Genomic DNA, 141,730 nt, shown 5'->3' on the forward strand with positions numbered 1-141,730 from the left:
AGAATCCACTCCACCAGACGACTAGACCTAGAGAGAAGAGGGAAGGGGAAGAAACTAACGGCCCGAGTGCCCTTTCTCCCTCTCCCTGCACATTATAACTCCCGGATCTGTGATGGCGGACGGGCCATCTTGGGTGGGCTCATCTACCCATGAGCTCAGCTGGGATGGGCCCTTAAAGTCTGAGAAAGGGTGTGTGAACGTGTATCCGTGAACCTAAAGGCAGCTGTTTACACCTCCTGAGAGTCTCTCTCTTGACCCTCTACAAAGCTGTCTCTATTTCCCTTGAAGCCCCATAGCCTTTTATCTCTGGTTTTCATTTGCCACTTTGGTGTTTATGCCTTGTCATAGGTTCCGAATTCTTCTGGATCCTGGAGGAAAGGGGTGACATTTTACGAGCAACTTTCTAAGAGTCAGGCATTTGACTAGCTGCTCTGTGTACAGTATCTCATCTGGACAAGGTTGGGTTTTTTTTTAAAAAAATCCCCATTTTATAGATGAGAGAACTGAGGTTCAGAGAGATTAAATTGCCTATGGCTAGCACATGTCCATCTGTGTTTCCTCTGCAGATCCTGGCATGGGGCAGGGGTGCGTGCATATGGGAGATTCTTGGGAAATCATGGGGTGACACTTGGACTCTGCCATGTCTAAGGGCAGTTCAGGTGGAAGGTGGGTCAGCAGAGACTGAGGTGTAGTGGGAGATGCTTGTATAGACAGGAGGGAAGAAAGGGCCCAAGGTCAGAGGGCCTTATGGACACAACAAGGTGAATGTTGGCCTGGCTGGTGTTGTCCATTGTCCTTGTGACGACTCTGTGATCTGGAGTCCCTGAAGGATCTCAGCCACTCACCTCCTGCTACTAGATTCCCCCACTGCCACCATGGGAAATCAGTGGGCACCACCCCTGGGTGTTCATCACTGCTTTCTCAGCAAAGCTCCCATACATGCTTCAGAAAATTTTCCTTCTTATGCCCAGCCAGGATTAAAAGAAAGTTATAGAAATTGTTTTTGAGGTGGGGGAGGTAGAGAGATGTGCCTAGCACCAATTTTGGAGCCTGGAGTAGGGCCTTAGGAGAGGGAAAATCCGAGGTGGGATACGGAAATGGGCATGTGGGCAGCCAGAAGGCCCAGGAAGTAGGAGAGGAGAGGGGGAAAATTTATTCATACCAGTCTCCCAGCCCCCAGCCTCTGATCCAAGAGTATAATTCCTATCAGGTTTTCAACCCTTAACCTAAACTTTTCTGAAGCCGGTTCCTTAAGTCTCCCAGCTTTTGGAGTGAAAATGTGAAGTCCTTTCCTAGAACTGAAGAGGCCCGTTGGAATGGCAGGGAGGGCAGCCCCGAGGGGACTTTCCCCAGCTCCAATCCCCAAGCCTTCCTGCCCCAGGTTCTCCACTCACTGTCTAGGGCCACGCCTCCAAGCGGGCACCACTCAATGGCAGGGTGACAGGATGGAGCGAGGGCTGATGCCCCAGGATGGGGCAGATGTGAGGCGTTCGGAGGAGACCCTCAACTCTGCGCTTCCAAGGCTGGAGAAGCCGCGTTCCCGCCTGAATCCGGAAGATGGAAGTTGCTCCCTCTAGCTTTTCCACTAGCGAAGGCTAGGCTGCAGGTTTTGTAAGTGACCCCTCCCTTCGCGCCCAGGTCCATTTCTAGCATTTACTCTTTTCCAGAGTTTTGTTCATTTAAAAACGCATCTTAAAATGCACTAACACCTACACCTTCGATCCAGTCCAGATCCGGTTTTGGGTATCGCGTAAACTTTACGAGGCACTGTGTGTACCACGCCCCGGCACTTCGGGTGCGCGCGCAGAGCTGAATGTGTGCCCGGGAGCCGAGGGATGCTGGGCAGCTCTAACGCAGCTGAGGACGTGTCAGATGGCAAAGTGAAACTGGGGTACCCGGGGTGCGTGGGTGTGCCCGCGCGTGTCCACAGCCCACCGTCTCGCCCCCGCTTGTCGGAACGTGTCAGCAGTCTCACCTCTCCTTCAGCCCTATCCCAGCCAGACGCTTCCTTTTTGGTGCTTCTGAGCGTTTACTGTAAATGCCGTGACTAACGCACGCTGGTGAGCCCGGCCCATTGACAGATGGATCAATCGCCCCCTTCCCGGAAGGGGGAGGGGACCCTACCCAGAGCCTAGGAAGCGGGTAGCTGCCTGCTGCCTCGGGAGAGCCCCCCGGAGCCCAGCTCGCAGCCTAGCGCCGGCCGCCGAGCCTGGCGCGGAGACCTGTCCCGGGTCGGTCTCGGGGCGCTCCCGCCGGGGTGGGGTGCGAGTCCCCTTCCCCGATCCCTCCAGCGCAGTTCGGGCAGGTTCGCCGGCCTCTGATGAGGAGGTCAGGCCGTCACGGCTCGGCAGACTTCTTCCCGCACCGGAGGAGGGAGACAAGTGGGGAAGGGCAGTCTCGAAGGGCTGCGACGCTGGGGCGTATAGGCGGCGAGCGCGCCGCGGGCGTGCGGGGAAAGTTCTCGAGCTCCGCGCGGAGAGCACACGTGTATGCGTACGCGGGGCTCGACCGGGGCAGGCGGGCTGCGCGGGGACGCTGGGGGCTGGCTCCGGAGGGGATCCTTCTTCTCCCTAGCACCTTCGGGAAGACGCTCTGCCTCGGCTCGCTGGCCGAAGGACGCATCCGCCCGCGGATAGTGCAGCCCCCTGCCCAGACCCTAGCCACCAAGCAGGGTGTTTTTTCTAGCGCCCTTCCCCCACGGCCCCGGGATGGCTCGGGCGCCCGGCACTCCACGCCCTTGGGCCTCCGCTGAGCCTCCCCAGGCCTCAGTGAGCCGGTGGCCGGGGCGCGGGGGCGGGGGCAGTGGGGGAATTGGCGCGCGGCGGGGGAGGAGGAGGGTGCGGAGGCTTTGGTGGGTTTGGGCTGGAGCGCGAGCCTTTGCCGGGGGAGCCGGTCAGTTTCCGGCAAGGCTGCAGGTCAATCCGGGGAAGGGCGGGCGGCAGACCAGAGGGAGACAGCGGCGGAGCTCTCCTCTCGGCCCACGTTCCCCGGCGCCACCGCCACCGCCTTGTCGCCGCCGCCGCCGCTGCAGAGTGTCGCTGCTCCGCTGCGCGCCCGCGCCTCGCGCCGCCAGCGCCTGGGAGCCCGAGCGCCGAGCCCCGGGCGGAGGAGAGGGGCTTGGGTGCGACAGCCCCGGCGAAGGAGCCGAGAAGGGGGAAGGGGGCGGGCGGAGGGAGGAGCAGGGAGAGGGAGAAGGGGGAGGGAGAGGAGAGCGAGGGAGAGCCGGAGAGAGCGGGAGCAAAGAGCGAGAGCTGGGGAGAGGAGAGGGAGGGAGAGGAGAGAGAAAGACACACGCACGCAGAGACACACGGTCACTGGAATTATATTAGAAAAAAGTGACACGAGCAAAGGGTTAGCGGGAGAAGATTTTTTTAAATCTTTCCGTCGTCTTGTGAGAAAGAAGCGACTCCGGTCTCTGGTCCTCGAAGCTCCCGCTGGTTTGTTCCTAGGCGCTAACACCCGTCGGTGGATTTCTTTCTTATTTGCGCTTTATTCTGACCCCCACCCTCGCCGCTTCCTTCCAGCCCTACGCTCTCAGATCGCTTCTCCCCCACCTCCCCAGTCCCCTCCCGGGAAGCGCAGGGGAATCGGACCCGTGGGGACTCGCGCCTTCCCGGATGAGCTGAGGGGAGGGCAGACTTGAGGACCGGCTGTCGGCTTGGAAAGCAGACATACATCCGAATACGTGTATATTTGATTTTAGTGGGCAAGGGGGGCGTCGAGAGGCCGCCCACCGCCCTCCGTTCCACTACCGCCTCCAGCCAGAGGCGAGAATCGCAGGACTCAGGATCTTCATCGGGTGGACTAGCTGGGATCTCCGCATTGGATTTGGGGCCGATTATCACTGCTTGGCTATTATTATTATTATTATTGTTATTTTTTAATCCAAGGGAGAAAGACTAAAAACAAAACAAAACAAAACTGTGGGATTTATTTAACATGATCTTGGCAAACGCCTTCTGCCTGTTCTTCTTTTTAGGTGAGTATCTGCGGGTGGCGAGGGCAGCGTGTCCGCCGGAGCCTCGGGGGCTACGCGGGCAGTGCGTTAGAGCGCTGGAGAGCAGCCGGGAACGCGGGGGGCGAGCGGGGCGCTGGCGGGGGACGGACCGGCGGGGAGAGCGCGCGGCGGGGCGAGCCGGGCCCGGGCGTAGGGGAACCGAGCAGGGCCGGCGGCGAGGATGCGGGCGGAGGGACGGGAGCTGGCGGCGAGGATGCGGGCGGAGGGACGGGAGCCGCGGCTGGCTGGTTACGCGGGGGATTGGCAAGGAGACTTATAACACCCAGACGATCCCCGCGCACACGCACGCAGACACACACTCGCTCACTCACACGCAGTGATAGCGCTCATTTCCCTCAAAATAATGGGTTCAAATTGCGGCAACTTAAGGAAAAAAAATAAAATCCAACTCTTGATCTGGAAGAGAGAAGGGAGGGGAGAGGCTCAGTGTCGTGGAAAGGAAAATCATGCCAGTCCCACCTTTCCCGGCGGTTCCCTGAGTCGATCGTGGTAGAGGACATGGGTTTCTCCAGGAGCTCCCGGTTGGACATCTGTGGGGGCAGCCCTGGCAGCCATCCCCCACCTGCCAATCAACCTCTGGAAAATGCACCCCGCTTCCCACTCTCCGAACCCCTTCCTAGCGGCTCCACTCCCTGGAACACTTTTCAAGTTTCTCCCCACCGTTTGCCCTCCCTCCCGCCCAGACCCGAGCCAGGTGGGTGGGCGGGAGTGGAGTGTTTCTAGCCGCTGTTCAGTGTGTTCCCTTGGCCACCTCTGGGGCAGGGGACCCCATAGCTGGTGGGAAGAGATGGGAGGGAGGCCAAAGTTTGCTTCCTTGGGTGAAAAAGGAGAGGGGTGAGGGGAGAATCCTGGACTGAACAAAGACCACTGCTCATTCTGTAAGCCCACTCCCCCAAGGGCAGCGAGCAGGGGCTGCCTGGTGCCCCTGAACCCCGGCAGTGTCTTTTGCACCCCGAATTACCAACCCCGCATCCCCTTTTTATGCTACACAAAATCTCAGCTGCTTGGGAAACGGGTATAGAGGGAGCATTCTTGGGGGTGGAGGTGAAGAAAAGTGGGTGTTTGCAAGGCTGTGTGCTAACCAGGAGTCCCAGGCAAGGCTGCTGCCCCAGTAGGTGCTCCAGAGAGGGAGCAGGCTAACGGTATATGTGTGTGTGTGTGTGTCTGTGTGTGTGTGTGTGTGTCTGTGTGTGTGCGCGCGCGCGCGCGCGCGCGCACGCGCGCTCTGAAGGAGCACACTTCTGCTTCATTGTGGGTACTGCTCCTGCCACCCTGGGCTGCTGTGTAGCCAGCGGTGAGCCAGGTTGCCCAGATGGGTCACGAGGGCACCCTTTCCCTCCTGGAGGAGGGGAGAGGGGAAGGCCTGGGGAGGTAGGTGCCGATCCCGGAAACACTTGCTGGGGGGTGTCTAAGAAGTATCCTGACTAGGACGGGGGCTTCCAGTCCCATCGATGTTGGTTGGGGCCTGGGCCCTTTGCCAGTTCCCTCCTCTTCCCCCTCCCACAGGCATGAGTTCCCCAGGGGGCCAGGCTGAGCTCTAGGGTGTGGCCTTCACGGTCCAGCCTCCCGAGCCAGAGGTGGCTTTTCTCCGGGCAGCTTTCTCGGGGTGGGAGGGGCTGAGGGAGGAGGCTGGGTCGGTGCTCCTGGCCTACTGTGCTCCTGCGGCCTTTCCCGGCAATCCTCTCTCTCTGAAGGGGCTGTTACGAAACCTGACCTTTTCTCCTACTGCTGGTTAAAAAACGCAGCTTTTTGGGGCCAAGAATGAGCAGGGCCAAGAAGAAAAGAAAATTGTATTTCAGGAAAAGCAGCCAGATTGCTTGCTCCTGAGCTGCGCACACCCTGGGCCGGCAGGTCTTCCAGGTCTCCGTCCCCCGGTGGAGGAGAGCAGTGCCGGCCCGGCAGTCACCTCTAGGCCCAGCCCCCCAGGCTGCAGGCAGGCTTGTCCCAGCTGAGGAGCCTGAGGAGAGACTGTTCTCCTGTGTATGTGTAGGGGGCCCGTTCAGAGATGTCCTCCCAGGTGTCTGTGACCCTAGCGTGTGGGGAGTTGAGAGCAGGAAAAGAGCAGGGTGCTGTCGGCATCCTCTTTGGTCACAGCCTTTCAGTTCCCTTCCCATGAGAAGCCCCTTTCCGAAGCTGGGGTGTGAGGTTAACTGAGTGACCACAGGGCATTGAAAGGCTCTGGGTTAGGCCAGTCGAGAACAAGGGATAGGTTGGTGCTAAGGACATTTCAGCACCAGGGCCCTTTCCTGGGAAGGAACCCATAGTTGGGAGTTCGTTGGAAATTCCACTTGGGGGAGAGACTTTTCTGGAGCTTGAGAGGTGGGGGGCATTTTCAGTGGGGGGGGTAGAGTGAAGCATGTTCCTGGGAGCAGGGGCCTTCGGTGCGCCCCTCCCAAGGCTCTAGTGAGGTCTGCGGCTGGAGAGGCCTTTCTGGCCCAGCCTGCCTGACCTCCAGTGTTGACAAGCTCAGGGAGAAAATGAGCTGGGGGTGGGGATCAGGGCTGGTCCGAGGGCCCACCTCTCCCTGGCATTCTAGCTCTTGTGGGGCATTTGATGCACGAGGGTGGCTGTAGTTCTGTGTGGCCTCGCAGTCCTTCTGTGTCTTTAGAAGCTCTTCTACATGTCTTTGCTTTCCTTGAGGGATCTGAGTTTTCTCCTGATCTAGAATTTGGAAACATCACCAGGATACCTTCCAACCTTTACTCTCCTAGAATTCTTGGCCAAAGGCACCGAGTTGCCATGACTTCTTTCTCTGGCTGGGTTGGTTCTGGGGGTCATGACTCCGACTAGAAGAGTCAGGGAGTTTGGTTGGAAGATGCACCGGCCCTCCTACAGAGCGTTTCCCTGCCTGGGAGCTGGCAGGATGAGGGAAGCCCAGAATTCTATAAGGATCGTCCCTTGGGGCTCTAGACCTCACCTGTAGGGTAGGGAGGAAGGCTCCTTATTGCCCCAGTTCCCTAGGCTAAGGTCCTGACCTTTAAGCCTGGGTAGGATGCCCCTTTCTCATTTTACCTCTGACAGTGCAGCCTCAGGTGACGCCAACGGGGGAGGGGAGATGCCTGCTGGGATGCTGGGGTGAGTGGAGTCAGTGGAAGGCCCAGGGCTGGGCCGGTCTTGAGGCTCCAGCAGGCTGGCTACCTGGCTGGCTAGGTGGGGCAGCAGGTACCAGTGAGGCTGGGTCAACACAGCTGCTCCTGGGTGGCCCAGATACAGCCGAGTCCTGCTCAGAGACCCAGGACTTTGCTGAAGCCGGGCAGTAAAGCTGCTTCCTGGGCTCGGGCGGAGGACACGTCTCCACCCACACCTGGGCAGATGCCCCACTGTCCATGACCACATTCCATGCTGGTTTCTTCAATGGTCTTGTCCCAGCCTGGCCACAGCCTTCAGCTCCTCCTGTCCTGAGGCAGAGGTGTGGTCAGGAGGAGAAGGGAAGTCTTTTGCTCTGGACCCTGAGGGCTTCTCCAACCCAGGCCCACCCCTTGCTCTCCTAGTGGGGTAGGCCTGGCCCTCCAGGAGCCCATTCCTTGATTCCTTTCCCCTCGGCACTCAGTCGGGAGTGACAGGCTCGCGGTGCAGCACTCTGCCTCTAGGTGTCGCTGTCTCCCTGTGGTAGCTGCCCCTCGAGCCGGGCCTCCTTGGGGAAAGGAGTGAGAAGTGGCGGTTCTGGGTAGAGATGGAGGGGATTCTGTGGGATTGGGGACAGGGGGTGGGGGTGGGGGACTTCTCCCTAGGATCTTTTTATGTTTTGGGGCAGGATGGAGTGGAGAAAACCCCCCCAGATCACTCCTTGGGTCTCGGAATAGCCAGTGTTGGCTTTGGGCCATGGTATGGTTTTCTGTGGGGCAGGATCTGAGTGAGGGGCTTGGAGAGGACCCGGAGACCGGGAGGAGGTCTGTGTCCAGAGGAAGCCGTTCTGGGAGCTTGCTTTTGAAAGGACCAAGCGGCCCTTTCTTTCCCTGCCCTTCCCCTCCGAATCTCCTGACTTGACCTCTTCCCTTCCGAGGACCGTGGGTTTGGACACTTGAGGCCGTGGGTGAGGAGGGTGGGCTGATTCCTGCTTGTTCATCGTTGGGGAGGCGAGGGGCTGTGTGCGAGGCCATTCTGGAAAGAAGAAAAAAAAGGGGAGACAGAGGGGAGAGGGTTTCGGGGAGGGTGGGGAGGAGAGGAAAGAAAGAGAAAAAGAAATAGGGGAGAGAAAGGGAGAGAGACAGCCCGATGGAGAGAGGGAGAGAGGGAGGCGTGTGGGGGTGGGAGGTGTGGTGCGATGGAGTTGCTGGGTCTGCAGCATTTTCTCTGGCGGGGCCTGGGGTGGAACTTGTCCGTAGGGTACGTTTCTGTCTCTGGCTGCTCTGTGGGACAGGAGGGTGTGGAGGGCTGAGCCCCCCTGGAGGAGCGCCTCCTTCTGGGCTCAGACCATGGGGTCATGCTTGTCTCTCCCTGTCTCCTCGGGAAGTCTGGGGACTCAGAATGGGTAGACTGGGGGGTTAGAGGGGCATTTTCGGCCTGCGTGTGACCTTGAGTTGTCATCTCCCTTCTTTGGGCCTCAGTTTCCCCAGGGTAGAATGCAGGGGCTGACTCCGGCCTCTAAGAGGCTGTGGTGGATGGACCTCTGGCTGGACCTGAGGTTGCTGGGAGGAGGTCTGGGTGCTCTGAAAGTGAGATGCCCCCTCGGCCCACCCCAGGAGGCCCTGCAGCCGCCAGCTCTCTGCTGAGGCTGTGGCATCCTTCTCTGGCTTCCTGGCATCTTAGACTGTCTGTGGTCTTGCTGGGGCCTCTGGCTTTCCTGTGCTCCTGGGCCCAGGGCTACGGAGTGGAACCAGAAGAGAGTCTGGTAGGACCAGGGCAGAGGGCAGCTTTTCTCCTTTGGGTCTGAGGAGAGCTGGTGGACTCTTGGGACCCTTTAGCAGCCCTTCCTCCGACCTGCTGTCTGTTGGGGAAGGCAGCCTTGAGTCGGCCTTGCTGTGCCGAGTAGAATGGGTGTGACTTTCCCAGAAGGGCCCAAGCCCCCAGGCCTGCCTCTGGGGTCGGAGACTGCGGCCCTCATTCGTGCTTGTCTTCCCTCCCCACCACCCAGACGAGACCCTCCGCTCTTTGGCCAGCCCTTCCTCCCCGCAGGGCCCCGAGCTTCACGGCTGGCGCCCCCCAGTGGACTGTGTCCGGGCCAATGAGCTGTGCGCGGCCGAATCCAACTGCAGCTCCCGCTACCGCACGCTGCGCCAGTGCCTGGCCGGCCGGGACCGCAACACCATGCTGGCCAACAAGGAGTGCCAGGCGGCCCTGGAGGTGCTGCAGGAGAGCCCGCTGTACGACTGCCGCTGCAAGCGGGGCATGAAGAAGGAGCTGCAGTGCTTGCAGATCTACTGGAGCATCCACCTGGGGCTGACCGAGGGTAAGTCCGCCCGCCGCGATGGGAGGCGCGCTGGGGGTGGGGTGATGGGAGGGCCTCCTGGGGCCCAGGTTCAGCGGGAGGGCCTGGTAACGGGGCAGAGTGGCCACAGCGCTCTCTCTCTCTCCACCTTCCTGGGAACCTAGAACCCAGAGCAGGTAGCTGCCCAGCCTAGGAGGGCAGCTGTTGTTGGAGAGACAGACGAAGGAGGAGGTGGGGAGGAGAGACGGTGGGGTGGTGGGAGGGGAAGTGAACCGGGGCTGGTTGGACGGCTGTGTGCAGTGGTGACGAGAGAAGGTGAGGCAAGGGTACCCAGGTGGATGGACAAGTGGGGACAGAGGAGTGAGAAGGGGTAGGCGGCGTGAAGGGGAGCTGTGAGGTCTGCACGAGAGCAACCCAGCCCTTGCCGCTCCCTGCTGCCCCCCTCCTGCCTTCCTGCTCCCAGGAGGCCTGCCCTTCAGGTGGCTTCCTGACCCCGGGCCTGGCCTAGGCACCTTCAACAGAGCTCTGAGCGGCGTGAAGGCGGCAGGTCCCACAGCCCTAGGCAGGCCCGCCTCCAAGGCCCAAGGCAGAACCTGTAAGCCTTTCCCCGGACAGCCACCTTCCCCATTTCCTCCCCCTCCAGACTGGGGTGTGGAGGATTTGCTGGCCACCGGGGTCAGGCATTCACTTATTAATGCAGCAACTGTTTATTGAGAGTTTACCAGCTGCTAGGCATTGTGGCAACAGTTGAGAACAGCTGAGGCAGCCTCTGCCTTCGTGGAGCTCATGGTCAGGGGGGATGCAGAGAAGTTATTTGGTGACAGTTATCTGTTATTTGGTGATGTGAGTGGAAAGCACTGGGTGCTGAGGCATCACTGAGCAGGGGCATCAAACCCCTTCTTACAAAATCTAAAGTGCCTTCCTGGAAGAGGCAGCCCCCAAGCTGAGATTCAAGAACGAGCTGCAGTTACCTGGTGAAGGTGTATGGGGAGAGTATGGGAGGTGGAGGGAGAGCTTGGGCAAAGGCCTGCGGGTAACTCAGGTTAGCGGAACTCGCTTACAGACCTTCAGATAACTCAGTGTGGTAGAGGCGGGTGGAAGTGGGGATGGGGGAGGAGAGATGGGAGGGGTACGGATCTGGTGGGCAGCACCCCTGGAAGGTTTTACACGATGGATATGTGCTTCAGGACAAAGTTCATGTGGTTCCAATGAAGAGAGTAGATGGGAGAGACTGTTCGGAGGCCACTGCTGGGATACAGGCCAGGAATGCTGGCGGCTGAATGAGGACAGTGGCAGGAAAGAAGGATCTAAGAGCTGTCCAGGAGGTAGAAGCAACAGGTCTTGGGGAAGGGTCAGAGGAGTCGGGGGGCTCCCAGTTTTCGGTCTTGGGCAGCTGGGTGCGTGATGGGGCTGGTCACAGTGAAGGTATTGAGTGGGGGGAGGGCTGGGAGATGTGAATTTGTTCTGGGGTGTGTGCCTCTCATTGGCCCCGCCCTACAGACAGCTGGGCACGCAGGGCTGGGGGTCACGTGAGGAAGAGCGACTGGACATAGGGATTTAGAAGTCGCCAGCAGACTGCAGGTGGTAACTGGGGCCGAGGGAGTGGGTGCAGTCACATTGGGAGGAGGTCAGGGACAGAGCCCCCAGGACCACTGCCATTTAAAGATGGGCTGCAAGGATGACTGAGGAGGCTCTGGGGGTGAGGTAAGAGGGACAGTAGGATACCTCGGGAGGGACTCACTCTCAGAGGAAGGAGGGTCACCAGCCTCTAAGACTTTAGGCCCAGCAGGAGAGGGGTTTTCGGAAAGGGTCCCTGATGCCCTTGGGGTGAGCGCCTTAGGTGGCTGCTGGGAGCAAAAGCCTGCTTAGGGGGTGCCTGGGAGCCGGGGAGAGGGGAGTGATGACTATGGCCAACTTCTTGAATTTTGGTGTGAAGATGGGAGAAGAACAAAGGATGACTTTTTTTTTTAAAGATGCGAGAGAGTCGAGCAGTTTAAATTCTAAGGTAGGATAGTGGTGATGGAGAGGCTGAGGGGAAGAAGAGAGAGGGGTGCTCTGTGGATCTGTGCCCTTGGGGGCGGGGAGGCGTCAGCCTAGGATCTGAGGGGCAGCAGCGCCTCCAGCTGTTGGAGGGGGAGGAGGAAACTGGGCCCAGGGGTGGGGCCTGGATATCGAGAGTTTCCTGAGCAGTGGCCCCGAGGGTTCCAATGTGCCCTGAAAATAGGAATAAGCGGGCATGGAATTATTAATAGTGTTACCACCATTAGTAACAAAGTAATTCCTCATGAATTGGGTGGTCACTTCTTCCGTTGCTAGCAATGCTGGAGTCCTAGAACTAGAAGTTAGCAAAGAGAGGGAGCCGGCCACAGAGACGGGCACTCTGTTCTCCGTGAGACAAGGAGCCGTGTCCTCGCCCACCACACCAGCTGACTCTGTGCCCAGAACATTAAAGGCCCCGATTCAGCCTGCTGGGTTGTTTAGGTTTTTGCTTCCTTTCCGACAGCCTTCGGTTTCAGCCCGAGGGGGATTGGGCAGAAGGTGGGTGGGCTTCCTGTGGGTGCAGGATGGACAGGAAAGGGATGGAAGAGCTGCCGGCTAGAGAGTTGGGCGGGCCGCCTGAGAACCTTGCCATCGGACTGGCTCCGTGGGCACCGCATCAGGGCTCCGGGGACCTTGCTCGGAGCCGGGACGATGAGGCAGTTTGAAGATAACAAGAAGCATAATGTGCATTTTATGCTGCCTCCTGCTGTGTCTTCAAGGCCCTTTCAACCCAGGAGGGCCTGACTGTAAGCTCTCCCCGTTCCAAGGCTTGAGATGGCTTGTGGGTTCATTTACTCAACAAATATCTGTTAAGCATCTACTGTGTGCTTCAGAGGGTGAAAGCACTGGGGAAGCCGTGGTCCCTGTGCTGGTGTGTACTGGCTGGGGGACCCTTCCCCTGGTCCCACTCTAGAAAGGCAGACCCCTGCTTTTCTCCTTCCTCAGAGCCCTGGCCCCCACCCCTTGCAGATTGCACAGTCCCCTCCCCCTGGGTCTTGGGGCTAGAGGTGGTTTCCATCCAGGGCTGACCGGAGGAACCCAGAGGCTTTTTAACAGCAGGTGGTGTTCCTCTGAGGGACAGGATCTTCCTGAGAGGGGGCATTTCCCGGTGTAGGGTGAGTGGTCTCCTGGGGAGGCTACAGGCACACCCTCCCTATTCCTTAAGACTCTTAGTAACTTGGCTTGGGCCGGGGTGGGGGGATCGCGGAGAGGAGAGACCCATGTGGGTTTGCACTTAGATTCTGCCTTCTCCTGCTGCGATTCCCCGGAGACTCGGCTCCACCTTCTGCCTCTACCTGAGGCTGAGCTCGCGGTGCAGACTGAGGCTCTCAGCGTGTGGGCAGAGCCGGTGGTGGCAGGATCGTGGCCTCTGCCAGGCTCCTAGACAGTCCCAACCGCAAAGGGCCTCGGGATCATTCTGGCGGGGAAGCTGAGATGCAGGGAGGCGAGCCGGGGGCTTCCCAGGGCACACAGCAAGCAGCTGGTGGGACCAGGCCCCCGACTCCTTATCCGGACCCCTTTCCACTGCCCTGGGGGAGAGCTGTGGCCTTGGGCCCGTCTTCCCCTCTGCCATCACCACCCCCGTAACCACCAGTATTTACACGGTGGGGCTGTCACTGTTGGCTGCCCAGGGGACCAGGCTTCTTGCCTTCTCCAAAGGCGATGCTGAAGTTCAGGGTCATCCTGGTCCTGCCAACGTGAAGCGCCGAGGCCTCTCCTACGTGTCCTCTCCCAGGTCGTGGCCCCGGAATCTGGCATCCTGCATTTGGCTTCAGTCTGGCTGCCAGGCAGGTCTCGGGTTTCCTGCTGGTGAATTCCGCTGCAGGAGCAGGAGATGGAAGTTGAATTAAATAGGACGGTCCCCTCCCACGCGGTCATGGAAGAGGCTCTTTTCCCCCAGAGATCCATCCCCTGTCGCCTCCTAGTCAATCGTACTAACCATACCCAGGCACGGTGCTATGCCAGATGCGATAGGGACAGACAGACCCTGCTCTGGGGGAGCAGTCCAGCCCACAGAAGGTTGCTCTGTGAAAAGTTAAGCAACAGTAGTACTTGTTTAAGAACAATTTGGTTTCAATAACACTTTTTATTTTTGGAGACAGTATTCATAATGGTTAAGAACTTGGACTCTGGAGCCAACTTCCTGGGTTTGAAACCAGGCTCTGCCACTTACTAGCTGTGTGACCTCGAGCAAGTACCTCAGTGTCTCTGTGCCCCAGTTCCTTATCAGTAAAATAGGGAGAATAATAGTGCCTATCCCCTAGAGAAATTAAGAGGATTAAATGAGTTAGTACATCTGAAGCGCTTCTAATAGTGCTGGCACGAAGGCAGCACAATACAACATCATCTTTATTGCAAAAGTGCTTCCTAAACGCTTGTGCTGTTTGGCTGCAGCAGAGAGCATGGCTGGTAACCCCACCACAGGGAGTTTCTCCAGTGCCGGTGGGTAGAGTGGAGGATGCTGAGATCATGCAGGCCTGCCAGGACCCTGCATGCCCCGGGGGTAGATGGGATTGGAGACAGGCCTGAAGGAAAGGGTAACCTTTGGATTAGGTCCGTTGGCCGGTACCAGTGGGCACCCCCTGTGCGTAAGGTACCCTGTGTGCTGGGTGTGGCAGGGCCCAAGGTGCTCCTGTGAGGTACAGTGAAGGGCGGGGCTGCTTCTCCAGGGGGCGTGCTCTTCCTCCACGTCCTCTGGGGGGTCTGTACCCTTCTCTGGGGGGTCTGCCTGGTATAGCAGACAGGTGCCTGGTCCGTGGACCAGCGGAGGGCTGGTTAAGCCTTGAGGGCTAGCCTGTGGGTGACTTTGGGGGCCTGGCTGAACGAGCCCCTTGCAAGCAAATTCCAAGGCTCCTCTTCTGGGGGCCGGCTCCTTCCTGCAGGTGGCCCCCAGGGGTGCTGCCCCACGTGCTGCTCTTTAGGTGGGGGTACTTGCCCATGGCACTGGGCCCCGGGTGGATGGGAAATCAGTGTGTGAGGCTGTGGTCATCATCTGTCTCCCCCGCCCGCTCAACACACACACACACACACACACACACACACACACACACACAGTCTGAGTGATTATCCATTGATTTCTCCTCGCCGTCATGTCTCAAGAGGATATTTCCTTTGCTGCCGAGGCATTGGCAGAGGAGGCTGGAGTCCCGCTGAGGTGGTGGTGGGTCTCCAGGGCAGCCTTGTGTCATTTATCTCCTGTCACTCGCTTGCTTGTCTGTTCCCCGAGCCTCTGGTGCACCCCGGAGCCTGGAGGAGAGGGCTGAGAAGCAGCAGGTGGAGGGGAAGACGGGTCGGGAGTCAGTCAAGACAGGAGCCACAGTCAGGCCTCCACCCAGCAGGCCTTCAGCCAGTCAGATTCTCCTGGTGGCATGGTGGGAAGCAAAGGGGAAATCCTGTCCCCTTAAGTCTGGGCAGAGCCAGCCTGGTGTGATGGGAGAGAATGCTGGTGTGAGGCTGGAGTCCAGCTCAAGCTCTGCCATGAGTAGCTGTGTGATCTCAGGCAGGTTGCTTCGCCTCTCTGGGCCACCTCAGAGCCCTCCCCTGTGAAATGAGGAAGTTGTACTCAATGACTGTGGAGGGTCCTTTGGCTTCAGATCCTGGGATTTGTACCTGGCCTTCCACAGGGTTCCAGCTCCCCTGTGCCTTCTTTCCAGAAGCATTCGGAAGTCCTTAGAAGAGGCCGGGACATGCAGAGAGGTCACGAGGGAGATGTATTAGGCAGTTCTGACCTGCTCTGGTTGGAGAGAAGTACCTTGCTCATGTGAAATGTGCAGCATTTCATTCCTAACCTGCCCTGTGCAGCACTTTGGGCAGGATGTGAGCCTGGGCCTGACACGGTTCTCTCTTCTAGGTGAGGAGTTTTATGAAGCCTCACCCTACGAGCCAGTGACCGCCCGCCTCTCGGACATCTTCAGGCTTGCTTCAATCTTCTCAGGTGAGTGGGCTCATGCTGGGGCCTCGCCAGACCTGCTCTGGTCCCCGTGGGTGGTGGATCAGGCCTCGGGGCTTGGCTCAGGTGTCGGCTTGCCAGCAGGTCCCTGAGCGCCTCTGAGCCTGGGGTCTTCATCTGTAAAGAGGGAACCGTAACACCCACCCACAAGGTTGTGTGTGGCATAAAGCATTTAGGGAATTGCCTAGAATGAGCTTGCCGTGCAGGAGATCTTGAATCTGAAACGTGGTATTGCTCTCCCATTTCGTCACCTGTCCTGCCTGGCTGGGTCCTTTCCAGCTGTTCTACTCTGGGCAAGTTACTCGACCTCTCTATGCCTCAGTTTCCTCTCTGGTGCAGAGGGGAGAGTACCTACCTCGTTGGATGGTCATGAGGTCAGAGTGAACCAATGGCTGTCCAGGGCTCAGCATGCTGCCGAGTGCGTGGGAGCCATTAGCCGTGGTTGTCGGCGTTCCTATCATCATCGTCCATTCTGCTCTGAAATTCCCCTCTCCCCTGGGGGCTCTGCTTCTTGAATCCCGTTGAGGAGAGCCTCTGCTCTCTGGCCACTCCTGCCTTGGCCTGCCTGGGGAGTGAGAAGACCCATTTGAGCTCTAGCTTTGCTTGCTGTGGTCTGTGTATAGGAGCCCAGTGAGTTTTTTGGTTCTTTCTTCTTGGCCTTGTTCCCTCTGGCCTTTGGGTGACCCAGGTGACCCAGGGCAGCCTGCCCCTGCTCGGGCACTAGGGAGGACCTTCCAGTTTGGGGAACTCTTGGGGCTGGGATGAGCTTCCTGGAGTCACCAGTGCTGCTTAAAGGGGGCCAGGGTGGGCTTGTTCGCGGGCCCCAGGCCTCAGGCTTCCAGGCACTTTGTGGCAATATGTAACACCTTCCGAAGTTTCTTTTGCTCTAAGCCAGGGTTTCTCAACAGCAACATTATCGACATTGACCTGGGTAATTCTCTCCGTGGCAGGAGCCGTCCTGTGCACTGTAAGATGTTTAGCAGCATCCCTGGCCTCTACCTACTGGACACTAGTAGCAGTCCCCCAAGATGTGACAACCCAGTGTGTCTCCAGACACTGCCAAATATCCCCTGGGGGCACAGCTGCTGCCAGTTGGGAAGAACTACTCTAGACTGTGAAATGAAAGATTCTCCAGTGAGACCCTAAGCCCTTTCAAATGAAGAACTCTCTAGGACAATGTTTCTCAAACTTTTTCTTGTTTTCATTGTTGCCCCTCTAAGGAGAAAAGTTAATTCTCTCTAACTAGAGAAATACTGTCTTAGTCTGCTTGGGCTGCCATAACAAAAGACCGTAGACTGGATGGCTTAAATGACAGAAGTCTATTATCTCACGGTTCTGGAGGCTGGAAGTCCAAGATCAAGGTCTGGCAGGTTTGGTTTCTGGTGAGGGCTCTCTTCCTGGTTTGCAGACATCAGCCTTCTCACTGTGTCCTCACAGGGTAGGGGTGGGAATGGGTGGGAAGGAAGTGGGGGATTGGAGTGGGGAGATAGAGAGAAGAGAGAGAAGAGAGAGGGGGGTGGAGAGAGAGAGAGACAGAGAGAGAGACAGAGAGACAGAGAGAGAGAGAAAGGTCTCTTCCTCTTCTTATAAGGACACTAGTCCTACTGGATTATGGCCCCACCCTTATGACCTCATTTAACCTTAATTACCTCCTAAAAGCCCTATCTTCAAATACAGTCACATCGGGGGTTTAGGGCTTCAGCATATAAGTTTGGGGAGGGGACACAATTTAGTCCATAGTAAATGCCAAGTATTAAAGTTTTGTCAGGTAGGGTTGAGTTTTGGAGGGCCACAAACCATTGTGGTATCTACCTTTTTTTTGCCTACCCAGGAGCCCGTTTTTGCTCCCCTGGGGGTGATACCCTCCTCTCCCATTGAGAAAGCATGCTCTAAGGGATTGAGATAGGATGATACACATGTACTGGTGGGAGAAATCCTGGGCCCCATGAGAAGGGAGGCACTGGCCAAAGGGTGACCATCTGGACATACCTTGGGCCCTGGTGGTGGGCAGGGTTAGTGGTGGATGGTATGGTGACTTCGAAGATGGTCTGTGCATTAAGTGGCCTGCCCTGGGCTCTCATCATCATACCCCACAGTGGGGTGATGGCCGAGGTTCCCATCCTGCCTCTGCCTGTGGCGCTGTGATGGTGCAGTGACAAGCCTTGCCCATCCCACAGGGCTGAACTGGGTGATGGACTGACTGAGGCCCCTCCTAGCACAGACATTCTGATTCTCACATTTCCTGGTTAGTTTTGGGCTACTCCTCTTGAGACAGTGCTAGGGGGCTCCAGCAGATTGAGGAGATGGTTTGTGCGAGGACGCTGTGATGGGGAAATCCCAGCGGCCCGACATACCCGTTTCCCACCCTACCGTGGGCTCAGGTGCTACTGCCTGGGCGGGAGCCACTGGGTTTACCTCCAGTGAAGAAATGGCTTTGGCTTTTGCCCCCTGAAGGTTAAGGTCAGAGGTCAGCACCCGAGCTCAGGCCCCTGCTGCTTCCTGGACTGACACTAAGTATCTTCCCGGCAGAAAATCTTTCCGTAATGGACTTGAGACTCTGTGGGACAAGGATGTTGACAAGACAAATGAGGAGATTACTGGTCTGCAGCTCACTGAATCAGCATTCTTTACCTGCTGCTCAGATGGAACTGGGCCCCACATGACTGTAGATCTCTGGGCTCTGGGGACCACTCCCCACAGTGAGGGCAAGGCTCCCCCTCATTGCCCCTGCTGACCCCGCTCCACCCAGAGCAGCCCTCGAGTTGCTGCACGGGCGGCTCTATCTGGGGAAACTCTGGTCCATAGCTGGGTGGGGAGGCCCTGGCCCAGCCACAAGAAACCAAGTGAGCCATGGTGGGGAGCACGCAGCTGAAAGAAGGCTGGATGGGGAGCCGGGACCCTGATTCCAGCTCATTCTCTGCCACAGATGAGCTGGTGGTCTTGGGCAGGTCACTTCCCTGCTCCGGACCTTACATTTCTTTTCTGAAGAAGGAGGAGGTGGGCTCAGAGCAGCCTTTTCCCCATTGAGGCGCACAGACAACGGCAGTGTTGTTTGGTATCTAGGAAGAGCAGAGCAGCTTGGAGCTCTGGTGGTCACAGGCCCTTGCCTGGCTGCCCTGCGGGCTGAGGGGTCAATATCTGGGCGCATGTATCACCTGCCCACCTGCGGCTCGCTGCCTGGGAAAGCCTGGTCTGGGGGACCCCAGATCCCTCACTGATGCTCCAGGATGATAGCAATCTGCCCTGCAGGATTGTACGGAGTCCCTCCCCACTTCTACAAACTTACATGTGGCTGTATGATGTCCCCCCCCCCCCCACCGCCATCTCTGTGTGGAGAGGCTGCGTTGTGGGCCATGGAGGCTCCTTTAGGTCGCGCTTCCCCCAGTCGGGGCCCAGGGACTTGGAGAAGGTGCTCTTGTATCTTTGGGGCCGAGTTGCTACCGTCTGAGAATTCGAGGCCTCCTGGAATGTGTTTTCTTCTTTCCTGCTGGCCTGCTCTCTCTGTTGGGCTTCTTCGAAAGCCCAGCTGGGATTCTGTTGGCAAAGAAAGCTGCTGGGACTCCCCCAACACTCTCTGATGCTGAGGCCCTGGGGGAAGGGCAAGTCCTCCCCTCTTGTCTGCTCAGTTCAGAGACAGGCGCTGGGATCAGTGACTGGGTCTGGGATTCCTGGTGTCCAGTTAAGCCCAAGTCCAAGGCCGGGAGGGGAGCAGTCTGACTCTGGCCTGAACAGTGGGGACAGGGCTGTTGGAGGGATCCAGATGTCCTGCCCTAGAGTTATAGATGGGAAGGGAGATTTCACGGAGAAGAAATGAAGTTTGTTAATGAGGTTTGTCCTGTTTCTAGCAATTTAAACTGCCCTTGGAAACAGGACACGGAGTGTTTCTGGAGGCCTTGTCGGGCCTTTTTGAGCTATAGTGCCGACATTTGTAAAATGAGAAGGGGATGGCTACTGGTCTGGTCGATACAGAGGAGACCATGAGGATGGATGTAGGCAAAGTGACAGCCATCCCCTCTGCCGAGGACGCTTCTCTAGAGGGGTCCCTTGGGTGGAGTCCCTCCCTCCCCGAGCGCCTGGGACCCCGTGAATACTGAATCCCAGCTGGTCCCATCTGGGAGGCAGGAGAGGATGGAACAAAGTGGAGAGAGGAGAGAAAGGCTTCTTAGGGAAAGAAGAGATGGTTCAGGCAGAGAGAGGTTGTGAGGGGTGATGCGGGCAGTGAGGGAAGGGAACTGCTCCATCCACGTGGGGTGAGACCATCAGAGTGAGGATGAAAGGCCTGGGAGGGCCAGAGAGTGGTTTCCGTCGCCGCTGGGCTGTGCCTCAGGGACTGGGAGAAGCGACAGGCAGGTGGTGTGGGCCGGGCTGTCAGCGAGCGCGGCCTCTGCATTTCTGGTGAGGCTGGGGGCCCCCGGGGCCCTGGGCATCCGACGCAGGCATTGGAGATACATGGGTGTGGAGCGTATTTTATGCAAACATGTCTTGTCTTTTCTATAGCTGGAGGGGGACTTGGAGATCATCTAAGCTCACCCCTTACCTGACAAAAAGGGAAACTGAGGCCCCAAGGGAAGGGATGGACTAGACCGGGATTCAGTCCTGCTTCTAGCCCTGCTCAGTGCGTACCTCAGGCAGGGGCCTCACCTCTGAGCCCGGGTTTCTTCTTACACAACACGGGACTGATAGCAAAACCTACCTGCCCGGGTTTTGTGAGGACTAAATGAGAACGTGCAGGTAGGTGCCTGGTCCGGTGCCTGGCACGTTGCACTAAAACACGTAGCTTCTTAGAACTGACAGTGGAGTGATTTCTCCAAAGGCCATTGGCCGGCTGGGCTAGGGCCGGCCTGGAGCCTGCATCCGGGAGATGGTTGCATGGCTTTTGGTGACGTGAGGCTGCCTTCCACCCATGCTAGTGCTGGGTGGGGGCTGCAGTGGGAGGTGACGGGGCGATTTGCAGGGAACAGTAGGTCCCTGGGGCTACTGCTGAGCCTCTGTGGCCTTAGCTGCATTGTGACTGGGTGGGGACACAGGGAGGCTGGCGAGAGGCCTGGGCTCGGGCCTTTTGTGGGTTGGAGGAAGAAGCGATGGGTGGCGACAGCCTCAGCTGGCCACAAGCCTCTGGGGTGGGTCATCTTGCTTGGATGGAGCCAGGAGAGGCCCGGGGATGTTCTAGTTGGAGGCTCCAGTGGTCCCCTTTTTGGGGGCTCAGGAGAGGAGGGAACCCTACCCCTGCCAAGAAGCCTTGCAGATGGCCCCTGAGGGATACTACCCTCCCACTCTGTGCCCTTGCACTTGGCTCTTATTACAGCGCTCACCCTCTGATTGTGGGCGTTGGTCTCTGTGTCACTGCACCCACGCCTCTCTCTGTGTTCCCCTGGGTGTCTAGTGCTGTGCTGTGCTCCTGACCCCATCCATGGAGGATCCGGGACTAGAGGGCGGTTGTGGACTTGGAGGCCTGCTGGTCCTAGTTCGAATCCTGGTCCTGCCCTACCAGCTGGTTGACCACAGGGTGGGTCATTTGACTCTGAACCTCATTTTTCTCATCTGTAAAATGGAGCCCTGTAAGGATGGGTGATGACGTGTGCACGGCTCCCCACAGGGCGCCGGAGCCCAGGAGCACCCTAGGTGGTGGCCACAGGTGATGCTGTCAGGGGCTGGGGGAGCTAGTGGTTTAGTGTGAGCTGTTAGCGCTGCACAAGGGAGGGTGGCTAAGAGGTCCAGGCAAGTCTGAGGCGTCCCGTGTGCGCCGCCTGTCAGGTGGCCCTGAGGCTTAGAGAAGGAAAGGAAAGCTCACGAGGGCTTCGTGGAAGAGGTGGAGCTGGGGCCGGATCTCCGTGTGGTGCAGACGCTACGTAAGATGCTGCTTTGAGAGGCACCAGACCGTGTCCTTACTGGCTTGTGGGGCAGGCGGACACCACTTAGACGCCCACTGGGTGGTTTGTCAATGGTGGTAGAGTAACCCTGAGAGCTCAAGGGAGGCAGCAATAGGCGGTGCCTGGGGGAAATCAGCAGAGTCTCAGAAGAGGAGAGAGTGGGATCTGGGAATGACATTCCCGGCAGCATCATAGCATCATGGCTCGGAGGCCTGGCCAGGCTCAGCAGGAACCGCATACCTTCTGGGCCTGGTGGGCTCAGATGACAGTGACTAGACACCTTGTGGCAGATGAGAGATGGGCGTCTCTGGGATCTCCTTCCTTGGGACTCCTGCCCAGGAAGTCTCCGGGGCAGAGCTCAGTGTGACAGCCTGGCTCTGGGGCTGGGTCTGTGGGGAGGAACTTAGCCCCGGGCTCAAGACTCAGTCCCCTGTGAAGGTTGCCTGAGTGGCCATGTAGGGGCCGGGAGAGGGTCGGGCTTGGCCTAACTCCGCTGGATGCCCAGGGAGCCCCCCTCCCTTCCCTGGCTCCGCTGAGGGGCTGCCGAGCTTTTGTGCCCCCAGCCCCTCCTTCCCTGGGGTTGCTGAGCAGAAGATGGCAAGCAAGGTCCAGCAGGTCGGCTGGTGCCTCTCAGAGACTCGACTCTGAGGCGGCCCCTGTGAGGAGGCGGTGGAGCTTTGGGGACAGAGGGCATGGGAGGAGAGGAGGAAGCAGGCAGCCTGTCTCCCTGCCACCTGCATGGTGGCTTGGGCGATAAACTGCTTACCCTCAGGTTGTCTCCTTGAGCTGAATGCAGAAGCATGTTATTTAAATTTCAAAATCACATTCTTCTTCTAACAGCTGTCAGAGACTCTGAGTGTCAATGAAAATTGGGCCTTAGCTGCAGCTCTGTCACCTCTTACATCCCCCCCTTTCAGGGAGGAACTGTCTGATGGCCCAGGAGAGGGTGTGGGGCAGGAGGAGGGACTATGGGAACAGGGAGAAGTGGGGAGGGCGGGCCAGGTGACCCGTGACCCTGGCCGCGCTGGTCAGCAGTTGGGACCCACAGGAGGATGCCAGTTACTCCATCAGGGGCGCCAAGCGCTTCCCCTCTTCCCTTTCATTTCCTCTTCTCCGTGCCCCCCTCCCCAGGCTCCCCCAGCCAGGAGAAGGATTTGCTCGCAGAAGGCGTGAGCAGGGTGTCGGTGGCTTCATGTTTGGTTGTCTTCATGTCCAAGGAAGAAATTGCGATTAAAAAAAACAACAACCCGGAGAGAACAAAATTTAACCCCAAAGAGAGGCTTTTTAATGGTAGAAGTTGAGGTGCCACGGTTGGGGTGAGGTCTTGGGGGGGAAAGGTATTTCTGGTTCCCTTCAAATAGCATCTTCCCTCTTGCGTGGGAAGAGATATGGGAACATATGTATACGTATAACTGATTCACTTTGTTATAAAGCAGAAAATAACACACCATTGTAAAGCAATTATACTCCAATAAAGATGTAAAAAAAAAAAAAGAAAAAGAGAAAAAAAATAGCATCTTCTAAGGGCACCTACTTGCTTCCCCTTGGGCGGATAGACAGGCTCTGCCAGCAGCGGGGGTCTGTGTGTGTGTGTGGGCAGTTCTGGGCTGGGTCTGCCAGCTCTTTCCTGGCTCCTGAGGTGGCTCTGCAGGGCTCTGGTCCGCCCGCCCCACCCCGGCCCCACCCAACCCTGGCCCTGCCCCAGGCATGCTCCTCGGGCTTACCCTGAGCCATGCTCACCTTATTTATCTGGGTGGAAGGTAGGATTTGAGTAACTGTTCTGGGAATGCTCCTCCCAACCGATCTGTCAACATGTTCTTTTTTTTTTTTAACACCTTTATTGGAGTATAATTGCTTTACAATGGTGTGCTGGTTTCTGCTGTATAACAAAGTGAATCAGCTATACGTATACATATATCCCCATATCCCCTCCCTCTTCCGTCTCCCTCCCACCCTCCCTATCCCCACCCCTCTAGGTGGTCACAAAGCACTGAGCTGATCTCCCTGTGCTATGGGGCTGCTTCCCACCAGCTATCTATTTTACGTTTGGTAGTGTATATATGTCCGTGCCACTCTCTCACTTCATCCCAGCTTACCCTTCCCCCTCCCTGTGTCCTGAAGTCCATTCTCTACGTCTGTGTCTTTATTCCTGTCCTGCCCCTAGGTTCTTCAAAACCTTTTTTTTTTTTTTAGATTCCATATATATGTGTTAGCATACGGTATTTATTTTTCTCTTTCTGTCAATGTGTTCTTTTAAGCACATGAGTGTGTAGAGAAAGGAACAGATCTGAATGGGGTCAAGTGTGTATGTGTGTGTAGTGTGTAGGTGGGGAGTATAAGTGTGTGTGGTACACACATGGGTGGTATGTATGTGTGTGTGTGTTGTGTGTGTGGTGTGTGTATGTGTGTGGTGTGTGTGTGGAGTGTTATATGTGTGTGTGGGGTGGTGTGTGTGTGTGATGTGTGTGTGTGTGGTGTGTGTATGTGTGTGGTGTGTGTGTGTGGAGTGTTATATGTGTGTGTGTGGTGATGTGTGTGTGTGTGTGGTGTGTGTGTGTGTGGTGTGTGTGTGTGTGGAGTGTTATATGTGTGTGTGGGGTGGTGTGTGTGTGGGGTGGTGTGTGTGTGTGGTGTGTGTATGTGTGTGGTGTGTGTATGTGTGTGGTGTGTGTGTGTGTGGTGTGTGGTGTGTGTGTGTGGAGTGTTATATGTGTGTGTGGGGTGATGTATGTGTGTGGTGTGTGTGTGTGGAGTGTTATATGTGTGTGGGGGGTGATGTATGTGTGTGTGGGGTGATGGATGTGTGTGTGTGTGTGTGTGTGTGTGTGTCTGTGTGTGTCGGGTGATGTGTGTTTATGGGTTTTGGCAGTGGCCTCCTTCTGCATGTGGAGAGGGAAGGAGGGGAAGGAGGCAGGGATGGAGAGGCCTGAGTGGGGAAGTGGGGTGTATGTGGCCCTTCCCTTGGGGAACAAGCGCTGCCCTCGGCCTCTTTCTGACCTCTTTGGGAAGCCCTGGGAACAGTGGTCGGGGTGAATCCTGAGGGATGGAAGGCCATCCTTCTCCTGAGCAACAAAAATTAGCAGACTGAACCTTATGTGTGTGTTTCTCGGCCTCCTGCAGCCTGGAGGTTATGTCATTGGACTCTGGACGCTTAGGTCCTCTCTCTGCAGAAACGGCGTGTGTGTGAGTCCATGCCTCAGATTCACGAGGCATCCGGTGCATGCCATCCCCTGATCTAGGTGCTGAGGATACCTCAGTGGACAAGACAGAGGAGTCTTTTTGCTCTAGTGGAGCTTACGTTCGATTAGCCTAAGACAGAAAAACCACACAAGCCAACAACTACTCAAAAATAAAAAGTAAGATAGTGATGAATGCTAAGCAAGGATTAAAATAGCATGATGGGCAGAGGTGCCTGGTGGCTACTGTGGATTGGAAATGCCAAAGGATGACTCCCGGGAAGTATCCAGCCCTGGGAAGGCCTGGGAATGGCAGAGGGAACAGCTGGGGAAAGGCCCTTAGGTGGGGATGCGGGTGGTGGAGGGCTTAGGGAAGGCCACAGGCTGGGACAGTGATGAGGTGGAGGTGATTTGGGAGGTGGCCACAGAGGAAGGCAGGGGCCAGATCCCTGAGATGCTGCAGGCCGCTTAAGGAGTTTGGGTTTCTTTTTAAGAGTAATGAGAAACCTTTGAGGGTTTTAGATACTAGAGTAGCACTGTGTGATTTATGCTTTGGAAAAGATTGCTCTTGTGCTGTGGGGGAGCGGATCAGGGGCTGGGAGAGTGGCTAAGAACTGTGACAGTGGTCCATGTCCTACGACGGCAGGAGAGGAGAGGACGCGAGGAGCTGGGATCTGTTGTGGGGCTGGAGTTAAGGATGACTCTGCTAATTTAGGCTTGAACACAATGGTGCCACTGTTTACTAGGATGGAGAAGATGAGGGAAGGAGCAGGTTGGGGGTGGGAGCTGAGCTCCAGTGTTCTCTTTCAACCACGTGGGTGTTGAGATGCTAGTTAGACCTCCACCTGGAAATGCCAGGTAGGCAGTCGGATGTAAGTCTGGAGCGCTGGGAGAGGTCAGGTTGATATATAGGTTGAGAATCGTTAGCATATAGATGGTATGTACAGCCGTGGAACCATGAGGTCACCTAGGGAGCATATAGACAGAGAGGGAGGCTGGGGCTCTTCACGCAGAGAGGAAGCGCTAGTAAAGGGGGCTGAGACCAGGGCCAGTGAGGAAAGGGGAGCCAAGTGGCGGGGTGGGGGGGAGGGGAGCTCCACAGGCAGGGAGACGAGTGTGGAAGGGGAGCCCCTGGGCGGGATGCTTGGGAAGAGGAGGAAGGGAGGACAGTGAGCTCAATGGGAGATCATTCTTGAGAGAGGGCAGCGGGGAACGATGGGGTCCGTAGATGACAGTGCCAAGGAGTAGGGGGTGGACTGGTGTCAGGAGTCCCACAGGAGGAGAAATGGCCCGGAAATGACCCTGCGGAGGAAGCAGGACTCCCACCACCTCTGGGCCCGGAGCTGCCCAATGCTCACTTCTTCCCAAATCAGTGTGCTAAATGACCAAATCTCTGATTTTACCGGATTTATGAATCTGCCAAAACTTGATTCCTTTCATCATTTGTAAAACTTTTAGAAATTCACATTTGAATATGGTTTTCATGGCTTCTGAAGATTCTTGCGAATGGTCTTCACTGCTGTGTTTTAAGATATACGCAGTTTTCTGGAATTTAAGCATCAGGAGTTGATGTAGACTTCTTAGAGCAATAAAGTATATTTCATAATCAGTAAAAAAATTTAACTTACGATTGGTGCTTCCAGTCTTACCTTTATTCATCACACACAAAAAAAAGGCTGACGAAGGATTAAGGTGAACCACATCAATATGAAATGCCTCAATTTTGGTTTTTAATTGTTATAAATTCAGAATTAAAGCTGATAAGCCATTGTGGGAATTGGTATGAGAATGGTAAAAATCTTAAATATAAAAAAAAAGAAATCACGCCAAGACTATATTTAAAAGGACAGAGAGCCTTCAAAAGTGGCTAACAGAGTCGCTTCAAACGTGAAATACTGAAAGAAGTTTTAATTTTTAATCGCTAGAAACACAAAATCAAGACGCATATGCCTTTTGCGGAATTGGAGAAAATTCTGACAGTGCTTAAAATTTGTCAAAATATAAAATGATATTCAAAAGCAATTGATTTTTTTTTTTTTTTTTTTTTTGCGGTACGCGGGCCTCTCACTGTTGTGGCCTCTCCCGTTGCGGACCACAGGCTCCAGACGCGCAGGCTCAGCGGCCATGGCTCACGGGCCCAGCCGCTCCGCGGCATGTGGGATCTTCCCGGACCGGGGCACGAACCCGTGTCCCCTGCATCGGCAGGCAGACTCTCAACCACTGCGCCACCAGGGAAGCCCAGCAACTGATTTTTTTTGAATTGATCTGCCGTGAATTTGCCAGTCATCAAATTGGTGGGTTTTTGGCCTGCTTCCAAAAATGCAGGGGCTCCGGAGAGCGCTGGGGTGGCCGCGTGCTATGTGGGGTGGAGGTGAGGGGAAAGTTCTGACAGAAAGTTGAGGACGTTAGGGAGCCTGAACTAAGACTGCTGGGACCGGTTTGAGGAGGGCGGGCGCCGGAGCAGTGGGGTAAGGGCTGGGCTCCCACTGGGCCCATGGGCCTGGAGTGACAGCAGAGCCCAGGCAGGAGGGCATTTTGGGCTTGGTCGGTCATCTCTCGGGGAAGTTGAGCTTTCACTTCATGCTGGATGGCGTGGGGCTCCCGGACACCAGCCACAGCTCCTGGTGGTGTGGGGGCCCAGAAGTGAGAAAGATCTTTGAGGTCCTGCTCTCTTAGGCTTCTTGGGTAAGCAGAGGGATCTCTGAAGCCCTTCTCTTGCTCACCGACAGGGAGACTGGGAACCCTTTTGGCTCTTGGTATGTGATGCGTGTGGCTGGAGTGACAGGCACATGAGACAGGCCAGTTCTAGCAGGGCGCGTGAAAACGGAGAGATGGAGGGGAGGGTTTTTCTAGCCAGGGAACACATTCTTTTAAAAAAATATTTTTGTACAAATTTTAAAGGTTACTTTCCATTTACAGTTATTATATAATATTGGCTATATTCCCCATGTTGTACAATACATTCTTGAGCCTATCTTTTTTTTTTTTTTGCGGTACATGGGCCTCTCACTGTTGTGGCCTCTCCCGTTGCGGAGCACAGGCTCCGGATGCGCAGGCTCAATGGCCATGGCTCACGGGCCCAGCCGCTCCGCGGCATGTGGGATCTACCCGGACCGGGGCACGAACCCATGTCCCCTGCATCGGCAGGTGGACTCTCAACCACTGCGCCACCAGGGAAGCCCTTGAGCCTATCTTATACACAACAGTTTGTACCTCTCACTCCCCTATCCTTCTACTGCCCCTCCCCCCCATAACCACTAGTTTGTTCCCTATATCTGTGAGTCTGCTTCTTATTTGTTATATTCATAGCTTGCTGTATTTTTAAGATTCCACATATAAGTGATATTATACAGTGTTTGTCTTTCTCTGTCTGACTTATTTCACTTGGCTTAATGTCCTCCAAGTCCATCCATGTTACTGTAAATGGCAAAATTTCATTCTTTTTTATGGCTGAGTAGTATTCCATTGTATGTATGTATGTGTATACACACACACACACACACACACACACACACACACACACACACACCACGTCTTCTTTAGCCACTCATGTCGATGGACACTTAGGTTGCTTCCATATCTTGGCAATTATAAACAATGCTGCTATGAACATTGGTACATATATCTTTTCGAATTAGCGTTTTTACTTTTTTTTTGGATGTATACCCAGGAGTGGAATTGCTGGATCATATGGTAGTTCTATTTTTAATTTTTTGAGAAACCTCCATACTATTTTCCACAGTGGCTGCACCAATTTACATTCCCACCAACAGCAGGGACCACATTCTTAAACAAACATTTATTGCACATGTGCTATAGGCTGGAAACCGCTTGTGGCATTTGTGTCCACATTATCCCGTGTAATCTTTAGTGCAGTCCTGTGTGTAGGCAGGGTGGGTGTTGTATCTTCATTTTGCAGATGAGTAAAATGAGGCTGAAAGAGGTTGTATTACCTGTGCACGCTTGCTCTGCTAGTCAGTGCCCCGGCCGGGTCCTCTAACTCCCCAGACATGGCTGGGAGTCCCTGCTCTTAATCACCAGCGCAGCCCCAAGTAGGATGGGCAGGGATGCTCGTGAAGCCTGCAGGGTAAGCCTCAGGCCAAAGGGAAAGTTTCTGTTTGTTACCTTGATTATAATCTCATGTTCACAGGGGAATGTAAGCTCTAGGAAGAGAGGAGTTTTGTCAGTTTTGTTCATTTCTCCAGCAGTGTTCCACATGTAGTGGGTGCTCAGTAATTGACTGTTGTAAAAGTTAATGAATCTTGAGGGAGGGCTGGTCATGGGTGGCCCCACAGGGCAAGAAGCATGGAGGTAATGGTCAGGGTGGCTGCAACCCAGCAGGGGAGACGGGGGCCCCCACGTGGAATCTCTTCTCCTTGACCCTCCCTCTTCCTCCTCACCCTTCCCGCCTTTCATCCAGCCCTGTTTAGAGTTTGTTTAGTCTACATCTCATTGTTGAGTGCCTCTCTGCTCACCCTTGTGCCCCTAATTATCTGGACTCAGTTGACTGTCCTCCTTTTTGAAACTCTTGTCTTGGTTTCCATGACACCAGCATCTCCAGATTGTCCATCACGTCATGGTCCGCTCCTCCCCAATCTCCACTAAACGATGGCACCTGGAGCTCTGTCCTGACCCACTTCCTCTTCTTCATTGTCATCCTCAACCTCAGCTACCTCATGTAGTTATGTGGCTTTAAATAGCCTCCAATGTCAGTCATGCTCAGTTTTATCACTAGCTCAGACCTCTTTTCTGAACTCCAGACTCATTTATCCTCTTGCCTTTCAACATGTCCATGTGGACATCTCACAGGCATCTCAAACTTCAGTTGAAAACATTCTGTTCTGCCCCTCCTTCTTCTCTCTAAGTTTTTCCTGTTTCACCGAATGATTCCACCATCCGCTGGGTGCTCAGGCCAAAAACCTAGGCGTTTTCCGTGATTTCTCTCCTTCTTCCCTTTCAGTATCCAGCCCATCCTGTTGGCTTTATCTCTAAATTATATGCACAATACGCTCGTTTTTTGACATCTCTGCAGTCACCATTCTCCCCAAGCCTGCTACGGCAACAGCCTGTAACTGGTCTCCTTTTTAGCCCCCTCCCCTTCATGGGAACTCGGTCTTCCATCTGTCAGCCAAAGTACATGAGGTCGGGTGACTCCCATCCTTAAAACCCTCTAAATGCTTTGCATCTTAGAATAAAATCTGAAGTTCTTACCCTGCTCTGCAAGGTCCCACATGATCTCTGCTGACTGTCCCTCTGGCTTCCTCTTCCTCTTCCTTTCATTTTGTTTTGGAAACTCCAGCCACTTTCCCTTCCTTTTGCCTATAAACACACCGAGCTCATGTCTGTCTCAGGACCTCTGTACCTGCTCTTCCTTTTGCTTGGGATTCCCTTACCTTGGATTTTTTTATTTGCATGTTTCACTTCTGCCCTTCATCCTTTCTCAGCTTGGATGTCACCTCCTAGGACAGGCCCTCCCTCATCCCGCGTTCTCTTCTGAATTCTGCTTATTTGATTTTCTTCATAGCGCTTTACATTGCCTTATTTATCTGTTTGTGTGTTTATTACCAGTCTTCCTCTCAATAGAATAAAGGCCTCTGGAGAGCAGGGACTCCGTCTTTTCAGCTCACGGCTGGATTTCTGGGGCATGTGGTCAGCACGTGAAAACAGCCGTTGGCTGACAGCTGTTTGACCTACCGGGATGTGGAGCTGTGCCTCATGAGCCCTGGTGTGTGTGTGCGTGTTGAGGTGTGCACATGCGCTGTTGAGTTTGCAGGGTGGGACAGGGGAGCTCCCTTATTCCCTCCAGCTCGCAGAGTCCTGCAGTGGCGTGTGGGGGGATGGGAGTAGACAGGAGAGTCACAGAACTTCCTAGAAAGCCGTATAGTTCAAAACCTGTCATTTTGGGCTTCCCTGGTGGCGCAGTGGTTAAGAATTCGCCTGCCAATGCAGGGGACACGGGTTTGAGCCCTGGTCCAGGAAGATCCCACGTGCCGTGGAGCAACTAAGCCCGTGTGCCACAACTACTGAGCCTGTGCTCTAGAGCCCGCATGCCACAACTACTGAGCCCACGTGCCACAACTACTGAAGCCCGCGTGCCTAGAGCCTGTGCTCTGCAACAAGACAAGCCACTGCAATGAGAAGCCCGCGCACCACAATGAAGAGTAGCCCCCGCTCGCCACAACTAGAGAAAGCCCGTGCACAGCAACGAAGACCCAACGTAGCCAAAAATAAATAAATAAAATAAATAAATTTATTAAAAAAAAAACCAACTTGTCATTTTTCAGGTGAGGAAATGAGACCCAGAGAGGGTCAGTCTTTGTTGGGGGTTTCACACACTTGGGAGAGATAGAGACAGAATTAGGGCCCAGGTTTCTGACTTCCACTTTAGTGGCCAAGCTGCAGAGCATGGCCTAGGGGCCCAGGGTCAGCTTGAGGGTGGACATGGCCAGAAGCAGGATTAGGGACAAGCGACAAGCGTGGCAGTTTCCTGGAAGGCCAGAAGGAAGAGATGAAAAATTCAAGTCCTATTGCTTTGGAAGCTTTGTGGAAAGGTAAGCATCTTATTTTTGCTCCTCCAGGGAAAGGCCTGCTCTGTGGTTGGAAGGTCTACCTTGATGGGCCTTTCAGTTCGGGGCGGGCGGTGGGGTAGTGAAGCCCCCAGGGGACCTGCTCTGGTGACAGCAGAGGCCCATTAACTCCCTTCTGCTGAGGATGGGTTGGTCGATTGATTGTGGGCTGGATGGGGTGTGTGCGTGTTGGGGGACCAGGCCAGGGGCACCTCTGCTTCTCCTCTGAGCCTCTGGTTCTCCAGCTTTGGAAGGCACCCTCAGAATCATGGGGAGCTTGTGAAATCCAGATTCCTGGGTGCCAGCCACAGAGCTCTCGACTGGGAGGGTCTGGGTGGGACTGAGCATCTGTGGGTAACAGGCAGTTCGAGCGAGTCACAAATGCACCAAAGTTTAAGAACTTCACGTCTAAATCAGTTACTTCCCTTCAAGGGCATGTACACCATTGCCAGAATGGGAAATGGGCATAGGAATAGATATTTGAATAGTAGTGCATTTTAACACGTCTTGGAAAAATTCAGAACTAACATGGATGTTATCATCCAGGACAAATCTAGGTAGGTATTGAAAAATTTAAAAAGTGAGTCTGTTGAAGAAATTTAAACATTTCATTTAATATAAGAATTAAGGGATTTAAAGAAAAAATTAATTAAATATCGGCACAGGTGGTACTGGTAACATGGCCAAAACGATATAGCTGGTACCCGGGTGACTGCGGTTTGGTAAACCTAGCTCTATAAAGGAAAATATTCAAGGATATCATTTTGAAGATTTAAAGACAGATGGTCATTGTCTTGGGGCGGCACCCCAGGAGGGAAGGGGGGAGGTGGGTGAAGCTTGGCTGGGGTGAGGCAGTCCCTCTACAGCTGGTCCCTCCTGGTCCCCAGGGGCTGGAGCTGGGAGGATGAGTCCACGGAGGTTTTGGGAAGTGCCAAGCACGGTTAAATCCCACCTCCCTCTCCTTCGAGCAGCCGTTCCCATTTACTCCTTGGCCCATCTGCGCTCTTCTCAGCAGGCCTGGAGAGCGGGCTGGCCCAGGCCTGGGAGGAATTCCTTGCTCCCGAATCCCTCAAAGGTCCTGTGTGGTCTGTGTAGGGATGGGGCAGGGTGGTGGTGGGCTAGCAGGGACCTCCCTCCCTGCTGTTTGGATATTTTAGTTCAGGGGCTGCGGCCCACACTGGGCTCGTGTTTGCAATCCAGCACATCCTTCTTCCTCCCCAGTGGGGTCTCTTGAAAAGGATAACAAAGGCTTCTGGACCTGAGGGAGAGGCGCCTTAGTGCAGATGCAGAGGCAGTGGATGGGCTGGGAAGAGGCTGTCCCAGGTCTGCCTGCCCCAGCACGGGCTTCCTCACTTACTGGGGGAGCCAGAGCAGGCCAGTCCTGGGCCTTTCTCCACGGTGGAGCGGGACCCCATCATCGGCCCACTGGTCTCTCTACCCACTCCGGGAGGATCAGAAGGGGCATCTTCCTGGTAACTAGGCAACTGCTGTTACTTTCGCCACCCTTTGTGTGTGCGTGTGTGCGTGCGCGCGTGTGTGCGTGCGTGTGTGTGTGTGTGTGTGTGTGTGTGTGTATTTCGTAGGAAATTTACCAAGTTTTGGCCCAGGGGTTTACATTTCCCACCCCCTTAGCAAAAGCTTTCACTATTCAAGTTCCAAATGGAAGCCGCTGAGGCTGTAATTACACCACGTTAGCTCGGGAACATACCGAGGGGAGCGGGAAGGTGCACCTGGGAACCTGAGAGCCGCCGTGGGCCTAAATTAGCTGCTGTTCATTGGCGGTTGTCACCCTGCTCCTCTCTGGGGCCCCTCATGTCCTTGCTCTCCTCCACCTCAGCCCCAGGCTGCTTGACTCTTCTCTTCCACCAGCCAGCGTCCTGACAGGTGCACTGAATGGGAAAGAACACCCTGGCTGGTCCGGGAGAGCCCTCCCATGGAAGTGGTGCCCAGAATAGCCTTCGTGTAGACAGGTGTCCTTGCGTCCTCGCCTGGCCCGGGCAGAGTGGCTTGACAGCTGCTCAGAGACTCGCCCCCCACCCTGCCCCATGGCTGAAAGCTCTTGCATGGCTCCCCAGCATTGTCTCTGGTGGTCCCTCTTCCAGGCTGCATCTCCAGGCACGCTGGATTGCTGTGGGCTCCTTCCAGCCTCTGACCTTGCTGTTTTTCTCTCTGCCTGGGACCCCCTTTCCACTCTTTTTGCTTCCTCTCCCTCATCATGTAGGTTGCAGGAGAGCTGTTGCTGCTTCTGGGACCCCCTGGTCTGGGCGGGATGCTTTCCCCTTGGCTCCTACAGGCAGTGCCCTGACCTCCCCAGCACATCAGCATCCCCTCAGCCTTGACCCCAGCCACGTGTCTGGGGAAGTGCCTGGCACACGGTGGACCCTCAAAGATTTGTTAATTGAATGGGTAGGAAAACGAACCTTGATTCCCTTTCTGCCCTAATTCCCCTTTTATTTTTACAAGAAGGTAGGGAACTTTTCTCTTTCTGCCTTCATAGGGCTGTTGTTGTCTGGGTAGGAGATTGGGGTGATGGTTCAGTCTTCGATGATCGCCCTCCTAGTTTCACTTCTGAACACTTCCGGGCTGGACCCCGCGTTGATGCTTGACTGCACGTGGTCTTGTACTGACTGATGTTGCTGGCCCTATGTCATTTTTGGCTTCCTTAATAATATTAGCCAACATTTTTTGAACACTTATTATGAACTAGATACTGTACTAAATACATTTATTTCTTCACTCATCAAATACAGATACAGCATTCACTACGTACCAGACACTGGCACCTATGGAATCAGCAGTGAGTACAACTGAAAAAACCCCTGCTTTCATGGAGCTTACATTTGGTAGAAAAATACAAATGACTAAATAAGTGTATACGATGGCAGATGGTGATGTGTAATCTGGGGAAAAGAGATCAGAGTAGGGGGTGAAGGGAGTGACTTGTTATTATATGTAGGGTGGTCATGAAGGACTCACAGATAAGGTAACATTGAGCAGAGACCTGAAAGAAGTTGAGGAAAGGAGCTGTGTGGTCATGGGGGTGGGGGAGAGCTTTCCAGGCAGAAATCAGCAAGTGCGAAGGCCCAGAGGTCGGGTCATGATTGGCATGCTCCAGGAAGAGTAAGGAGGCCAGTGTGGCTGGAAGGGAGTAAGTGAATAGGGGGAATGAGTAGGAAGTGAGGTCGTATATGGCAGTGCTGGCTAATGGAAGTATGTTATGAGTCACGTACATGCAATTCTAAAATTTCTTTCCTTTTTTAAAATTTTTATTAGAGTTGATTTACAGTGTTGTGTTAGTTTCAGGTGTACTGCAAAGTGAATCAGTTATACATATACATGAATCTACTCTTTTTTATTTTTTGAATTTTAGAATCTTATTGTTTTATACAGCAGGTTCTTATTAGTTATCCATTTTATACTTATTAGTGTCTGTATGTCAATCCCAATCTCCCAACTCATCACACCACCCCCGCTCCCCCGCCAATTTTCCCCCTTGGTGTCCATACGTTTTTTTCTCTACATCTGTGTCTCTATTTCTGCCCTGCAAACCGGTTCATCTGTACCATTTTTCTTGGTTCCACATATATGCGTTAATATACGATATTTGTTTTTCCTCTTTCTGAATTACTTCACTCTGTATGACAGTCTCTAGATTCATCCACATCTCTACAAATGACCCAATTTTGTTCCTTTTTATGGCTGAGTAATATTCCATTGTATATATATATATCGCATCTTCTTTATCCATTCATCTGTTGATGGGCATTTAGGTTGCTTCCATGACCTGGCTATTGTAAATAGTGCTGCAATGAACATTGGGGTGCATGTGTCTTTTTGAATTATGGTTTTTCTCTGGGTATATACCAAGTAGTGGGATTGCTGGGTCATACGGTAGTTCTATTTTTAGTTTTTTAAGGAACCTCCATACTGTTCTCCATAGTGGCTGTGTCAATTTACATTCCCACCAACAGTGCAAGAGGGTTCCCTTTTCTCCATTCCCCCTCCAACATTTGTTGTTTGTAGATTTTCTGATGATGCCCATTCTAACTGGTGTGAGGTGATACCTCATTGTAGTTTTGATTTGCATTTCTCTAATAATTAGTGATGTTGAGCAGATTTTCATGTGCTTCTTGGCCATCTGCATGTCTTCTTTGGAGAAATGTCTATTTAGGTCTTCTGCCCATTTTTGGATTGGGTTGTTTATTTTTTTAATATTGAGCTACATGAGCTGTTTATATATTTTGGAGATTAATCCTTTATCCGTTGATTCATTTACAAATATTTTCCCCCATTCTGAGGGTTGTCTTTTTGTCTTCTTTGTAGTTTCCTTTGCTTTGCAAAAACTTTTAAGTTTCATTAGGTCCCATTTGTTTATTTTTGTTTTTATTTCCATTACTCTAGGAGGTGGATCAAAAAATATCTTGCTGTGATTTATGTCAAAGAGTGTTCTTCCTATGTTTTCCTCTAAGAGTTTTATAGTGTCCGGTCTTACAGTTAGGTCTCTAATCCATTTTGAGTTTATTTTTGTGTATGGTGTTAGGGAGTGTTCTAATTTCATTCTTTTACATGTAGCTGTCCAGTTTTCCCAGCACCACTTATTGAAGAGACTGTCTTTTCTCCATTGTATATCCTTGCCTCCTTTGTCATAGATTAGTTGACCATAGGTGCGTGGGTTTATCTCTGGGCTTTCTATCCTGTTTCATTGATCTATTTTTCTGTTTTTGTGCCAGTACCGTATTGTCTTGTTTACTGTAGCTTTGTAGTATAGTGTGTGAAGTCAGGGAGTCTGATTCCTCCAGCTCCGTTTTTTTCCCTCAGGACTGCTTTGGCTATTCAGGGTCTTTTGTGTCTCCATACAAATTTTAAGATTTTTTGCTCTAGTTCTGTAAAGAATGCCATTGGTAATTTGACAGGGATTGCATTGAATCTGTAGATTGCTTTGGGTAGTATAGTCATTTTCACAATATTGATTCTTCCAATCCAAGAACATGGTATCTCTCTCCATCTGTTTGTATCATCTTTAATTTCTTTCAACAGTGTCTTATAGTTTTCTGCATACAGGTCTTTTGTCTCCCTAGGTAGGTTTATTCCTAGGTATTTTTTTGCAATGGTAAATGGGAGTGTTTCCTTAATTTCTCTTTCAGGTTTTTCATCATTAGTGTATAGGAATGCAAGAGATTTTTGTGTATTAATTTTGTATCCTGCAACTTTACCAAATTCACTGATTAGCCCTAGTAGTTTTCTGGTGGCATCTTTAGGATTCTCTATGTATAGTATCATGTCATCTGCAAACAGTGACAGCTTTACTTCTTCTTTTCAGATTTGGATTCCTTTAATTTCTTTTTCTTCTCTGATTGCTGTTGCTAGGACTTCCAAAACTATGTTGAATAATAGTGGTGAGAGTGGACATTCTTGTCTTGTTCCTGATCTTAGAGGAAATGCTTTCAGTTTTTCACTGTTCAGAATGATGTTTACTGTGGGTTTGTCATATATGGCCTTTATTATGTTGAGGTAGGTTCCCTCTATGTCCACTTTCTGGAGAGTTTTTATCATAAATGGGTGTTGAATTTTGTCAAAAGCTTTTTCTGCATCTATTGAGATGATCATATGGTTTTTATTCTTCAGTTTGTTAATATGGTGTATCACGTTGATTGATTTGCCTATATTGAAGAATCCTTGCATCCCTGGGATAAATCCCACTTGATCACGGTGTATGATCCTTTTAATGTGTTGTTGGATTCTGTTTGTAGTATTTTGTTGAGGATATTTGCATCTATATTCATCAGTGATATTGGTCTGTAATTTTCTTTTTTTGTAGTGTCTTTGTCTGGTTTTGGTATCAGGGTGATGGTGGCCTCATAGAATGAGTTTGGGAGTGTTCCTTCCTCTGTAATTTTTTGGAAGAGTTTGCGAAGGATGGATGTTAGCTCTTCTCTAAATGTTTGATAGAATTCACCTGTGAAGCCATCTGGTCCTGGACTTTTGTTTGTTGGAAGATCTTTAATCACAGTTTCAATTTCAATACTTGTGATTGGTCTGTTCATATTTTCTATTTCTTCCTGGTTCAGTCTTGTAAGGTTATACCTTTCTAAGAATTCTTCCGTTTCTTCCAGGTTGTTCATTTTATTGGCATAGAGTTGCTTGTAGTAGTCTCTTAGGATGCTTTGTATTTCTGTGGTGTCTGCTGTAACTTCTTTTTCTTTTCTAATTTTATTGATTTGAGTCCTCTCCCTCTTTTTCTTGATGAGTTTGGCTAATGGTTTATCAATTTTGTTTATCTTCTCAAAGAACCAGTTTTTAGTTTTATTGATCTTTGCTATTGTTTTCTTTGTTTCTATTTCATTTATTTCTGCTCTGATCTTTGGGTTTTGTTTGTTCTTCTTTCTCTAGTTCCTTTAGGTATAAGGTTTGATTGTTTATTTTAGATTTTTCTTGTTTCTTGAGGTAGACTTGTATTGCTATAAACGTCCCTCTTAGAACTGCTTTTGCTGCGTCCCATAAGTTTTGGATCATTGTGTTTTTGTTGTAATTAGTCTCAAGATATTTTTTGATTTCCTCTTTGGTTTCTTCAGTGATCTCTTGGTTATTTAGTAACGTACTGTTTAGCCTCCATGTGTTTGTGTTTTTTACGTTTTTTCCCCCTGTAATTGATTTCTAATCTCATAGCATTGTGGTCAGAAAAGATGCTTGATTTGATCTCAACTTTCTTAACTTTACTGAGGCTTGATTTGTGACCCAAGATGTGATCTACCCTGGAGAATGTTCCATGTGCACTTGAGAAGAAAGTGTAATCTGCTGTTTTTGGATGAAATGTCTTATGAATATCAATTAAATCTATCTGGTCTGTGGTGTCATTTAAAGCTTGTGTTTCCTTATTAATTTTCTGTTTGGATGATCTGTCCATTGGTGTAAGTGAGGTGTTAAAGTCCCCCACTATTATTGTGTTACTGTTGATTTCCTGTTTTACAGCTGTTAGCTGTTGCCTTATGTATCGAGGTACTCCTATGTTGGGTTCATATATACTTATAATTGTTATATCTTCTTCTTGGATTGATCCCTTGATCATTATGTAGTGTCCTTCCTTGTCTCTTGTAACATTCTTTATTTGAAACATTTAACATTCTTTATTCTATATTTTATCTGATATGAGTATTGCTACTCCAGCTTTCTTTTGATTTCCATTTGCATGGAATATCTTTTTCCATCGCCTCACTTTCAGTCTGTATGTGTCCCTAGGTCTGAAGTGGGTCTCTTGTAGACAGCATATATATGGGTCTTGTTTTTGTATCCATTCAGCGAGCCTGTGTCTTTTTGTTGGAGCATTTAATCCATTAACGTTTAAGGTAATTATCGATACGTATGTTCCTATTACCATTTTCTGAATTGCTTTGGGTTTGTTTTTGTAAATCCTTTTCTTCTTTTGTGTTTCCCCCTTAGAGAAGTTCCTTTAGCATTTGCTGAAGAGCTGGTTTGGTGGTGCTGAATTCTCTTAGCTTTTGCTCATCTGTAAAGCTTCTGATTTCTCCATCGAATCTGAATGAGATCCTTGCCAGATAGAGTAATCTTGATTGTAGGTTCCACCCTTTCATCACTTTAAATATATCATGCCACTCCCTTCTGGCTTGTAGAGTGTCTAATGAGAAATCAGCTGTTAACCTTATGGGAGTTCCCTTGTGTGTTATTTGTCATTTTTCCCTTGTTGCTTTCAATAATTTTTCTTTGTCTTTAAGTTTTGTCAGTTTGATTACCATGTGTCTCGGTGTGTTTCTCCTTGGGTTTATCCTGTATGGGGCTCTCTGTGCTTCCTGGACTTGGGTGGCTATTTCCTTTCCCATGTTAGGGAAGTTTTCGACTATAATCTCTTATAATATTTTCTCAGGCCCTTTCTGTCTCTCTTCTCCTTCTGGGACCCCTATAATGCAAATGTTGCTGCGTTTAATGTTGTCCCAGAGGTCTCTTAGGCTGTCTTCATTTCTTTTCATTCTTTTTTCTTTATTCTGTTCTGTGGCAATGAATTCCACCATTCTGTCTTCCAGGTCACTTATCCATTCTTCTGCCTCAGTTATTCTGTTGTTGATTCCTTCTAGTGTATTTTTCATTTCAGTTATTGTATTGTTCATCTCTGTTTGTTTGTTCTTTAATTCTTCTAGATCTTTGTTAAACATTTCTTGCACCTTCTCAATCTTTGCCTCCATTCTTTTTCTGAGGTCCTGGATCATCTTCACTACCATTATTCTGAATTCTTTTTCTGGAAGGTTGCCTATCTCTGCTTCATTTAGTTGTTTTTCTGGGGTTTTATCTTGTTCCTCCTTTTATCTTTTTCCTTTATCTTGTTCCTTCATCTTGTTCCTTGGCCAGAGGTACATAGTCCTCTGCCTTTTCATCTTGTCTATCTTTCTGTAAATGTGATTTTTGTTCCACAGGCTGCAGGATTGTAGTTCTTCTTGCTTCTGCTGTCTTCCCTCTGGTGGATAAGGCTATCTAAGAGGCTTGTGCAAGTTTCCTGATGGGAGGGACTGGTGGTGGGTAGAGCTAGGTGTTGCTCTGGTAGGCAGAGCTCAGTAAAACTTTAATCTGCTTGTCTGCTGATGGTTGGGGCTGGGTTCCCTCCCTGTTCGTTGTTTGGCCTGAGGCAACCCAACACTGGAGCCTACCCAGGCTCTTTGGTGGGGCTAATGGCGGACTCTGGGAGAGCTCCTGCCAAGGAGTACTTCCGAGACTTTCTGCTGCCAGTGTCCTTGTCCTCACGGTGAAACACAGCCACCGCCTGCCTCTGCAGGAGACCCTCCAACACTAGCAGGTAGGTCTGGTTCAGTCTCCTATGGGGTCACTGCTCCTTCCCCTGGGTCCCAGTACACACACTACTTTGTGTGTGCCCTCCAAGAGTGGAGTCTGTGTTTGCCCCAGTCCTGTCAGAGTCCTGCAATCAAATCCTGCTAGCCTTCAAAGTCTGATTTTCTAGGAATTCCTCCTCCCATTGCCGGACCCCCAGGTTGGGAAGCCTAACGTAGGGCTCAGAACCTTCACTCCAGTGGGTGGACTTCTGTGGTATAAGTGTTCTCCAGTTTGTGAGTCACCCACCCAGCAGTTATGGGATTTGATTTTATTGTGATTGCGCCCCTCCTACCATCTCATTGTGGCTTCTCCTTTGTCTTTGGATGTGGGGTATCTTTTCTGGTGAGTTCCAGTGTCTTCCTGTGGATGATTGTTCAGCAGTTAGTTGTGATTCCAGTGCTCTCGCAAGAGGGAGTGAGCGCACGTCCTTCTACTCCTCCATCTTGAACTAATCTCATACTCTTTTTTAGATTCTTGTCCCATATCGGTCATTAGAGACTACTGAGCAGAGTTCCCTGTGCTACACAGTAGGTCCTTATTAGTTATCTATTTTATATATAGTAGTGTGTATAGGTCAATACCAGTCTCTCAATTTATCCCTCCCACCAATTCTAAAATTTCTGATAGGTGCATTAAAAAAGTTAAAAAGAAGCAAGTTAAATTAATAAATACTTTTGTTTAACACAATATATCCAAAATATTATCACTTCAACATGTAATCAGGTAAAACATTGTTTGAAATGAAATGCTTTACATTATTATTTTTTCTCATTAAGATTTCAAAATCTGGTGTGCACATCTCTTTTCGGGCTAGCTCTATTTCAAGTTCAATGGCCACATGAGGTAATGGCTTCCATATTGGACAGCACACATATAGAGGCTTGTGGACCCTGCCAAGGCCTCTGAATGAGATGGGGAAGCCACTGGAAGCTTTGGGGCCCAGGAGCATTATCTCTGCCTTAGGTTCTAGAAGGTTCACTCCAGCTGTGATGAGAGAAGATTGCTGTGGGGTGGGAGGCAAAAGGACAGAGCAGGGAGACTGGGAAGGAGACCTTTACCAGTACACAGTGACAATGGTTTGGACCGAGGTGGGGACGGTGGTGGTGGTGAGAGTGGCTGGATTCTGGGTATGTTCTCCCAGGTCTTTCTGCTGTGGATAAGAGAGCAGTCAAGGGAGGGCCAAGAATTTTGGCCTGAGCTACTGGAAGGCTGGAGTTGTTTTCAGAGGGATGAGGAAGACCTGGGGTGGGGGACAGCCTTGGGGGAACGTGGGGTGTGGTTTGAGATGAGGGTGATAGCCTTTCGGGTAGAGTTGATGGGCAGGCAGCTGGACATATGAGTCTGGGGTTCAGAGTGGAGGTCCCTGCCCTGGCTGGGGATATAAATTTGAGAGTCGACAGCGTATTGATGGTGTGTAAGGCCATGCATGAGTGGAGGGCCCTGGGGAGTGGGTGCATATAGAGGAAAGGGGGCTGAGCCCTGGTGGAGAAGATGGAACCAGCGAAGCAGGCCTGGAGGGAGAGCACAGGGAGGCAGCAGGAAGGCTGTGAGAAAAGGGGGGCTGAGGGAGCCACCAGTTGTGTCCAGTGTGCCGATGGGCAGGGGAGGAGGAACCCCCAGGGCCTCTGATCACTGCCAAGGAAGGAGGCAAATGCCAGGCTGCCATGGGTCTAGGAGAGAACGGGAGGGGAGAAAGTGACTACTGATATAGATGACTCGTTTGAGGGGTTTTGCTTTAAAGAGGAGCAGAAAGATAGGGTGGTAGCTTAGCAGTGGGCGTGTGGTCACGAGAAGTTCTTTTTTTCCCTTAAAGATGGGCAATGTAATAGCAGATGGGGATGATCTAGTAGACGAGGGAGAGAGAGAGAAAAATGAGCTCATTCATGCTCACAGCAGCGCTATGAAGTAGGTACTATTTTCCAGACGGGGAGACTGAGGCGAAGGAAGGTCCAGCCACTTGCCCAAGGCCACACAGCTGATAAGCAGCAGGATGAGTAATCGATGCAGATGCCTCAGCTTTAGGATGCCCAGTCTTAACCGTTCCGCTGCTCTGCCTCTTCGTTTCCTAGCTAGATTTGTGAGGTCTTTGAGAAGGGGCTCCTCTTACATGTACGGGTCCAGCCCAGCACCTGGCAGGGAGAGGGCTGTGCAGAGGCGGGACTTGATAGATCATGAATGACCAGGTGATCGGAACACTGGGACCTGTGCTGGAAGTGCCATGGGAGGGTAGACGTGGCCACACCCTAGTCTTTCCCACCCTCGGTGGGGCAGGGCCTCACGTGGATAGGGTAGTGCTCAAGAAATACTGAAAAGCATTTGTTGGGTGGATGAGGAATGAATGAGAGACCATGGCGCATCCATCCTAGGACCTAAGCCGGTGGCTCTCCCTGGTATACCACGGTGCTGGCCAGATCTGGGCTCCTGCTCTGGTTTGCTGCCAGTGTGCTAGAAGATCTCCCACCCAGCTCTCACCAGAATGTCATAGGGTGGCGGGTGAGGGGTCTGTACAGACTGAATTCCTGCCTCCCTACTCTGTCTGTCATCAGGATGGACAAGAGGTGCTCTGCAGGTGGGAGTAGGCTGGTGGCTGGGGGGGGTCCCTGTGCCACGTGTTCCCCTCAGAACAGCTGAGACTTGGGCATTGGGGCAGACACCACAGAAGGACCCTGACAGCTCCCGGGATCACCGAGGTGTTTTGCTCCACAGGCTGTGGCATGAAGCTCAAAGCCACGGCTCTGATGCCAAGGTCCCAGCCTCCAGCTCATCTGCGCTTTGCTTGATTAAGGGCTCAGCCCTGCTGGAGCCTGAGGCTGGCCTTCAGCCTCCTCCTCACACTGCCGGGCTCCCAGCCCAGTGCTTGCTTTCAGTGGTCCTGGCTGCACTAAGTGTCTGCAGTAGCAGTCCCACCCCATGGGGCCTTTTGAAATGTGTGGGGACAGTTTCAGTGGTCACAGTGGTGGGGGTGAGGATGGTGGCTGTGGTGCTGTTGGTACCCTGGCTGCTGAAGATCCCATAGTGGGAACTTCCTAAGGGCCAGCAGTGCTCCCTTACCGGAAGCCCTGCTCACATGTGCGACCTTGGGTGCCCAGGGACCCAGGGACCCATCTTGCATCAATGGCCATCCAGTTGTGTGCTCTTGAGCCAGTCCCTTTGTTTCCCCATTTCCCACTTTTGTGAACAGGGCCACGAACGCCTAGTTGCTTGCTTTTTGGTCTTGTGATAATTTTTTTCTTAAATCAATGTATAGTTGATTCACAATATTGTGTTAGTTTCAGGTGTACAGCAAAGTGATTCAGTTATATACATATATATATATTTTCAGATTATTTTCCATTATAGGTTATTACAAGATACTGAATATAGTTCCCTGTGCTATATAGTAAATCCTTGTTGCTTATCTATTTTATGTATAGTAGTTTGTGTCTGTTAATCCCATACCCCTAATTTATCCCTCCCCCTCCCCTTTTCCCTCTGGTCTTGTTTGTCTTCTGTGTCTGTGAGTCTGTTTCTGTTTTGTGTACAGATTCATTTGTATTATTTTTTAGATTCCACATATAAATGATATCATATAATATTTGTCTTCCTCTGACTTTCATCACTTAGTATGATAATCTGTAGGTCCATCCATGTTGCTGCAAATGGCATTATTTCATTCTTTTTTATGGCTGAGTAGTATTCCATTGTATATATACACCACATCTTCTTTATCCATTCATCTGTTTATGGACACTTAGGTTGTTTCCATGTCTTGGCTATTGTAAATAGCACTGCTATGAACATTAGGGTGCATGTATCTTTTCAAATTGGAGTTTTCGTCTTCTCTGGTTATATGCCCAGGAGTGGGATAGCTGGATCATTTGGTAGCTCTATTTTTAGCTTTTTAAAGGAATCTTCATACTGTTTTTGAAATAAGTTTTAAATAAGACTTTGGTTTAATAGTTGTCATCCTAAAAGCGCACCGTACGTACAGCTTGCTCAGTGGACCCGCATATTAACTTACTTGATCTTCATCACAGCCTTAGGCGGGAGGGCTGCTAAGTGATCCCCATCTCACAGATGAGCAAGCCGAGTCCGAGAGCACAGTGACCCTGGGGTGTGTCCCCAGCATTGGCTGACTGCCTCCTTCCTTCCCTCCAGGGACAGGGGCAGACCCGGCAGTCAGCGCCAAGAGCAACCACTGCCTGGATGCCGCCAAAGCCTGCAACCTGAACGACAACTGCAAGAAGCTGCGCTCCTCCTACATCTCCATCTGCAACCGCGAGATCTCGCCCACTGAGCGCTGCAACCGCCGCAAGTGCCACAAGGCCCTGCGCCAGTTCTTTGACCGCGTGCCCAGCGAGTATACCTACCGCATGCTCTTCTGCTCCTGCCAGGACCAGGCGTGCGCCGAGCGCCGCCGCCAGACCATCCTGCCCAGCTGCTCCTACGAGGACAAGGAGAAGCCCAACTGCCTGGACCTCCGCAGCCTGTGCCGGACGGACCACCTCTGCAGGTAGGGGCCGCTGCAGCTCTGAGGGGAGTCGGCTGGGGTGCTCTGCCTGCTCGACATTCCCGAGTTCGCTGGGTTAGGATCTTGAGCCCAAAGGAGAGGGTGACTTGGACATGTGCAAAACAAATTGTCATTCATTCATTCATTCGTCCTTCCCTTCCTTCCTTCCTTCATCCATCCATCCATCCATCCATCCATCCATTCATCCATCCATCCATCCATCCATCCATTCATCCATCCATCCATCCATCCATCCATCCATCCATCCATCCATCCATTCATCCATCCATCCATCCATTCACCCATCCATCTATTCATCCGTTCATTCATCTGTCCATTCATTTATTCAGCACAGGTTTATCATTTGCCTGCTGTGTGCCCAGCTTCAGGCTAAGCACCATGGGGGAAACCAAGATGAACCACCCTAGCAGCTCGTAATTTAACATCATAGACCCTAGAGCCTGGAGTAAGAAGGGACCTTCAGTGACTTTAGGTCCACTTCTAAAGGAAGCCCACCCATTATCCCAGTGAGGTCCTGTGGCCGTCATGGAAGGGCTCTTGCACATCCCAGAGGCAGCTCCTTCCACACTGACAGCTGAGCTCGTCTAGTGCTGGGTGGAGCATGGGGACTCTGACGGTCCTGGGTTTGAATCCTGACTTTTCCACTTACTAGCTGTGTGATTTGGAGCAGGCTTTTTAAATGTCCTGAGTGTCAATCCCTTCACCCATGAAATGGGAATAAAAATACCCAAGGCACAGCATTATGGTGAGGATTAGATGACATGTGTGTTAAAGCTTAGCGCAGAGTTTGGCATAAAGTAATTGCTTAATAAGTGTCTAATTATTTGGAAGGTTTGTTTTGTTACAGTGAGTTGAAATTTGCCTCTGTGATTCTTCCGTTTTTCTCGTTTGTTATTAACCATGTATTGAACCTCTATTGCATCCAGTGCATGGTTCTAAGGCTCAGGCATGCAGAGGTGAACACGATGCTCTCCAAGGAGCACCCAGAAGGGAGACAGACAGGGGGAGCAGGGATCCCAATGCAGTGGGCTGAGGGCTGTGGGCTCCCAGAGGAGGGTGCACAGGAGAAGGGCATCTGCCTCAACCTGGGGCTCCAGAGGACGGGGCCTTGAGCTGAACCTTGGAACATGAGAAGGAGAAAGCCAGGGAATGAGTCTGGCATGCAAATAAAAGGAACATGTAATGGGGCCACATGTTGTTGGTGGGCAGATGTTAGATGGATGTATGGATGCGGGAGAAACATCTTTTGCACAGAATTATTTGTTGTGTTATTTGTATGTGGGGAAAGAATATGCAAAGGCTGGAGGGTAGGAGAGAGCCTGTGGTTATGGGCACCTGCAGGTGGTGGGTGCACGTGGAGTGTGGGCCACGGGGTGGGAAGGCCAGAGGTGAGGCTGCTAGGGAGACAGGGATTGCTTACTGTACCCCAGACACTGGTCTATTATATGGTTTATCTCATTAATCCTTGCAACAAGGCTACGAGGTAGGTACTGTTATCGTCTTTATCTGTCAAATGATCAGGTTGTAGAAAGTGACTTGCCCAAGGTCACACAGCTCATGCATTTGAGAGCTGGATCCGATCTCCAGTGCTTTCCTCCCAGTGTAGCACACTGGCCTGGACTAAGATAGTGGCTGTGGGCATGGGGAGAAGTGCATCAGTTCAGAGATGATTGGTAAGTAGACTTGACAGGACTGGGGACTGGTTGAAAGTTCCCTGGAGGGAGAGGCATTTCTGCTTTGTTTACTCCGCACCTGGTCCTGCACATAGAGCCTGACGCATGGCGAGCGCTCCATGAACATTACTTGAATGGATACATGAATGGTGGCCACCATGTTTACCGGGTGAATAATTCTGGGGCGATGGATCATTCAGCACTGGGGGTGCACAGCATCTGAGATGGTGGTGCGGGGGGGACCATTGCCACCCCCGTTGCAATGTCTGGGGCATTTGGACCTGTGGGCCTGGAGCTCAGTAAAGAGGTTGGAGTGGAGAAATGGGGTTGGGGGTTGTGGCGGGGACTGGAGGATGGGGCTGCAGAGGGAAGGGAGCTCAGGGCCTGTGTGGCTGAAGAGGAGGCACTACCTTGGTTTGGAAAATGAGCTGGAGTTCGGAGAAGGGCTGATCCCCGCAGGGCTGGGAAAGCCTGAAGAAAGTGGGCTTTTCTTTTTTGCTTACTTAAAGAAACATACCTTATTGCTTACAAAAACAATGGGAGCGATTTCAAATAAGATATGCACACTACAAGAGGATGATTAAAAGTAGAAACCGAGGGACTTCCCTGGTGGTGCCGTGGTTAAGAATCCACCTGCCAGGGACACGGGTTCGAGCCCTGGTCCGGGAAGATCCCACATGCCGTGGAGCAGCTAAGCCCGTGCGCCACAACTACTGAGCCTGCGCTCTAGAGCCCGCGTGCCACAACTACTGAGCCCACGTGCCGCAACTACTGAGCCCGCAAGCTGCAACTATTGAAGCCTGCTCGCCTGAGCCTGTGCTCCGCGACAAAGATAAGCCACTGCAATGAGAAGCCCGTGCACCGCAACGAAGAGTGGCCCCCACTCACCGCAACTAGAGAAAGCCTGAATGCAGCAGTGAAGACCCAATGCAGCCAAAAGAAAAAGGCAAAAAAAAAATTAGAAACTGAGGGCCCACAAAAGGAAGTCAGGAGTCTGGCAGGCTGGGGCTCAGCTTCCCGAGAGCTGAGAGAAAGCCAAGACGGGATGGGCCATGTCACTCCCCAAACGTGACGGAAGGAGCCTATTAATTCTTGGATGGAAATGCATTTCTCCTTGTCCTAAATGCTAAACTGACCTGGTCAGGCTGCACAACAAAAGGTGTATGTGGGGTGGCAGGATGGACGAGGGACTGTAGGGGCTGGAGGGCCAGCCTGAGTCCAGGCTCAGTGACCACAAGCCAGGGTGTCAGGACCAAGGCCAGGTGCACCACTGCCCGGCTTCAAACCTCAGGTGGACGTCTCTGCAGGGGTCCTGAGCAGAGCAGCCTTGTGAACACCCTTTATTAGTGGTGTTTTAAGGGAGGACAACATGTGCAGCTCCTAAGGAGATTGGAGAGCGTGGAGCAGGGTGGTTTTGGTGGCCTGTAGAACATCTGTGTCTGTTCAAAGAGCCAGAGGGGTTTTTGTTTGTTTGGAGATGGGGGGAGTTAGGAACAGGAGAGCTGGGGCAGAAGCTTCACGTGGTAGAACCAGAGGTGTTTAAACAAAACTAAGTATTGGGAGCGTCAAGAATGAGGCGTCCCAGGACCTAAGGGCTGACAGTTTTCTGAGAGGCACCGAGCCAAGCCTGTGAGTGCCATGCATCCTGATATAAATTTAAACAACAGTGGGACTTCCCTGGCGGCTCAGTGGTTAAGACTTCACCTTCTAATGCAGGGGGTGCGGGTTCGATCCCTGGTTGGGGAGCTAAGATCCCACATGCCTCGTGCCCAAAAAACCCAAAACATAAAACAGAAGCAATATTGTAACAAATTCAATAAAGTCTTTAACATTGGTCCACACCAAAAAAAATCTTAAAAAAAAAAAATTAACAGCAACCATGGGACTCAAGGACAGTGCTGTGTCTGGATTATTGAGTTGGGTCTCGCATAGGAAGTTCCAGGTGATCCTGGATGTGGCCGGCTGAGCTCCTGGTCTAGAACCAGGGCGTTCCTCTAATGCATCTCCCCCAACTCCCATCCCACCCAGCTCCCATCCCCATGCAGATTTAAAGTATGGTCCTGCAAGTGGGAAGACGAGGGGTGAGGGCAGAACCCGAGGGTAGGGTGAGTCTGGCAGGACCTGGGGGCTTGTTACAGTGTGGCCAAGTGTCCTTGGGAAGCTCTGTCTGTGATGCAGAGTGGGAGGTGGGTGGAGGTGTTTGCCATGGTAACCCCGCAGCTGCAAGAGCTGCCTTCTGTGCTCACCCTGCCCCTGGTCTTCCGCATGATCCTGGATGGACAATTTCATTCTGCGTGCCCGGGCTGCTTCTTCACTGATCAAACAAGGATGCTCCCCATTTTCCAAGGACCCTTCCCGGTCTTTGGATCTGAGTCTATCTCAAGCAGCTTTCCCATCTGCCTTCTTCCCCTGCGCCTCCACTTGAGGTCATATTCCTAGAGAGGTGAGCCCTTGCTACAAGAGGAAATGACCAGAGATCTCTCGTCAGGGTAGATGATGTGGAAGGGCAGCTTTGATGGAGAGGAGCCGACTTCCTTCCATGCTCTTGCGGGCTTGACTTACCGATGCCTGGACCCTGTCTTTGTGGTCCATGGAGGAGCCCGGAAGGTGATGGGTGGCTGGGGAGGGGGCCTCTGGAGAACAGGCAGTTCTCCACTATGCCCAGGAAGGGGTGCTCTCCCTTCCCTCCTGGCCTTGGTTTCCTCCAGGTTTCTGCCTACCAGGGTGGCCACCACAGGTGGAAATCTTGTCTGTGAAAATGGGACGACCCAGTGCCATGGTGTTTGGAGCAGGAACGGGGGACCCCCCAAGTCTTCCTGTCCTGGCTACTTTAGTGGATGGAGCTGGCCTTGATGGGGGTCACGGGAGAGCCTCTCTGGGCTGACTCTTTGGGAATGAGACCCTTGTCTGCAGGCATCTCCTAGAACATGCTCCACCCTCCAGGGCTATAGTGTCCAGTTTGCACCTCACTGGGCCTGCCTGGCCCCCCTTACCCTTCAGCTTGGGGAGTTGGCCCGGCTATGCCCAGGCTTCTCCCTGAATGAATCTTGGCCCAGGACTCCTTGGGGGACAGCTCGGCCAGACCCCTGCCCCACGGCACTCCATTAAAGCAAGCCCATTGACGTGCTGTGTGGCGCACCTAGCGGCAGGCCTTGTACAGCCCCGTGTGATATTCAACAGACTCTGCTGTGCTCTCTTACGAATGTTACTAAGCACAAAGCAGAGGGGTTTGCAGAGGGGTTTGAAGGGTATTTTTTGGGGGTGCTTGTGGGTATTGGGAGCATTTCCGAACCCTCTTCCTGCTCTTTGGACCAGGATCAGTTTGGGGTCAGTGACCAAGGCAGGGAACCTCTGAGAGTGGAAGCTTCCTGCTCAAGCCGTGGGTCCGACTCTTCTTGAAGTTGCACTCCGGGAGCCCATGCCCTGCCTTCTGCCTTTGTCTGCTTCACATCCCACGGGCCTTTAGGGCTGTGGATTTAGGACCAGGAGAAGCTTTTCCTTTAAAAGCCTTCTGATATGGAGTCTGGAAAGCCTGGAGAATCTCTTGGAATGGTTCCATGGAATTTGGCTAATTTCTCGCACCCCAGCCCCCCAGTGAGCCATGACCTACTTCTTTTTTAAACGTAATCTTTTGGTTTATACTTTCTAAGCTTACACTCATTGCAAGGATGGTCCAGATTGTGTGTGTGTGTGTGTGTGTGTGTGTGTGTGTGTGTGTGTGATGATTGTGTTGTATTGTAAACTGTGTCCCTCCAGGCCTCATTTGGAGAGGCCCGCTAAAATGCCCTGTTCCTCTTGGTCGGCCAAGAGGATATAAATAACTCGGTGCTGGCCCTATGCCATATCTCGGGCTGTATGTTAACCTTTGGGTGCCGAGGATGTGCATAAATAAATTCCAGCCTGGGACTACCCTGGCTGCCTGGGCTCCTTTGTGCCGTGGACACTGTCCTTGTCGGAGAGGATTGCTGGGAAGGCAGAGGGGTTGGTGTCTCCCTTCTCAACTGTCTGCAGGGAGCAGGGAGGCATCCCTTCAGCAAGCTCCCTCCCCACCCTTGCCTAGCTTGGTGTGTGTCTGGTGTCTGTAGGCAGTGTGGGTGGACAGGTCTGGGTTTGATTCTTGGCTCCTGGGGGCAGTCCCTCAGCTTCTTTTGGACTCTAGAATCTGCTGGCTGATGTTTTCAGCAGATTTTCTCTAAAGGGTAGCAAATGATTATTTGAGTACAGGCTTGGGGCTTCCATGCCTTTACTTCTTTTAAAGGAGAGGATCTTGAATATCTCGAAATCAGATGTAAAGTTTTGCGTGTATATTCTAAAGAGAAACTTGTTGCTTTCATTGGATTCTTGAAGGATTCTTTGACCTCCCCAAACTTAAGAATCTCTGCCATCTCTAGATGGCCAACTTGGACTGGCTGTCTGAAGGATTGTGAATCTGCCTCCTGGCTCAATAGCAAAGAGAGCTGTGATTGATTAGTGATGTCTGCCACTGGCATGGAAGGGGAAGAATGGGTGCCCTGCTAGAACCCAGCTAGTCATTCCTGGGACCAGTGGTTCACCAGTAGCAGGAGGAATGGGGGTTTTGGGGCCATTCCTTTATTCATTTGACCACTGTTTGTTGATTGTCCACTCTGGGCCAGGCCTCGTGTTGAGATTAGAGAATTAATGAAGTAGGCAGAGGCCCTTGCCCTCAGGGGACTCCCAGTCCAGTGACTGGACACTGTGGTGATTGCCTCTGCAATGGGAATGGAACCACACAATGAACCAGATGATAGCATTTCCATTCAAGTTCTCTTGAAATCCCAATTCTGCTCTGCTCCCTACCAGGCCTTCCCTGGGTCACTCTGGTGGCTCAGAGAGCAGCTGTTTCTTGGGGGAGATGAGGCACAGACAGATGGACTTTGTTCAGGGGCCCGTCTGGCCTCAAACAGAGCTCAGAACCCAGCAGCCCTATCTGTCTTCAGAGCAGAGCTGTGCCCAGGAGTGCCATGGGGTAAAGAAGTCACATCCTCCTGAAGAAGACTTAACCAGGTTGCAGTGGGGGGAGACTCTGTGGGGAGGGACATGGGATCCTCGGTCCTGCCAGAGACCCTGAGACCCATCTTCCCCTTGAGGATCCCATGTTGGCTTCTGCTACTAGCCTCAGTAGAGGCCCTGTTTACCCTTGAACTCTGTGCTAAGGGTGCCTAGATTTTTCCTCTTGGAATTTCCTGTGGCAAATTGACACAAGGCTGGAATGTTGAACATTACTAAAAGCTCTGGGAGAATAAACACAGAGAGAAGCTGCAACCTAGATAGTTAGTTTGCAAGATAGGGTTTATACGGCTTTCTGCTCTGGCTGCTACAGGGAGGTCAGCACGGCTGGGTAGAGTGCCTTTACCTTTTACCACCCAGGCTGCTCTCTGGGCACCTGGGCTCCATAAAGCTCACACCCCAGAGAGGTGAGGTGCACCCTTGCCTAGCCAAGGCTCCCATTGGTGGAGTTCTGTGTGAGAACCCACTCCATCCCTGGCTGATTGGAAGGAGGAATGACCGATCGTGGGGATGCTGCTTATGCAGAGAGAATCAGAGTACAAGTTGGTCAGGGTTGGGTGTGTTTTTGCTCGCACAGGGTGGGGCGTGCTCTCAGCTACCCAGATGTTACTTCGTTCACCAGGCTCCTTGATTATTTCTGCTTCCATTCAGTGACCTGGGCTTTCTCTTTGCTCGTCGGTGTCCCCTGGAGCTGCTTTGACAAAATACCATAGACCAGAGGGCTTAACCAACAAACATGTTATTCTCACAATTCTGGAGGCTGGTAGTCCAAGATCAGGGTGCCAGCATGGTTGGGTTCTCAGCGAGGGCCCTCTTTGGGGTAATTTCCTCACGTGGCTTCCTTGTTCTTTGCGTGCCAAGAGGGATTGGGTGTTCCTTCCTCTTTTCATGAGGGCACGAATCCCATCACAGGGGCTCTACCCTCATGACCTAATTACTTCTCAAAGACTCCACCTCCAAATACCATTGCATTGGGGGATGGGGTTTCAACCTATCCATTTGGAGTGGGGGGACACATTCAGTTTGTAGCACCTAGACTTGCACTTCATTCAAAGCCTGTTTGGTTCTCATCTCCCTGAGCCCTTTCTTAGCCTCTCCTTCCAATGATGCTTTCTAGAACTCCTCTGCATCCTTCCTGTGGCACTAATCCTGTGGCTTTCCTTTGATACTTTATCTTCCCAACTAGGTCTCTGTTTTTAATACTCTTATATGTATATAATATGTGTATGTACTGCCACATATATGTATAATGTTGATTAATATATTTAACGGATACTTATTGTGTACCAGACACTGTGCTAGACACTGGATATAGATACTTACTGGAGAAACAGTAGAAACGGTCCTTGCCCCCTTGGAGCTTATGTCTGATGGGGGACATAGACAATAGTCAAGCAAACAGACAAGTATATGGTTAACATCTTTGACACGAGCAGGATGTAGAAAGAGAGTATAATGGGGGAAGGAGGGAGGACCTCTTTGGGCAGAGCAGTCAGGAAAAGTGTATCTGAGGAGGTGACATTTAAACTGAGACCTGAAGGACGAGGAGCCAGAAGTAAGCCAGGTAGAAGAAAGAACATCTCACTCAGAGGCAGTAGCATGCGCAAGAGTTGGGGGGAGGAGAGGAGCTCGGCATTGGCGTTGGCATTGACGGGGCTGGCGTGGCTGGAGCAGAGGGGACTCGGGAGAGACATGCAGGCAGAGCCAGGTCACACGGGACCGTGTAGCCCGGGGCAAGGAGTTTGGATTTCTTCTGAGTATACTTAGAAGCCAGCGAGTGACATTATCGAAGTTGTGACATAAAAAGATGACTCTGGCTACTGGGTGGAGAATTAAGGGAGAAGGCAAGAATGACCTCGGAGAGACCAGGGAGGAGGTTATTTCAGTATACTAGATCAGAGATGACGGCAGCCCAGGCCAGGGGGTTGGCCGTGTGGAGTGAGGTAAGTGGGTAAATTTGAGATAGTTTGGAGATGGACATGAGGTACCTTGATGTGGCAGCGAGGGAGACAGAGGAACTCGAGGAGAGCTCACAGACTTCTGGCTTGAGCCACTTGGTGGGCAATGGTGCCACTTTCTGAGATGATGAAGGCTGGAGGGGGAGATAAATCAGGAGTTCCATTCTAGGCACGTTAATTCTGAGATGCCTTTGAGACATTCCCATCTGGAGCTTGACTGGAGTTATACATTCTGGGGGTCATTAACATACTTATGGTGGTTAAGGCCAGGGGAATATGTAGGTTCTCCTAGGGAGAGGCCAGCATGAGAGGAGGCCCTGAGAATGCGCCTGGCTCCCCTGTAAATGCCCGGTAAGGGTTTGGGGGTGTTGTTATGGCGCCCCAGGAGTCAAAGAAGAGTTTTGAAAAAGAAGGCGTGGACAGCTGTGCCCGACGCTGTTGAGAGGTCTGGAAAGGTAAAGACACCAGGTAACTGTTGGATTCGGGAAAGTGGAAGGCGTTGGTGACCTCTTCAAAAGCAGTTTGGATGAAGTGGTGATTACAGAAACCTGACCAGAGGGAATTCCCTGGCAGGCCAGTGGTTAGGACTCCGTGCTTTCACTGCCGAGGGCCTGGGTTCAACCCCTGGTCGGGGAACTAAGATCCCACAAGTGGCACAGCCAAAAAAAAAAAAAAAAAAAAAGAAACCTGATCAGAGCTAAAGAAATGTTTGTAAGTTGGCTGGTCAGAGCTTCCTGGGAAATATCCTCATGGAAAAGGAACCCATCCAGTGTGGGGAAGTTGCTCATCTGTCCCTTCAGTGGAGAGATAGCTGAGGAAAACTCAACACTGGCTTGGCTTTGGGAAGTGTGGGCTGGGGGTCCTGCCAGCATGGGCAACCCAGGGGCACCGTCATGGCACTCTGCAGGTCCCGGGAGCACACCCTCGGCCAGGGTCAGTCTGGATCCTGAGGCCGTGCAGCCTTGGGACAGCCCGTAGCATGGGCCACATGTGCCTGATGGTCTCGGATGCTAGTGCATACACTGCAGTGGGATGAGGACCTCAGCATCCCCTCCTCCCATGTCCTCCCTGGGCTCTCAGGGACCACGATATGGACACTGCAGACTCAGTTTCTCCAGCCATGGCCGAAAGACTCTTTACAATGTGGGAAGAGACCTTTCTCTAAGCTCTGGGCTCTTCTGAGCAACCTAGCTGGCCCGCCCTCTCAGAGAAGAAGGCTCTGGGGCTGCCAGGAGGAGCCTTGCTTTTTCAGCCTTCTTCCTTGAGGAGATTCCTAGAACAGGCTGAGCAGTGCCTGAGAGGTGCCCCCAGGCTCCCTGCACTGGACCTCCTCTCCGTGCTGGATGTGGGATGTGACCTCTCCTGTAGCCAGCCAGGACGTGGTCTTTGACCTCCCGGGGCGGTACCCACAGAGGTGAGGAATGCTGCCCTGCTTCTTCTTAAGTAGCATTAGCCTGGCATTCTGGGGCCAGCTGTCCTCCTCAGGGCCCTTTTGGGGGCTCTCTTGGAATGCTCGGAGACCTGCACATGCCTCTGTTATCCCAGGGTCTCTGAGGTGGGTAAGCATAGTGGAGCACCATGGGCGCCCTCCCACCTAGAGTAGAACCAGGACGTTGAATTAAGCACCAAGGAACAGTAAGATCCTCAAATGGAGTGAGAGGGAAATCTGGGGAGAGCTGCTCATACCCTGCCTGGCCCAAGGTGCATTGCGCTGGTCCAACAGGAGTCCTCCTGAGTGCGCGAGTTCTCCATCACTCAGCCTTTGGTGGGCTGGGGGTGGTCTCTGAGCACTGTGACGTGCTCAAGAAAAGGTTCCCCAGAAATGTTCTTCAGAGGGTCTTGAGTCGCAGCCCCGGCTTCAGATCCTTGCGTGGGCAGTTGTGAGACCTCAGCCTGGTTCTTTAACGTCACGCAACCTCTGTGCTCCTTGTCAAAATCAGGATGGTTACGCCCACATGGAAGCTTGGTCACCCATTCCCCAGGACTTCCATGGAGCTCCATTTCCAGGTGCTCATCAGCCCGGATGCTGAGATAAACTGCCGGCCTGCCCAAGCAGCCCCCAGGCTGTGCCGGCTGGGAGGGGGAGGGCTGGCCCCCGAGGGTGACAGGGGCTGTCGGGCAAGGCGGCTTGGAGGAGGCATCTGAGCCGAGCTTGAAGGAGGAGTAGGCAGGCCTGTTCTAGCAGGCAGCCCTTCTGGTCCTCGCAGGGGGAATATGTGTCTTGACAGGGGGGGCCAGGCAAGGGTGAATCAGCTCCTAAAACCTTTGTGCATTTTGCCAAGGAGTCTGATTTTCTCCGGAAGACAATGGGAGCCATGAAGTGTTTTAGGCAAGAGAGTGACACAGTACAGTTAGTGCTTTAGAAAGATCCCTTTGGCCACTGTGTGTACAATGGATCAGAGGAGGGAGCGGCTGGAGACCGGGGGGCCTGCTGGGGACCCACTGTGATGGGGCCTGAGATCAGGAGGCTGAGGCAGAGGGTGGGTGGGGAGGGGCTGGGTCTGAGACCTTCAGAGGTCGGTTCCCAGGGACTTGCTGAACATGGACAGTGAGGGAGCGGGGAGGAGTCCAGGCGGACACTGCAGTCTCTGGCTTGGTGGCCGGCCGGCTGGCGAAGCCGTTACCTGAGGGAAGGGAGGAGGGGGTCTGGGCATAGAGGGGAGATGTTTGGGTTTCGAACTTGTTTGTTGGGAAGCCTTTGGAACAGGCGAGTGGAATTGTGTATGTGGGAGTTTGGGAGAGAGGCCGGAGCTTGAGATTGAGATTATGGGGTTAAGTGAAATAAAGCAGGAAAAGCAGTGAGCCTAGGGCTGGGCACACAGGTGCACGGTAAACATGAGTTCCTTCAGAGAGCTTGTAAGCGTGTTTGGGGAGACGAGGCTCACACCTGTAGAAACATTTAACATGAAGAGGAGGCCCTGCTTAATTAAGTGTTGTAAGGATTATACTGTGTGCTGCAGCCATTCAGAAAAGGGGAGCGGTGTGGCCAGAAGAGCCACGGAAGGCGGTGTGGAGTTGGGGTCCCGCAGCTGGGGAGGGAAGGAGGCTTCCAGAAGGGGGCAGGAGGGGGAAGCAGGGCTGGGCACGGCTACTCCCAGGAGAGAGGGATGTTCTGCTCACAGCACAGGTGCCAGTGGTGGGAGGAGTGTGTGTGTGTGTGTTTATGTGTGTGTATGTGTGTTTGTGTGTATTTATGTGTGTGTGTTTATGTGTGTGTATGTGTGTTTGTGTGTGTATGTGTGTGTATATGTGTGTGTTTCTGTGTGTATATGTGTGTGTGTGTGAGAGAGAGAGGGAGAGAGATTGGAGCTTTGAGATGCCCTGGGGAGACACTGGGCAGATAGGGACGACCTGTCCCAGCCTCCCACCTGTTGGTCCCCAATTCCAGCAGACTCTGGGTCCTCCAAACTTGTTGCTCAATACGTGGAAGAAATAGAGGCATGTGAAAAGAGTCCCGGATTAGGAGTCATACTACATCCTAGTACTGCCGCAGTCCTAGTACTACCTCGGCCTGTAACTAACTCTGTGATCTTGTTGCCAACTGGAACGAGTCACCTTGTTAGGTAGGGAGTTCCGCATCCTAAGAGGTATGGAGCAGAGGCTGGAGGCCTCCTGCCAGACCTCAGATGAGTGTCAGGTTTGGGACTTTGCAGGTCCCTTCTGAGCTGCTGTAACGTGACCCTCCTGTCTCTTGGGGTCACGTGAAGGGAGTGGATTATGGGTACCAGGAGGCTCCCTCTGCCCCCCTCCCCTCCTCTCCTTCCCCTTTCTTTCTTTTTCTCCTGATTTTCAAAATGAAGTTCACTTTCCTGCGTTTGCTGATGACAAAAGCTGTATGTGCTCGCTATAAAACGTAATTCTGCCGAGACAGGAAGGTCACCTCGAGAAAGCGGAGATCATCCGCGGCCCTAACACCCTGAAATAACCCTGAACTAAGGGAACGTTTAGGAGAATGTAGACTTCCAGGCTTTTAACATATGCATACACGTATTTTTAACAACACTGATGTCATGCGGTACATGCTGTTTTGTTAGCTCTTTTTCCTCTAAATATATGAATGTTTCAATCTTAACGTCTCCGCACACGCAGGTTTACTGGTTTTGGTGGTGGTCTCGTTTCCCCTGTGGGTGACACGCAGAGCTTGCTATGGTTACACGTGTACATCCACTCTGTCATATAAGAAACTCATGTTTGGATCTGAGCCTGCCACGTGGTAGGGGACAGATATTCTGGGCCCTCAGAGGGAAGGGAGTACTTAGGCAACAAGAGAGCTCTGGGATCCCTGACTTGGGCCTTCCTCGAGGTGAAGGGGAGGACGGGGGACTGGATTGAAGTAGGATCTCCACAGTGGGTGGGCGTGTTTCTGGGTAGTTGCCATTTGTGGGTTTGGGTTGTTCTCCACTGAGGGACCACTCAGGAGAGGATAGTCTGTTTCCTCTAACTTCTCAGGGCGGTGTGCGGGGTGAGGACTGTACCAAGCAGTGAATTTGAGAACAGAAAAAGCAGAGGCCTCTTTAGCAGCCATCCAAAGACAAGGAAGGATGATGCCCAAAGTGGAACGTTTTAGGAATCTGTACGTGTGTCGGCATCATAAAAGAATAAGCTGGTTGGTAATGTCAAGAGCAGGGCTGCGGGCCACGTTGGAGAGGGTTGGTGGGCCAAGCCTGGAAGGAAGGTGGGCCTGGGGTGGTGACGTATTTTCTCCCTTCGGTTTTCCTAAGTGTTTGTGTCTCTGGGGGAGTTTTAAGTAAACCAAGCAAGGATCATTGCCTGCAACTTGTTAATCCTCCCCTAGTTACAGCAAAGATGATTGGAAATCCCTAAGAAATCAAAAATTAGTAGCTACCAGGTGGTAACCAGTGAGCTCCGAAGATGGAGGCTGCAGCAGCAGAGGTCATTAGGCTGCCAGCTCTCCCTGCTGCTCTCGGAAGGAGGTGGAGAGCTGTGCTTGGAGCAGAGGTGGGCTCTTACCTCCCGGAAGATGCACAGGGCGGGAAGAAAGCTGGGCAGGTGCACAGGTCTGGGGAACCCCCGCCTCCTCCTTTCCCCTGCTGGGAACTCATCCACAGACGCCCAGGCGGGAGGAGGCACTTTGGCCACCTCTTGGCCACCTCTTCTGCCTGTTTCTCCTTTTGCAGGCTCAATTGTATTCTAGTTGCTTTCATTAGGGCCTGTGTCTTTAAGGAGGTTGAGTTGGTAAGGGGGCCTCAGACAGAACCAACCAGAACACCTGCACTGGTCCTAGATGGGGAGGAGAGGGCCCTGGAGATCCCTGCCCACTGGCCTGAGCACCCTGCCTCCTGCACTGCTTGAAGGAGGCGTGGCTTGGAGGGCCCCTAGTTCGAGGATGTGTAACAGGGGGCGCTGGCAGCGGTGAGGGGGGGCCTTGGTTGCTCTGTCTGTAGTGTGCCTCAGGCTGATTCATGATGGGAGGAAAGTGTGCTGTCTGAGGAGGTGGCAGCTGTGGGCAGAACAGGACAGCGTTGTGTCTGAAAATGTTTCTGGGTGGAGCCTGGGGGATCCATGATTCTACCTCAAAACAGCTAGAGGCAGGCTTGAAGCTCATCCCCACAAAATTTCATTTTAGAGATGAAGAAGCTGAGGCCCAGAGAGGTGGAGTTATTTGCCCACAGTCACACGGCTAGGGAGTGGCAGGACTCAGGCAAGAGGTCAGGTCTGGCCTCCCTGGGCAGTGTCCTGTCCTGAGAGGAGGCTTGGCATAGTGGAGGGCTAACTGGACAGGGGGTCAGACACTGGGGTCCCAGACTCAGGACTTGAAACATCTCTGAGTTTCCTTATTTAAAGAACAGACAGGGGCTTCCCTGGTGGCGCAGTGGTTGAGAGTCCGCCTGCCGATGCAGGGGACACGGGTTCGTGCCCCGGTCCGGCATGTGGGAACATGCCGCGGAGCAGCTGGGCCCGTGAGCCATGGCCGCTGAGCCTGCGCGTCCGGAGCCTGTGCTCCGCAACGGGAGAGGCCACAACAGTGAGAGGCCCGCGTACTGCAAAAAAAAAAAAAAAAAAAAACAGAATCAAATCTGTCCTGTCCACCTCATGGGGCTGTCGTAGAACAGAAAATGAGAGAAGCGCCGTGATGGTACTTGGAATGCTGCAAAGAATCCCCCTCCCCTACACCCCTCCCCACCATGTTTAAAACTGTGATGTTCCGCAGCACAGGGTCCTGGCCTGTACTGTGGAAAGGGAGGCGGGCAGCGTCGGGTAGGTCCCCACACAGGGGGAAGGGACGGACTGTCAGGGAAGGCTTGATGCTTGAGTCCATGCAGAGCCCTGGAGGTGGCTTTTGGCTTCTGGCCGTGGACAGGAGGTCTAAGACCACTTGGATCACGGGCTAGACCGGACCTCCGCTTCCTTCCTTTTCCTTCCAGCTCTTTGCAGGAAGCTCGTTAGACAGTCCTGAGCCCCTGTTGTTGCGCGAGAATCCCATTTGGTTTGTCCATGGCGCAGTGAAGGCTGGGCTGGAAGGGGCGGGGCGTGGGGTGCCCATCTTGGGAATCCGCAGTCCAGAGCCCCTCTCCCACCCTCCCTTTCTCCATAAGGGCTCACACCTGCATTGCTCCTGTCCCCCATTGCCCTCCCTTCCCCCCTGGATCAACCTCTCAGAGGTCAATGGCAAAAAGGAGGGGGGAGAAACAGAAATGATGATGACTGATTTTCTTCTCCTGTCGGAGCCTGGGGAGGGTGGTTGTTTTGCTTCCTGGACCTCAGCGGAGAATTCTCTGCCAGACAATCATCTCAGTGCTTTCATTGCTTTCTGATGCTCTCCTAACTGCACAGGGTCGGCTATTAAATGGTCATCAAACCTCAGCCTCTATCCCATCAATAGTCATAAAGTTGGGGAGATAAAAGCCATCAGTTTTCCATTATAGCTGAAAGCAATACTGTAGATAGCTATTTTCTGAATGCTGCAGATAGATGTATTTTAACCAGAGCAGGGTTTTCAGTGGGTCCCCAACTCAGCAGCTGTGAGTCCTGCTGGGCCCGGGAGAACCTGCCAGGTGGTGGTTGAAATGAGGGAGGGGCCAGGGCTTTCTCTCCCTTTGTCTCCTCTCTCCTAGGATTGAAAGGGCACATCCTCAGGTGTGGGATGCTGGGGCAGGGGCGCTGCGGTGGTGGGCCTGTGGGCGTCTTCCCTTGGTTCTGACCAGGGGCTGTGCATAAATGCAGGGGTTGTGGTCTGCTCATTCTAATGAGAAGCGACCCTCCCCTGCCTGATCTCGGGCTGCGGGCAGGCCTGGGGCTAGGCTCAGGGTAGGTGCCTGGTGATTCGAGGTGTGGGTGTGCGGGCCCGCAGGCTGGGTCTGGTGGAATAGGAGGGGCTGCAGCCTAAGGAAGCTGCGAGACAGCGGCGGACCATCGGGAGGATGGCTGCTCCTGATATATAGTCCCTGTAGCTTCTCACAGATGAGCAGGCCATTTGGAAATGGATTTTGCAAGCAAATAGCTCGGCAGTGAGCAGCCATCAGATAAGTCCTCAGAATGAACTTTTCAAAGCACTCAAACCCCAGGGCCCTCCCGCCTCTGGTTCCAGAAGAATCTGGGATCTGAGACCGCCTGCCTCGGACCCCCGCCTGCAGCCTCCTCTCCTGGCCCTCCTTCCAGGCACCTGTGCCCCAGCCTCCCTGGACGGGTAACTTCCCTCTGCTCTTCCTGCCTCTGGGGTCCTGCAGGGACCAGCTCCCCTGCCTGGGCCGTCCTCCTAATGAAATGGAAAGTTCCCGTTCATCTTAGGAGACCCTTTGAGGTCACCATCTCTTTGAAGCTTCTCTGTCTTCCTGGAGGTTATGTTTTCTGTTCCCTGTGCTCCTACACCGCTTGTCCCGACCCCCGTCAGAGGTCTTCTTAGGATGCATTGCAGTTGTAACATGTGTGGATTTCACTCTACAACACACTCTGGGGTCAGGTCACATTTCCTGATTTTTCTAAATTGGCTCCAGGTTCTCCCTGCCCCAGCCTGGCCGGCAGGAAATGCAATACCATTAATGGAGCTTCCCTTGTCTGTGGCATGCGGGATCCAGGCTCAGGGCATGGGAACCTGCAGCGGTGAGGAGGCTGCTTGCCCGCCTGTGGCATTGCTCCCCCTGCCAGCTTTACAGTGGGGCTGGGGCCTTCAGCATCTGCTGGGCAGCCCCGAGACCCCACAGTTGTAATCTCCACTGACCCCAGATGTGCCCAGAGGGAGCCCGCTGACCGGGCACTTCCCTCAAGGCCATGGGGACTCCCTGTTCAGCAGCTCCCGGGGTCCCTCATGTGGGCCCTAGAGCAGGGGGCCCAGGTTTCCTCTAGCTTGGGGAATGGTTTTCTCTCCTGCCCCACTGGGCTTCTCTGCCTTCTCCATCACCAAGCCCTGGCACCTCCCGCTCCTGGCTTGCTTTCACTGGGCTTCTGAAGATAAGGCCTCTTCTTAGCGGCAGGCACGCTCAGGCCTCCCGGCCTCAAAATCCTGTTCTCCTTCTAGAAGGGACACATGGGTGTCGGGGGAGGAAGGGAAAGCACCTTTTATCATTTCAATTCTCCTTCTTCGGTGTCTTCTCCACCAAGTTATCCTGCATGCAGCTGCCACGTGGCCTGTCCACGTGCCCCTGCACCTAGCCTAGGGCTGGCACAGTGGAGGGTGCAAGAAATACTTGTTGAATTCTTTTTTTTTTTTTTTTTTTTTTGCGGTACGCGGGCCTCTCACTGTTGCGGCCTCTCCCTTTGTGGACCACAGGCTCTGGACGTGCAGGCTCAGCGGCCATGGCTCACGGGCCCAGCCGCTCCGCGGCATGTGGGATCTTCCCACTTGTTGGATACTTGAATGCTCTTTCTTGCCTTAAACAGAGATTGTAGGAGGTAACTTAACCTTTTCTTATTGACGCAGTGCTCTCCTTAACTACCGGTTAATTCGCACAGATGGCGTCCGCGATGCCTTCAGGTGTTACTGACTTACAGAGAACTGTTGGACCCTACACTAATTAGCCTCAGACACCGTGAATCTTGAGTAATTGTGTTTTGCTTTTCTAGTATTTCTGTTTCCTTCACTGTGTCTGCTGTCACTTCTCGCTGAAGGTTCTGTCTGCCCCTGGGAGTTTCCCTCTGTCATCCGTTTTCTTTCACTGGTTTTCTCTGGAACAGAAAAGCAGATTACCTGAGTGTTCAGATTATCTATGCACTAGGCACCATTAGACTTTAAGCAAAGAGATGAAGGATTTTCTTAGGAGTAAAATATCTATTTTAGTGTACAAACTCCATACTCCCCATGCAGGCGGCTTCCTTGTTCTTGGCGGGCTGCCTGAGGAGTGACCTACAAAAGTGCTATTATGGTGGACTTTTCAGATTAAAAATATATATTTTAAGATGACTTTGGAAAAGGGACATGAGAGCATATTAAGGCCTTTTGGAATCAGAGTTGGCTACGTAGATGGATAAGGAGAGGTGAACTCTGTTTTTTCTGCAAAGAATATCACGGAATCTTCATCATCTGTAGTTTTCCCTGATGACCTTGGGTAATGGCACAATTCTACCTTTTTTATCACTGACAGCGGGCCTGGGGATTTGGTTGAGGGAGGTTTGGACCTTGGAGGGGCGAGGGTTGTCACACCAGCAGGGGATATCGTCTCATCCTGGAGCTGTCGCCTCTGCACTGTCTCACTGCAAGCACCCGAGTCAGCGGTGGAGACAGTAAGGCCTGACCCAGTTAGGGTGCTGTGTGGACCAGGTCGAGAGAGTGCATGGTGAGGGCCTCTTTTCAGAAATTAAAAAGAAAATTTAATTGAAATATAGTTGATTTACAAGGCTGTGATAGTTTCTGGTGTACACAGAATATGTATACACATATTCTTTTCCATATTCTTTTCCATTATGGTTTATCACAGGATATTGACTGTAGTTCCCTCTGCATACAGTAGGTCCTTCTTGGTTATCTATTTTAGGTATAGTAGTGTGTATATGTTACTCCCAAACTCCTCATTTATCCCTCCCCTCTTTTCCCCTTTGGTAATCGTAAGTTTGTTTTCTATGTCTGTGAGTCTGTTTCTATTTTGTAAATGGGTTCATCTGTGTCATATTTTAGATTCTACATATAGGCGATATCGTATGATATTTGTCTTTCTCTTTCTGACTTACTTCACTTAGTATGATAATCTCTAGGTCCATCCATGTTGCTGCAAATGGCATTATTTCATTCTTTTTTTATGGCTGAGTAATATTCCATTGTGTGTATACACCATATCTTCTTTATCCATTCATCTGTCGATGGACACTTAGGTTGCTTCTATGTCCTGGCTGTTGTAAACAGTGCAGCAATGAACACTGGGGTGCATGTATCTTTTCAAATTAGAGTTTTCTCCAGATATATGCCCAGGAGTGGGATTGCTGGATCATATGGCAACTCTATTTTTAGCTTTTTAGGAAACCTCCATACTGTTTTCCATAGTAGCTGAACCCATTTATATTCGTGAGGGCCTCTTTTCAGATACGAGGGACGTGGGAGCTGGGGTGGTGTCAGCAGCTTGATGGAAGGGACGCACCTGTGCCAGAATTCCTGGGTCCTGCCCCCAAACCGGCCCCATCTGTCTGGGAAACCTCAGAGGTGCTCTGTACCCTCTCAGCCTTGGCTCCTTTATCTGAAAGCAAAGGGAGTGAAGGAAATGATATCCCAACTTCTATGCTTCATCAACGGTGGCTTGCCTTATTTCTGGGATTTGGGCAGGAGAGGAGGGAGTATGTGACAGAGGAGAACCGTGGGCTCAGGGCATCAATAAACTTCCTGCCACCCAGTGAGGTCAAAAGTGTCTTTGTCTTATGATTCATAAGTTTGCATGAGAAGATGCAGGCAGTGTGTGTGTGGCCTTAGGAGGTGCGGGGACAGAAATACCGAGGGAAGCGCAGCTTGACCAGTGGAGCTGTTGGAGGAAGGGCGTTCCACTTCGATGCCTGTGCAAGGCCAGACTCTTGCCTCTCTGCCGTGCAGGTAGGAGCTGAAACAGGGGCCTCTGGACAGCAGCTTCCTCACTTCTGGAGTGAGGTGGTTGGGCTCACTGGTCTCGAAGGTCCCTCTTCACCCCAAACACCGAGAACCAGAGAAACGCTTTACAGTCTCCCCTCTTCCTGGCAAGGGAGGATGTGGGGAGTTCTGCCCAATGGCCCACCCCCTCCTTGGATTCTCTGGTTGGGGTGCAGATGTCGGATCAGTTCTCCAGGGCATCCTGGGTGCTGCATCTCTAATTCTAGGCTTTCCAGGTCTGAGAGCCGGTCCATAGGCCCGCGGGCTGTGCCGTGTGGCATTTGGGCTTCCCAGGCTCAGAAACATGGGGGCCAGGCAGATCAGGGTCCTCCTAATTCTGGTGGCTGGAAGAGCAAAGAGGAGAGAGTCATTCTCTGGTGATTCCACCCAGAGGATGCCCTTTGGTGACGGCAGTGGGAGGAAGGCTGATGCAAGCGTGTGTGTTCTTTGGGGGATGAGTGTGTACTCAGAGGAGGGTGCTTGAGTGAATGAAAGTGTGTGTCCCTAAGGGAGAGGGATGTTCTAGGGGTGGTCCGTGGACTTTATCAGCACGTTCCCTCAAAGTGTCTCTGCACTGTAGGCGCTACTGCTGTAAAGAAATTGCCATCTGCTTTAATAATAACGAAACCCAGGCTCTCCACAGGAAAAGGGGGAAATCTCCTGGGCTCCACTGTCCTCTCCTGGGGCCCGTTCCCTTGGGGCTCTCTCAGGGATGACCACTGCCACTTCCCGAGTGTGAAGGGGTGGGGGCAGCCCTGCTCCCCTTTAACACTCAGGCTCCAGTGGAGATGCCTCTCCACTTTCTAAAACCTCACACACAGCCGGGATCAGCTGTTAATGACACTTAAATAAAGGGAGCCAAAGGGAGGTAGGCACGGAGGGTACCCGGAGCCCAGGTTATCTGTTTTTCCCACTGTGGCTACCCACCCCCATCCCCATCGTACTCTGGTCTTGGGCTGCCCGCGTGGTAGGCACCGTTTGGCATCTGCTTCCCTGGGCACAGGCCTGACTCCTTGTTGTCCAGATCCCAGAGGGCAAGGCTGCTGGAGGGGACCTTTCCCTTCCCCTTGTAGCTGATGCTGGGAATGCCATTCCCTAGGGAGACCAGGCTTGCCCAGAAGGCTGTGGCCTTCCAAGGCAGGTGGCATTGATGGCGTGCCTGTGTGTTAGGTACCTGTCACTATGAGGAATTGTCACACGCAGCCTCAAGTGCTATATACAAGCCTCCTATTATTTCTCTGTGCTCAGATAAGAGCACTGAGGGCCACAGATTTTAAGTGACTTGCCCAAGACTGTACAGCTTGTAGGATGGAACCTGAAGCAGGGCTGGCTCCAGAGGCTGTGTTTTCACAGTTATTCTGCAGTGTCTCCAGATGTGGCCCGTGGGCCCCCATCTCCATCAATGGCGGCCCTTATTAAAATGCTGATTCCCAGGTCCTCCCTAAAACCTATTGAGGCAGCTTCCTGGGTTTGGGGCCCTAGGAATCCAATTTCCAAAGCTCCCTGGGTGATTTTCTTCACTGTGAAAGTTGAGAACTGACACCTGCAGGCACCCGGGCGCCAGGTCCGCTGCTGGGGCCCATGCCTGGAGCCGGCTTGGTACGGGGCCCTGCAGAGAAGGTCCTGGATGTGCGGCCTGACAAACAAATCCACGTTTTAGGTTCACCTGTGAGGAGGAGCTTATTTGCTGGTGTCTTCTGCTTCTCCGTGTTCTCTAGAATTCTCCTGATGGTGGAAGGAGTGTGCCTGGGCCGGAGAGTGGCCCAGATTCATCTGCCATTGGCTTGCGTGGAGCATCTAAACACTTTTGCTTTAATATCCAGCTGGCGTGTTTTTACTATTAAAATGACCCCTGTCTGTTTATCCTTTGGAAAACAATCAAAGTATTTGCCGTGAACCCACAGAGTCGCTGGAAGTGGGAGGCCAGTGCAGAGAGACCACTGTGGTGGGAATGGAATGCAGGGGTGGGCCTGAGCCTTGAAGACGGGGTTCGGCCCAGCGTGGAGGCCGGTGCTTGTGGCCAGACAAGGGTGGGGAGCGCCTCTGCACGGGTCTGGCTGCTGAATGCAGCACCCCGCACGGCCTCTCCCTCTCCCACGCTGGGGCATGCCTGGCCCTGGGGGACGCAGGCTTGGAGTCTGGGAACCAGAGGAAGTGAGGCCCAGGCCCCACAGCTGTCCTTGCCAGGGGGAGAGCACAGTGGGAATCGCTCCCCCAGGGCGTCATGGCTGCCGGTGCAGGTCCTAGGGACTGTGCTGGAGCGGCCCCAATCCTCTCTCCCAGGACCTACCCAGAGAAGGCCCCCAGCATGGGCAGGGGAGGCCCTGTCTCTCTCCCGTGCAGAGATTGAGACCCTGGAGAACAAAAGCCTGGTCCTGGAGGAGTGGCTGCTCAGGCCAGACACAGAGGGTCTCAGCCTGCATCTGAACCAAGCTGGGGTCGGGGGCGGCAAGGTCAAGTGCCCGCTATAAGGGGAAGGGGATTGACGAGTGCAAGTGGGTTAAATAGCCTCCCTTCCCAAATTCCAGAAGGTCCACCTGGAGCCCCAGCATGTGGCCTTATTTGAATAGGGTCTTGGCAGATGTAATTAGTTAAGATGAGGCCATGCTGGATTAGAGTGGGCCCTAAATGCGATGACTGGTGTCCTCATAAGAAGGAGAGAGCAGGCCTAGACATCTAGGGAGGAAGACGGAGGCAGAGAGACTGGAGCGACGCAGCTTCGGGCCAAAAAACGCTGAGGGTTGCCTGGAGCCACCAGCAGTGGGAAGAGGCGAGGAAGGCTTCGTTCCTGCTGCCTTCAGAGCGAGCACGCCCCTGCTGACACCTTGATGCTTCCAGAACTGAGAGAGGATTAATTTCTCTTATTTTAAGCCCCTCGATTTGTGGTGACTTGCCGTGGGGGCCATGGGACAGGAACACACCGAGGCAGGGTCTCCCACACTTCTCCAGGGGCGTCCCTAGCTAGAGAAAGACTGTGACCCCCAAGGCTGGTGGGCCCTGGCAAAGTTCATGACAGTTGACTTCCCATGAGAGGCGGGTAGGAGGGACCTCAAATGGGCAGATGCTGCTTGGAAAGGTGGGAAAATGCTAAGGGGAGGGGGCTTTCTGAGGAAGGGGAGAGGGCGTAAGATGGTGGGATCCAGGGCACTTGGTTGGGAGAGGATGGGCTGGGGTCTGTTCTGGCGTGAGTGAGGGGTTCTATGGTTTCCTAGGCAGAGAGAGGAGCTGGGGAAAGACACAATTTTGAGGGCAGAGATCAAGAAAAGCAGGCGTGGGACTTCCCTGGTGGTGCAGTGGTTAAGAATCCGCCTGCCAATGCAGGGGACACGGGTTCGAGCCCTGGTCCGGGAAGATCCCACATGCTGCGGAGCAACTAAGCCCGTGCGCCACGGCTACTGAGCCTGTGCTCTAGAGCCTGCAAGCCACAACTACTGAGCCCAGGCACCGCAACTACTGAGCCCACGTGCCTAGAACCCATGCTCCACAACAAGAGAAGCCACCGCAATGAGAAGCCCACGCACCGCAACAAAGAGTAGCCCCCACTCGCCGCAACTAGAGAAAGCCCGCACGCAGCAACAAGGATCCAATGCAACCAGAAATAAAAATTAAAAAAAAAAAAAAAAAAGAAAAGCAGGTGTGCTGTAGGCCTGTAAGGGGCGGGCCTTCCTCGTGGCAACAAAGCCCAGTGACTCTTGAGGGGGAAGGAAAAAATGGCAGAGCGTGTTTAAGGTCAGGCAGCACTGGCTCTGCCCTGGTGGCTGTGGCCGCTCCTTGGGGCCTCTTTCTTACATTCTGCTGCCACCATTGTACCCAACCCCAGAGGGCGATGTCCCTCCCACATGGGAGCAGTGGCCCAGGCCCCTCTGCTGCTCTGAGAGGACTGGCAGCCTTGGGCTTGCACCCCAGACAGGCCAGTGTTCAAGTCCCAGCCGCAGCACTTCCCAGGCATGCCACAGTCATTTCTCCAAGCCTCGGTTTCCTTCTCTGTCTGGTGGGGGATTTTGTGAGGATTAAACACGTTAATGCTTTTAGAGGTGCTTAGCGGACACACAGCAAATGCTCAAAATTGTTAGCTATTATTATTATTAGTTTGGTAGGTCTCAGACTGAAATAGAAATAATTATAGCAAACATAAACTGCATAAAAATACAGGAAACATAAACTGCATAAAGAAAACCAGGTTTCCATGGTGCAGATTTCAGATCTCGAGTGTCTGGGCTGGCTCAGCATCCTTGTGGCTGTCCCCGGGCTGGGCATCGGAATTCCGTGAAGGTTTCTACCTGGCCGCCTGCCTTGGAGCCTCTCGGCCTCTTGAGTGTGTCGTTGCTGGTGGCAGCAGCCTGTTTCCTGGTGGTGGGAGCGAGGCTGCAGGTCTTGTTCTTTGTCAGGAGCTGGATTGGAGTGACTCAGCTCTGAGGTCTCAGTTTTGGGAGAAACTCAGATACCTCCTTTGGGATGAACTAACTGATATTCATCGTTGACTCCCCAACTTCTCCGAGCTGGCTGGCTCTGCTCTGAATGTGGAAGCTTGGGTGGCATCCTGTGTGCTCTCATGGCTGTTGCTGCCTCCCTCTGCTTCCGTTTAGAGCAGGAGGGGTCAAGAGTGATGGGTTTTGAGAAGGTCAGCTGTATGAGGGTGAGTGGGAGAAAGTCCTAGCCTGGAAGGCTGGTGTCCAGAGATTGTACCTGGGCTGTGGCTCCTTTGCAGTGGGCCATTGTAGCCTGGTCAACACACTGAGTGTGTCCCACAGAGACTTCCGCCAGGAATGACACTCCGTGTGATGCCATTATGTGTGCTACTTGGATCTGAGCCTAGAGGGTGGGTCAGGGGCGTTCTCTGCTAACTTCTGAATGTCCACTGGAACATGGTTATTTTTTTTTTCATTTCTGTTCAGTTCTATGCACATGGACTTACCATTGTCTTGGGGTCCTGGATACCTTAATTAAAATGTCAGTCATCACCCGTTACATGTCCTTTCCCTGCAGATCACCAGCCACCTGATCTCTAATTGCCATTCCCAGTTTGCCTCCTGGTTTGGAAGGTTCTGCTTAAGGCCTTCCAACAGCCTGTCTATCTACCTACTATTTGCAGACCTACTACTGCAGAGGAGTGCAGCTGGGTATTCAAGGGATGGCCTTCCTATCAGCTATACAACTGGTCTACCTTCCTCTTGCCACATTCATTTCCGTATATTAAAACCCACTGTACCCCATTTCAGTGCAATGGTAGGTTCTACTCTTTCCTTTGAATACCAACATCACCACCAGCAATACCCAGATGAAATTCACGTTGCCTGTAAGGACATCCAGTACACGTCTAGTAGGCCAAGGGGCAACGAGAAGGACCACCGCAAAATGCCAGGCCCCCATGGAAGACCATCTATGGGGGGACACTGTCAGGCTGTCTTGCTGGGACACATTACCTTCCTGTGCTGGAAGCTGGAGGACCGCTCCCTGGGGCCTGGGCTCAGACATCATCAGCCTGATTGACTGCTGTCTTCAGGCTCTGTGCCTCTTGGGGTGTCCTCTGGTGGCTTTCTTTGAGCAGACCCTGATGGCACATGGCCCCCGTGTGTCCTGGTAGGTCTGTGGTTTGCAGCTTTCTACCCACTGTGCCCATCAGCATTCATTTCTCCTGCCCTGTTTGACTCCCTGCACTGGGGCCATACCTGTCGAGTCACCCCTGCCGTCTGCCAGCTGCCGTGGGGATCCACCTTGGCTGACACACGGAGATGTTGCCTCCTACCTTGACCCCAGATGCCTACCACAGGAGCAGGATGCAGGAACTGGAGTGTGTTTTACAGGAAGTGCTGGATGTCCAATGGTGTTATGGCCAACCCACTTTCCAGATGACTGGGAAGAGGACAGAGTGAGCAGTTGGGGGGAACCTACCTTCACTTCAGAATTCTCCTGGGGAGCCCTGCCCCTTGTACTCATTGGAGAGAATGAGGGCTTGGTGGTGAACCCTGTCTTAGCCCATTTGAGCTGCTATAACAGAAATACCATATAATAGGGGGTATAACAACAAAAGTGGAAGGGGCAAGCTCTCTGGATCTCTTTTATAAGGGCACTAATCCTATTCATGAGGGCTCTTCCATCATGACCTAATCACCTCCCAAAGGCCCCACCTCCTAAAACCATCACATTGGGGATTGTGTTTCAATATATACATTTTGTGGAGACCAAACATTCAGTCTATAGCAGGCCCCTCAGGGGAATCTTTTTGCCCAGGGCTGCCCAGGTGTCCTGGAAAGGCTTCTGTTCATTGCATCCAGAACAAATGCTACTCTTGTTTCTGCCTCAAGAACCTACTCATTCATCCTTTCCCATTGCGGGGTCCACTTCCCTCTCTGTTGCACTGTTGCCATGATGGCTTTTCCTCTCTTCCTGGGTCTGCTCCTCCCTGTGTCTCGATTTCCACTTACAGGCTTTTCTTCCCTTTGTACCTTGTACTCCTGTGTTCTGTCTCCTATCTTTTTGTTTTTTCTTTTTTCGGTACACGCGCCTCTCACTGTTGTGGCCTCTCCCATTGCAGAGCCCAGGCTCCGGACGCGCAGGCTCAGCGGCCATGGCTCACGGGCCCAGCCGCTCCGCGGCATGTGGGATCTTCCCAGACCGGGGCACGAACCCGTGTCCCCTGCATCGGCAGGCGGACTCCCAACCACTGCACCACCAGGGAAGCCCTGTCTCCTATCTCTTGAATCTCGGCCTTAGCAGAGCCCTTTAGGGTATGTGTGAGAGATTCAGTAGAAGCAATGAGGAACTGCTTATTCTGAGATAAATGCATTCAAACACTTGATGAGCACTTAAGATTCTTCTCACTCCTTGCCTGGTGTTACCTCTTCACGTAGAAGTCACCATCTTTTTTCTGCCACATGGAACAGTCTTCCTTCACACTTTGTCTTCTTGGATGAAGCCAAACTCCGGTTCAAATCTCAGAAGCTCCAAGTTTCTGACGTTTCATTGATTTACAGTAGAAGTTTTCAGAGAGCTGGTGACAAATCCATTGGGACCTTGAGACCCCTTGCTCTCCCTGAGTGGTTTGCCGTGTCCCCTCTGATTTCCATCCAGCCCACTCCTCACGGGAGGCACTGGACCCATTGCAGGACCGCAGCTCCCTGTAATCAGCGTTGGTGCAAGTACCACCCACACGGGAGGGGCATGGCTCCCAGCCCTCTGATGTCATCCTGGAGTTGTCACCTGTTGTGGAATTGGAGGGTAGAAGCAGGAAGGACCTGCCCAAGAATCACGGCTTAGGGGACGGGCCTGTGATTGGGAGGGATGCGGACTTCCTGCCTGGAGGTGTGTGTGGCCTTGCGTGTGCTGCGTCCGTCAGGGTGGCAGGGCCTTCGCATGGGCGTGCCTGTGGGGACACGTGTGAGTGAGCATCCTGCTTGCAGGTGAGACAGACGGCCCGGATTCAGTTCTTTCCTCTCTGGATGCTGTGTTCTGTGTGCTTGACCTTAAGCTAACAGATTGGAGTCCCTCAGTTTATAGATTTTATTTTTAAAGCCTTTTTCGTAAAACACTAACCTCAGCGAAGGAGAAAGAAGAAAAAGGAAAAAAGCTGAGGTCAGCAGCTGTAGTTTGCTGTATTTTTCATCTTGCATCAGCAAGTTGGGACCACAAATAATCTGGTCTTATATGCTTCAGTGATGCTGCTGCTTAAGACTCGGCTCTCCTCCTAAGGCAGGATATTCCTTGGAGCCAGCGTCACTCCCCTTCCCCAACCTGCTGGCTCCGGTGGGGGCCAGGGGCAGGGGTCCAAGTGGAAGGCAGAGCACAGAGGGGAGCACCGGCCAGCAAGGGGGTGGGTCATTAATTTCTGAATGGTTTCTGGAATCAGCTAAACATTTCCTTTTAACCAGCTTCCCCAGCCTCATATCCTTTGTTAGTTGAGGAAAAATGTCATTTATAATGGATATTGCCTTGATAAATAGCTCCCAGGAAGCACAGCGTTCTCATTAGTCTATATAATGAGAAATACTCCTAGTGGTGGCATAGCTGCCCAGATATTTGCCTGAATGGAAAAATATTTATCTATGCAGTGGGCTCTAGAAGGCCTGGATGAAGGACGCCGGGGGGCCAGGCTGAGGGCCCAAGGTCCCCTGCAGCCTCTGTGGCCCCGAGGGAGTGTGTGTTCTCCCAGTCCTCTGTGAGAGCAGACCCGGACTCCCGTTCCTTCCTGCGTCCTGCTGGGCCAGGCTGCGGTATGCAGGCTTCTCTCCCTCCCTGCCACACCAGCCTCCTGTCCTTGCTCTGGCCCCCTGCATTTATTCTCTTTTCATCATTCCTAGGGAGAAAAAGAATAAACATGTACAGAGTGAATTCTATCTTTCGGAGGTACTTTTGCATATGTGATTTCACTGTTTACTTTTGCATATGTGGTTTCATTTCCACACTCTTCTGTGTAGGTGTCAGAGCCATTTAGGCACTAAGAGTTACCATGATGTTTCCAGGTTTACGGCTTATAAGCAGCGGGTGTTTTGATCCAAATACTCCACCCTGACACTGATTCCTTTTGCCCTTCTGCTTGTTTGAGAATGGACAGTTTACCCAGCCTTTCTCCACAGGGACCCATTGGATTTTCCTCTGTGGGTCCCCAAGGCACTTGTTCATGTTAAGAGTGGTGCTTAAGCATGTGTGTTAATTCTTGCAGGCCACTGGGGCCTCCTTTAGCAAATGGCTGGTATCAGAGATAGCAAAGATACTTTTCCAAGTTCCTAACAACCACCAGGCAGTGTCTGAGGAGTAGAGGGAGACAGACCCACCCAAGGGCATTTTGGAGGGCTGACCTATCTTAGTGCCAAAGTTAATGTGACCCTGATGCATTTTGCCCTGATGCCACCTGGAAATCTGCTTGTAATTTTATTTTTCAAGGGGAGGTGCTTGGAGAGTTCTTGACTCTTTTCCTGCTTAGCAGAAAATCTTCTGTGCCTCTAGATATAGTCCCCACCCATCCATCCACTCATCCATCCACTCATCCATCCATCCACTTATCCATCCATCCATCCACTCATCCATCCATCCATCCACACATCCATCCATCCATCCATCCATCCATCCATCCATCCACTCATCCATCCATCCACTCATCCATCCATCCATCCATCCATCCATTCTTTCTTCCCTCCCTCCCTTCCCCCTTCCATCCAAAAGGCTCTGTATTCAGTGTCAGGCACTACTCTGGGCACTGAGGATTCAAACATGAATAAAGTCATTTCTGTTCTGAAAGAATTGATACTTTAATGGGAGAAACAGATACAAAAAATATAAATTATGCTATGATTGGTGGGGAAAACATAATAACTGGTGTTTGTGAAACACGTTCAGAGTTGGGACAAGGCATCATTCTCAGAAAGTTTTCTGGAAGCGCCGACACCTCCTGAACTGGGTTTGGAAGGGTGAACTGGAAGAGGAGATAAGGAGCGTGTGGCTGGGGGAAGGCAATCCTGGCGGGAGGAGCCCGTGGGGTAAGGCTCTGTGGAGCATCACGGTTGGGGAACTCATGCCGTTTGCTGTTGCTACGAGGGTTTGGGCGAGAGAGAGGAGGAGGAGGGGGAGAAATGAGATGGAGAGGTCATCACGGTCCCGATTATGGGTGAGGGTCAGGGTGGCAAATGACGGGCTCCTGAAACCCAGGAAGTCCTCCTTTGGGGGCATGAGTGGGGCCATAGTCACCAGAGTCAGAATAAGTCCCTCAAAAAGCTGAGGCCAGCGTGCTGGGCACAGTTCTAGGTGCTGTACGGGAATCTCGGTGACACTTCCCAGAAATGACTAGACCTTTTTTCTGGTTGAGGATTCTCACGGTGGGGTAACTTGCCCAAGCTTGTCCCCTTTGTGATTTGCAGAACTGGGGCTCGAACCCAGGTTGTTTGAGGCCTGGGATTTTGCTTTTAGTCACTGTGCCCCTCGTGCTGGCCTGTAGTTTAGGCTGGTTGTTCCTCTGTATGTTATGTTTTACGAAATATGATTTGATGTCAGAGCCTATCTGAATCTCTGTAACAACATGCTGTGGAATCATAGGGTTTGGATGGATTGTGAAGGTTGAGAAACACTCTGTGGAGGTGGGAGAGAGGGGAATTGCAAAGGGGGGGAGTGATCTGGGTCTTCAGCTTCTGGAATGGGAAGAATAAAGGTTGAAAGTGCTTGAACTTAGCTCATGAGACTTCAAGTGTCAGAATCTTAGGACTAATCCCTGGGGTTAGGAAGATCACGTGAGAGGCCGACCACTGGCCATGGGGATCTTGCCTGCTCCCTGGCCACCACAGGATCACCTGCTACCCCTGACTTAAAGGACTTAAAGGAGGTGGACCTGGAGCTTTTTGCTCTGGAGCAGGAGGGAGGGTGGCAGTGGGGAGGGAGAGAGAGAAGAAACTAACCTCATACCACCAGCAGGAACCATATCAGCATTTGGAGAAAGTTGAAAGAAATCTTTCAGCTGGATGGCTACCTAGCTCAAGGCTAACTACACTCTTAACACAATAATAAGTCAATCCTCACTGAATAATTAAATAGAGAGCCTTCATAAGTATTGACTTAACATGACAGCAAGTCTATAGTGACTCTGGGTTTGCTTATGTAAACACAATCTCTTGTTCAGCTTACTTAGCAGTTCAATGAAATAGAACAGTCCTTCAATTAAAATCAAATGATGCATACGTTTAATTCTTTTCTCCTCTTACCAGGTAATAATAGGTTTGGAACTTAGGTGAAGGGATTGGGGGGAAATTGGGGAAAAGGGCATCTGCCCATCTGCCTGTGTTTTCAGAGAACACGAAGGGCTATATCCAATGATGATGTCTAGAAGAAGGATGTGGCCTTGGCTCCCATCTCTGGGACCTGGGTGGGAGGTCCATGTGGGCTCGGGTTGGCTTCTGTCCCATCCAGACCCTCCCAATCCTCTCTTAAAGCAGGCTTCTGTTGGCCACTCTGGTTGGCATGCCAGTCTTTTGATGGTGGCCTGGGTCTAATTGATTGCTTCTGGTCACCTGGGGTCCAGTGGCTCCAACCACAGTCATCTCCAGGTCATTACCTCTGGATGCCATCATGGCTCACTGGGAGGAGAGAGGGGATGCTGGGTGAGCTCCAGACTGGATGGAAAAGGTGGGGGCCAAGGAGGAAAGTAGCACCTCACTGATTCCCACAGATGACACTAGAAGAGGAATAAGCCTTTCTCCTTTTGCGGCTGTCACATGCTGGGAGAAGGGGAGGGAGCAGTGGGTTGAGAAAAGAGAGGGCTGGGTAAGGGTGGGGGCAGTGTGGTGGCGGGGAAGACCCACTGGCTTTGGAGCTAAGATTTGAAGCTAAGTCTTGTGCCTTGCTGCTGTGATATTAAGTGAGTTAATTAACCTCTCTATGCCTCTATTTCCTTACCTGTAAAACAGGGGTAATCATGCTAACTTCAGAGAATTGTTGTCAGGGTAAAGCGTGGTGGTGTTAGTGGAAGTACTTTGTGTGACTCGGGGTAAACGCAGGAGACGCTTGTTAATAGATCACAGATATTATACTCCTTTGGCCTGAAGGGAGAGCTCATGCCTTCTACACAGTGTCCCATGCTCAGCAGTCCCCTAATCTCGATAACAGTGTAGCAGGTGTTGAGGGGGCAGCATCAACCATTTGCTCATACAATCCTCGTCCCCACTGTACGAGGAGGTAAGTACTATTATAACCTCTGTTTTGCAGATGAGGAAACCTGGACAGGTTTAATGACCTTGTCCAGGACACAGAACTGAGCCAAATTTCAGACCCAACCAGGATGACAAGATGTCAGAAAGTGGACCTCACGGGTGGGCCTCCTTCTGTAGAGGGGTGGGGTTCTCTCAGAGTTCAGGACCTCCTGGGGAAAGGGAGCAAACATTTCTCCTTACAGTAGCCTGCCCTGAGCTCTTGGTCAGGTCCAGAAGGGTTCTGACCTGCATTTGCCAGTGTGGCATCAAGTTCTCTCACCTGCAAGCTCCTAGGACTTGGAGCTGCCCTGGAGTGAGGGGCCAGTGCTCTGAGATGGGTAGCTTTGCTCTCTCAGCCTCTTTCTTTTGGGATCTAGGGTCAGTCCCATTTGCTGATGCTTCTGGAACCAATAACATTTTCTCTAGCCAAAGGCTTCGAGAAATCGTTGTTTATAAAAACGCAGGATTCCTGGGGCCTCATTCCATTAAATGTAAAGAAATAATTACCATCTTAAAGCAGCTTTATTAAAAGAGCACATAATAAACAGTGTATTCTATTAGCATCTTTTGAAATTTAATTCTGGATCGTGTCAGTTCACACACTCACCATGTTCCCCTGTTCGTAACCAGGGTGCATAAAGTATATTGTCTCCTGCATTTTATCCCTTAACATGATTTCATGTTTAAATTTTCACATGTTGGTATCCTCTACGTCCTTGTCATTTTCAATAGCGATGTGGCTTTCTGTGGGTTACCCATCTGAACCGTTCCTCTCTAGGAAGAATCCAAGGTCAGGTCTGTCTTCCTTCATGAATTGTACCGTCGTCTGTTTTCCAAGTTACTCCCACTGAAGGGTTCCTGTGATCCTGCCTCTTTCACGTGGATTAGATAGACCCTTTGTGGGTTTGGTTTTTGGTGTGTGTCCCTTTCAGCGTGTGCCTTTTTTATTTGCTTTGAACTTGGACAAAGAAGATCAGATAAAATCAGAGAGCAAAGCTAAGCAGTAGTGAAGAATTTTTCTTTTTTTCTTTTTCCTTTTTGGCCATGCTGCGTGGCTTGCAGGATCTCAGTTCCCTGATCAGGGATAGAACCTGGGCCCCCTGCATTGGAAGTGCGGAGTTCTAACCACTGGACCGCCAGGGAATTCCCCAGAATTTTTCTGTTTTAAGTGACAGAGACCCAACTACCTTAAGAAAAATTAAAAAGGAATCTGTTGGCTTCCAGTAAAATCTAGAAAGGGCAGGAGTGTATTCCAGGACTCACACAAATAGGTCTCCCTCTGTCTCTCCTTGTCTCTAGTTTCTGTTTCTCTCTGCAGGTTAGCTGCGTGCTTATCCTTACTGTGACCAAGAGGCTAGATCTATGGTCCCAATTTATCTGGGCTCACGTCCATAGTGTCTTATAACCAGAAAGAAAAGAATGTTCTTCTTTGCTCCATTAGGAAAGTCTCTGGGCAGGGCTCTGCTTGGCCTGGCTAGTGTTACTTCCTTATACCTAGACTAGTCAGTGTGGCCAGGAAGAGAGCTGTGTGGTGGGCCAAGCCTGGGTCACGTGTCCACCTGTGGCCCCGGACAGTGGAGTGCCACGGTTGACAGCCTGTAAGAACTACCTGGCCGGAGGAGGAAGTCCGCAACCCACCCCCTAAGGGGAGCTGCTGTTCTAGGCAGAAAGAATAAGTATCCATGTACACTTAAAGAATAAACAGGAGGGAAGGAAGCCAAGTGGATTCTTGATTTCATGAGACAAGTGGCGGTAGTCCTCGGGAACAGGCAGGAAATGACGGGGGCTCAGGCTGTCCACGGTGAGCCCTGGAGGCGTCAGAAAACAGGCATGTGGGGGAAATCCATTTTCCCCTTTCTCAGTGTCACGTAACATTGAGCCTACTTAACCGTGCCCTGCACCACCGGAGGGGACCTCAGAAAGCCATTCCAGAGGCTCTTGGGTCTATGAAAGCCATTTCCTCTGTGTTCCCCTAAATTGTCTCTGAAGACCACCATGAGTAATTTGCATTTCTTGGGAACCCTTTTTCTCCTCCATAAGATATTCAAGTGCCTTGTTCATCAGCATGCAGCAGTGCTGGTGGCAGCCGTCTGGAAGCATTGTTAGTGGGGGCGGGTCATGGCAGCAGAGCCAGAGAAAGACCCTGTCCTCACTGGCAGGTGCCTGGCCCTGCTTTGCTGGCTGTAGGGTGTGTGACCGTGCGACCTACCTCTTGGAGCTGCCGTGTCCTCGCTGTGAAATATGTCTACTTTGTGGGATTTTTCAGAAAGTTAAATGTGATAACCACGACTGGCACATGGTGTATCCTCAGTAAATATTAGCTTCCTTTACTCCTCCTCTGAATCGAAACCAGTAGAAACCCATGGGTTTCTGTGGCAGCAGCATAACAGGTATAACCTGATAAATGGGAACTTGGCCAAGAGCTTCAGACCCTAAAGCCACGTATTGGCCAGCATTGGAACGTTTTGGGCTTCGGGGGAGCAATTTACTGTAGTATTATTCTAGGCCAGACAGATTTGAGAAGAGTCTTTGTGCTTGGGAAGGTGTTTACAGTCTGCACCAAGGGAGGGATTTGTTGATAACAGGTACCTGTACTTTCTTGGCTAAGGCCAAAGAAAAGAAGCGAGAGGTGTGTACCCAAGTGTAACTGTGTTTGTATGGGGATAGGAATGTGTGTGTGTGTGTGTGTGTGTGTGTGCGTGCGTGTGTGTACAAACATGCATAGTCTTGTAACTGTGAACCTTCTTGGGCTACAGCCTGAAGCACTACTTTCTTCCATGGGCTGGGCTATATCGTAGGTATATTTAAAGCTGAGACCAGGGAGTGGAGTCTGGAGGGTTCCCACAATCCCAGCTCTGAAGCCTGTGCAGATTTGCTTCATCCCCCAACTTTTGCCTGCATCAGAATCACCTGGAGGGCTGGTTAAAATGAAGATTGCTGGGCTCTGCCCCTAGATTTAAGATCTGTTCTATCTGGGGTGGGATCTGGAAAATTTGCATTTCTAAGAAGTTCCCAGTTTTACACTGATGCTGTGGGTCTGCGGACCACACTTTAAGAACCACTGAGCTATAGGAAGTCCACCCTCTCCCATCACCACCACCCCCGCCCCCCAGTTCTGGATGATTCTGCTTATGTGGGTTGACCTTGGCACTTCCAGCTTTGCCTCTTTTTTCCTTTCAGGAACACACCTGTCCATCAAATAGGGTTGCCAGATCTAATAAAAATACAGGCTACCCAGTTAAACTTGAATTCCAGACAAACATTGACAAACTGTTTGGTGTAAGTATATCCCAGATACTGCATGGGATGTACTTATACTAAAAAAAAATATTCATTGTTTATCTGAAATTCAAATTAAATGGACATCCTGTATTTAATCTGGTGACTGTTTAATAAAACTGGGGGTCAGATGTCTCTCTCTGCCTCTCTTGCCACTTTCCTGTGATTGAATAGGCTACAGCTGCTGAGGAGACAAGCCCACAGAGGGTTTGTGTGTTTTGGACAGACCCATCTGCTGTCCTGAGCTCATTTGGCAGTCTTTACTCCATCTTGCTGAGATGGACTTGACTCGTGTTCATTGTTGGCTCTCTTGCTGGCTCTCTGTTTTTTCTTTTTGTCTGTCTGTCTGTCTCTCATGCTTTCTTTTATGCCATCACTCCTATGGGGGCTCTTCAAGGCAGAAATCTGAGAAGTGATGAGGCTGGTCTAGGAAAAGGCTGTTCCTGGAAGTGAGAACAGAGTCCAAGAGACTGGGGACCTCATGGCGTCAGCAGGGACGAGTGGTATCTGGCCCGAGATCCCCAGCTGCCTCACCGCACATTATGAAAAGGATAACACTTGCCTTGGAGACTGTACCTACCAGGACTGGACTGATTCACTCATGGTTGGAGTTGAGAGTGTCATGGGCTTGAAGGAAATTGGCCCCGCTGGTCTTGCATGCCGGTGGAGGGAGCCGGCTGCTATGGGCTTTGGTGTGACTTAAGGGACAGAGGGAACTTGAGAAATCAAAGGCCTCCCGGAGGCTTGGACACGGCGTCCTCCTAAACGGCCTCATTTGTCACTCTGGCTTGCCAAGGCTGCCTGGATGCTGAGGACAGAGAAATGGAGCAACAGAAGGCCTGGCCGCTTCCCTTCCCTCCACCCTTCCCCTTAGCTCCTCTCCCTCCCCTCCCTGTGCTCTGAAGAGAGCCACAGGCTGCTGTAAAGGAAGTGGGCTGTGGCCTTCCAGGAGCGAGGTGGCCTTTCCCCATGGGTCACCCAAGGTCTGGCAAAGGGGCCCGTGCTGCTCCTCCTGTGTCCTCAGCGTGGCATGGAGAGTGATGCGGGGCAGGGAGGCCATCGTTCACCTCGGTCCAGCAGGGTGACTCTGGAGCCTGGCGGGGAGAGAGGGGGAGCTGTCTCTCTCCAATAGGCTCACATTGTCTTGTGTGGGGTCCAGACCCGCCTTGGAGGGGTGAACAGGTATTTTTCTTCTACATCAGACACAGGAAAAGCTACTCCCCGTTTGTCTGTGGCAGGCACGGTGCTGGGGATGAGACATCTGGGTAGAGAAGAAAGGTAAGGACAGTGTCTCCTCTCTGTGCCCCAGCTCTCCCACGTATCCCGTGAGGGAGATAGGCAGGCACAGCCCACCCCATTTGATAACTGGGGACACTGAGCACAGAAACACACCAGGCCTGCACAAGGTCACACAGCAGGCGAGCGGTAGACTGAATGTGGTTGTGTGACAGCTGCTCCCTTCTCTCCCAGCAGCTGGATCTGCCCTCCCCTCCTCACTGAGGGGTCTCACTGGCCCACTGCACCTGGTGTTGGAACTCTTTCACTTTCCGTGTCCTAGCTTACTTCCTTTACCCACCCGTTCTCTCTGGATGACCTTGTCTCTCTCTGAGGGCATCATACTCCCATTTTCACACGTTCCCTCCATCTCCAGCCTGGGACCCAGTGATATTTTAAGAAGCCTCATGGATGGTGAGGACAGCAAGATCCTTGAGGTTCTTAATGTCAGTGATTGGAGAACCAGCCTTGCAGAAGGGAGGTGAGCTTCCGGGAGGATGGAGCTGGGCTCTCAGGTCTGCTGCAGCAGGTGGCATGCTCCTCCGGGATGGTGAGCCGGCATTGACCTCTGTGGAGCCCTGACCCCATCAGCTGGAATTACCTTCCTGACATTGCACTGACATGCGTGCCATTCCCATCCTTAGTCTGTCAGCCACATGGCAGGGCCTCAATACGTATTTGGAGAAAAGATGAATGGATATCTACCACTTGCCCAAAGGGGTTTGGAGGATATGGGTGAAGAAATCAGTAGAGTCTGCCACTTTGGGAATGTGTGTTCCAGTTGGAGAGAGCGAACAGGGCAATATCAGTATGAAATTGACTGGTCCAGACTATATGTGTAGCTGGAATACAGAGGTGGACGAAGTCCATGTGGCTGGAGGGGCAGAAAGGGCTTCACGGGCTGGACTGACAGTGAGCATTGGGGAGCTGGTAGGAGGGGCTTGGGCTATCTGTGTGATCAAATGACATTAGAATGAACTCCTGTATTTTGGCTGAGAGATCCTATTAGAACATCTCTTTGGTGGGGAGGAGATGGTACCTAGCAGCTCTGCTTGTAATCTTGCAGCCCCACACCCTGCAGGAGCTTGGATGTGGCTTCACGCTGACCCCTGTGGTCCTCCTCACTGCAGGGCCTGACCACAGCCCCTTGGCTCCTTCTGGAGGCAGACATTTGGCCAAAACAGTGAAATCTTTGAAGGTGCTGTATTCATTTCCCTAGCTGCTGTAGCAGAGTGCCACAACTGGGTGGCACTGATTTTTTCACAGTTCTGGAGGCCAGAAGTCCAAAATCAAGGTGTTGGCAGGTCTGTGCTCCCTGTGAAGGCTTGAAGGGAGAACCTGTTCCATGCCTTCCTCTTAGCTTCTGGTGTTGCCGGCAATCTCCGGCATTTGTGGACCTGTAGGCGCCTCACTCCAAATGCTTCCTTGATCTTCACATGCATTCTCACCCTGGGTCTGTGTCTCTTCTCTTCTTCTTATAAGGACACCAGACACTGGGTTGGGGGCCCACCCTAATCCACCGTGACCTCACCTTGGTTACATCTGCAAAGAGCTTATTTCTGAGTAAGGTCACGCTCACGGGTACCAAGGATGAGGACCTAGCTCTTTGGGTGACACAATTCAACCCACGATAGCTGCTGAGAGATTTTGGTCTGTTGGCCTCCCAATCTCCTTTACCTATTAAGTCTGTGTCCCCTCCTGGCCCCCTGACAGGTCTCTGGAGGTCCGGGGTGTGGGCAGAGACCATCTCTCATTGACCTTCATTCATTTGCTAGTTCATGGAGCAGGACAGACTCTGGTCTGGCCATTCAAGACCAAATGTCATTCTTGCCTTTTTTTTTTTTTTTTTTTTTTTGGTGGTACGCGGGCCTCTCACTGCTGTGGCCTCTCCCGTTGCAGAGCACAGGCTCCGGACGCGCAGGTTCAGCGGGCCATGGCTCACGGGCCCAGCCGCTCCGGGGCATGTGGGATCTTCCCGGACCGGGGCACGAACACGTGTCCGCTGCATCGGCAGGCGGACTCTCAACCACTGCGCCACCAGGGAAGCCCCCAAGTGTCATTCTGCAGGGGCTGGGGGCTGGTTGGAAACGCTGCTTTTCCCTGTTTTGGGGACTGGGTGGTGAGGCAATAGAGGGTATGATTTACGGGCAGGAAGGAGGGCTGAGACACTGCAGCTTTCCTTCTCTTTTCCTATGGAGGACGAGATACTTTTATAGAGGAGCAGGATGTGGGTGGAGGACCTGCCGGAAGGGGTGGCCCTTATTGTTGGGGTTCTGGGCTGGAGTCTTGGCTCCGCTGCTCGGAAACTCTGGGGTCTTGGGCAAGTTATTCAGCTTCTCTTAGGCTCAACTTCCTCCTCTGTGAAGGAGGATGGTGATAACAGCTGCTTGGCAGATCTTGGCAAAGTTTCTGTGAGGATTACGTGATAAAAGGTGGACGTGAAAGGACCTCTTCTTAAGTCACGTTTTTATCGTGGTCAATTACACACAACATAAAATTGACCGTTTCCACCATATTTAAACGTACAGCTCAGTGGTGTTAAGTGCCCTCCCCTTGTTGCACAGCCATTACCACCATCCGTCTCCAGAACTTTTTCATCTTCCCTGACTGTGAAAATACTTTTATTCATTGCATAAATAAGGCAAATGAGTCCCCAAGAAGCAAGGACTCATCTGAGATCTCGCAGCAAGATGGGGCGGAGCTGAAGTGAGACCTCGCCCCCAGCTCTCAGCTGGGAGCTCACCTTCCATCTCCAGCACCTCGCTGCCTCTGCGGGCTGCAGGGATCCAGGGACACTCAAGGTCTCTTTGGGGTCAAATCACTCTGGAGAGCTTCCTCGTTCTCCTAAACCCCCTCTCCCGGGACTGTGGGGCCTCCAGGGAAACCAGGTGGGACCCAAGGAGCCGCCTCTGTGTTGAGAGCGTTCCTCTTAGGCTGTCCTGGTCTCTCTCAACTTCTTGTCTTTTTCTCTATCTGCTCCTTCCTGATATGGACAGAGTTCCAGTGGAGAAGCAGAGGAGCTGAATTCGGGGTGACCTTTGGGATGGCTTTGTGAGGTACCTCACGGTATGGACAGAGCTTGGACAGGGAGGCAGATGGCCTGGGTTCTGGTCCTTCCCGTGGCTACTGTAGTAGTTCTCACCGAGCCCGTATTGTCGAGGTCCTACTATGTGCCCATCACTGGGAAAACACCAGTGAACAAGACCTTGGTACTTGCTGCATGCAGCTGCTGTAAGACACTCGGGATATGATGGCGAGGACCTTGTGGCAAAGGGCACTCGCCTATAGGAAGCCCCGGTGGGTGGGGAGGTGGGCGGTGGCCTGGGCTGATGGATGGTAACAGCCTGGGGCCAGGGTGCTAGGGCAGGAAGAAGAAGGAACGGGAATTGCTATGCAGGTTGGACTTGGGTGCCCTGGGCTCCCTGTGACCTCTGCATCCAGGTACTGGGGGCTGGAGACAGACCGGGTCAGACAGCAGCAGCCTTCAGGCAGCTCATGGTCGAGTGGGGAGCACAGAGCTGTGTGCAGGTGGTTCCAAAGCAGCTTTATCTGCACTGACAGAGAGGAACGGGTGATGACAGGTTACATCACCAGGGGAAGAAAAGGCTGATTCTGCCTTGCAGGATGGGGAAGCTGGTGGAGGGACGGCAGGGGAGGCTTTGCTCTGATTTGATGCAGAAGAGATGGGTCAGGAATGCCCAGGGGATGTCTCGTCCTAGGGGGACTCTTTCTTTAACCTCCCTGGGGGCTGTCCCCTTTGACCCCCAGACGGATTCTATGAAGTGGCTGGGCAGGGATTATTGTACTCATTCTGTGAGTGGCAGTGGTGCTGTGTTGGAGGACTTGGGAAAGGTCACCAGGAGTGAGTTGAGCAGGAAGCAGGGCCTGACCTTCCTGCCTGGGTCCCAGGCATTCTCAGCAAACCCACCCGGGTTCCCTCTGTTCCTCCGACGGAGAGACCCATTCAGAGCAGGCCTTGCCTAACCTGGGTGCCTGGGTCTCCAGGAAGTCCTGTCCTCAAGGAGCTCCTAGCCTAAAGCCCTCCAAGCTCTTTCCCTCCGTCTTCCTCCTCTCTGTTTTCCTGGCTTCTTCCCACCCTGGGAGGCTGTGGAGAAGCCGCTCTGCTGCCGGGGAAGCGGGAGGGCCGCCAGACTAACATGCTGTCCGATGGGTCTTCTCTTGACCCCAGGTCCCGGCTGGCGGACTTCCACGCCAACTGTCGTGCCTCCTACCGGACGCTCACCGGCTGCCCCACCGACAATTACCAGGCGTGTCTGGGCTCCTACGCGGGCATGATCGGTAAGCTGCCCCCACCCGGGCTCTCGGTGGCTCCTGGCTGCCCCAGGCTCAGTTAGGGACCGAGGCCCAGCTCAGGGTCGGCGGGTGGACAGCCTGAGCTGGCCCCTCTCTGCTGTGATGGGAGCCGGAGGTTTATCATGGGGGAGGAGGCCCCTGGGGCCTTAGGAGTTTCCCAAATAAGAAGAAAGGGTAACATTCATTGTGCAATATTCCAGACGCTGTGCTAAGCAGTTTACAGGGACTGTCTTGTTTAAGTCTCACGGCAGCCCTTACTAGGCAGGGGGTGGGGCTCCATTTTACAGATGGGAAAACTGAGGCTTGGGGAAGCTAAGTAACTTGTGCAGGTTCACCCTACTGGTCAACATTGGCACTGGGATCCAAACCCAAGAGAGAGCCTTAGCCTCCCTGACTGGAGGACACATGCTCTGCTTGTTGGTGAAAGAGAAAGCGAGGGCCCGTGCTCTCGGGTGTGGGGTCGGGGGGCTCCTTGGTATCCCCTCTGCCGCCCTGGCCTGTCCTTTATGCCATGCCCCCCTGCTGACCCCCACGGTTTGGAATGTGAGCTGGGATATATGTGTGTTGAGGGGCAGGTGGATGGGAGGGAGGGTGGTGTCCGAAACCTCTTCTCTGATGGGCCTGGGGTCTGGGGGCCCTAGGGGAAGCCTTACTGTTCCTCTCTCCTTTGCCTCCCTTTCTCCCTGCCTAGGGTTCGATATAACACCCAACTACGTGGACTCCAGCCCCACTGGCATCGTGGTGTCCCCCTGGTGCAGTTGTCGTGGGAGCGGAAACATGGAGGAGGAGTGTGAGAAGTTCCTGAGGGACTTCACCGAGAACCCGTGCCTCCGTGAGTCCTGCCACGTCCTCCGCAGCCAGCAGCCACCCCCCACCCCTCCTATCCCAGGGGGCCCTGGAGCTCTGCCTGGCTATTCCCTCCTTCCCCTTGCGGTGGCCAGTGACGCCTGAAGGGCTTCTCCAGCAGGGGGGTTGCCTGCAGAGACCGTGGGTTTTGTGCTCTCGGAGATTCACCCCGGAGCTGTCCGGAGGCCACTGGAGGCCTTCCACCTATGTCGAGTCAAGGCCGAAGGTTTCTGGTCTGTGATCCTGACAGTCTCAGCCAGGTTCCTTCAGGCACAGCCCTGGGGTGAGGTCTTAGCATCTGTCACTTTGCCCTTTAAGGATCGATTTCCCCTTGGAATTGGAGTGTCATCAAACTCCTAATCCGAAGGCTAGAGAGAAGGAAAGGTCAGCCACAAGCTCTGCCTGCCTGGTCTTTCTAGTCTGACACCCTTGCTATCCACACCCACCTGGAGATCTCCTCCCTCTTTGCTGCCCTCTTTTCTTCCTTCCGTCCATCTGTCCATCCTGCCTTTCTGACAGCACGGTGGGGCTTAGAGATGGAAGTCACAGTGTTTGTCATTGAGCAGCTCACCCTCTGAAGGAGGTGCACTGTCAGGGGGTCACAGCCATCACAGTACGGTGGGGGAGGAACCGTGCTAGAGTGGAGGTCTGCAGAGGGGTCTGCAGAAGCCCAGGGTGGGGCTGCCCAAGTCAGCCTGGAGGAGGGGTGCCCTGAAGGCATCTCAGACCCACTTGGGGATCACTGACCACCGGTCAGCTGAAGGGGCAGGGAGGGCCTGCTCGTCCGCTCTGGGCAGAGGTGGGTTTCAGGAACTGCAGACCACTTAGCCTTGCCGCACTGCATAAGGATGCCCAGGGTCACCTGGACAGGTGGAGAGAGTCCTCCTGGTGAGGGCCCTTGCAGATCTGAAGGCGTGTGGATCTTAGGGTCCTGCAGGTGGCGGAGGTGGCGTGAAGCTCGCTGAAGGGGTGTCGGCAGGTGGTACCATGGTCAGATCTGATTTCGGAAGGCTCACTCTCTGGTTCTGGTGTGGAGGGGGTGGGGGTAGGGATGTGGTTCGCACAGGTGACCCAACACAGAGTCCGCTAGAGGTTGTTGTAGGTGCTCTCGGGGGAGGACAGCACCCACTGATCCAGAGCAGCGGCGGGGGGTGGAGTGGGGAGGTGGCCTTGGTTGATGGCAAGCGGGTGGTTAGGGAAGTGTCCTGAGTACCCCAGGTTTCTGACTTGGGAGACTTGGGTGGAGAAAGATGTCACCGTCAGGACTGGAAACGCAGCGGGAGGCAATGTTGCGGTGGAGGGAGTGGTGCTTAGTTCAGGGGTGACATGATGAACTTGAAGTGCACCTGGGACTTGGAGGTGGAGCTCCATGCAGGCTCTTGGCCTGGGGACGCAGTTTTGTCCAAGAGGTCCCATTAGTTGGTCCTGAGTGGATTAGTGTAACTGACTGAGTGGGGGGTGGATGAGGCCACCTGGGGAGGGGGACTACGTCGGGGGCCACGTGAGCGTGGTGGTCTGCAATACTGAATGCCGCAGAGAAGGTGGGCTTGCGCCCTGGACACAGCCTGCCCCTCGCCTCCCAGCTCCCCACACCCCACTTCTCCTCCTGTTTTCCTCTTCATTCCGCATCTGGTACATTTCCTTTATTCCGGTTTCTCTTTTTCAACTTCCTTCCTGCTCTTTTCTTCTCTCAATATGAGACCTTGGTAGCTATCTGAAAGGGAGCTTCAGCCAAGTTAGTTTGGACGAGTTCCACCCTGCCCCCAGCTCTGGGCTATCACAGGGAAGGTCAAGTTTGGGATGGCAAGGGGCAGAGTGATGGAGGGGCCCCTGATTTCTCTGTGTCTCCTGCTCTCTTTCCCCACAGGGAACGCCATCCAGGCCTTTGGCAATGGCACAGATGTGAACCTGTCCCCTAAAAACCCCTCATTCCAGGCCACGCAGGCCCCTCGGGTAGAGAAAACGCCTTCTTTGCCAGATGACCTCAGTGATAGCACCAGCCTGGGGACCAGCGTCATCACTACCTGCACATCTGTCCAGGTGAGGGGATGCAGCTCTGCCGCTGGGGAAACGGAGCCGGGGCAGTCTGAGGGCTTAGAGAAGCACCTGACGCCAGAGGCGAGGTGGGAAATTGCAGCCTGGGGACCAGGGACGGGGCGCGCAAGTTCCTCCCTTTGGATCAGGACCCAAGAGGCCGGAAGAGCTGATGGGGGCTAGTTTTCCATGATTAATTCACTAACTGTCACCTTGCAAGTATCAGACACCTGTTCTGTCACAGGATTGTACTAGATACCACGGGGGTGCCGGAGAAATGGAATGGTTACCATTTATTAACCATCTACTAATTACTGGGTACTGCGCTAGTAGACTCTACCTATTTCATTGATTCTCACACCATGACCTGTTGGGATTCTTGTTGTACACGCAGGAAACTAGCCCAGGGGTGTTAGGCAACACACCCAAGGTCACACAGCTGGTTAGTGGTGGAATAAGATTTCAAACCTACATCTGATTCCAAAACCTGTGATTTTCATTTGTTTGTCCATCCGTCCATCCGTGCATCTATCCATGCATCCATCCAATGTGTGTCATGCATGCATTGTGTTCGACGTCTTATGTGAGATGCTAGGGAGACACTGGTGAATGAGGCTGATGCAGTCCTGTGTTTTGTGGTCCTTGTGGTCTTGTCGAGGGTCAGACAGTTCAACAAGCACCAGACGTGGGCTGCGGTCAGTGCCACAAGAGGAGACCACGTGGGTGGCATTGTGGAGACACACCACAGGGCTCCCCACTCAGCCTTTCTCTCTGCTGAGCTATCCTCATGCTGTCACACCATTTGCTACAGTAGATTCTTTGCTTAGGATGTTGGTTCTAATCAGAACGTGCCCCCCCCCACACTCATACACACTCTCTCTCACACACACTCTCACACACACTCATATATACTCATATACACACTCATACTATAGAACAGAGAGTTTAAAAGAAGACCTTGTGCAGAATATCAGGGAAAACAGAGGAGGGGGGAAACAGTGAGGGTGTGGTGGTGGGGATAAGGGGATGTTTCAGGCAGGAATTGGGGCTGGAATTGCTAAGGAGAGGTGGGGTCTGGAGTCCAGCCAGTGAGAGCACAACATGAGCATAGGTTTGGGGACTGGGGGAACAGGCCCGGCTGCGTGTGGCAATGAAGATGCCAGTCTGAGTGGGGCGGGCTCGTGGGATCACCAGTGAGCACTCACTACGAAGTTTCAGTCTTGCAAGATGAGTAAGTCCTGGAGAACTGGTTACAGTGATGTGACTGTAGTTGACAGTGTTGTACTGTGTACTTGAAATTTGTATAGACCTTAAGTGTTCTCAGTGCAAAAAAAAAAAAAAGCAAAAAAAGAAGATGGTAGAAGTGTGAAGTGATGGATGTGTTGATTGACTCGTGGTGAGTTTTTTACAATATTTATATATATTAGATTGTGCACCTTAAAAATATACTTTTTTCTGGCCATGCCGCTCGGCTTGAGGGATCTTAATTTCCCAACCAGGGATCGAACCGGGCAACTGCAGTGGAAGCGCAGAGTCCTAACCACGGGACCACCAGAGAATTCGCAAATAGATACAATTTTTGATGGTCAATATAACCTCAATACAGCCAGAGATGAAGAGCAGTGGGCTTTCAGAGTGCTGGCATGAGACCCGAGCAGGGATGGGGCCTGGCAGAGGTATCCAGGTTGCCCCGGGCACCCCTTACTGGTGCCCGTCCTGGTTGGGAAGCCCACTCCCCCTTCCCTTCCTGGTGGGCTGTAACAGCTGACCTCCAAGTGCCTTCAGGTAAGGCCCAGCGTGGGCTCCTCCATGCCCCGCTCCCCTCCATTAGGCCGCCCCTCCTGATTTGGGCTGAGGTGCCCGTGTCACCCCTGGGTGGCTTCTAATTACACTCAACACGCTTCAGCGGCTGCTGGCGGGGCTCGGTGGCCACTCCACAGACGGTTGCCAGTTCAATTTCATGCTAGAGTGGCGGGCAGCTCGGCAGGTCAGGGCTGTGCCACCTGTCAGGTGACCAGGCTCTGGCGTGGTCTCTCTGGGCACTGCCAACCTTCCTCCCCAGCCCCTTGGGGCTGGCTCACCGGGGAGATGCCCACTCATCAAGGGCTGTGGACCCTTCCTAATACTCCCACAGAGTCACTGTGGGCGTGGAGAAGTTCAAAGCCCTGGTCTCATGCCCACCGCAGCCCCCTCAGTGCCTGATGCCTCTGACTCCCTTTTCCCCCCCCGCTGTTTCCCTCCAGTGGTTTGCTAAACCATCGCCTGGTTTCTTTCAGCCCCAGCCTGGTTTTCTGCAGACTCACCATCTGGGGGCTTGTCTTACACTTGGTTTGATTCCAGTGGGGTTAACACACGATCTGTATGAGAGATGACGTATGTGAGGAACCTTACACACATGATGGGTGTTTTGAATCCTGGAGGGCTGTCTGGCAGGGGGCTCCCCCAGGCCTGGCCCCAGGGTCCGTCCACTTGGATGTGTTGACTAAGTCACTCTGGGTGGGACAGCAGGGGCGGACCTCCCAGGAGGAATGGAAGAGAAGCAGACCCTCAGAGGGACCCACCCACAATCACCCTCATACCCCCGTTCTTTCTCACAGAAACTGAAAGGAAAGGGCCTCTGATTCTGTTTTAATTGCGGTCTTTTATTTTTTATATTCTTTCATTTTTAAAAATTTCTTTATTTTAATTTTATTTTTGGCAGCGTTGGGTCTTTGTTGCTGTGCGCGGGTTTTCTCTAGTTGCGGTGAGCAGGGGCTACTCTTCCTTGCGGTGCGCGGGCTTCTCATTGCGGTGGCTTCTCTTGTTGCAGGGCACGCGTGGGCTTCCGTAGTTGTGGCGCACAGGCTTAGTTGCTCTGTGGCATGTGGGATCTTCCCGGACCAGGGCTCGAACCTGTGTCCCCCGTATTGGTAGGCGGATTCTTAACCACTGCGCCACCAGAGAAGTCCTAATTGCGGTCTTTTATTTTGTGTTTTTTTTTTTTTTTTTTATGTGATATGCAGGCCTCTCACTGTTGTGGCCTCTCCTGTTGTGGAGCACAGGCTCCGGACGCACAGGCTCAGTGGCCATGGCTCACGGGCCCAGTCGCTCTGCGGCATGTGGGATCTTCCCGGACTGGGGCACGAACCCGTGTCCCCTGCATCGGCAGGCGGACTCTCAACCACTGTGCCACCAGGGAAGCCCTAATTGCGGTCTTTTAAATGAGCACCTACTCCTCTGTGCCAGGTGCTGGGCGCGCAGAGGGAATAAGCCCACGACCCTGCCCTCAGCTTGGCTGGAGGCTGGTGTGGGTGGTCTGTCCCTCTCCAGCCCGTGCCCCCTCCCTCAGCTCTGCTAGCTTGGAAGGGCTCTGTGGTGGCCCTTGTGGGGCCCTTGGGAATGACAGCAACCCATGGCCACAGAAGGGAGTCTCCGAGTGAGGGCAGAGACAGGGAGCTGAGCGAGGGAGGGAGGGAGGGAGGGAGAGGAAGCCCGCACACCCCAGACACCCCTGGAGAGAGCGGCAAGATCACTTACCTCTGTCCTCCTTCTTATCCACAGGTGGACCCTGGGGGAAGCCTTAGGAACCTCCTTCACTGACCCAGAGATGGTAGCCAGGTGGGGACCTCACATGAGTGATTGGATGTTAGCGTCAGTGGGCTCTCTGAGAGCTGCTTCTCAAATCCCAAAGGATGGGAGGCCAGTGTGGACAGTGGCTTGTTCACAGCACCCCCGGCCCCCGGCTCCTGGACAGTTTTCTTTTGGCTGCGCTGTGCTGACTCTTCCTCCAAATCCGCTCCCCCAAAGGACTTTCCCACAGTGGGGCGGGGTCTGGCATTGGAGGGACTGTTGTCTCCACCGAGGGGCTGCTGAGCAGAACTGTGGGTGTCTTAGGTACCAGAGAGGAGCCAGCAGCTGGGCAGGCCCCGAGTGGGCCCCGTGTCTGTGGTCCTTGACGCTCTCTGGAGCCTGGCTCTCATATGCTTCCGTTCCTGGCTGTGGTTCCCTCTCCGGGTGGCCCTGCCAGCCTGGGGCTCTCTGGAATTTGGAGAAACTGTGGCAGAATCTGCAGAACAGTGTCTCCCTCTGTCCCTGCTACACACACACAGCCCTGTGTGAATTCCCTCCCTCCTGCCCAGTGGTCCCTAAAGCGAGAATCTACAGGAGGCCATCAATCTTGCACCCTCCTCCAAGGTCCTTTGTTTCTGAAGCCCATCAGGCACCCCTGGTGTAGGCCCAACGGCCAGGCTGAGCAACATGCTGGCCCTTGTGCTCGTCAGTTCCTCTGAGCGAAGGGCGTCTCCTTCCCTTCTCTTCCAGCCCTCTGCCTTTGAGTCCTACTTGGATGTCACCTCTTGGGTGGTCTCCTGACTCGACTCTGGCAGAACTGCCTTCTCTTTGCTTAGGGCTCCCGCTTTGCCTCCCTTCAGCCCCCATCACGACGTGTTCTGCTCCCCGCACCAGACAAGCATCCCTGGAGGGCAGGGGCCGCATCACCCCCTTGGTAGCCCTTATAACCATGTGCTTAGTGCCTGGCATCAAGTGGGTGCTTCACATGGGTCAAGAGAAAGAGCCCAGAGTTCCCGATCATTGGATTGATGGGAACTTCCTGCTCTCTGTTCTAGAAAACGGTCTGTTGTGTTGCTCGCAGGCAACTCTATTCAGCTTCCCTCTCTCTCATTGATGCCCTCTGTGTGCTGTGAGGTATGAAGGTAAAGAAGTAGGTAAAGAAGGTGAAGATGCAGGAGGATTGGACAGAAGGCTCTTTTGTCATAAGATGGGGCCTGGACCGGGGCAGTGCAGCATGGGCAGGGCAGACTGGCAGTGGGTTCCCACTTTCCCTGGACTTGGTTTGTTTCCAGTGTCCTTGGTGTTCCTGGCGGGTGGCTCTGGGCCAGTTTGCGGGACCCTGTCATATCACCTTCTGCAGGGCTGCAGGGCCCTATTAACGGAATCTCCTTTGCTTTCCTTGTCTCCACCAGCCAGTTTCTGCTCTCACCCTTGCTAGTGCCCATCACATCTGGGGGAATTAAAAATGAGTTTGGAGGGCTTGCCATGAACCCTCCTCACCACATGCTGGCCACAGGCTCAGCAGCCGGCAGCCACGTCCGTCTCCTCAGCCCCCTGCCTGTTCCCTGGACGGGTCTCTTACTCAGCACGCAGGCCGGTGGCTGTCAGAGCACGGGACCCAGAGGCTGCTCAGTGTATCCGTATGCCTATTAGGCATACGTTTCTGATTTACAGATTCGGCTCGTTTCAAAGCTTTGAGAGGCTGATGCGTTCCTTCTTTTCTTCCCTCCCTCTGGCTCTCCCTTGTACTCATTCATTTATTCTTCCGTCAATGCATTCCCTCATTTATTCAACGTAAATTCTTACCGCACGTCACCCTGTTCCAGGCACTGAGGCTGACCAGCATATGAGGCTGTTACCTTGGTCCTCATACCAGCAGGAGGGACAGGGTACACGCTCAGAGAATTACGGGGCAGGAGGTGATGGGTGCGCCAGGGGGCTGGATAAGGCGTTATGGACGCAGAGCGGGGAGGCCGCTTTGGGTTGGCAGTGGAAGCACAGGACTCATGGACCAGGTGTACCCTGCTGCTGGGCCTGGAGGAACAGGGAGAATTGAGGACACAGAGATGCGGAGATGTGGAACCGGGAGGGGTGGGCGAGGAGGGAGCAGAGACGGGAGTCAGGACAGCACAGGGCAGCTGAGGAGGGGGGCCGGTCCTGCCGGCTGAATCTGGCCTGCTGACTGTTTGAATAAATTAAGTTTTAGTGGAACATGGGCGACACCTGAATAAATTAAGTTTTACTGGAACACAGGCCATACCCTATTGTTATGTATTGTCCGCGTGCTGCAGGCAGAGTTAAGTTGGGACTGATGCTATGGCCGGCAGAGCCTAAAATTGTTACTCTCTGGCCCTGTGCAGAAAATGTTTGCCTCCCCCTGACCTAGAGGAACACAGGCCATGCGTTTGGGAGAACGCAGGTTTCTGATATGGGAAGGAGCGGGTGGAGAGATAAACCTAATTTTCAGGTTGAACTGGTGAGTGTGGAGAGGCCGCTGAAGGCTTCTGAACAGGGATGTCTGATGACAAGTGTGATTTGGGAAGTTAATCTGACAGCAGGTGGAGACTTGTTGTCGAGGGAGAGTGACTGGGGGACCTGTTAGGAGATTTTTGCAATAGTCAGTGATAGTCAATGGTCATCAGAGGTAAGAAAAGAGGGGTTGTACTAGTGGATGGTGGGGAGTGGAGGAGGGTGAGGTGTGTTACTGGGGGTGGGCGTGTGCAGGACGGAGGTCCCCAAGGGCACTGAGATTTGGGGATGGGGCCGGGGACAGAAGCAGGGGACACAGGAGAGGGCCTGCCAGCCCTGGCCAGGGGTTTTCCCATAGAGACAACACTGGACTTGGTCCCTGGCACCTGGACATGCCAGACCCAGTTTCGGGAGTGTGGACAGAGGTGGCAAGGAAGAGGAGGAAGACGATAATTTCCTTCTAACTTCCTGAGCAAAGGGCCCCTCTGAGAGAAATTTCTAGAAGGATGAACCTTGTCTTTGCTGCCATCCTCCCTTCCTGCCACCAAGATAATCGGGTGAGATAGGCATCAAGAGTGGTCTTGGGGGGCTTCCCTGGTGGCGCAGTGGTTGAGAGTCCGCCTGCCGATGCAGGGGACACGGGTTCGTGCCCCGGTCTGGGAAGATCCCACATGCCGTGGAGCGGATGGGCCCATGAGCCATGGCTGCTGAGCCTGCGCATCTGGAGCCTGTGCTCCGTGACGGGAGAGGCCACAACAGTGAGAGGCCCGCGTACCGCAAAAAAAAAAAAAAAAAAAAAAAAAAAAAGAGTGGTCTTGGGGAGGGGTGTGACCTCAGAGGACAGCTGCACCGTGGGGGGCTTGGGAAAGATAGAGCCTCTTCCCCCTCCCATTTGCTGAACTGGGGCAGAGGTGACCTTGTGGGTGTTTATTTCTCTCATCTGGGTGTGAGCAGGGCTGTGACTCACTCATCTTTGGAACCCCCTGCAGGGGAATGGTAGGGGGGGAGTTAATGGTGAAGGAGACGGTGAATTTGAGCCTAAGGCTTGGGCATTAGATAGTGGAACCTCTTTCTCTATGCACTTCCCCCATCTGCCACTTTCAGAAAAGGTTGGCTGACGGGCAAACACCCACACTGTTCTGTGTGCCCAGGACTGGGGGAGAGGTCTTGGGCTTGCTGTCGGGGGAGATTACTGCAGCCTTCACCCCTTCGCTGTCTGTTCTGTGTTTTCTGGAAGTCAGGTGGAGGGGTCCACGGGGGCCCAGACTTCTCCCTGGCTTTGCTTGCTTAGCTGTCAGGGTAGAGCTAGGATAGCCCCAGGCTACCAGCTGACCTGGGTCTCACCCTGCAGCCCCAGTCCTGGGAGTTTACTGGATGCAAACGCTGCTTCGCTCTGCATCACGCTTGGGGATTAAGGGGCGTTTATACTTGTCCAGAGCTTTACTGCACCATATGCACGGTCTCATGTATCTCACGGTGCATCAGTGAGGTTCGCTTGACTATCGCTATTTTATAGATGAGGAAACCGAGGTGCCGGTAGATGAAGGGATTTGCCTGGGGTCAGTGGCTGAACCAAGACTGGAGCCCTGGCCTCTGGCCTCTGGGGTCCTTCCTTGGATCAAGGGGCTGTTCCACGGGGATGGGCACCAAGGCTTAGGACCCCGCAGTCTAAAAAGGAAAGGCTGGGATGGGTCTCTGAGGACAAAAATCTGTAAGCTGGGTGTTGTAGCACTTGAAGGAAGTACTTGAGGACAGTGAGAGGAAGCCCAGTGTGTCACCTGGCCACTCAGCACTTGTTCAGTGTGTGGCAGGTCAGCCCTGGAGCCTGCCAGATGGAAATGCTATTGGTTCAGAAGGGCTTGGGCAAGTGCTGTGGATGACGGATCCAAGATGGGTCACTGAAGGGGCATGGGGAGGGGTCCTGTCCTGATATTCATAGAGCCCAGTCCTCTTACCCAAACCAGGTCCCTGTGGCCTGTCAGAGACCACACAGTGGGTCAGATTCCTTTGGCCCTGGTCCTGGGAGGTGGCATCCCTCTCTCGCGGTAATATGGGTCAGAGGACGGGATGAAGGGGTCCTCTCCTGTTTCTTCTCCTCCCCCGATGCTCCCTCCCTCCCCCTCTTCCCTACCTGGTGCTCCTGTCTCCTTGGGTGCTGTCTTTCCCTTTTTCTCTACTTCATCCCTCCTCTCATTTCCTCTTACTCCTATCCCTTTCCTCCTTCTCCTCTTCCTCTTGCTTCCTATCTAATATTTGCCAACACCCCCTCCTGTGTCTTCCCTCTTCAGAGGAGGCTATCAAGTCCCAGGCGGCTCCAGAGCTGAGCGTTCAGATCCCACCTCCTCCCCCCATGGCTCCTCTCTGTGTGGTTGACCAGGCTAAGTTGTGTCCAGGTCTGTGTCCAGGACCCGGGGTTCCCTGAGAGCTGGCATCCTGTCACAGAAGGTCAGGCCAAGAGGTCATCTAGTTTAGCTATTTTCTCAAACCTTATTTATTTTTAAGCCACAGACTATTTTTTTTTTTTTTTTGCGGTACACGGGCCTCTCACTGCTGTGGCCTCTCCCGTTGCGGAGCACAGGCTCCGGACGCACAGACTCAATAGTTGTGGCTCACGGGCCCAGCCGCTCCGCGGCACGTGGGATCCTCCCGGACTGGGGCACGAACCCGTGTCCCGTGCATTGGCAGGTGGACTCTCAACCGCTGTGCCACCAGGGAAGCCCACCACAGACTATATTTAAAAATAATTCTGTATATAACTTCAACATATAAAACAAGTCAAAATAGAGCTTCTTGGTTGAGGTAGCGGGGAGGACCGGGATCCCCAGCTGTCTGCCTGTGATTCCACACAGCCTCCTGTTTAGTGAGCACTGTGGGAGGGGGCGCCAGGGAGAAGACAGGGACCCTGGAGGGGGCGGAGACACGGCTGCTGTACCTGCAACAGTTAGAGCTGGAAAGGCTGCCAGGAAATATAGGTGCTGGGCTGCGTGGCACAGACCCTGACAGGCTACAGGATGTCATAGGTGGGGACCTAGCTGGGGCTGGGAGTTGCTCAGGGAGGTGACCGAGTGAGGATGGTGGGGGGCAGTCAGGTGTAAGCTAATGGTGACAGCACAGCCTCTGAGGTGGGGTGGGCAGGCTCCATCAGGCAGTGACCTCCCACAGCCCTATCTGGAGCTGCACTTGGTCCTGGGCAGTGGAATCCAGTCCTTGGGTCCGCAAGGGCCTCCGAGCACACACCCTTCTGCAGGGATGCAGGTTGGTGGCTTGGCCGGGCTAGATCTTGGCACCCAGAGTCACTGGTGCTGAGGTATTATACAGGATGCTCCTTGGTTGAGTCCCTGATTCTGTCTCGACTGCACTCGTTGTCCCCATGATCACATTTCTACCTTCGGTAGTGACTCTGCTCTTGGCTGGGGCCTTTGTGTGACAGCTGGGGCCTTGTTTAGCTGACCAGATGCCCTGGGTGGTAGATTGCCTGTGATGTTCAAAGCATCCTTCATATCTCTGGCCAAGAGCAGTGGTTTAGGCATAATTTCTTGGGCTTCCCAGTTGCTTCTGGTGGCCAGAGCCATTTGAGGCCAGTTTAGAAGCATCACATCTCCCAGCTGGTTCCCATGGGTCACTATTATGATGGAGACAGCAAAGCGCTGCTTATCACACCTACCCTCTGGTCCTCATCCAGGTGGTGTGCCAGGGGTGGAAAACCCTGGAGTCATCACCAAGCCAGCTTTCCTTCCTCATTCCTCACCTGTACCACAGAGCTCCCAGGTGCCACACAACTGTTTAGGGTGGAACAGCCAACACCTGGCACCATGGCCAGATGTCCGCCTAACCTGCCCCAGTGGCAGACATCACTAATCAATCACAGCTCTCTTCCCCATGAGCCCAATGAGGACTCATGATTTTTCTGGAGCTGGCACTGGGATGCTAGTTCTGATCTGTGGCATTCATTCATTCATTCATTCATTCACAGATATGTTAATGAATGGTGGTTAATAAACAGTAACTGAGTATAACATTTATTGAGCTGCTGTTATACAAGGAAAGAAAACATGGTCCCTGCTTCATCCAGAGGAACTCTGAGTATGGTAGACAGACCCGGGAGTGGCTTATTATTTTATTAGGCTGTAAGTGGGAGAGCAGAGTTAGAACTCCCTTCTTCAAGAGCCCTGATCACTGAGAGTGTCAGAGAAGGGCAAAGGTCTCTGTGCTGCCAGTGCTCTTTACGTGTACACTGTGATGTCAGGGGTGGGCAGCAGGGCCATGGAATGTGTCGTCTCATCTGAGTCATGGGACAAAGCCCGGCCAGAGACCCAGCCCCAGTGATCCATCCTTACTAGCGCCTTCTCTCCCACAGGAGCAGGGACTGAAGGCCAATAACTCCAAAGAGTTAAGCATGTGCTTCACAGAGGTGAGTGAGGGCCTGAGTGGGGGTGGGTGCCGGGGGCTGGGCCAGAGTGGGTTGTTTTCCAGGAGTGCCTTGGACTTGAAGCTCCCAGATTCCATTGCATGGACTGGGCTGGCTGAGCTTCTGGCCCACCTGGACCTTGGTAGGTGCTCACTCTGTTGGGGGTGAGGGTGGGTGGGTATAGATGTTGCAGCCAGGGCCCTTACTTGTCTCTTGGGTGAGACGCAGGAGGCCGCTCTGAGCAGAGGTCCTGGCAAGCCTTCCTGACTCTTTAAGACAGGTGTTCCCAGCAGCCTGCTCTGTGCTGGTTCTGTGACATTGAGGAGGTGGAATGATGGCACAGGACGTGGGCCCTTCCGTGAAGGAGCCCCAGCACAGGAGTAGATCTGTGACTATGTATATGTATAGCGTATATATAACTTAGAGGAGAAGTAAAATTAGTGAAAGAGTCTGCAGAAGGAGGGAGAGTTCAGACAGGGGTGTGCAGTGGAGGCTCTGTGGAGGAGGGATTCCAGCAAACTTAGGAACCCGGAGAACGTAGCTTCTCTCTTCACCCCTCCCCTCCCTTCCCCTCTCCAGAAGCAGGTCCTGTGGACCCCGGGACTTTCTTCCTTTAGATCTTTATACCATCCCCATCCTCGCTGGTCTGCATTAGCAAGGCAGGGAGAGCAGCCCGTTGCCCTGGGGGCTGCTGCCTTGTTCCCCGAGTAGTCAGCTGAGGCATAGCCCAGCTCCATGGAAGCCTGGCTCTGCGAAGAGGGTCCCCTGGGTGACCAGGAGGGCAGGGGCCTTAGTGCTCCACTTGCAGAGTCTTTTATTCTTTTTTTTTTTTTTTTGCCTGATCCCAGCCCTACTGACTCGTTTGTCCTTCTCTCTGCTTCTGTTCCCGCTTCTGCCTGGCCACAGCTCACGACCAGTATCATCCCAGGGAGTAAAAGGGTGGTCAAACCTAACTCAGGCCCCCGCAGAGCCAGACCATCGGCTGCCTTGACCGCTGTCTCCTTCCTGATGCTGAAGCTGGCCTTGTAGACTCTGGGAGGTTTCCGAAAGCTACACGGACGAGCACACCCGCCTGACAAAATGGAAACACACACAGACACACACACACCTTGCAAAAAAAAAAAAAAAAAAAAAGTCTTTTCCCACCTTGTCTCTGAACCTGTCTCCTCCCAGGTTTCTTCTCTGGAGAAGTTTTTCTATACCAAACAGACAAGCAGGCGGGCAGCCTAAGAGCTGGCCCAGAGGTCCCCTGGCAGGGGAAGCCCAGTGCTGAGGAGGGCACAAGGGTCTAGAGATGCCCTTCACTTTCTTCTGGTGTTTTCCTCTCTGGACCCTGCTGACATGAGAGACCAGGATGACATCCCCACCGCCTAAGGGACATGGGCTGGGGCAGGATGGCTGCCGCTCTCCTCAAGCTCCCCATTCTGGGGACCTGCCGGGGGCTGGCGGGGGACGTCAGGCAGCAGAGCAGCGAGGCTGCCCGCCTTGGGGTCCAGCTGGGTACCTTCAGCACCTCCAGCTGGCTTCAAGGATGGAGGTTATCTCGCCTCCCTTCTCTGAGGGCTGGATCTGACCTGTGGAGGGTTGCGGTGCTGAGCCTCCTTGACCTCCACTGAAGCACAGGGTGGGAGGCGGGGCAGTTCCAGGGGGCTTGGGAGCCCAGCCTGCCTGGGATATCCCGTTGGGGGTTGGGAGCAAAACTTGGATACCACCTCAAGGCTGATTCTTCCTGCTTGGTGGCAGGAGTTTTGAAATCAAAGAGAAATGATTTTTTGTCCACTCCCTTGGTTTCTCTTGGGTCCATTTGGTGGTTCTCCCTTGGGAGGGAGGGGCTGGCGCTGAGAGGGGCAGAGAAGACCACCGGGGCCCGTCTACCTGCACCACACTCTGGTCTCTGCGGCTCTCTCCAACTCTTTTCTCTCTGCCTCGCTCTTCTCCTTCCTCATTTCCGAGACGTATGCACACTGTATGTACATTACACGGCTCCTTTCTCGACATATATGTATATACACATCCGTATACATATATCGTGTGGTTCCCCCTCCTTTCCTTTTTTTTAAGGAACAAAACTAATGAAATAATACCCTAACAGATGATCGAAAATGTATTACTGTAAAGTTTATTTTTTTTAATAATGTTGTCTATGATGGGAAACGAAGGAGGTTGGCTCCCTGTGTCCCCGCCCCAGTCGGGTTGACTGGGCAGCGGAAGAGGGTTTCTGATCTATATCACGCTTAGCAGAGGCTCCAATAAACGTACTAGGAAGCAGTCTGCCCTTCTGCCTCACTCTGGGTGTGCCTTTGTCCCTATTTTGTTCTTGGCCCAGTGCCAACCTCGTGGCTGCTTCCCCAGGGGCTCCTGGTGGGCCTTGGGAGAGCGTGTGTGTCCGCGTGTGCACACGTGTGTCTGTCGTGTGTCCTCGGTGTGGCTGATAGAACTCTGTTAGGAGACGGTGGGGCTGAGGTCCCAGCTGTGCTGAGCCTGCGGGCTGTTCACCTGTCATCGCCTCGCTCCCTTCCCAATCAGCACCGATGCCCGTTGGTCCCAAACTGGAAGAGAATGAAAGTAGCCATGGGGATGGCGGGGTGGAGACAACCTGACATCACATCTTGCAGATGTTTTTGTTAGAAGGCTGCCTGGGTGGCCCTGTGAGGCGGCACAGTTCGTCTTATGTAGGGTGGGTGGTATCTTCCTGCTGGGACTCCTGTTTTTTTTTTAAGGTATGTGATTGTGAAGGTAGAGACCTGGCCTCTTGGGTCCCAGCAGAGAAGGAAGACAGTTGTAGTCCATCCTTTTTCTCTTTTTCTCCGTTTGCCACCCAGGCTCTGCCCGGACATTGGGCCTGCCATATTCTCTTGGAGAGACTCTCCTTCAGAGAATACTAGGGGAATGCCTGCTGGCCGAGTGTGTGTGTGCGTGTGTGTGTGTGTGTGTGTGTGTGTGTGTGTGTGCGCGCATGCGTGCTGGCGGGTGCGGGCTCATGTGTGTTCAGGGCATGTGTGAGTATGCGCACAGCAGCAGGGAGGAGGGAAGACTGCCAGGAGAAGGGATGTTCCTTGTGTCAGCATGACCTTCAGGGCTGCACGTGATCCCATCCTGTCACCCCTGGGAGACGAGATGCTTCTCTCTCCCAATCCTGGGTCCCCCCAGGGGCTCTTGTTCCTGGCTGCACACGCACTAGGAACATTGGTCCCTGGTGGTGATCAGGTTGGTGTGCTATGTTCCAGCCTCTGATGGAGGGACAGTGAGCCAGCCTGCCCTCTTCCCCAGCCACCGCTGGCCTTACGTGGGTAGAGCAAGGTAGAGCGGCTGGCAATCCATGTTCTTTGCAAACAGCAACGACTGATTCACTTAGAAGGCTTTGGGAGAAGTTGGCTCATAGAGTCAGTGGGAGATGGGAGGACCAAGGGAGGCTCGGGCAGGAACCAAAGGACATTTGAAGGGACAGAAGGAACAATCTACAGGGTCAACGTGCCACTGTCTCTGTGATGAGCGACAACCAACCATTGTCATCCAGCTGGCTCAGCTGGGGCCTTGTGCCTACCTCCTGCCCCACTTGGGTGGGAGAGGAGGCTGTATGTCACGTCTGGCATCCCTAATGGGAGGTAAGCCCTTGGCTTGCATCATGGGGGAGAGAAAATTTCCCCAAATGAAATGGAGGTGCCATTATGAAGGAGGAATAGAGGCTGGGCAGCTTTACTCTGCCTTAAAACTTCTCCCCACCCAGGTATCACATAGCTGAAATTTTACCATTAAATATTCATTCCTTTGGTTGAGATGATTCCTGTTCTCCATGATCCTCTCAAAATATGTAAATAAAACTGGGAAGAATAAAGTTTCACTATCTTAATGCTAAGTAGTTTAATGGCTTGAATGAATCTTAGTAACATTAAGGCATTTGAGCCTACACTTTGAAGTTAGGCTGGGGGGACAGATAAGTGAAGAGAAGCAGGAAAGGAATTGAGACAAGATTGGTAGGGGCCACCGGAGATCTGAAATTACTTTCGCGTTCTTTCGGGGAGAGTCGTCCACATGGAGTATAGGCCCACTGTGCCTTTACTGCAGAGTCAGCAGTCTGTAAAATGAGCTTTTTCTTTTTGCCACCAGCCCCATGGGGACTGCTGACCTGGGATATGCATCTGTCTACAAGGCTGTCTTATCCTGTTTTCTAAGCTCTAGTATATTGTCAAGACTGAAACCCTATGGGGATACTTCTGCCTGCCCTGGGGAAGCTTCCAGCCTGGGGCAATTGTGGTTCTGCCCAGAACCCAGACATCAGCTTCCTGCCTGGCTCTTGCCCTGCCACCCTCCTCTCAATGAAGCTGGGACCACTCGACTGGGCTAAAGGCCTAGAAGAGACCCACAGCGGCAGTGGGGGATCCAAAGAGGCTGGTTCAGGGGCTCAGAGGACTTGGCATCCAGCGGGCCGCTCCCTGGCCCTGGGTGGCCCTGGTGTGTGGGCCGCACGGCTGGTTCCCTGCCTTGTTCTGAGATCAGACACAGAGTTGTTATCTCAGTTCCCTGCACCCCAGGCCCTGTTTGGCAACACAGGTTTCCCAGGACTGCCCAACGCTGCTCTCATGAGTCCTTCCAAGGATTTCATCCCCAGGCCCCAGCTGGGCCCGGCTGTGGCAGCTCCAGGGCGGGAAAGAGGGTACATTTGGGGGCGAGGCAGACCTGGGATTGAATTCCAAATCTGCTGATCACCAGCTGGGTGACCATGTCCAATGTGAGCCTCAGCTTCTCATCTGTGAAAAGGGGCCGGCAGCCCTGCCTCATGAGAACGGTGTTGGGATTAAACGGGATATCCTGCCAAGTGCCTGGCACTCAGCTACGCCCCTCGCTTCGCCCCGTGGCCACATGACGCTGGGCCTCTGTAGATTCTTAGCTCCTGCCTGGCCAGCCAGGGTTCCTCCTCCTGGCAGCGGGAGGAGCGGTGCTGGGGTCTGCCCTCGGAGCTTCTCCCTCCTTCCTCCTCCTCTCTGTGTCCTGAGCTGTTTTCACGGATTCCCTGTGGCAGAAACAAGACATGATCAGGCCCCTGGACTCTGCTCTTGGAAGCATGGCCAAGTGGAGTTGAGAGGGCGGCGGGGGGAGGTGAGGGAAAAAAGGGAACTTCCTCCCGTATGTAAAGCAGAGTTGATTTGATCTGCAAGTCACTGAGGACAGTGGCTACAGAACATCCAAATGTCACGCTCCCTGGAGTCCGCTGTCTGAGTGGCCACGCCCTCTCCCCTCGGGAGGGCAGAAGATGTGCCTTTGCAGTGGGTGCGCCAGCTCAAAACTGAGACCAGGACGCATCGACTGGCCGTGGGAGCTGGGGCAGGCAGGCTGGCGTGGCATCCCTGGTGGGGCCCAAGGCAAGACCAGAGCAGCTTCACCCCCAGGGGTTTTGAGGAACTCCCTGCAGGGAGGGAGCCCCAGGTCCGCAACCCAAGCTTTTGGGAATGAGTTCTGAGCCATCTTGACGCTTTGTGAGCAGAACCGCCTCCCCTGTGACTTCCCTATAGAAAAAAGGGCTGGCAATGAGGCGGGAGTCTGAGGACATAGTCAAGTCCATATTCTCTCCTCCTGAAGTCTGGGGTATACCTGGAGAGGCTGTCAGGGGACCTGGGCTCAAACTCTGGCTTGGCCACCCATCAGCTAGTGACCCTAGCTAAGTCACTGAACTTCCCTGAGCTTCAGAAATGTTGCTCTAGATTGGGGATTGGCAAACATTTTTTTTCAAGGGCCAGGTAATAAATACGATAGGCTTCGTGGGCCATGGCGTCTTGGTTGCCACCACCAACTCGGCCACTGTAGCTCGAAAACAGAGGCAATACGTAAGTGATGGGACCTGGCTGTGTTCCAATAAAACTGGATTTACAAAACCAGACCCAGGCTGGAGTTGACCCCCCTGTTCTAGATGATCTCTGAGACCAAGCGCTCAATCCCAGGCTCTCTGACCATAGGGCTTTGGTGGCAGGAAGTGATGACGGGTGGTGGGGCTGAAATCATCCACAGGTCGGAGGAAGAGAGAGGGCAGGTTGCCATCGCGACAGGGAGGTAAAGGCAGATGAGCTGGTGGAAGAGGACGCTGGGAGGAGAAGCCCCACATTGGGCAGGGGCTGTGAGGAAGAATCCAGGTAGCCTGTGGGCCATACAAACATAGGTGTGGTCTGGAGCACGAGGGCTGCACGGGTGATTTTGAAGTTGTCCTCTGTACAGGGGCATCGGGCCGGGAGGGCATATGAGGTTGCAATTCAGGTGCTCTCAACTCATCCATCCGTGTAGCCACCTGAGCCCTAAGGAGGGGGTGCCATTCCCTGGTCTGCAGGAAGGCATCAGAAGGACCTGTGGTCCAGGGCAAGGGAAGCTGCCGCTCCAGGGGTGTGAGGGGAGAAGTTCACACGTGAATGCAGAGAAGGTCCAGCAGGGCAGTGGGGCTCTGAGAGCCCCCGCGTAGCTGTCGGCAAGTCACTTAACCTGGCCGGCCCCCACTTTCCTCGTCGACAAAGGGAAGGGTCAGAGACGCTGCTCTCCAAGGTTCCCGTCCACAGTAGGATTCTGTGATTCTATGACCGCCGGCTATTTCTGAACTCACCAGCCTGGCACGGAATAACTTGGAAGGAGGCGGAATTCATCTCTCTTTCAATAAACACCACCACCCTGCTTGGCTGCTCCAATTTTTCACCAATCATCTTATGCAGAACTGCAGACTGCTGCCTGGGGTCTCATTCTGCGTATGGCGGACAGTAGCGCCCCTCATGCTTTGCCCCATTTCCTCTTTTCAGACAACAGTGTTTCCTGGAAAGTTCATACCCATCGGCCACATGGAGCACCCACCGAGCCGGCCCTGGCCTCCCTCCCTGGGTAGGGTGCTCTCTAGTCACCACTTTGACCTGGATCCTGCTGGGCAGTCAGAGGTCACAGAGCCTCCTCCACTGGGACCAGCCAGGCAGAAGTGACTAATTCTCATCTAACGTCCCCGTAGGAGGAGTTTGCATAGTTACCACCGTGAGCATGATTCAGGGTGCTGAAGCTCTTGCAGCCAGAAGAGAGGCTTCCAGGAAAACCTCCCCCTTAATTTTCCCTGAGCCTGGTGGACTGACCTCTCTCCTCTCCTCCCCCGCCCACCCACACGCGGGAACTCGACAATTTAAAATACAGGCCGCGGCTCTCACTCTTCTCCATTTCAAAACGAGAGTCCGGCCTGGTTGGCCAAACAAATCCTTGTGGGATAACACCACTGGCCCAGTCCATCCTTCACTTTTATCCTCAGTGGGAGATGAAATGCCTTTTCTTTCAGGGGCCCCAGTAACCTGAAATCACTCTTAATTCTCACTGTGTTAGAAAGCTGGGTGAGTGTGAGGCCACAGTGACATGAAGGATGAAAAGGCCTGCCTCCCAGAAGTACAGTTATAGCATTTCTACCTGGGGAGCTGCTGAAATCACCTTCTCTCCCAAACGGAGGAGACTTGACTTTATTGATGATTGGAAATGGTCCAGAGATGCTGTCATCCCAGGGGATGGCGATGACCCCTCGCTAGCCCCTCAAACTCACCCAAACCCAGGCATCTCTCTGTCCAGCCCAGGGCAGCTGTGGAAGGACAGGCCTAGAAAAAGCCTGGGCCATCTGGGGAACAGCTACGATTGCTGGGTCCCTCCCTGCCGCGAGTGGAGGTGGGGCTGAGCTAGCGCTGGGGGCCGCATTCCTCTTTGGGCGTCGGCTGGCGGGACTTCCTCCACTCCACCCCATCACCCGCCCCGAGTCTGCCGGGGGAAAGGGACCCCACTCAGAGAGCAGGGTGGGACTTTCTTCCCCACGCATCAGGGGGACGGCTCAGCCTGGCCCCGTCCTGGGCATCTCCATGTGGACTCAGGAATCCACATCCTCAGCGTAAAATTTGATACGCTCAGGACAGTGGGAGGACTGGGGTTGCCACCTCCATCTGAATAACTGTAACTGAACCTGATCATGTGACTGATTCCGGTGGGAGATGGGTGCTCCCGGGGACCCGCTCAGGTTCTGTTCATCATCTGCAGGACCTCTGACTTCTATCCCTGGGGGCTGTTCTCCCAGAGAATTTGCCATCCGCACCCCCACCCACTCATCCTCTTTGTCAGGCTGGCGCTGTGGCCTCAGACACCTTCCCTTACTGTTGAAGCGACTCCAGAGCCTCCACCTTTGGCAGGTGGGCTCTGAGACCACAGGTGTGGGCTCTGGGTATGGCCCTGGCTGTGCCCCAAGGTTAGCTAACTCCCCACGGCTGTGTCCTGTTAGGAATTCAGCTTGGCGCACACCTGGAATCATTCTCTTCCAGGAAATCTGTCTTTCATCCTCTTCCTTTTGAGCCTTCTTCCGCCTGGCTGGCTTGCTCCCTCGTCACCTTCTGGTGCAGGCATTTTTGTTCAGCATTTGCAGGCCCTGGAGAAGTGAGGCTTTCTCCCTCCAGGTCTTCTGCTTCAGGTCAGGCTGCTCTTCCTCTCAGAGGCTGGATCCAGCTGGGCAGCATCTCGGGGGACCATCCACCCTAAGTCCCTGAACTGGCCTCCCTGTCGCCGTCATTGCGTCTGCATCTCCGCATTGTCTGGTCCAGCCCCTTTGTAGGGTACTCTCCCTTCCACAGGGAGTGGAGTTGAGAGCAGAAACTATGAGGTGGACATCAGTATGTGAGGCAGCCTCCTCTGCTCCTGTGGTTTGTTCAAGTATTGCCGTTTCCCCCCTCGTTTCAGCCTCTTCAGATTTCACTGTGCATTTTCTTGCGTCCCTCTACAACCGGGGGCCAAGTTCCTCTCATTTGAATTAACTGGGGAGTTAAGGTAGACTCATCTAAATGAATAAAAAAATCGAAACTATAGAATCTTGCTTAACAAATATAGTCTAATATCTAAAGTAGGCCTTGAAATGGCCTGGGAGGTCCCCGGGATCTGGTCTGGCTGCCTTTCCCACATCCTCTCCAACTGTTGCCTCCTGCCCCTACTCTGCTCCAGCCACCTTGGCCTCCTGCTGTTCTATGAACACACCAGGCTGGCTCCCACCTTAGCGTCTTTGTAGTGGCTGTTCCACCTCCCTCCCTCCCTTCCTTCCTTCAGGTTCCCTGCTCAGATGTCAGCTAATTAAAGAGATCGTCCTTGTCCAAGGCACGCTTCCTTGCCCCCTACTTTAGGACTTCTCATCTTGAACACTTACTTTCCCAAAGTTTATCACACTTATCACCTTCAGATCCACTATACCGTACATACACATATATGTTCATGTGTGTGCAGAGTGTGTGTTGGGTATTTATTATCTACTTCCTTCTACTACAATGTAAACTCCAAGAGGGCAGGATCTTCATCTTTTGTGTTTTTAGCATCATGTCCTTAGCACCCACTACAGTGCCTGGCAGAGAGGAACTTCAGCAAGTGTTTGTTGATTGACTGAAAGAAAGTAGATATGGAATTTCAGTGGGTCCCAGGAGAGTGTGCAGGTGGAACACTGAGAAAAAATGAGGAACAGAAATCTGGAATTAGTATATTGAAGCAGAAGCCCAGAGAGTGCTAGCCTGGGACAACTTTTCCCTTGCTGAAGCAAGTCCAGAGACTACCTAGTATCCCAGGCCACGCAGTGTGTCCTCAGCAGCAAGGCTGAGGCTAGAAATCCAGACTCTATTTCCTAGTCCGATCCTCCTTTGGTTTCTTCTCTTAGGTGGTTACATACGTACCCTGATATCTCATTTAAAAGAATTAATTTGCTCGGCAAACTCTGTTCTGTTGGGTAGAATAAAGAGAATTTTGGTTCAGCCATCAAAGCACCGTGGATCTCAGCCTGGTCGGAATTGAGGAGGATGTTGAAGGGAACCCTGTGGGGAGAGCTTCTTGGTAGCGGAGAGAGACTCGGACATCTGTTTAAACAAGTTCAGCTGAGTTCCTCTGCGGGAAGCTTATCTCATAATGAAGCCGACTGTCATCTGGATTTCTGCATCCTGTCCCTTTAAATAACCTCATGTCCTGGTTTCCCCAGCCTCAACCTCCTAGGGGGAAAAAAAAAATGACATTCCAGTGCAGAAAAGCCAGGCTTCTACAAGACTCTTTCTGAATTTGCACCAAGAGTGCATGCTTGCTCTGCACTGCGGCCGGGTGTCTTGGTAAATAAGCTGGGAAGTTAGTAAGGAAAAATCCACCCAGGGCATGTGCCTGAGAGTGGAAATGTTAAGGAGGAGGCTGGTTAGAGAGGGAGGAAAGGGGAGTGGGGTAGGGGTGGGGGTTGTTATTTACTAAGTGGGAACTACTGATAAGGAAAGGGGAAACCCAGTCTTGCTTGTTCAGGTATGTGATTGAGAAAGGCCATTAGCCAAGGGACAGGGAGCTTGTTGAAAATCACCAAGCCATTATAACTGAGACCAACAGCTGCCTCTCGAAATGGGGAGGAAACATACAATCTCAGGAGAACCATAAAATGGGAAGATTCCAATGTGCTCTGGTGGACAAACACAACTTCATGAAAAGTCCATTTGGGTGAGGGCCTCTATAGGATAATCATCCTCCTGGCCAATGGTGATAGAGAGTGAGGAACATTGGTCAGTGGCCAGGGCTGGGGTCAGAGGCCAAAGTTCCTCCACCTCCCTCTGGTCAGGGGTCACAAAGATGCTAACTTTTTTTTAACATCTTTATTGGAGTATAATTGCTTTATAAGGGTGTGTTAGTTTCTGCTTTATAACAAAGTGAATCAGCTATACATAAACATATATCCCCATATCTCCTCCCTCTTGCGTCTCCCTCCCATCCCCCCATTCCACCCCTCTAGGTGGTCACAAAGCACCGAGCTGATCTCCCTGTGCTATGCGGCTGCTTCCCACCAGCTATCTATTTTACATTTGGTAGTGTATATATGTCCATGCCACTCTCTCACTTCGTCCCAGCTAACCCTTCCCCCTCCCCGTGTCCTCAAGTCCATTCTCTATGTCTGTGTCTTTATTCCTGTCCTGCCCCTAGGTTCTTCAGAACCACTTTTTTTTTTTTTTTTTTTTAGATTCCATATATATGTGTTAAGATGCTGACTTTTGAAGACAAAGGAAAAGGGAGGGACCAGGAATGGCCAGCCCTGGGTCTTAAGTTTTCTAAATTTGCTGACGATCTTGTACTTAAAAGGATGCTTCGTGGAGCTCAGTGGATCAGCTCTGTCGGTTTCATGACTGCGGGGTCACACAGGTTTTCTCTTTCTGATGCTCTCGTTCTGCAGTGAGGGCCCCTGGGATATGTGTACACAAGTGGGTATATATGTTTATGCGCACATGTAGAAGTTGCTTGTTGGCAGAACACGGAGGGTGGGTGGAATATTTTCCTCTTATACGGTTCTCTGAACCAAACCCTGAGTTCCTTCGTGGGAAGCTGACTGACTAGCAAATCACAGGAAGTGGGCAGAGAAATGACCCAACTGTATGAACGCTGCCTTTTTGGCCTGGCCCTCCATCCACGCAGCTTCCTGTGGTCTCAGGTGACCACGGGGACCACGATTTGTCCTAGCAGTGGCTGGGAGGAAGCCCACTCAGCCGGTGCGTCCTGCTGTCTGTCTGCCTGCCTTCCCGCCCAGGGCCATTTCCCTCCATGGCCCCCATGAAGGTATTCTTCCTGTGATAATTTGCAACTAGTGAGGAATTTAGCTAAGTCCCTCATTTGCCTTTTAAAAATGTCATTAGCTATTTGCACATGAACTCAGAGAGAAATCAGAGGAAGTGTGCATGGGAAGAGAGAAGCGTCCACAGAGCAGGCTGGTGGAAGGATGTCCCCTTTCACTTTTCTTGGCTTCCTTGCGCTGGATATTGTCTCCTAATAAAAGATGGATGGGATTTTGGGACACTGCATTCCTTTGGATAGAGTCCTGGATGTGTTCTTTCTTTGGAGAATTCTGTGTCTGGCCCTCAGAGCTGTAAGAAGTGGCCATGCCTTTGAGATGGAGGGCAGGCAAAGGGCAGAGGGGTCCTAAAAAGTTCCTCACCACTGAGAAGTAGCAGTTAGTGGGGGCTCTAGCCTAGCTGATCTGCCAGGATGAGCCAGGCTGGGAGGAAAATGTGTAAGGGAGTCAGGCAAGCGGTCCTCCTCCTGGTCTAGGTCACTTGCATCTGTCAGCCCCAGTTTCCTCTTCCATCAGGTGAGTGGTTTGGACCAGGTGTCAGGCAATCTAGAATGAGCAGAGTGGGTAAGAGCTGTGGGTGGCCAACTTGAGAAGATGGGCTGTCTCAACCCGGGCCAGCTCAATTTCCAGGACTTCAACAGTAAGCTCTAGCGTTGTGACCTTGGGAAGCCACTTTGAAGAGTTGGAGGTATTGGACGAAATGCCTAGTGCAGGGGCTGGTACGTAGCAGGCTCTTAAAAAATAGGTTCCCTTCTCCTTTCCTGGTTTTCTCACTGCCTACTCCTACATTCTTCTGCTCAATTGCAGCACCAAGTTTGGGAACTGGAAAGCCACATAGGGGCACTGCATTAGTTTGATTCCCTGTTTAACTCTGTGCACTGGGTGACATTCCAGCATCCTACTCTAGGCTCTCTTGGGAGATTGCTGTAAGTCACGGCCACTTGATGAAGGTTTGCACTGTCTGCAGACCCATTCTGGAAGACACTGCCCATTATAGGCCATGTCCCTGAAATATGGATACATGTGACCTTAGACTTGAGTACAGGGAAATAAAGGCTCCCTTGATGTTAGACTACTGTGGAACGGATCGTAGTTCCCCTTTCTGCTTTGGTTGCCAGAAAACTCAACTAAATTGTGTGCTTAGGAGCTCTAATGTCTGAAATACTTGGACTAACCAACCTTTCTTACACATCCTTCTAGGAAAACTTCTCTGACTCCCCAAGTCTGGGAAAGAGGCTGACTTCAGTGTTCCTGTTGTTCGTGCTTTCCTTCTACAGAACATTATCAGGCTGACTGTCTCATTTCCTTTCTCTCAACACGCGCGCGCACACACACACACACACACACACACACACACACATCACCTTTAAGTTCCTTGAGGTCAGAGAGTGTGTCCTTCAGCTCAGTACGCCCTGCACAGGATCCGGATCTGGACCTTACGAGATACTCAATAAATGCTCATAGAATGGAGAGATGAGTGAATGAACACATGATTAAATAGAACATTTTAGTTCAAATGTCAGATACAATCATCTTCTCTTTCTACTCTCTGGGGTTTGATCTTTTACAATTATTGCACACCTTTATTACAAACACAACTTTAAAGCTTTTTGGAGTTACATAGGGTGAGGGGTATAAATCAATGAACAAATAAACAACGACATTCCTCTTCCACAAAGCCTTCTTTGCCAAGCCCAGCCGGCAAGTGCCTTGTGCTCAGGACCATAGACTTTGGAGAGAAGCAGGATGTGCATTTTCTGGCTCTGTCCCTTAACAGCTGTGTGAACTTGGGCAAGTTGCTTTGCATCTAACCTTCTGTTGTCTGATTCATAAAAATGGAGGTCATAGAATTTCCATCGTGGGGTTGTGGAAGATGCAACAAGACCACGTAAGTAAAGTGTGTAACAGAGTACCTGGCCCGATGGAAGCGCTCAGCAAATTTTTATGAGTGCAGAGAAGTCTCCGGTACTGTGAATGATGTGCCCCATGTGTCCTGTGTTCTAACTTGACTTTTAGCCCCTGGAGCCAGGTGCCTTGCCTGATGCTCCTCTTGGGTCATCTTGACCACCTGGCTCGGGACTGGGCTCGCTGGCTCTGCAAATCCCCAAATAAACTTCTGACACCATTAGAAAAAGTGTCCAGGCAAATACTGGTCTGGTTCCATGTGTCTTTAGCACAGAGATCTGGGAGGGGCCTTTGAGGCCAGATGGTCTGACTTTCATTTTACAGTGCGAGAAATTGCGGTCTAGGCAAGTGCTGGGTGGCCAGGCTGGCTGGCACCCTGGGCTTCTGACATCAGGCAAGGACACCTTCCCCGTCACCATGTTGCTCCACCTGACCATAAGCAGAGACCCTTGTTGGGGACAGACTGAGCCTGGCCTGGGGTTATGGGCCCTCTGAGCACGGGGCTTCGGGGCACTGTCTTGAAGCTGCAGTCGTTACCCGAGGTGCAGGCATGTAGCTTTGTGTTTCCAAAGTGCTATTTCACAGCCGTGATCTTGTTTCATCGTCTCAGGACTGTGAAGTAGGCTGGCAGTGGTTTTCATCTGGATTCTCTGAGAGAAGCTTGATGGCCAGAGAGGTTAAATGATGGGGTGGGGATCTCTCAGCCCATGAGCGACCGGGCTGGGATAGGAACTGTAGCCTGGGAGGCTGGGTCACTGTTCTTTGCGCTGTGCCTGGTGGAAATGCGTCAGAGGCTGTGTCGAGCAGTTGGCACTGTCCATGAAGTTTGCTCTGAAGAAGGTCAGAGCCTGAATCCCAACCAATCCAGCCTGTGGAAGCTGAGAGGGCCTGGCCTTTTAGTGAGGTCTCCTTTGCCCGTGGCTTACATGGGCTGATGGCATCAGGAGCAGACCGGGGGTAACTCTGAAGGCCTTGATTCGTCTCCGGGCTGGGTTCAAAGTCAAACGCTCAGAAAGCATTGCCAAAGACAGCATGAATAATGCGGTAGGGTGGGGATGGGGGCTTGTGTGCACGGTTAAGCCTCTGAAGTTTGCCCTGAGGCTGTATCATGTCTACACACGCATCCACTCAGGGCAGCCACCTGTACACATGCACGGATTGGCAATTAGCAAATTTCCAAATGCGAATTGCAGTATAAAATTAAATTCACATTTAAGGGCCTTTAAAGCATAGCCTATTTATTCAGCAGCTTTTTATGAAGTCCTCACCGATTTATAATCTGTGCGGGAACTCACTCCACATGGCTGAGAGCTGGGGGTTAACCCTTAGCTGGAAGAAACACATCTCCTGGATTCAGACAAAGGAAGCCAGGTGTGGTGACTAAGTCAAGGAGGCAGGTGGGACCTTGTAGGGGGAGGCGGTCTGCCTGCCACCCTCCCCTCCGCCCTGATGACCCACATCTTCCCCTAGTCCTCTGGAAATCCCTGAGGGCCTGGAGCCTGAGATGCAGGAAAAATATATTCATTCTATCCCATTTATCCAGAGCCAGCTATGTGCTGACCACGGGGAGCCCAAGGAGGACCTGTCTTAAAAAGTGCCCGATGGGCCGGTCAGCAGCACGGGCGTCCCCTTTCTGTGTGTGGGTGCCTGGTGCCCATAAACTCCTGTCCCCTGTCCTCTCCCCACACCTTCTCAGGAAGTGAAGAAAGACTTGTCACCCCTTCTCCCCCACCCACCCCGGGTAGATCCCCAGGCCTTCGGTTCGGCAGGGTGTCCTCCAAAGGTTTTCAATTAAGTCTGTTCTCGGGAGGAAAGCCCTTTCCGAATACTTGGGCCAGGCAAGCCACTTTCTCTGCAGTCTCCTTCTGGAGAATGACTCGGGCCTTAGAGGGTGTTTCTTCTGCTTCTGCTGGGGAGCATTTGCGCTAATTATTTGCCATCTCAGTTACATAACCGGGCCTTTGTCAGCGGTTTTCCAATGGGACTGCATGTAAAGTTGGGATTTGCTGTTCAGCAAGCATTTCTGTTGAATGCTCCGGAAGGCCCATGGAGCTATAATTGTGCTTCTGCCCTGCTGGGTCCCGCGTGTCACCGGGACGCCAACCCAGCCTTTGTGGTGAGCTCAGGAGCTCTCTGTCACTGTGGCAGCCGCTCCAAAGGACACTCAACCCGGGAAACTCTGAGTCCATCTGCGTTGGCGGGGCCCGGCACACCGACTCCGGCCTCAGCTGCAGCAGGAACATTTATTGGAAGATGTGGAAAGAGCTCTTCTACAGGAAATGCGACCCCGAGCCCGGCCCTGGATCCTCTTGTTTCATACTAAACTCAAGCTTCAAACCTCGTTTACTAAAATCTCATTAACGGCAATGATAGTGGCTAGTTTTAGTTATGTTCCTTTCAGGCATTTTACGTGGGTTATCTTCCTTAATCCTAATAACAACCCTATGAGAAGGTGTTATTATTTGCTCCATTTTACAGGCATGGAAACTGAGGTTAACAGGGGTTTAATACCTTGCCCAAGGTCACTTAGTTGTGGTAGGTGGTGGTGGTGGAGGTTTGGGATTTGAACCCGGGGCCTCCTGCTTATTGCCTTGTTAGCTTGTCCATTTTCACAAACAGATATTGTATGTTTTCTATGTGTCCAGCACTGAAATGTGAAGGGAGTCCTCACCCTGGAGAAGCTCAGGGTCTAATGGGGAGGACTTCTTGGAAGCATACCACTGGGCGTAGCAAGTAGAGGATGTACAGAGCACATAGCACTCCCAGGAGGGTGGCAGAGCATTAATGACTGTTGGTGTACAGGAAAGGGTCAGGGTGGCCTCATGGAGGTGGCGGGTTGCTTGAGCTGAGTCTGGAAGAATGGACAAGAGATGCTAGGCAGCCAAGGGGAAAAGGGTAACCCAGGAGAAAAAACAGCGTGCGCAGAGGCACAGAGAGGTGAGATCCATTGCTGCCTCTGAGCATCCTGTGTTGTTTGGTGTGGCTGGAATATGACCTGCCCAACACCAGCGGGAGGTTCATATGTCTGCAGGAAGGCTCAGATGGATGGAGGGAAGGGCCTACCTGAAAGACAAGGGGCAATTTCATGGATCTCAATGTCTTGCTGAGGCCCTGCTCTACTATCCATGAAGGCTCTTCTCTCTAAACTTGAAAACTTAAAACCCATATTGCACGTTCCCTTTGGTGTCAGTGCCATAAGACCCCAGCCCCTGTATTAAGCAGTTGCAAGCTGTTGAACCCAGCTGCATGCTCTGGGGTGTCTGGAAACCTATCCCTCCTTGTAAAGCCCACTCCCCAGTCTTAGTAGGTAGGAAGCACCCACTCATCTTGTAACTTGTCTTCCTGTGTTTTTCCTCCCCACAGTGACACTTGAGAAATCCTAAATTGGATATTCAGGAGATGATTGAAATTAGATGACATGTTTGTCGTGTCCTGCTAAAGTTCTTCAGTACCTCTTATGTCCTCTCATAAAATCTCAGGTAATAGGAGTGAACTAGGAACAATGGGGGTGAACTTTGGCTCCAAAACTATCACAGCAGGAATGGCTGGGGGAACACGGTAAATTCAGACTTGACCCTCACCACACTTATTACCTGTCACACACCTGCCTCAAGACCCTGCAGCTGGAACTCATTCTCTCTCCTCACCCCAGCCCCTGCCATGCTCTTGGACGTGAACATTCGATATCATGAAAAGGTCAATAGTTCCTAGGTTCATTTATATGTTTAATACAATCCCAATAATATACCAGCAAATTTTTCTTTCCCCCTGAAACTAGACAAGGTGTTCTAAAGTTTATATAGAAAAATCAATAAACAAAAAAACCCGAGAAATAACTTAAAAAAAAAAAGAACAATAAGAGACTAGCCCTACCAGAGAATTTGAAAATACTCCACAGCTTCAGTAATGAAAACCATGTGGCACTGGAAGAGATATACAGACCAACGAAACAGAACAGTCCCAAGATAGCTCAGAACATACATAAGAAATTAGTAAATGATACAGGTGACATCTCAAATCAATATGGTAGAGATGAAGTTTAGTTAAAGGATATTGGGACAACAGAATAACCATTTTGGGGAAAAGACAGATATGGCTCTGTACTTCACTCCATGCATTGGAAAAATCTCCAAGTGGAGCAGAGATTTTTTTTTATATCTTTATTGGAATATAATTACTTGACAATGTTGTGTTAGTTTCTGCTGTACAACAAAGTGAATCAGCTATATGTATACATATATTCCCATATCCCCTCCCTCTTGAGCCTCCCTCCAACCTTCCCTATCCCATCCCTCTAGGTGGTCATAAAGCATCCAGCTGACCTCCCTGTGCTATGCAGCAGCTTCCCACTAGCCATCCATTTTACATTTGGTTGTGTATATATGTCCATTCTAGGCTCTCACTTCATCCTGGCTTCCCCTTCCCCCACTGTGTCCTCAAGTCTGTTCTCTACGTCTGCGTCTTTATTCCTGCCCTGCCACTAGGTTCATCAGCACCATTTTTTTTAGATTCTGTAATTGTGCATTAGCATATGGTATTTGCTTTTCTCTTTCTGACTTACTTCACTCTGTATGAAAGACTCTAGGTCCATCCACCTCATTACAAATAACTCAATTTCGTCCCTTTTTATGGCTGAGTAATATTCCATTTTATACATGTGCCACATCTTCTTTATCCATTCATCAGTCGATGGATATTTAGGTTGCTTCCATGTCCTGGCTAATGTAAATAGAGCTGCAATGAACATCTTGGTACATGACTCTTTTTGAATTACGGTTTTCTCAGGGTATATGCCCAGTAGTGGGATTGCTGGGTCATATGGTAGTTCTATTTTTAGTATTTTAAGGAACCTCCATACTGTTCTCCATAGTGGCTGTGTCAATTTACATTCCCACCAACAGTGCAGGAGGGTTCCCTTTTCTCCACACCCTCTCCAGCATTTATTGTTTGTAGATTTTTTGATGATGGCCATTCTGACCGGTGTGAGGTGATACCCTATTGTGGTTTTGATTTGCATTTCTCTAATGATTAGTGATGTTGAGCATATTTTCATGTGTTTGTTGGCAATCTGTATGTCTACGTTGGGGAAATGTCTATTTATGTCTTCTGCCCATTTTTGGATTGGGTTGTTTGTTTTTTTGATATTGAGCTGCATGAGCTGCTTGTAAATTTTGGAGATTAATCCTTTACCAGTTGCTTCGTTTATGAATATTTTCTCCCATTCTGAGGGTTCTCTTTTCGTCTTGTTTAGGGTTTCCTTTGCTGTGCAAAAGCTTTTAAGTTTCATTAGGTCGCATTTGTTTATTTTTGATTTTATTTCCATTACTGTAGGAGGTGGGTCGAAAAGGATCTTTCTGTGATTTATGTCATAGAGTGTTCTGCCTATGTTTTCCTCTAAGAGTTTTATAGTGTCTAGCCTTACATTTAGGTCTTTGATCCACTTTGAGTTTATTTTTGTGTAGGGTGTTAGGAAGTGTTCTAACTTCATTCTTTTACAGCTGTCCAGTTTTCCCTGCACCACTTATTGAAGAGGCTGTCTTTTCTCCATTGTGTATTTTTGCCTGCTTTGTCAAAGATAAGGTGACCTTATGTGTGTGGGTTTATCTCTGGGCTTTCTATCCTGTTCCATTGATCTATATTTCTGTTTTTGTGCCAGTACCATATTGTGTTGATTACTGTCACTTTGTAGTATAGTCTGAAGTCAGGGAGACTGATTCCTCTAGCTCCATTTTTCTTTCTCAAGATTGCTTTTGCTATTCGGGGTCTTTTGTGTTTCCATACAAATTGTAAAAATTTTTGTCCTAGTTCTGTGAAATATGCCATTGGTAATTTGATAGGGATTGCACTGAATCTGTAGATTGCTTTGGGTAGTATAGTCATTTTCATAGTGTTGACTCTTCCAATCCAAGAACATGATATATCTTTCCATCTGTTTGTATCGTCTTTGATTTCTTTCATCAGTGTCATAGTTTTTGCATACAGGTCTTTTGTCTCCTTAGGTAGGTTTATTCCTAGGTATTTTTTTCTTTTTGTTGCAGTGGTAAATGAGAGTGTTTCCTTAATTTCCCTTTCTGAGTTTTCATTGTTAGTGTATAGGATTGTAAGAAATTTCTGTGCATTAATTTTGTGTCCTGCTACTTTACCAAATTCATTGATTAGCTCTGGTAGTTTTCTGGTGGCATCTTTATTGTTCTCTATGTATAATATCATGTCATCTACAAACAGTGACAGTTTTACTTCTTCTTTTCCAATTTGAATTCCTTTTATTTCTTTTTCTTCTCTCATTGCCATGGCTAAAACTTCCAAAATTAGGTTGAATAATAGTGGTGAGAGTGGGCACCCTTGTCTTGTTCCTGATTTTAGAGGAAATGCTTTCAGTTTTTCACCATTGAGAATGATGTTTGCTGTGGGTTTGTCGTATATGGCTTTTATTATGTTGAGGTAGTTTCCCTCTATGCCCACTTTCTGGAGAGTTTTTATCATAAATGGGTGTTGAATTTTGTCAAAAGCTTTTTCTGCATCTATTGAGATCATCATATGGTTTTTATCCTTCAATTTGTTAATATGGTGTATCACATAGATTGATTTGCGTATATTGAAGAATCCTTGCATTCCTGGGATAAACCCCACTTGACCATGATGTATGATCCTTTTAATGTGCTGTTGGATTCTGTTTGCTAGAATTCTGGTGAGGATTTTTGCATCTATGTTCATCAGTGATATTGGATTGTAGTTTTCTTTCTTTGTGACATCTTTGTCTGGTTTTGGTATCAAGGTGATGGTGGCTTCATAGAATGAGTTTGGGAGTGTTCCTCCCTCTGCTATATTTTGGAAGAGTTTGAGAAGGATAGGTGTTAGCATTTCTCTAAATGTTTAATAGAATTGTCCTGTGAAAGCCATCTGGTCCTGGACTTTTTTTTGTTGGAAGATTTTTAATCACAGTTTCAATTTCAGTGCTTGTAATTGGTCTGTTCATGTTTTCTTTTTCTTCCTGGTTCAGTCTTGGAAGGTTGTACTTTTCTAAGAATTTGTCCATTTCTTCCAGGTTGTCCATTTTATTGGCATATAGTTGCTTGTAGAAGTCTCTCATGATCTTTTGTATTTCTGCCATGTCAGTCATTACATCTCCTTTTTCATTTCTAATTCTGTTGATTTGAGTCTTCTCCATTTTTATCCTGATGAGTCTGGCTAATGGTTTATCGATTTTGTTTGTCTTCTCAAAGAACCAACTTTTAGCTTTATTGATCTTTGTTATTGTTTCCTTCATTTCTTTTTCATTTATTTATTTATTTATTTATTTATTTTTAACATCTTTATTGGGGTATAATTGCTTTCCAATGGTGTGTTAGTTTCTGCTTTATAACAAAGTGAATCAGTCATACATAAACATATGTTCCCATATGTCTTCCCTGTTGCGTCTCCCTCCCTCCCACCCTCCCCATCCCACCCCTCCAGGCTGTCACAAAGCACCGAGCCAATATCCCTGTGCCATTTTTGATCTAATCTTTATGATTTCTTTCCTTCTGCTAACTGCGGGGTTTTTGGTTCTTGTTTCTCTAATTGGTTTAGGAGTAAGTTTCGGTTGTTTATTTGAGATTTTTCTTGTTCCCTGAGGTCGATTGTATTGCTATAAACTTACCTCTCAGAACTCCTTTTGCTGCATCCCATTGGTTTTGGGTTGTTGGGTTTTCATTGTCATTTGTTTCTAGGTATTTTTTGATTTCCTCTTTGATATCTTAGTTGTTTAGTAGTGTATTGTTTAGCCTCTATGTGTTTGTATTTTTTTATAGTTTTTTCCCATAATTGATAGCTAGTCTCATAACGTTATGGTCGGAAAAGATGCTTGATACAATTTCAATTTTCTTTTATTTTTTTAACATCTTTAATCCAGCTTGATTTAAGAATCCTATGGATTACTTGTTAAAATTAATTCAGATTCCAGGCCGCTGTCTGTGGTGGGCACTGGGAATGTGTGGTTCCCCATTAGCCCTGGGTTTTCCTTTGAGCGGGAGGTTTGGGAATGTGCTGAATCTCATCCTTGGCCACAAGGAGCCAACCAGACGAAACAGTCCCCATGAAGGTCCTGATGCAGTGCCACCATTCTCAAACTTGAAAACCCAGGTCCAAATCTGATGAGCATGAAAATCTCGCTCCTTCCCCTGGGGATCTTGCTCTGCTCCACCACAGGGCTGGTCCTCTCATCCCGTGGAGAATCATGGCACAATTTGATGCCCGGATCCAGCAATCAAAAGCATGTTGTTGGATTTTCTTTTCCACAGTTTGCATTATGAAAATGACAGGCATTTAATTTTCTTTTAAAATATGAAATTATTATGCCCTTGAATATACATTTTCAAACTACACCCCACCCTTCCCAGTGCCCCAGGGAATTCTGAGAGCTCTGATGGATATTCCTATCTACCTACCCAGATATGTCCCTCACCCATCCCCTAAGCCTTGTTCAAGAGAAATGGACAGAAGATGCTTAAAAAATATCCCTCTGGTCCTTTCTCTCCCTCCAGGAACCACTCCCTCCACTTTGGTAGAGGAGCTAATGCAGAGGGAGACCGTAGTCCTGAGAGGTGGCCTTGGGGATATTTCTTGGCCCCCGGCCATCTCCCTTTCCTCTCCTGGAGCTCTCCTCCCTGTCCCATGGGCTGTGTGTCTCATAGGCAGGCCACCTTGACTGCCTCACCTCCTTGTTGACTCTGGGTCTAGGCACACAGGCCCTTTTCTTCTGAGGGGTTTACCACTAACCTTCATGGGGGAGCAGAAAGGAGGAACCCAAATAATGACCATGCAGGCGGTACAGAGTCTGGGGAATTGGGACCGTGGTCTTAGTCCTCAGGTGACAGTTCTGAGGCTCTGAGATGCTATCTGGAAGTTAGGGAGATGTTTGTGGAGAACCTGTGTGCAGCGTGGGCTCCTTAAATCCCTCAGCCTGCTGAAGATGCTGCTGGGAGGACCCAGGAGGTCTCAGGCTGAGTGGCCTTCCAGCTGGGCTCTCTGTGGTCCCACAGCCATGGGGGCAAGATGTTGAGAGCTGGGCTTTGAGTGGCAGTGGCCAGCCATCCACAAGGACAACCATGGCCCTCCGAAGCCTGGCCCTTTATCCCGCCCTCTCCTGGCCGTTGTTTTCCAGCTTGGATTTTTTGGCATCAGGAGGAAAAGGTCTGTCTCCTTACCGTTTCTCCCTGTAGTCCCCAAGCACTAAGGAAAGCACATCTTGGAAAAACTCGAGGTCTTTGCCACGCTAACAACAAAGACTTGTGTGCCAGAGATTAGATGGGGCCTGTGATAGGTACTGGGTAGGAGGTGCTGGCAGGAGCACTGCATCACCACCCCCGTGTCCCCAACACCCCGCTCTGCCTAGATCCGCCTGTGACCCTCGCACCCCCTTGGCTGCACGTAGGAGGGAAAGTGACTGTGAGAAGGGGGGTGCCCCTCTGCTGGCCTCTGTTTCCTCCCCAGTGAAATGGGGCCGGGGGAGGCGGGCTGCTCCGGGTCATCTCCAGAGCGCTTTCCAGCTGGAACTGACATTCCTGCCCGGCACCCGCCCTGCGCTGGCACCTCTTTGCAGGGAATTTGGGGTGAAGGGAAGCCCCGTTTGAGAGGCAGCATCTCTCGGCCCCTTGCCCTAGAGGACAGAGCAGCTTTTGCTGGACTTGCTACCATGGTGGAGCCAGGCGGTTTAGTTTGCATCGCCAGAGCAAAGATGGGTGCCCGCGAGGCTAAGAGGAAGGTCCAGCATCCCAGGCTGACAGCGGAATGCTTGCAGGAGACCCGTCCCAGCACCCCCTCCACGGGTCTGTTCTCCCTGAGGCTCTGCTCCCCCAGCTCAGAGGGAGAATAAACAACCCCATCTGGAAGCAGACTTCTTTCCTCCTCTCTTTTCTTTAAATTAGGGCAGGAGTTCAGGCCCCATTTCCTGCCACCCTGTCACTCTCTCTTGGCCTGTTCTCCCAGATACTGAAGCCAAAGCACTGAGGGAAGGGATCCAGGCTGACGAACTGGGCAGTTGCTCTCCAGGGGCCCCGCCTTGGAGGGGGATCACCACGTCCATCCCTTCTTCCCTTCCCTTCCTTCAGCTTTATGAGCTCCGGTGGGTCAGGGGGGGATGTCTGGAGAGCCTCCACAGAGGTAGGAGCTGTTGGGAAAGTTCTCATATTTACTGGGGCACAGAGGGTTCTGAGATCATAAATGGACTGGCACGTGTGAAAGCTGTTTGGAGGGAACTGCTCACAGGGAGGATCTTGTGGCAGCCAAGGAAGGATGCCTTTGGAACATTCCTACTTTCCTTGGAGTCCCTCTCCTAACCTATTAGGGTCTCTTCTCTCTCTTTGACACCGTCTTGACCTCTCACACTTGTTGACATAAGCCCCCTGTTTTCTGAGCACCACACCCCACCCCCGCCAAAGCTCTCCTCCCAAATGCCACGTGCTCATTGATTCTTTCCAGGCACGGTGACTGAGTGCCTCTATGTGCCAGGGGGACACAGCCAGGAAGGAGCAGGCATGCTGCCTTTGAGGAGCTGATGGTCAAGTGGAGGAAAAAATTGTTACTGTAAAAAAGAATGAAGTGATGTCATTTACAGCAACGTGGATGGACCTAGAGATTATTATAAGTGGAGTAAGTCAGACAGAGAAAGACAAATATATGATATCACTTATATGTGGAGTCTAAAAAAAATGATACAAATGAACTTATTTACAAAACAGACATAGACTCACAGACATAGAAAACAAACTTAAGGCTACCAAAGGGGAAAGCCGGGGAGGGATGAATTAGAAGTTTGGGATTGACAGACACACACTACTATGTATAAAATAGATAAACACGGACCTAATGTATAGCACAGGGAACTATAGCCAATATTTTGTAATAACCTATAATGGAAAAAATCTGGAAAAATAAATACACACACACACACACACACACACACACACACACACACACACACACATATATATATAACTGAATATATGGTATAAAACTGAATCACTTTGCTGTACACCAGAAACTACCACAACATTGTGAATCAACTATACTTCAGTAATAAAAAAGACCATTAATAAAACGATGAATGCCACAGGTTTTGTACACAGTCCATAGCGTCCAGGAAGGCTACCCATTCTCTCCTTTCCCACCAAGCTCATCTTCCCACAGTGTCCTGAAGTTGGGAGGAGAGCAAACCAATGGATTCATTCTCTCCAGGATTACTTCCACCCCACACAGAGGAGCTTGTTAACCTAACTCGAGAATTGTGTGTCCTGCAGGGAAGGACCCTTCCCTCTGGCCCTCGACTACTGTCCTTTTTTCCTCCAAATCTTCAACCTGCACCTTGCTTCTGCAAAGCGGCCAAAATCTCACATAGACAATCAACATATGGTGTGTATGCGTGCGTGTGTTTGAATACTATTTTTGGAAGGAGGCCGGCGCTGGGAGGGCAGAAGCCTGGATTTAGATTGCTACTAATTAGCTTTGTGACCAGGGCTGATTCATCATGCATCTCTGGACCCCACTTTCTTTGTAAAAGAAGACAATGCTCTCTGCCCTATTTCACGGAAGGGCTGCTGGGAGAGGATTAGAGAGTGTCTGTGTGGGTGTTTTACCAACACTTGACAAGGTGCTCTCTGAATGCTGAGGATCAGGCTTGCTCATCCTGATACGCTCTGTGACACAGGTCTCGAGCCATCGGCAGGTTGGAACCGAATAGGAGCTGGGGCTCTCTCTGCCCACATCCCTTCAGATCCCCTCCTGTGAACCCTTCTGTGAATCTCTTCCTGGCTCCAGTGAGCTTTACTTTCAACACTTGCCCCTGAGGAGGATACCCTGGGGTCCGGAAGCTGCCTGGGAACTGTCCCCCCGCCCTGGTTCTGTCTGTGACCTGGGATACAGGAGTGTACGTTCTGGCTCCTGGTCTCCCCATCAGGAGAACTCGGATGTGTAACCGAGCCCGGAGGCATCTGCTGAGGTTACCTTCCTGGGACTTGGCCTGAAGCCCCATTCATGCTCCCTCTCCTTTATAGCTTCTTCCGGGGAGCACTTCCTTAGGAAGTCACTCCCATGTGAATCCTGGCTGCAAACATCAGGGTCTGTTTCTGGGGAGCTTGACTTTGGGGTGGGGAACTATCTGGAGATAACGAGCTAGCAAAGGAAGGGAGAGTGATGAGGAAGGAGACGCAGTTGAACAATTATTAAGCACCTACTGTGTGCCCGGCACTGGGTCAAATGTCTAATATGTCACCTAATCCTCAAAAAAACCTGTATGATTGCTAAGCTTTCCATTCTAGAGTTGAGGAAACTGAAGCTCAGAGAGTTTAAACAATTCACCCAGGTCATGAAGTTAGCAAGTGACTTTGAACTCTGGTTCCACACTCTTTCTGCTTCATCCTGTTGCCTCCCTGGGATGCTGTGGCTTGGGGGTGACTGGGGCTGACTTTGGGAGGCACCTGTGAGCAAGTCCGCTCCTTGGGCTAGCCTGGGCCCCATAGTCATATCCCTGAACATGGGACAACCTTGGGAGCCTTTAGTTTCTCCTCTGGAGAGCTGTGTGTGTGTGTGTGTGTGTGTGTGTGTGTGTGTGTGTGTGTGTGTAGAGGGGGTGGGGCTGGGGAGGACGGTGTCCTTTTACCCTCGTAATGAGGTTTAATTACCATCTGTTTTTCAAGGGCTTTGAAGACCAAAAGCAGTGGAGAGAAGCTGGTTTCTAATCCTATCTGTCATAACTCACTCTAACACCAATCAGATGCCTTTTGTCTCTGCATCTTCACTGTTAATGGCCAGTTGTCTCTCTCGAGACCAGCCACGGACACCCTGCTACATCTCCTGCCAGCTGCAGGGAGTGCGAGGGGCACAGCTGTCCCCTTCTTTTCTCCCTGTCCTGTCAGGAGAAGGGAGCTATGGCTGTCCTCCTGGGGGCGTGGAACAGATGATGAACGGAAACCTATGTGAACTGGAGCCACTCTCACTTTCTGCTTTCTGGGCCTCTGTTTTCCTGTCTGTAAAATGGACGCGATAGCATCTGCCTGGCTTTCTTCACGGAGTTGGTAGAGGAAGGAAGGAGAGAGCAGGCACAGAAACATTAGCAAGGAGATGGTCCCACAGAAACGGCAGGTGCACCCTCTGCTCCTGCTTCCCTACACCAGCGGGAAAACAGCGGGCCTTCTGGAGTGGCCTGTGGGTGGGGAGTGGAGTCCCTGCTCCAGGGCGGATCCTCTGGGCCGGGCACACCCGCAGCTGCGTGCAGTCTGGCCTGCGGCTTAAGTGTCCCGGGGAATTATTTGCCACGTATACAGTGTCTGCGAGAAGGGCCTCTTATGAGTCAGTGTTCAAATATGTTACTGGCTCAATAAACAGAGGTTTGTTGTAAATTAAGGAAAGGAAGTGAGGTGCCCGCAACAGCTCTTGTTCATCTACTGTTTTCTATTAGCGACGCTTTCCCCTTAAGTAGCGCATAATTCCCTGGTAGCTGCTAGGCAGGCAGCTTGGAAGGGGTTGGGGGGGGGGGATGTAATTACACTGCACTTGTTAGATAGTTAGAGCTACACAATAAGGTCCGGAGAGAGGAGGGGCAGCCCCTGGGGGGCTTGGCTGGGCTCCCTGGACAGGATCATGGGTTGCCCGATACGCTTTGGGTGAAATTAGGGCCGGGGTGGTGAGGGGCAGAAGAGGTGACGATGGGAGGAGCAGCCTGGGCAGGACCGAGGGGCAGATCTAGAAAGCAAGGCTCAGACTCTCATCAGTGGGACGAGGTGGGTGGCTAAGGTCATGGCACCCATGGGAAGCCTGCGCCGGCTGACTGGCAGGCTGTTGGCAAGGCGTGGCTCTTGCTCGTGGAGACAGCAGGTTGGCACTGGGGCTGCCAAGACACAGGGCTCAGTTGGGATGACTGAGTCCTGGTGGGAGTGGGGAGGGGTCTAACATGAGGAATACTGTGGCGGGGGTGGGGGGACTTGTGCCTAGAACCTGGGTGAAAATGCAGCCAGGCTGCTCTTGCCTGGGAGAGAACTCTCTGGGGAGCTGGCTGGCTGGTGAGCCTGACTGCAGGAGATCCTCTGGCATGTTCCACTCCCCCAGCTTTTTTCTAGCAGACCCTGTAGGGCCCCATCCCACCCACGACCCCAAACTCTGAGGCTGGAAGGACTTAAGTGCTCAGCCAACCTCTCCCTCCCCTAGCCCCCCATTTGCGTGGGACTTTCGTAGCCCTTGCTCGAGTGAGGGGTCCCAGGCTCCTGAAATGTTATGGGCATGGGGTCAGAGAGGGGCAGCCCATCTGGTCCTTGACACCAATGCCCATGTGGGTGACACTGGGCTGTCACCACTCCTGTCTGTCCTTAGCCACCATCCATGAGGTTGCTGCCGGCGCAGTCCTATTCCCACCGTCTGGCCCTTTCAGGTGTGTCCTTCTTCTCCCTCCTCGGCCCGGGGCACGGGGGTAGGGTGGATGTGGGAATATTATTTAGAAAGGCAGGAGGGCATCCTTACCCCTCAGTCATTCAGGTAAACCCCAGAGTTCTCTCAGTGCCTTAAGGAGGCAAGCTTCTGATTCTAGAGGGGCAGGAAGAGGCTCCAGGGCGATTTGTTTGTCCTTTCCCTGGGGGCAATGATCAGGGAAAGGCCCAGTGGCTTGAAGGAAGGTGGAGAGGAGAGCGAACATGGGATGGAGAAGAGGGCTGATACTCCATAACATCTCTCCATCGCAATTGAGCACGGCAGAGTTAACGGGGACCTTGACCAGCTTCTGTTCAGTCCCCCTAGTTTATGGATGGAGATCCGAGGCCCACAATTAGACAGCTTCTTAGTGGCAGAGGGTGCCCTTCCCCTGGCAGAAGAGTTTGTAGCTGACATGCTGGAATGTGCCTGGTACATGGTAGGTGCCTAATACATTTTAGGTGAATGAGTGAATGGATGGATGGATGAATGAATGAATGGAGGGTGCAGTGGCCTCTGGTGGTAGGTGAGGAAGGACCAGAGTCCCACAGCTTCCTCACATTTTCCCCTCCCTCCTGCCCTGCCTTCCAGCATTATGGCAGGCACAGATGGTGAGAACACTCTAGAATAAATGGGGGAGGCTACTTGCAGCCAGAGGCCAGCCGCTGGCCGAGGGCTTCAGGGATCAATGTCTTATCTACCTGTAACCCACTCTTGCCCCACTATGGTGCTGCAGCAGGCCGGCTGGGCACAGATGCTGCATGCCTCAGGGGGACCTCATCATGCTGCCCCTCCCTCCTGTCTCCCCTGCTCCCCACCCCCAGCAGCAAAGCACCCAGAGCTGGCTGAGCGTCTCTGCTTCACTGTTCTCAGTGTAAAAAAGTTACGGTAGGCGTCAAAGTCACTCCCGGGTTTATGGGATCGGGAGAGAGCTCACCTCCGTCCACTTGGGGGTGAGGGGAGGGCTTCTGGAGACTTTCGATTCTAGAAACCTCTGTCCAATGTCCAGTCTTATCTTCCCAGGCTTGATTGGAAATCTGCATTCCGTCTCTTTCTCTTTTTGATTTATACTCTAATTTTGCTAAATCTTCTCCACACCCCTTGAATCCACGGAAGCGGTTTCCCATGTGGAAGCTGCTTTCCACGTGGAACCGTTTCCCATGTGGAACCTTCATGTCACATGACCTCAGGGAACACCAGCAGCTCCCACCCCGCCATTGCTCAGCCCTGGGCCCATCCCCGAGGCTGCTTCCCCAGGCCTGCCCTGTCTCTCAGCCTAAGCCTATCTAGTCCTCGACCAGACTTCTCCAGAAGTCACTGACTTTTCCTCTTCACTGAATGGGGCCTTACTTCAGTGTCACCTGTGATACGGTGGGAAGAGCATGGGCCCAGGACACCAGCATCTCATTTGAAGCCTGACCCTGTGCTGTGATCTTGGGCAACTCAATGAACCCCTCTGTGTTTGTTTTAGCTAAATTTAAAATAGATAATGGTTTACTTCACAGGGTTGGGGTAAGGATTATAGGACAATCTGTTTGTTGCAAAGGGACTTTGCAATATTCAAAGCCACTCTACAAGTCATGGTGATGCTTGTTCAGTGGGACCCGGGGAATTCATCAGTCTGGTCAGCGTTTAGCTAGTTGACAGGTCAGAGGGACCAGGCTGGGAGGACAGAGCTTCACGCTCCCTACTGCAAACCCCAGTTGAGGGAGTGTTGGAGTGGGATCCTGGGCAGCCTGTAAGATGAACACACTGGCTTACACTTGGCCCACACTAGACATTCATCCCAGAGATACTGACTGAACACCTACAACAATGTGTCCTACCTTGGGACACATCAGTAGACAAACAGACAAATGAGTCCAGGTCCACTGAGAAGATGCTACAATGAGATTAGATTTACTGGCAAAGAAGCAAGGAAAGGCTGGGGGACCCTTTACACTGGGATGCAGACCTACCCCTGCAGAGGGAGAGGGGGAAGGAAGGAGGTTTAGGGGAGGAAGGGCTTCAGACTGAAGCACAGTTCAGGGAATGGTTTGGCCCGGCTAGTGGGGAGCGCTCGAACCCAAGTCGACCACACAAGGAGTCTTGCCTTTTGGTGGGTGGGGCCTGCCTTAGTACCTGCTGTGCTTGGCAACTGGCTGGGAGCAGCCCTGGGAAGTGTGGCCTCAACACGAAGGTGGGGGTGGATCCCACAGGGCAGAGCTGTTACTATGGGTCAGTTACACTTCTGGCAGCAGAGATCTAAGCAGCAAATTTTCTTATTTGTTGCCACAGCAACAAATATTCTTATTCTCATGGAGCGAGGGAAGACAGACAATACTCAGTGCACATAGTAAACAAACAAATAAAATGGTCTGATAGAAGTTTGTAAGTGCTATGCAAAAAATGGGGCGGTGTAAATGAGATTGGGAGCAGCAGGGTAGGGAGGGTTACAACTTAAATAAGATGGGCAGAGCAGGTCTCCTTGCGGAGAAGACACCCAGGCCAAGCCCTGAAGGAGGTGAGGGAGTTAGCTATGTGGGTAGGTAGAGAAGGGTGTTTTATGAGGAGGGAACAGCCAGTGCAAAGGCCCTGGGGTAGAAGCAGGCCTGGTGTGTATGAAGAACAACAAGGTAACTGGTATATCTGGATGGAAGTGAGCCAAGGGGAGACTGGTAGAAGAGGGGGAGTGGGCCTGCAGGGCATTTCAAAGACTTAGCTTTTACTCTGTGTGATAGAGGAGACTTTGGAAGGTTTGAGGAGGGGAGTGATGTGCTCTTACATTTAAAACTGATCGGTCTGAATCTGCATTGAGAATAGATTCTAGAAGCTAAGATGGAAGACTGGAGAACAGTTGGAAGAGGTGGCATTGATTCAGCTGAGAGATGCTGGTGGCTTGGAGCAGGGTGGTGTCACAGTGGAGGTGGTAAGGTTCTGGGTGTATTCTGAAGATAGAACCAAAAGGTTATTCTGATGGTTGGTGAAGGAAAGAGGGGACTCAAGGATGACGTCGACATTTTTGGCCTGAATAACTAGAGGAAATTAGTGTCAGAACCAGAAGAATAGAATGTAAAACTTTTAAACCAGCAGAGGAAAATTTATCTATCCAGTGGGAAGGAGGAAAGGAGGAAGAAAGAGTATGGCAAATGGAAAATGTGAAATAAAATAGCAAACATAATTTTTAATATAACGTCAGTTTACAATGATATGAGTGGATTAAACTCATAATTCAAAATATAGAGACCCTTGAAGTGGATTAAAAACACAAGAATTAGGAATATGCTTTTCACAGGAGATACAACAAGAGGGTGGAAATAAAGCAGTAGAAGAAGATATAGCAAGCAAATAGGAACAAAAGAAAATTTATAAGGAAAAAAAGAAGAGGAACATTCCAATATGAGGAATAAAAGATCACAAAATTATAACAACCATGAAAAATATATACACATCTAACAGCATACCATCAAATATACACGTGTGTACTTATACACGCACATATATAAAAATAGCTATAGCTACACAGGGAGAAATAGAGAAATCAAACGTATTTCTTTTATAACTTGATAGAGCAAGCAGACAAGATTTATTAAGTATATAGAAGACTTGAATAACTTTTTAAATATGCTTAAATGTCTGTGTATAGTTACATACCCATATATAACTTTATACCTAACAAACAGAAAATATAAACTCTTCTGATTGTATGTAGAGCATTCATAAAAATGACCATAAATCAGGGAACAAAAGCAGCCTCAATAAATTCCAAAGGATTGACGTCATTCAGATAATGTTCTCTGACTGTAATACGATGGAATGTGAAATCAGTAAAGAACAACAACAACAAAAACCCCAAAACTTGTACGTCTGGAAACGAAAAGAATGGCACTAATGAAAAGTTTTTGGATTAAAGAAAGAATTATATAGGCAATGCAAAATATTTAGAACTGGGACTTCCCTGGTGGCGCAGTGGTTAAGAATCCGCCTGCCAATGCAGGGGACATGGGTTCGATCCCTGGTCCGGGAAGATCCCACATGCCGTGGAGCAACTAAGTCCGCGCGCCACAAATACTGAAGCCTGCGCACTCAAAGCCCATGCTCCGCAACAGGAGGGGCCACCACGATGAGAAGCCCGTTCGCCGCGGTGAGGAGTGGCCCCAGCTCGCTGCAACTAGAGAGAGCCCCGTGCGCAGCAACGAAGACCTAATGCAGCCAAAAATAAATAAATAAATTAAAAAAACATTTAGAACTAAATGAATGAATAAACCACATGGCAAAATTTGTAGGACACAGATAAAGCAGCACTTAGGACAAAATGTATAGCCATAAATCTATTTATTAGAAGACAGAAAAGTCAGGAAACAAATGAGCTAAGCTCTTATCTCAAGAGGCTGCAAAAGTAGTGACAAAGTAAACCTAAAGATAAAGAAGGAGATTATAGATAGAAAGGCAGAAATAAGTGAATAGCAAATTACAATTAAAAATCACAGAAGTTTAGCAAAACTGACTGTAGGTCTTTTGAACAGATTAATAAAATAGGCAAACCTCTGGCAAGACTGAGGAGAAAGAAGAGATGTAATAAAAGGAAACTGAAAGAGAGAGTAAAATGACAGACACTACAGATTTTAAAAAAATAATAAAATAATATTCTGAACAAATATTCCAACACACTAATAAATTTGAAAAATTGGATGAATTGGATAGCTTTCTGGGAAAATGAGAAACGCCAAAATTGGCCAAGAATAAAAAGAAAACTCGAACAGACCAGTCATGGGTAAAGAAGTTAAAATTATAGCCAACCTTCCGCCCCTGCCCTGCCCCCTGCCCTTAAAGCCCTGGGCCCGTACAACTTTACAGTTGAGCACCGCAAAGTATTTATGGAGAAAATAATCCCTGTTTTGTATTAATAGAAGCTGTTCCAGGAGGTAGACAAAGGAAAAAGAAAGCCGTCCGATTCATTTAATGAAGGTAGTTTAATTGTTATTCTTAAGCTAGACAAAGGAAGGAGAAAAAAAAGGCATATAACGCTTGTAAAAATAGATGAAAACAATACTAAAAACATTACCTAACTGAATCCAGTAGTGTATTAAAAACAATCTCTGCAGTCATGTTGGGTTTATGTGAAAAATGCAGGGGTGGTTTAACAGCAGAAGGTCTAGCAATTCACCACCTTAATGGACCAAAGGAGAAAAAAAAAATCATATGATTAGCTCGAGAGACCCAGAAAAGCATTTGTTAAAGTTAAATACCTTTTTTACGAGGGTAATACTAATAAAAAAGATGAAGTTCAGCACACATTTGTAACAATAATCATCAGTACAATAAATTTCGCAGGAAACTAGAGTGGAAGGGTCTTTCCCTGACTCTGGAACCGCTGCTTATCCCAAAGCTACAGCAACAACACACTGAATGGAGAAGTGTGAGCCTCTTCGTTTTTTTTTTTCAAGAAGCTGACACGCACACCCAGGTCTGCCTGGCCCCACATTTCACGCTGTTTCCTGCATGTCTAACAAAGGCTGAGGCATGGGCAGGCGTTAGGAATTTTCTCTGGGGCAAGGTCCTTTTGGTTGATTATAATAGAAACTCAGTTCTGCAAAAAGTGGGGACTTGGTCACAGATTTGACAGGGACAAAAAGTGTTAAATAGTAAGTCTTCTTAGACCATAATAACGTGTCTTGTCTGTGAGTAGAAGCCTGTCTGTCTTGCCATTGCCATTGGCTCCAAGTGGCACTCACTCAATGTATGAGGGATTAATGAATGAGTCACTTCATTTGCACATGAGTGTTTGGTGGTGAGGGGAGAAGTGGTGTGGTGTCCGCAGTTGCCATCTGGAAGCATTTGGTAGAGGACAGAAAAGCAAGGGGTAGAGACATCGGAGTGGCTGTCCTGATTGGGGACCCTGAGAAGAGAATTCGTTGAAAGCATTTTTAGAAATTTTTGCTGGTCTCGTTGGGTGCAGCCCCACTTTCACTTAAGTCCTCAAGAAGAGCTCTAGTCAAGAGTTATTTTCAACCTTTGGGTCTTTTGGTGTTTTCGTGGAACCCAGGGGCCAAAGCTGTGGCCTGGTTCCCAGAGGGCCCAGAATTTGGACCAGGATTGGAGGTGGGGCTTGGCGGTGCGGGTATCCTGTTCTCCTTCCTGTCCCCCTGCTCGGGGACCTCATGCCGAGTGTTCTCTTCACTCTGTTTCTCCCTCTTGCTCTTTTTCCCCCTCCAGTCCCTCCAGATCCATGAACATTTGGGAGTTGTGAAACAACTATCCTGTGCAAAGTTCATGCAAAGTCATGCAAATTTCATGTCCTTAATTTAAGGGGCCAACAGAGTCTGGCTGGTGCCTCTTTGACCCAAGTTCAAATTCTTGAGAGAAGGACTTTGATGGCCTCAGCCTGGGTCAGGTGTCCACTGTGCTCTCATCTGTGTGGTCAGAGATGGGACAGAGAAAAGGGGCAGGGCAGGGTCACTGCCACAAACTGGCTACAGGTGCCTATCCCTGTGGGTGGAAGCTTGGGTCTCAGAAGAGGGAGGTGTCAGTTGGCTGGATTCCCCAAGTACACTCTGTACCAGTCTTAAAAGACAGAAAGAACAGAGTCTTCTGAAAAGCCAGAGTCTGGCTGAAGAGGGTGTCATGTGATTACACATGTGAGGTGGTCCTAGGATAGCTCCACCTAAGAAGCTCGCTATCCAAAAGCCATGTCCAGTCATCTGCCTGCTGAGTTCTGAGGACACAGAGCGAGTTCTAACTAGGAATAGGCAACACATGAAAGAAAAGAATTCATAACAGCTTGACACCCTCCAGGCTGAACCCAGCGATTTTATTTTTACTTGTTCAGGAGGGGGAAAAAGCCATCGCTAATTTCACAATTACTTCATTCTGGAGAACTTGTGAAAAATGACTTCAAGTGTAAAATATTGTCTACTAAAGAATTAACTTAATAGATGATTTGGATTCAATTATTGGCTCACTACTAAAATTTGCTGGGAAAAGCGCCGGCAATATTTTATGACTGTCACGTGATGCAGCGATTGTGAAATTAGTTATTAATGACTTATGAGAAAGACACTTAAAAAACGTCAACTGGGGGCTTCCCTGGTGGCTCAGTGGTTGGGAGTCCGCCTGCCGATGCAGGGGACACGGGTTCGTGCCCCGGTCCAGAGGGATTCCACGTGCCGCAGAGCGGCTGGGCCTGTGAGCCATGGCCGCTGAGCCTGTGCGTCCGGAGCCTGTGCTCTGCAGTGGGAGAGGCCACAACAGTGACAGGCCCGCGTACCTCAAAAAAAATCCTAAAAAACCCCACACCCAAAACCCAGAATGAACTGCAGGCAGTTTATTACCATTACTTTCCACCTATAACCTGCTTGCTAGTCGAAGAGGAAATTTGTTGAAGCCCGCTGGGTTCTCATTGGAGGTGAACATGATATAACTTCATTAGCCCTTTTAAAGTTATTGCAGGAGCTCTCATCTAAATTCACTTTAAATGACATTTGCTCTTTCTTCTTGAAATACTTATTGGGTGTCTACTCCATGCCCAGCACCATTAGGGCCTGTGGGGAGGAGGAGAGCTCCCTAAAACATGCTCTATGCTCACCTAGAGCCTTGAACGTAAGGGATGGTCCATAAAGCAATGGTGTGAGAGCACCTTCCAGAATGGGGAAGCCGTCAAACTGAATGGCTGACACAAGGGGGTGTCTCATGGGGCATCTGTCCCACAAGGAGGGATGTGGGGACAGAGAGCATCCCTGCCAGAGCAGCAGCGTGGGAGGGCCAGATTCTGCACATCATTTCAAGAGCAGTGTGCAGGGGTGGCTCATTCCTTCCACAAATACTACATTAGTTCTGCCATATGCCAGGAGAACTCCATGTGGATCCAGGTGCCTGAGGCACAATGCAGACCAATGCCTTATGCAACTTTGTGTGTGTGTGTGTGTGTGTGTGTGTGTGTGTGTGTGTGTGTTGGGGTGAGAGGAGATGCCAATCATCAATAAATGTTTTTTTAAAAAAATTTATTGGAGTATAGTTGATTTACAATGTTGTGTTACTTTCAGGTGTACAGCAAAGTGAATCAGTTATATATATATATATAACCTCTTTTTAAATTCTTTTCCCATATAGGTTATTACAGAGTATTGAGTAGAGATCCCTGTGCTATACAGTAGGTCCTTGTTAGTCATCTATTTTATATATAGTAGTGAGTATATGTTAATCCCAATCTCCTACTTAATAAATGTTTAATAAGTAAATAATGTAGTATATAAGAAGATAAGTGGTATAGAAAAAAGAAATATAGTGAGGTAAGGGGGATTGGAGGTGTGGACAGGAGTAGGTAGGGTAGCCAGGGTGGGGCTCCCTGGGACATGAGAGCTGAGTTAAGATTTCCAGTCCTGGCTCACTGGTGACATTGACGAGAACAGTTTCGGAGGAGGGTGGGGACGAAAGCGTGGTTGGAGAGGGTTCAGAAAAGGAATGGCCTGGATCAAGTAAAGGGCCACCACTAGCATCCCCCCAGAGTTTGCTGGGGAACCCAGAACAGGTGTCAGTAATCCAGAAGCAAGGGAGGTCCTTGGAAGTCACAAGTCAGGGCTGCAGACAGAGGGTTCAACCAGGTAACCCTGCCAGACCCCAGACTTGTTCTCCTTGAGCCAACTGGGCTGGGTGGGTGCCTACTGCTTAGCTGCTTGCAGGCCCAAGAACTGCTCTTGGGCAGACCAGTGGGGGTGGGAAACGGGGAGACAGCTGTGTGGTAGTCCTGGGCCATATGGAGCTCTTGGGCAAAGCACACGATGATTTTTATGACTCGGTCTTTGCTTGACATTCCTATCTCATTTCTCTCCTTCCTTCATTTCCTCCCTCTTCCTGTTCCTTGAATGCTGAACTTTCAGCTTGGGGTCTCCTGTTGCTTCAATGGCTTCACACCTCTGGGCTTTCACTTACTCTGCTAGACTCTCTCCCACTATCTCTGTCTGACTGATTCCTACACAGCCTTTTAGACACAGCTCAGGTGCCACCTCTTCCAGGAAGTCCTCTATGATCATTTAACAACCAGCATCTCTCTTCTTCATAGCACTCCCCTCATTGTGTTTAAATGATCTCGTTATTGGTGTGTCTGCTACACCGGATGCCAAGCTCCTTGTGGGCAGTGACTCTTGCCCTATCCGTTTCTGTCCCTGGTGCACAATGCTGACACAGAGCAGGCCCTCACATGGTTTTGGCTGGGAACTGCAAAGATCCTTACACTCAAGGTAGGATATGGATAAGCAGACAGGCATGGGGATGAGCAGTAACTCGGTAATGCAGTGATGGGGTGTGTGTCGGGTGTGTGTGGGAGCCTGAGGGGGGCCTGGCTGAAGGCTTGAATTGGGAAAGTTAGGGATGGTGACAGCTCAGTGGGTGCCGACCACATCTGAGGAGGCAGCAGGTGTGTGTATGTATGTGTGTGTGTGTGTGTGTATGTGTACGTGTGTGCACACATGCATGTGGCAGTTGAGGAGAGCAATTATGAACATCAAATCCAGCTAATTTACATGGATAAGTGCAGCCAGTGAGGTTTGGCATGCAGGTCTGACTTATTTAGGGCAAGAGGGGATCGGCAGGGGGCTCCCATTAGGTGAGTGAGCGACAGCCTGGCCATTCTTTTTTTTTTTTATTCATCTTTATTGGAGTATAATTGCTTTACAATGGTGTGTTAGTTTCTGCTTTATAACAAAGTGAATCAGTTATACATATACATATGTTCCCATATCTCTTCCCTCTTGTGTCTCCCTCCCTCCCACCCTCCCCATCCAGTCCTGCTGTCAGCCCCAGGTAAAGCCTGGTTACTCCGTTTAGTGCCGGGGAAGGAAGCATCAGGGTGATTTCAGAAGCGTTTTCTGACCTCTCGCCTTTTGCTCTTTCTGGAACCCTGGGGGACTAATCTTTAACAAATAAGCTTGATTGCTTTAAATTTCTAATTATAAAGATGAAATATGTTCCATATAGAACGTTTGAAAAATATAGAATGATATAAAGACAAAAATTAAAATAACTCCAATCCTGCCACTCAGATGATCACTATTAACATTTTAAAGAATTCCTTTGTCTTTTTTTCTATGCATAAATACATTTAAAAAGAACAGAATTCCTTACTTATTACTTTAACCAGTCTGTGTTCTGACTTTTAAAAATTTAAGATTATATTTTGAGACTTTTCCTATGCCATTGATCTTAAATGGCTGTAATAATCTACTTTGTGGACACACTATAGCCTTTTTAACCAGTGTCTAATTAGTGGGCATGAGAGTTATTTCCAATTTATGGTTCTTATAAATAATACTACAATAAAAACCTTGTTCATAAGTCTTTGCCTGTATCTCTGATTGTTTAGGACACATTCCTAGAAGATTCCTGTTACATACAGTGAAATTACTTTCCAGAACATTTGTGTGTGTGTTTTGTTTTATTTTTTGTTTTAATCAATTTATACTACTATCAGCAGTGATTGAGAATGATCGTATTATGGTACTAGATATTATTATTAAAAACATTTAATGGCCATTTATATTTTTATGGAGAAGTCTATATTCTTTGCCTTTTTTTTTTTTTTTTTTTTTGCGATACGTGGGCCTCTCACTGTTGTGGCCTCTCCCGTTGGGGAGCACAGGCTCCAGAAGCGCAGGCTCAGCGGCCATGGCTTACGGGCCCAGCCGCTCTGCGGTATGTGGTATCTTCCCGGACCGGGGCACGAACCCGTGACCCCTGCATCGGCAGGCGGACTCTCAACCACTGCGCCACCAGGGAAGCCCTCTTTGCCTATTTTTAACTGATGTGTTTTTATTTTTAAATATGAGCACTCTAGATAACGTAGAAAGGATTGCTTAATTATATCCTTATTTTATTCCAATGTGTCATTTGCCTGTTTGTTTATAACAGGGATTTTGACATGCACAAGCTTTAATTTTGCACATAGGACATTTTCTCAGTTCTTCTATTTATGATTAGACAGTCTTTTCTACCCTAAGATAAATTAAATTTTCACTTATATTTTCTATTTATTTGTGAGTTCATTATGATTTATGAGTTATAAAATTCATCCACCCGGAATTAATTTTCTTTTTTAATATTCATTTATTTAGTTGGCTACCCCAGGTCTTAGTTGTGGCCATTTGGGATCTAGTTCCCTGACCAGGGATTGAACCGAGGCCCCTTGCTTTGGGAGCACAGAGTCTTAACCACTGGACCACCAGGGAGGTTCCCCAGAATTAATTTTGACAAAAATTATTTTTCAAAAATTAACTAATTAATTAACCAAATGTTAATGCTAACGTTTTCCAACATATTAGTGATGACATCTGCTTTTAAAATAACTTCATATATGTGTGTGTATTTATTTACACACTTGAATTTTCTGTGAACGATGTGTTGATCCTTTTATCAGTTCCATGCCATTTGATCCCTGTAGTTTGGGTCAGTTTTAATCCCTGCCGCTGCAAGTTCCTCTTTTTCTAATATTCTTGGGCAATTATCACATGTTTATTTTTCCAGATGACCATTGGAATCGCTTAGTTAAGCTTAAAGGAATAAATTCCCTTGGAATTTTGGTTGGAGTTGCACTAAGTTTATAAATTAATATGTGAAGAACTGAATATTCTTTACAATATTCAGCTTTCCCATTCACTGATCTATCATCCCTATTCAAGTTTTCTTTCAATAGAATATTGCTTTGTTTGTACAGAATTAGGGTGGCCCTCCTGGCACCCAGGGAAGATGGGAGCAGGGCACAGAGGTGTAAGAGAGGAGAGAGAGGCTGGATGCAGCTTGGTGTCGTCCACGCTCACCTCTGACACAATACCTTACTGGGGGCCCCATATGGGGTCCCTTTAGAGAGGTATACTGCTCAGAGGCCCAGGGCTGCTCACACATGATACCGATAGCTGTCATCGCCTCTATTTCTAGATCTTTTCTTGCTGTTCATGTCTCATTTCCACTCTTCACTTCTGATTATTTATCTAACTCTGGATTTATAGTTTTGCATAGCTCTGGGAAGATGGGTGGTTAGGTGATACTTGATCTGCTTTGATGTAGGAGGACATTATCGTGGGTGTGAGGCTACATACCTTGAAGCTGGCAAAATGCAGGGTCTCACTGCCCAATGTGGTGTCCAATTATGGTTCCCTGGCTTTTGGTGCCCCTAGTAATTCACTAAATCAAGAGCCCAGCTTATTCCCAGAAAACTGCCTGTCATCTAAACTTTTGGACTATTTTAGTTTCTCTGTCTTTCAGGCTCCAGGTAAAGCCAGAGTTGTAGCTCTCAGCACGTGTGTGAGAGTGTATGTGTTGCTTAAGCAAATCTATCTAGACAGCCTGGAACTTTGAGCCTAGATTGCCTCTGGTTCCCATTCTTTATCAGTAACATCTTTCAGCTCCCTATTTTCTCTTTCTTTGTGTAAAGGGGTCAGTCTTGCTGGAGCCAAAGGCTTGTATTGGAATGGAGGCGCAATAAGGTGGGTAGGAAGATCATTCTGGTCCTGGAGATTGTCCTGAGACAGAGGGTTGTCTCAGGGAGCCTCCAGGCATTCAAAACTGTCCTGGAACTCCAGATTGATAAGACTTTGACTTAGATTAGGTTTGAATAACCAATCTTTTATGCTTTGGACATCCTCATTATCCTGCTGTAGGGCTGAGAGGTATTTCCCAGGACTTGAAAGATGCACCCTTATTCCACTTCCAGCTCCATCCTACAGCCTGCCTCACCGTGGATCTCAACTCGTCATCCTTACCCCAGGTCACTTGGGGATGGTGGTTAGGAGCCTCTCACTGCTGGGTGTTTATCCTCTTTATGGTTTCCTGGTCTTGGTAAGAAGGATGAGTTGGAGGAGGACAGCAGGAACCAAAAGAAGAGCTCCAGGTCAGTGCCCCGAGAGTTCTCATCATTCTTATCAGGACAAAAGGAAGTTTCTTGAAAGGGGTTGCCCCTCTGAGAAGCAGAAGGAAAGAACTTTTGTAGGTAAAGGGGAGGGGCAGGTAGGAGAGAGGAAGGAGAAGTTCACTGCTCTTTACAGTCGTCCCTAGGTATCCAGGGAAGATTTGTTGCGGGACCCTCCACGGACAGCAAACCCCGTGGATACTCCATAGTTGGCCCTCCGTATCTGCAGATTCAACCAACCTCGGATTGTCAACATAGTGCTATTTGATCTGCGGTTGGTTGAATCCGGAACCACCAATGGATGCGGAACCGGGGGCTGACTGTATATTTATTGAAAAAAATATTGGCGTGTAAGTGGACCTGTGAAGTTAAGAGTCAACTATATTTCCTTTCTTATTATAATTTAAACTTCTGGTTTTAGTGTGAATTTCTTTTGTGGAGAAGAATACTTTACTCACACCTTCTGTCTGCCCGTCTCAACTCTTACTCAGATGTTCCTGGCTTGTGGCTTTGCAACCTTCCTCTGCTCTTACCTTTCCTCTTCTTGCTCTTCTCTTGCCTTATGGCCTGCACACCTGAGGTTCACCCCTCCCCTCTCTCTTCTTTCTCTGAAGGGTTGGGCTTCATGTCAAAGTCATTACAGAATTGTCTAATTATAACAGATTAATCCATTAGGATTTATGCCTTTCTATTTACTGGCTGGAACTATCCATTTCACAGCTGTGGCTCCCACATCTAACCAGCTAGCAGGCAATTTAAATGTAGAAAGCAATTTAACCTAGTTGGATACCAGACATCTCGCTTAATGTAGTGCATAAATTTTGGAGCTCTTTGCTCTCAGCCCTCAAAAGGACAGCCAACAGTTTCATGTCCTGGAAAGATTTGGCTTTTCAGGGAATTTACACCCCAAGAAGGGATCCTGGGTATTGGATTAAAAATAAGGGAGTCTTCAGATGAGGTCAGGGGTTGTTTTCAGGCCAGTTCAGATTTCCTTTTCCTTCCTCTTTTGCGGACAATAATCTTATGCTTAACTGAGCTTTCTGGGAGTCTGACATCAATTGGAGGGTACCTTATTTTCTTCTCTCTTTAACTTTCATTTATTGCCTGTTTGAGTGAAGTGTTCTTTTTGTACTGATGGTTGGGGTCACCCTGCTTGCCAAGAGCTTGCAGTCTGAATGACACCATGTCTTAATTCTCTTGGTACTCACAGCCCCTGGCCCAGCACCCAGCTTGTAGTAGCCTCTCATCAGAGGTGCATCACGGCTGGAAAAAGAGCTGGGGGAGGATCATGTGACCTGACAAACCCAACTCTAAGCCCCAAACTAGAAGAAGCAGTGATCAAGACACATGAACTCACATGATGTGTGAATGCACAGCTACCTCTCTTGCAGGAAGGAGATGAGCAGAGAGAGATGTTTTGCTAAGAGTATGAGGAGGCATGTGGTCAAAGTTCTCAAGTACTGGAAGAGTTGCCAAGATGATGTGGTATTGGATTTTTCCTTTTCTTTTCCACATGGCCCCAGAGATATTAGGCTAAGGGGTGGAAGTTATAGGCAGAAAGAGTTGGATTTCACTTATTTCACAGTAGGCAGAACTGTGCAATGACCAAAGTTCTTTTAATGGAACCCTTGACTTAAAGAGGTACTAAACTTCCCACAACTATCTGTCCTTAAGCAGAGGCTGGATAGCCATGGGCAGGGAGGCTGTAGTGGGTTTTTAGAACCAGTCAGGGCTAGAGACCTCGAGGATGCTGTCTACCTGAGCCATGATGTCTACCTGAGCCGTGCTGTCTACCTGATGCCATGGCCACCTCTGCATCTGTCTTCAGGAATCTTGAAGCTGAAGTGCAGGCTGTTTTCTCCACTCCTCCTGGCAGATGGGAAGAGAAGAGGGGGCTGGGAGCTTGCTTAGTTTTCAGTCCCTGAGCCGAGAGAGAAAGTGTAGGTTCCCTCATGTTCCCCACTGATTTGAGTTTAGTGCCCCTTGGGACAGGATGGTAATGGCGGCAGTGGACATGACCTGTGCATCAGTTTCTTCGTGCTGCCGTAACCAAGTATCACAGACTGAGTGGCTTACACAACAGAAATTAGTTTTGCAGTTTTGGAGGCTGGGAGTCTGAGAGCGAGGTGTTGCTCCCTCTGAAGGCTCTGGGGAGGGATCTGTTCCAGGCTTCTGTTCTCTCCTAGCTGCAGGTTTTTTCTCAGCTTGTGGCAGCATAACTCCGACCTTCACATGGCAGTCACCCTGTGTCCGAAATTTTGCCTTTTTAAAGGACACCAGTAATATCGGATTAGGGGTTCACCCTACGCCAGTATGACTTCATCTTAACTATATAGGGGAAAACCTTATTCCCCAATAAGGTCACATTCTGAGATACTAGGGGTTAGAACTTCAACATATGAATTTTGAGGGGCTGCTATTCAACACATAACAGGGTGAGAGGGTGAGAGGGTGTGAGCTATGGAATGGTTGGTTTGATTGTAGGACCCCATGGAGCGTTGGCTGGTTTTTGATGGGTGTGAAATAACTCCAGAGGGTACCAGTATGAACCACTCTGTAAATCCATCAGTTGCTCTAGATAAAGCCTCAAATGGGTGTTTCCTCTTTTCTGAACTCTTAACAGTATTTAGAGGGCATATCACAGTTTAGCCCTTAATTATGTCCTTATACTATTCTTTGATTCATGTAAAGAAACTATTATTGAGCACCTACCATATATATGAGGCATGTGATATATACAATATCTGAATTAACTATGGCTCTGTGAAATAGATATCCTTTAATTCATTTTACAGGTAAAGAAATAGATGCTTAGAGGATGTTCTGTAACTTACTCAAGGCCATACAACTAGTAGGTGGCAGAAATGGGATTTGAACACCTGCCTATTTGGTTCTGTGATAACACATAACTTCCAAACTCATTTGTAAGCTCCTCAAGTGAATATACTTCTCTTACATTCTTCTCACTCCCAGATGGATTAGGATTCATTGCAGGCGTCCCCTTATAGTTCTTTGTGGTGAAACACCCAGGATTTTCTAGACGATCCCTAAGCCCCCTTTTATTTTTTAATACTCTGTGATGAATG

The 141,730-nt window shown here is 51.3% G+C and overlaps 1 protein-coding gene across 1 annotated transcript; it reads left to right on the forward strand.

Annotated features, from left to right (window-relative positions):
• Window positions 1-3,889: 3,889 nt before the first annotated feature.
• GFRA2 (GDNF family receptor alpha 2) lies at window positions 3,890-99,985 on the forward strand. Its single transcript, XM_079926728.1, has 9 exons — window positions 3,890-3,979; window positions 9,093-9,407; window positions 15,277-15,360; window positions 43,960-44,314; window positions 84,406-84,515; window positions 85,222-85,362; window positions 87,244-87,416; window positions 97,786-97,839; window positions 98,743-99,985. Exons 1-9 carry the CDS (start codon window positions 3,940-3,942, stop codon window positions 98,863-98,865), a joined length of 1,395 nt encoding a protein of 464 aa, XP_079782854.1. The 5' UTR covers window positions 3,890-3,939; the 3' UTR covers window positions 98,866-99,985.
• Window positions 99,986-141,730: the final 41,745 nt, after the last annotated feature.

Source organism: Stenella coeruleoalba, assembly GCF_951394435.1.
Source record: "Stenella coeruleoalba genome assembly, chromosome: 7".
Lineage (NCBI taxonomy): Eukaryota > Metazoa > Chordata > Mammalia > Artiodactyla > Delphinidae > Stenella > Stenella coeruleoalba.

Bases quoted from the DNA above. Each gene is read 5' to 3' on its own strand.
- GFRA2 (XM_079926728.1), top strand. From the start codon at position 3,940: ATGATCTTGGCAAACGCCTTCTGCCTGTTCTTCTTTTTAG. The intron at 3,980-9,092 runs GTGAGTATCTGC...CCCACCACCCAG, and splicing joins CTGCCTGTTCTTCTTTTTAG to ACGAGACCCTCCGCTCTTTG. The intron at 9,408-15,276 runs GTAAGTCCGCCC...TCTCTCTTCTAG, and splicing joins CCACCTGGGGCTGACCGAGG to GTGAGGAGTTTTATGAAGCC.